Source organism: Haliotis cracherodii, unplaced genomic scaffold (genome assembly GCF_022045235.1).
Source record: "Haliotis cracherodii isolate W230 unplaced genomic scaffold, xgHalCrac1.p SCAF_9, whole genome shotgun sequence".
NCBI classification, from domain to species: Eukaryota; Metazoa; Mollusca; class Gastropoda; order Lepetellida; family Haliotidae; genus Haliotis; species Haliotis cracherodii.
The window spans coordinates 55,438,012-55,575,461 of record NW_027266343.1 but is presented as its reverse complement, the minus strand read 5'-3'; the positions used below and the strand labels follow the sequence as shown (position 1 = coordinate 55,575,461).

Here is a 137,450-nt window from a genome sequence, read left to right as displayed (position 1 = left end):
TCCCCTACAAACTTCGTTCCCAATGCCTGTGTACCTGTGGGGATTCCCGGACAAACTAGGTTCCCTGTGTACCTATGGGGATTCCCCGACAAACTAGGTTCCCAGTACCATGTTTGTGTACGCATGGGGATGTTCCAAGTACCCTGTGCTTAAATTCGTTCATGACAGTAAAAGTCCCTTGTTTGTCTTCCCATTGGGATTCTGAGGCAGAATAGGTTCCAGGTCTGTCAACCTATATGCAAGAAATGTGACTAAACGGGTTGGTCTGGTGCCTTGGTGCGATAGTGTGTTATTGTACCAGGACAGGGTGGATCCATTGCCTAGACACAATCATTTTCAGGCCAGTGTCATATGGCTGGAATGTTGATGAGTGCAGCTTAAACAACAAACAAACAGACAAACAAAACAATGCTTTTCTTCTTGTGTGGATTCTAGGGAGGAGTTTGTTCCAATGATTTTCCTGTTGTGATTCCCTAGGCTATATAGATTCCCTGTACCCCATGCTTGTCTTCCCGTTGGGATTCTGGGACAGACGAGGTCCCCAGTACCCCATGCTTGTCTCCCATTGGGGATTCTGGGTCAGACGAGGTCCCCAGTACCCCATGCTTGTCTCCCTTTGGAGATTCTGTGACAGACGAGGTCCCCAGTACCCCATGCTTGTCTCCCATTGGGGATTCTGGGACAGACGAGGTCCCCAGTACCCCATGCTTGTCTCCCTTTGGGGATTCTGTGACAGACGAGGTCCCAAGTATCCCATGCTTGTCTTCCTGTTAGGATTCTGTGACAGACGAGGTCCCAAGTACCCCATGCTTGTCTCCCTTTTGGTATTCTGGGACAGACGAGGTCCCAAGTACCCCATGCCTGTCTCCCTTTGGGGATTCTGGGACAGACGAGGTTCCCTGTACTCAATGCGTGTCTTCCCGTTGGGATTCTGGGACAGACGAGGTCCCAAGTACCCCATGCTTGTCTCCCTTTGGGGATTCCGGGACAGATTAGGTTCCCAGTACCCCATGCTTGTCTTCCTGTGGTGATTCTGGGACAGATTATGCCCCCAGTACCCCATGCTTGTCTCCCAGTGAGAATTTCCGGGACAGAATAGGTTCCCAGTGCCCCTGCAAGCGTAGTGTAGAGAATGTTCAGTGCAAAGATAACGGAATTGTCCACCTTGGGTCACCCAATCTCTAAAAGAGTAAGCTTGCTGAATGAGAAGACCCTTTGGGGCTGTCCCGTTTGTCCAGCATATCATGGACTAGCAGGAGTTTTATCATCTTCCCGAGGCAAGGGAGTTAACTGTGGAAACTTGACTTTATGGTTAGTTATCTCCCTTACCTCGGGAAGATGTAGTTTTATCAAAACCAAACCATTTTTTAAATCACAAAAACGAATACCACCAGCGGGCAATGATAAACAATCGAATACGAACATACTCGTCTTGTATTGATTCTGGTTCTAGTTGATAAAAGGGCCATGGATGTCCCAGTCGGATAAGGCGCCGCTATGCAGAGTTGCTACCTTTTGGCTTTTTGGTAAAATTATTATGCGTTCGAGTCCCATATTTGCTCTGATTATGTTTCTAGGTTTGTCTGCACCATCCCCCTACTCGTGGTTTCACCAAAGTTGTAAATGTCCGAAACCTGCATCACTTACAACTTTCCTTCCGCATGAAGTTGTCAAGCCGTGATATTTAACTCAATAACCTTTCAAAGGGACGTTAAACTCAACTAACTCACTCACTCCAAATATGCAAGTGGACATTTTTATTCTTTACGAAGCCTCATGGGGAGGAGTGAATTCGATCTGGAGGCTTGTTTATGATTTTATGACGTAAATAAACAGGGCTGTATAAGAGTTAAGCACCCATAAACTGCACTAGTCTGATCAGTAATGGTACAAAGTCGGTCACACACGGCGTACTCATATGCCTTGAGCCATAATAAGGCAATTTCAGATTTATTCACCCCCCTCTCGAGGAGATACACCTTCACATTGTGGCGGTTGTGTGCGATACGAACAGTTATGGTTTAGGGCAAATAACACTTCTACTGAGCATGTCAATAAATGCCAGACGATGGAATGTTGATGTTATCATTACAGATTCAATAAATCGTTAACCTGTCGCTTGGAAGAGGTCGACCTTTGTACGTCAAACTTGTAAAGACTTGTACAGAAGTGTACATTCTTGAAAGCCTGGTTGTGAGCTCATTTAAATTTGTAGGTTTTGTTTATTCCAGCTATATCACGACCTGTATGTAAAATATGTGCCAGGCAAAACAGTGGTTGATATAATGAACAAAGCCCCGCCGGCGGGGTACGATGACATGATATCAACTGAGATGCAAAGCCTCGCCAAACATCCAGAGAATGCCGTCACACATTCCCCTGAACATTCTGTTTTTATACCCCTGGCATGTCCGCCCGTCCCTATTTCGTTCCGGAGCATAACTTAAAAACCGTGAAAGATGTTTCATCCAAACTTGGTATATGTATTAGCCAGAGGCTTAAATGGTGCCTTTTACTATTTAGGAATATTACAAATTATTTTTTCTTGTTTTCATGGCAAGTTTGACTTTTACTCTGTTGATATAAACGTGTGTTTGTCCGGCCCATATCTCTAAAAATAATAGGTATTCTTTCTTAAAACTGTACACACCAGGTTGTCAACAGGTACCTTTCGCTATTTCCGGATGTTTAAAGTTTATATTTTTCCGTTTCCATGCTGGCGACAAGTTTTGCTTTGACTCTGTCCATGGTATTGTTTTGATAGCTCAATATTTACTGCCGTATACCGACAGACAGATAGACAGAAATTCTCTCATCAAGTTGGGCTTAAAGTAACAGTCAGATGATTTGTTCTTTCAAATTTGTTGGGGGAGGGGGAGGAGGGTAGGCTCATCTTCTGAGGAGTCTTGTTGTAATGAAGTCCCAGTGTAATAAAAAGAAACCATGAAATAGTCAAGTAGAAAGAAAAACAGTGACTCTGTTGAGAATAATTATTGGTCTTAAGAAGACTAAAGCGCGACACGGGTGGCCGAGTCGTCTCAATGCCAAATTTGCTATGCAGAGTTGTGTCCCTTGGACACACCAGAAACCTGTGATCGTGCGCTCGAATCCCGGTCCGCACCGATTATGTTTGTCGGTTTGTCAGCACCATTTTGTGCTCGTGGGATTCACATAAGCGGTAACGTCTAATACCTGCATCATGTCGGGCTTTCCTCCCACATTAAGCTGACACGCCGTGATATAACTGGAATACTGTTCAAAGCGGCGTTAAGCCAACCCCACACGTTGTTTTAGTGTTTCCAGACAACTCGCGTCAAGTACAACTCGTACACTGAAACACGTAAACCCATTACACAATAGCGACTTCACACTCATCACAAGCTATCCACACTCTTTGGTTGCGCGCCATCAGAACATGAGCCAGCATTCGACGTTGCAACAATTCTCACAATTAGCGGAACAGAGGCACACAGGACAGGGTAATCCCCCTACATACAGTCACGGCAGGTTTTCATTCATGCAGGTTTCATAGAAAACATGCAGTACGATCTGTTACTGGTATTGGGCGTTAAAGCCAAGGGCGGATCCAGCATTTTTAAATAGGAGGGGTCTCAGTCCGGACTTCCTGCAACCCTTGCAACTTGCAAACAGCCGGCTTCATGAGTCAAGCAGTATCGGAGGAGAAGCAATGACTGTTTTGGTTTGATCAGGAAAGTCAAAGTCAAGTTTCTTTAACATGACAACTATATGCGTAAACCTACCTTTTACCATTGATATAGTTTCCATTGCTCCAGAATGTATGCAGGGCCCCGTTCGCCAAAGCGATCTTAGCGCTACGATGATTGTAAACCTATGTTAAAGTATGGGACTTACGATCATCTTAGTGCTCAGGTCGCTTTGTGTAACGGGGCCCAGATACTTATATAAAACATGGTGGCAGGCTAGTTGGTTTTGGTTTGTTGTTTAACGCCGCACTCAGCAATATTCCAGCTATATGACGTCGGTCTGTAAATAATCGAGTCTTGACCAGACAATCCAGTGATCAATATCGTGAGCATCGATCCACGCAATTGGGATCGATGACATGCATCAACCAAGTCGGGGAGACTGACCACTCCATCCCGTTAGTCGCCTCTTACGACAAGCATGAGGTGCTGAAGACCTATTCTACCCCGGATCTTCACGGGTGGGCAGGCCAGCAAGCGGTGGGGCTAAGAAGCTTTTTCACCCCAATTTTGCACCTAATTTGATATTTATGTAATCTTAATGACAGCTTTTCACTTTGGTGACATCAACTATATATGCTGTAAAGTTTTGGTCACATGTTGGAACAAACATGTTAGGCCAAACTTCCATGTGCACCTCTGCCAAATTTCAATACATTTTGATTAATAGCCAATCTCATTAAAATCAGATCTTACTTTTCGCTACCGCTAAACAAGTTTAGCATAGCGAGAACTTAGATCTGATTTTAATGAGATTGATTAATAGCCATTTGCGGATTTCTAAATATGGCCGCCGCGGATAGAAATTCTGTGCGCAAGTATATAGACACCATAGCTGGGATCAGGCTCACAAAGTTTCAGATCTATAGGTTCTGTAGTTTAAGAGGAGATGTCCCATATATAACATGCAACGACATGCAACTTTCGAAATTTTGTGAGGTGAGGTGAGGTGAAATGGGGTTTAACGTCGCGTTCAAGATTATTGCACTTATATAGCGACGTGCATGCACGTGTTCGGAATTTTGTGAATACGGACGCAATATTGCTTCATTTCTGAAACTTATATAAATAACCATGAATGTGAGCATTGAGTTTGTGTTGATTTTGTTATGTACAGTGCAAAAATGGCCTAGATTGCTCTGGAGTATAAGTCGCCTCTTACGATAAGCGTAGTCGCCTCTTACGACAAGCATAGGTTCACGGGTTCTATTTTGTTATGAATCAGCCTAATGGATATCGTTCATCATGTCGGCCGGCGACAATGTCAGTGTGACTACAGAGTTTCTTATACTGGGTATTGACCGTGGCTTTAGAGTAGAGACATCCCTTCTATGTATATCGCCATTTATTATGTTGCTAAATGGCAGAAGGGCTAAGGGCAGTTTATCATGACAAGGGCGAGTGGTGTACACACCACGTGATCTGTGTGTGTGTGTGTGTGTGTGTGTGTGTGTGTGTGTGTGTGTGAGAGAGAGAGAGAGAGAGATAGAGAGATCGTTTTGTGTTGAGTGTATGGTGATTTGTGTGTGCATGTACGTGCGTGCGTGTTAGTTCGTTATAACCGTAGTTCGTAATAAACATTTATATCGTACATGGACGGGTCCAAAAAACAGTTCGTAATATCCACCAGTTCGTTTTAACCGTATTTTACTATATATATAGTATATATACACGAGTGTGTGATTGAGTGAGTGTGTGTGATTGAGTGGGTGTGTGTGATTGACATGGACGGGTCCAAAAAACAGTTCGTAATATCCACCAGTTCGTTTTAACCGTATTTTACTATATATATATAGTATATATACACGAGTGTGTGATTGAGTGTGTGGGTGTGTGATTGAGTGAGTGTGTGGGTGTGTGTGATTGAGTGGGTGTGTGTGTGATTGAGTGAGTGTGTGTGTGGGTGATTGAGTGTGTGTGTGTGTGTGAGTGAGTGTGTGAGTGAGTGGGTGAGTGAGAGAGAGAGAGAGTGTGTGTGTGTGTGTGTGTGTGTGTGTGTGCATGCATGTGAGTCCACCCTGCTAATGTGTGCCACCCGTCTGCGAGCTGTTGCATGTGTAGCCCCAGGTTTAACTGGGTCAGTTGGTCAGATAGATACTGACTCAGATAATCATGGCGCGATACACCACGTGGCCCACTAACTGACTTGTCTTGAACTGTCTTTATTTGTGAATGATGACGGGATTCTGTGGTGATGACTGCGAGGATACTACTAGCAGAGTCTGCTTCAATATAACCAAGGCTGCGTGTGTCTCTATATAGGTATCTACCAACTTGGACCAATGCCTTTGCAGGTGGAATCACGAGGATAAGCACTACCTGTAACCAGTTATACTATAACACTATTTACAACACGGTCCTGACTGCCTTGTGCCGGAAATAGAACACTTCCTGATAGTGACAAGAAGTGAAGCTGTGTCGTTTTTCGCGGATGTTATTACATAGAACTGTGTTCGCTGGGACACCAACTGCAGAGTTATGTCACTGACCTAATATGTGAATTTCAACAGTTCACTAGTGATAGAGAAGATGCAGGACCTCTCACTTCCACGTAGCCGGGGCAGTGGGGTAGCCTCGTGGTTAAAGCGTTCGCTCGTCACGCCGAATGCCGGGTTCGATTCCCCACATGGGTACAATATGTAAAGCCACTTGTGTGCCCCGCCGTGATATTGCTGGAATATTGCTAAAAGCGGCGTAATACCCTACTCACTCCACGTGGCGGAAAACGCGTGACACGGCGCACTGGGTGTGTCACGGCGATGTTCTCGCGTGCCGTTGAGGAGGGTTATATCTGAGGACGTGACGCTCCATGCAGGGTACTGTGTCATAACGCCACCACCTCAGCGCGATACCAATCAGTGAATATTCATAACAACACCCAAACAATAGCGCCTAATTCATCCCCCCGTCAGCAACTCACGCTGTTATCATCCGTGTTTACTCGAGTCCACACAAACCTTTCATTAAATCGTGTAGAAATAATCCTGTTTGGTCCGGGATTTTGAAAAGGAAACATTAACTATTCGTCGGTTAAGTCCCATGACGCGGACATTAATAGGAAAATAATCCCGAATTCCATTTGATGAACGCTAATACCCTCAAAGTAAACAAAGAGTAATAATAGAACAAACACATTCTATTTCATTGTTTAATGCATTGACATATCAACAAGTAAAGGCATTTATACGAAAACATTTCTCCGCATTCCACAGACAGATCTTAGTGTTACTGTAACACCCTTGCTTGAGCCTTGACTTATAACAGGCTTAGCACTAAGATCGCTTTGTGGAACCGGCCTTGGTATATTTTGCGTGTGATCGTTGATCATGTTAACAGCGATAAACGTGTATACACAATATTGCGATGTAAGAATGGTAGACAAGGGACTTCGATTGTATTGAATGTATTTTTGTCTCGAACCAATCATATGTCGACATTACAGTCTCGAATTACCCCCATCTAGGATATAACCAATTGCAGAACATAATCATTGTACATATTCCTTATTAAATATCAAACAAATCGACGTCCTCAGGTCCGTGGTCCATATACACGTTTGTTTAACGTCTACATACTTCGAAATTTACTTCAGTACCACATGAATGGACACAGCCGGAGTTCATTTTCAGGTCCATTTGACATTGGGTTAATAACTTTGATATGATAACGTTACAAAAATGAACGAAATAGATAAACGCGAATCACAGTCAGTGTAGGTCCACAATGACCTATGAGTGGAGATGTGTAAATGTTAGGTTGTTCATGAGAATAACGAACTTCTTCTGATATACCGAACTGATCAGATGATCCCCATGAGCTCGCTATAACCGAAGTTGGCCGAGCAGCCCACGATTACAAACAGGTTCATGGTTTAACAACAAACGCTTACAATATTCCAAGTGAGTGAGCGACTGAGTATGGTTTTACGCCGTTTTTAGCAATATTCCAGCAATATCACGGCGGGGGACACCAGAAATGGGTTTCACACATTGTACCCATGTCGGGAATCGAACCCGGGTCTTCGGCGTGACGAGAGAATGCTTTAACCACTAGGCTACCCGACCGCCCCTAAAATATTCCAAGAAGCAATTTCGTGAAGCACTTGCATTTTTCATTTCGTGAAGTTCAATGCGTAGAATCTGTCAGAAGACGCTCTCACCGGCTGACCATTTTAAAAAATTTCTCGAGAAATACAGCTAGGTATGAAAGAACGTCACAATCAGCTGAAACTGTGCACACTCATAAGTAACGCCATCTGCTGACACTGAAAGCAGACGACACTGACTGAACAGATGTTATTATCTAACAGTACTCTCGTCTGACATAACTGTACTAAATTACACCGTCATTGTGCTGGACACGTTGTCCTTGCGAAACCCTTAAAGTAAAGGCTGTATAATAAAGTGCTTTGTATCTTAAATCGATGTGTGAGGTACAAAACCGTACTAATGAACAATTGTGATATAAAGGTACCGCTAAAACCCGACATGCTTAGTAGATGGTGTCTACACCACAGTCAGACATATCACGGTGCGTCTGTTATCAGGTCTGTGTCAGACAAACTGAAGCTTGAAAGCCCGACACGGGTACACTTTCTTTTGTTTGTTTGTTGTTTAACGCCGCACTCAGCAATATTCCAGCTATATGACGGCGGTCTGTAAATAATCTAATCTGGACCAGACAACCTCGGATTAACATCATGAGCATGAATTCACGCTATTGGGATACGCTGACATGCACCAACCAAGTCAGCGAGACTGACCACCCGATGCCGTTTGTCGCCTCTTGCGACAAGCGTAGTCGCCTTTTACGGCAAGCATGAGTTGCTGAAGACCTGTTCTACCACGAATCTTCACGTGTGGCTCATTCTAGTCGTGTCTGGTGACAAACAAAGTTGGACTTCCCGTGCGGGATGGGTTTCATGATATATTGCAGATCACATGACCATGCTTAAGTATTGTATGAGTATAACATGAGAACAACATGCAAATGTGAAACACGAGGATATGCATGACCAATAATTCGTTGCAGGAACCGTGCAGAAGTAAAAAAGATGAATAATGGCGACATGCACTGCCGGGCAAAAGATACACACTTTAAAATTGAATTCGACCAATATATAACAAACGTAATAAAACCTTACTAGGCTGAAGAGAGTCGCTGAAACACTGCAAACTTAAGGTCCATTCACACCTGTGATGCTTGTGTGAAATACATTATAATCGAATAACAATTTGTTTGTTTCATTTACAGCCACCATCAAACAAGGGTGTATACGATTTTTTGCCTGGCAGTTAATTGCACCGAAAGACACGTGGAGCAGATAGTCGCCAATGATAACTGAATATCACAATGATTGCTGTTGATGGCCGTCAATGTCATCTCGATATATACACGACAGCTGGTCCATTCGCCACACCCCCCGCGGTCATCATACCGTTATAGTGAAAAGGCACAATACCCCACAGTCCATCGTAAACGTCTCTAACGTTGGCGCCTTTTTCACAGGCAGAGAAAAACACCAGACTTTGTTAGATGCACTGACAATTCTCACATAGACTAACGTGTACTTTTCACATTGCACATCGTCTCTATACAATGAACAGTCTTCAAGAACAAGTATAGCAACTAAACAGTTTTAAAAGTACGTCTTGAGAACCAATTGACCATTTAAGGTCTTCAGGAATGATTATCCCAAAGAACAGTTTTCGACATCAGCTGGTGATTAATAACATCTTTAAGACGAATATCACAATGGGATGGCTTAAGAAGTTCAAATGTCCAACATCTTGTGAACATCAACTCACCAGCGCCTCTTTGAACTTCTTGAGTCCAGGGCGAATGTATCGACACTCTTGGAGATCCTCCCATTCTTCGTCAGTGATGGGCCCTCGGGTTGAAGGGGTGGAGAAGAAATACCTCGGCTGAAGCGGGGTGGGTTTGACCGTGTACAGAGGGGGGAGGATAATAGGGGGTAGCCGAAGGGGTCGCGGCTTCTTATAGGTCACTCTGTCACCATCGAATCCAAACTCAGACACATGTTCAAACTGTCTGGAACCGTCGCTGATGGAGGGAAAGCCATCCTGTCGTCTGCTGATGTGAACATCGGGCATATCGCTCCGAGCCTCTCGCCACATTCGGTCGTCTGGGTCGTATTTGGGTAGTTCCGACAGGTTAAGACTGTGGGCGAGGTAGCGGGGGTACCTCCCCACAACGCTCACCTTTCTAGCGCGATCCCTCCTCCCTCTGTTAGCCATGTCGGTGTCTGGGATTGTGAGAATCCGTTGCAGCAGGTTCATGTCTATGTTGGCGAGGTTTGGGTCGTTGTCTTTGAGTCCCAACGATTGGATGAGATCTTGCGTGACAGAAGGCATCCCCAATTCCCCGCCACGCTTGCCGTAGACGCCCTGACGGTCAGAAAAGTGTGTGGTTTCAAACCGCAGCTCCCTCAGGTAATTAAACCTCACACCGATCTTGCGTGTGTCCAGTATCGCACAAAATGATTGAAGATGTTCAATCGAACTCGTCCGAAATTCATTAACCTGGCACGTTTTGTCGTCAATCAAACTACCGACGCCTAATTTGTTCCTTCACAGAATGTTCATGCGCTATTAGCTCTGTAGATGAATAAACCACAACCTTTTCGCTTTTCGTCAATGAATCGATGAGTTCCCCAAGGGCGGATCGTGGGTCCACGGCACTCGCCACTAACTCTATATGTGAGTTGACATTGACGGACTGGACTATTTATCAGCGAGCGGAAACCCCCAACGACGCATTGCCTCGGTATAACGCCCGCCACCTCGATATACCCCGCGTGTTGACGTACAGGTACAAGTTACGGGGTAGACTGACCCCCCGGGACGTCCTCTCCAGGAAATGGATTATATGGTCGAGGCGGATCAGATCCGGGTATATTTGTAATATATGGAAAATATAATGTTGATTTGGGTTTTAGGACAAAGTTTCACCAAGCTTACTCTGGAAAGTAAATGTTGGTATAGGATTATGGTGTTTATTCTAACTGCGTGTTATGGCTGAGTGTATACGTATAGGGATCACTTAATTAGGAAAAACTGGTACCATGACAAATATTATGGCTTATGTGATATTTATCTCATATTGCTTATGACATGTGATAAGTGATATAGTTCTACGTTTGTGTAAAGTATTAGGTACCGCTACACCAACACGCACGTTTCGACATTCCCCCCCCCCCCCCCCCCCAACTGGCCATTCAACCCAAGCGCGACCCCACATCCTGCACACTCCTCGCTCCCCACCCTTCACGCCTGTAACTCCCCACCCCACTATCCAGACCTCACCCTCTCTGCCTCCTTCATGACATGACCCCGCCCATCCGATCCCGTGCCATTGAACACCCGTTCACATCACTTATTAATTCGGGTAATTCGTTTTCAGGCTGTGAACTATTGGGACTTATTTCCGAAAACAGGTATGCCGGACATATACATAAACCTGTTTTCTTGGTCACGTGGGTCGCGTACATCTAGTACCTCTCCCCGACTTCCTTCAACAGCTTGTTTATTTGTTTGTTTATTGTTTGACGCCGCACTCAGCAATATTCCAGCTCTATGACCGCGGTTTGAAAATAATCGAGTCTGGATCAGACAATCCACTGATTGACATCATGAGCAACGATCTACGCAATTGTGATACGATGCCATGCATCAACCAAGTCAGCGAGCCTGACTACCCGATCCCGTTAGTCGCCTCTTACGACAAGACACTTGCGACCAATCATCACGGGACCCCTTCAAGAGTAATTATTCAGAGTATTATATCACCATTTTTTACAAATACCTTGGTTCCATTCGATGACAGAGAGCCGTTGTACCAATCAACCCCAGTGCTTGGTGACCTTAACTCCCATTCCTTAACATATATTTAAGACGGTCTTAGCGCTAAGGCTATTTTGTACAACGTCTCCGCGCATAGCTCCATTTTTTGAGTCATCTGAAATCAGCTGAAAATCATCTTGAGCAAGGGAGTTAACTGACTATAAAATACCAGTTACCACCCTTGCCGAATCAGGGTGGAATTATGGAGTTATGATTTAGCTGGATTAATGAGTCTATGCATGGTCCAATCAAAATCGCTTACGAAAGCGACATCCGGTTCGTAAACTGCCGTGTAGATTTCGGTCGATTGCAGGATTTGCAAAGCATGTGTACCGCCAACTCGGCGTCAACAGATATTTTCCAGATGTTTTCATGTATTTATCAAGGCGCTCACGCGATTTGATCCATTTGGTCCATAGGGGGGACATAACTGGTAATAGCCACTGGTGGCGCCACGATCGAGCCTAGAAATTCCAGCCCAGGTCGGCAAGGGTGGAAACTGGACGTATATAGCCTATTAACTACCTTACATGGGGAAATTGCTGGAAATAGCCAATCAATGATATTCATTTCATGTGCGAGAGACATTCTGTGACCATGGCGTAAAAGCTACAGTAGCGAACGCACGATATTTATCATAATACAATTGAGATGTAATACACTAGACAATCGATGATGATGGTTGCCAGAATGAAAGGTTTGTTTCAGGAAGGGTGTCTTCAGTCTGTTTTGATACGAAACCTGTACATTCTCCCGACAGCCCGTCACGATGTACGTAAACTCAGCTTACGATTACGTTATCGCCAGTCAAGGAGACGGTGTGTGACATATCATGTCTTCTCCCCTACATCGAGGTGCTCAGATCTCCAGCATCAAGACAATGGCAAACATGCTTGGAGAAATACGAGAACACCTTTTATGACCCTTGTCCCCGGAACACCACTGCGCATGTTTGTATGATACACATAAATACAAGGGCATTTCACAGTGATAGGAATATACTACCCAAAAGAAGTTAAAGCTCACTTGATTATTTCATATCATAATATACTGAACAACAAAAGTTCCTGTGACATTGCATAAGGTTAAATGCAAAGTTATGTTTTTTTACCAAATCTGAAATAATTTCGGTTTGCAACAGAAAAAAGTCTCCTGGAAAGTGTTCAAATGGTTTAATTTTCCATACTGATTTCAGAAAATGCGTGATTTCATAAAAAAACCATGAACATGCCAAAATGGCAATGTGCAAATCAATAGCGTGTGTGTCCACCTCTGGTTGCGATGCAAGCAACACATCTTCGTCTCATGGAATGGGCCAGGCGTCGCACAAAGTCCTGTGTGATATCTGTCCATATCTGCTGGAGCATGTTTCGAAGTTCCTGGAGTGTCTGTGGAAGACGTGGTTGACGTCGAAGGTGTCGATCCATCTCATCCCACATGTGCTCGATTGGTGAGAGATCAGGGAAGCCAGCTGGCCAGGGGATAACATTCACGTTGTTTTATTGAAGAGAATCCTGAACAAGTCGACCAATATGAGGCCGGGCGTTGTCATGTTGAAAGGTAATGCCTGGGCCATGACGACGCACAAAATCGGTAGAACAACAGGGCCGATGATCACGTCGCGGTAGCGCTGTCTATTGAGATTTCCCTCTACCACTATCAAACGGGTTCTCTGTCTTGCTGTAATCCCACCCCATACCATAACGCTGCCGCCCCCGAACCGATCTTCTTCCATGACATAATGATTGACGTAACGTTCACCTCGACTTCGGTACACTCGAATCCGTCCATCGCTGTGACTGAGGTGAAAACGAGACTCGTCAGTGAATAGAACTTGCCCCCACTGCTTGGCCGTCCAGCGTAGACGCTGTCTGCACCACTGAAGACGTGCTTGACGGTGGTTTCCTGTCAAAATAGGACGTCTAGCGGATCTTCTGGCGACAGTCCCTGCACATCTGAGGCGACGACGTACGGTTTGTGAAGATATTCGTCGAAGGCCAGGGATGCTTCTTGCAGTCACTGTTGCTGGCTGAAATCGATTTCGTAGGTGTGTTGTTCGAATCCAGTTGTCTAGCCGATTATTGGTTACGCGTGGCATTCGTCGATGCCAACGTTGCCATAAACACCAAATGGTGTTTCTGTGGACGCTAAATTGTCTTGCAACATCACGTTGACTCGATCCTGCCTCCTGCATACCAATGGCTCGCAAACGCTCATTTTCGGACAGGCGTGGCATTTCGTAATGTTGAATAATTGCGTAAGTTTGTTGTTTATCTGAGTAGTAGTTGTCAGCACGATGCTAAACAATGCATATGGAATCCCGTTAACGCACATGTTTTTATTCCCTTCTTGGGTAGTGAACTGCATGGGGTTTGCATAAAGTCAACTTTTACATGGAATGCATGCTTTTCTGTAGCAGTTGCGATTTTGGGACTTGATTCGATACCTGTACTACAATATTGAAAACCAAACTTTACTTGTTTGAAAAGTACACTAAAATATTGGTGTCACAGGAACTTTTGTTGTTGAGTATAGTTAGTCATGCCATGACAGATTATCTACAGTAATATGAAAGAATTGAATGTTCTTTTTAGAAGTATATAACATGTGGTTTGTTTTCCACTGACGTCCTTCATGTTTTGGTGAGTTGGAAATGCCCGACGGAGCAACTGACCATTTGATACATTATATATTGTGATACTTCATTCTGGGGCATAGGACAGGTGACAACTAGCAACCAGCAATGTAGAGATTAAAGTAGATATGACATTGGCGAAGTGCGATAACGGAGGACAGATGGGGCATGATGACGGCAGACAGATGGGGCATGATGACGGCAGACAGATGGGGTACGATGACGGTGGACAGATGGGGTATGATGACGGCAGACAGATGGGGCATGATGACGGCAGACAGATGAGGCACGATGACGGTGGACAGATGGGGTATGATGACGGCAGACAGATGGGGTATGATGACGGCAGACAGATGGGGCATGATGACCGCAGTCAGATGGGGCATGATGACGGCAGACAGATGAGGCACGATGACGGTGGACAGATGGGGTATGATGACGGCAGACAGATGGGGTACGATGACGGTGGACAGATGGGGCATGATGACGGCAGACAGATGGGGTATGATGACGGTGGACAGATGGGGTATGATGACGGCAGACAGATGGGGCATGATGACGGCAGACAGATGAGGCACGATGACGGTGGACAGATGGGGTATGATGACGGCAGACAGATGGGGTATGATGTCGGCAGACAGAATGGGTATGATGACGGTGGACAGATGAGGCATGATGACGGCAGACAGATGGGGCATGATGACGGTGGACAGATGGGGCATGATGACGGCAGGCAGATGGGGCATGATGACGGCAGACAGATGGGGCATGATGACGGTGGACAGATGGGGCATGATGACGGCAGACAGATGGGGTATGATGACGGCAGACAGATGGGGTATGATGACGGCAGACAGATGGGGTATGATGACGGCAGACAGATGGGGCATGATGACGGTGGACAGATGGGGCATGATGACGGCAGACAGATGGGGTATGATGACGGCAGACAGATGGGGTATGATGACGGTGGACAGATGGGGTATGATGACGGTGGACAGATGAGGCATGATGACGGCAGACAGATGGGGCATGATGACGGTGAACAGATGGGGCATGATGACGGCAGACAGATGGGGTATGATGACGGTGGACAGATGGGGTATGATGACGGTGGACAGATAGGGCATGATGACGGTGGACAGATGGGGCATGATGACGGTGGACAGATAGGGTATGATGACGGTGGACAGATAGGGTATGATGACGGTGGACAGATAGGGCATGATGACGGTGGACAGATGGGGTATGATGACGGTGGACAGATGGGGTATGATGACGGTGGACAGATGGGGCATGATGACGGTGGACAGATAGGGTATGATGACGGTGGACAGATAGGGTATGATGACGGTGGACAGATAGGGTATGATGACGGTGGACAGATAGGGCATGATGACGGTGGACAGATGGGGTATGATGACGGTGGACAGATAGGGTATGATGACGGCGGACAGATAGGGTATGATGACGGTGGACAGATAGGGTATGATGACGGTGGACAGATAGGGTATGATGACGGTGGACAGATGGGGTATGATGACGGTGGACAGATAGGGTATGATGACGGCGGACAGATAGGGTATGATGACGGCGGACAGATAGGGTATGATGACGGTGGACAGATAGGGTATGATGACGGTGGACAGATAGTGCATGATGACGGCAGGCAGATGGGGCATGATGACGGCAGACAGATGGGGTATGATGACGGTGGACAGATAGGGTATGATGACGGTGGACAGATAGTGCATGATGACGGCAGGCAGATGGGGCATGATGACGGTGGACAGATGGGGTATGATGACGGTGGACAGATGGGGTATGATGACGGTGGACAGATGGGGCATGATGACGGTGGACAGATGGGGCATGATGACGGTGGACAGGTAGGGCATGATGACGGTGGACAGATGGGGTATGATGACGGCAGACAGATGGGGCATGATGACGGCAGGCAGATGGGGCATGATGACGGTGGACAGATGGGGTATGATGACGGTGGACAGATGGGGTATGATGACGGCAGACAGATGGGGCATGATGGCGACAGACAGATGGGGCATGATGACGGTGGACAGATGGGGCATGATGACGGCAGACAGATGGGGCATGATGACGGCAGACAGATGGGGTATGATGACGGTGGACAGATGGGGTATGATGACGGTGGACAGATGGGGCATGATGACGGTGGACAGATGGGGCATGATGACGGTGGACAGATGGGGCATGATGACGGCAGGCAGATGGGGCATGATGACGGCAGACAGATGGGGCATGATGACGGCAGACAGATGGGGCATGATGACGGCAGACAGATAGGTCATGATGATGGCAGACAGATGGGGTATGATGACGGAGGACAGATGGGGTATGATGACGGCGCTGGTATACTGATGGCAGATAGATGGGGTATGATGACGGCAGTCAGAGTGGTTATGATGACGGCAGTCAGAGTGGTTATGATGACGGCAGTCAGAGTGGGTATGATGACGGCAGTCAGAGTGGTTATGATGACGGCAGATAGATTGGGTATGATGACGGCAGTCAGTGTGGGTATGATGACGGCAGTCAGAGTGGGTATGATGACGTCAGTCAGAGTGGTTATGATGACGGCAGATAGATTGGGTATGATGACGGCAGTCAGAGTGGGTATGATGACGGCAGTCAGAGTGGGTATGATGACGGCAGATAGATTGGGTATGATGACGGCAGTCAGTGTGGGTATGATGACGGCAGTCAGAGTGGTTATGATGACGGCAGTCAGAGTGGGTATGATGACGGCAGTCAGTGTGGGTATGATGACGGCAGTCAGTGTGGGTATGATGACGGCAGTCAGAGTGGGTATGATGACGGCAGTCAGTGTGGGTATGATGACGTCAGTCAGTGTGGGTATGATGACGGCAGTCAGTGTGGTTATGATGACGGCAGTCAGTGTGGGTATGATGACGGCAGTCAGTGTGGGTATGATGACGGCAGTCAGAGTGGGTATGATGACGGCAGTCAGAGTGGGTATGATGACGGCAGTCAGTGTGGTTATGATGACGGCAGTCAGAGTGGGTATGATGACGGCAGTCAGAGTGGTTATGATGACGGCAGATAGATTGGGTATGATGACGGCAGTCAGAGTGGGTATGATGACGGCAGTCAGAGTGGGTATGATGACGGCAGTCAGAGTGGGTATGATGACGGCAGTCAGTGTGGTTATGATGACGGCAGTCAGAGTGGGTATGATGACGGCAGTCAGAGTGGGTATGATGACGGCAGTCAGTGTGGTTATGATGACGGCAGTCAGAGTGGGTATGATGACGGCAGTCAGTGTGGTTATGATGACGGCAGTCAGTGTGGTTATGATGACGGCAGTCAGTGTGGTTATGATGACGGCAGTCAGTGTGGTTATGATGACGGCAGTCAGTGTGGGTATGATGACGGCAGTCAGTGTGGGTATGATGACGGCAGTCAGAGTGGTTATGATGACGGCAGTCAGAGTGGTTATGATGACGGCAGTCAGTGTGGGTATGATGACGGCAGTCAGAGTGGGTATGATGACGGCAGTCAGAGTGGTTATGATGACGTCAGTCAGAGTGGGTATGATGACGGCAGTCAGAGTGGGTATGATGACGGCAGTCAGAGTGGGTATGATGACCGCAGTCAGAGTGGGTATGATGACGGCAGTCAGTGTGGGTATGATGACGGCAGTCAGAGTGGGTATGATGACGGCGCAGGGTATGAAGACGGCAGTCAGTGTGGGTATGATGACGGCAGTCAGTGTGGTTATGATGACGGCAGTCAGAGTGGGTATGATGACGGCGCAGGGTATGATGACGGCAGTCAGAGTGGGTATGATGACGGCAGTCAGAGTGGGTATGATGACGGCAGTCAGAGTGGGTATGATGACGGCAGTCAGAGTGGGTATGATGACGGCGCAGGGTATGAAGACGGCAGTCAGTGTGGGTATGATGACGGCAGTCAGTGTGGTTATGATGACGGCAGTCAGAGTGGGTATGATGACGGCGCAGGGTATGATGACGGCAGTCAGAGTGGGTATGATGACCGCAGTCAGAGTGGGTATGATGACGGCAGTCAGAGTGGGTATGATGACGGCAGTCAGAGTGGGTATGATGACGGCGCAGGGTATGATGACCGCAGTCAGAGTGGGTATGATGACCGCAGTCAGAGTGGGTATGATGACGGCAGTCAGAGTGGGTATGATGACGGCAGTCAGAGTGGGTATGATGACGGCAGTCAGTGTGGTTATGATGACGGCAGTCAGAGTGGGTATGATGACGGCGCAGGGTATGATGACGGCAGTCAGAGTGGGTATGATGACGGCAGTCAGAGTGGGTATGATGACGGCAGTCAGAGTGGGTATGATGACGGCAGTCAGAGTGGGTATGATGACCGCAGTCAGATGGGGTATGATGACGGCAGTCAGTGTGGGTATGATGACGGCAGTCAGAGTGGGTATGATGACGGCGCAGGGTATGAAGACGGCGGGCTAAACGAATGAAAGCTCACATTTTCTTCAAGATGAATTAAAACTAAACTTTGTTATCGTAGTACATCACAGAATTACAAAACGAGACGGAAACTGACACAGACAAAGCAAAAAACTGGTCAGAGAAGATTGAACTCAATAACACTGCAAACCGTGACGCAAGGGATGCGAGTGCCATCCTACCTCATAAAAGTCCCCATAGCAACGACAACGGACCGCGGTCGACTCTTAGTCGTGTTCATGAACATACGACAAATAGAAATAAATCTACTTCACTAGTTAATTAGTTTCCATTAGTTAAAACTTCCCATCTACAAACAGTCAGAAAAGCACCTTACACAGTCAGAAATCAATACGCTACCGTGTAGAGAGCAGAGCGTTCTCCACAACCTTGTCAAGTCTGTAATGGTCATGTTCAGGACCCGTGACCAACTTGGTCATTTCGGCCTGGGTGTAGCGACTGTTGGTTGCATCAGGAGGTGAGGTGAAATGGGGTTTAACGTCGCGTCCTACATTATTGCACTTATATAGCGACGTGCATGCACGTGTATGTGTGTGTGTGTGGCTGCTTGTACTAGTCCGGACTGATGCCGATTTATAGTGCTAGCTCACTGAGATACCATGCAACAGTTTAACTTGAATACCCCACTCAGACACGGTATACTGACTCCGAGCCGACCAGTCCTTGTTTTAGCCCCTTCATGCCGAGCGCAAGACAGGGTAACAACAAGTACCATCTTTTTACGTCTTTTGGTATAACGCGGCTGGGGTTCGAACCCCAGACCTTCCGCTCTCCGGGCGAACGCTCTACCACTAGACCACGGAGGCGGTCGGTTGCATCAAGAAACCGCATGATGGCAACATGAATGACATGAGGGTTACACCTACAGGTGCTTCCAACGTTCTGTTACTAGAGGTCTGTCGTAGTAAAAATAATAATAATGCAATGAATTTAATGAGAGTGTCCAACACATCGTCAGTGGATACCCAGCTTTGCCACGGAAGCAGTATCTTAAGCGACATGATGGAGTGGCTCGATCCTTTTATTACCGTCTTCGCAATGCTTGTGGTTTTGACACAGAGGTCCATCCATGGTACGGACCGGAATATGTAGAGGGCGTCATGGAAAATGATAAATACATTTTTTTTAATAGGCCCGTTTACAGCATCAGACGTATCCAGGCCAACAAACCTGATCTTGTCCTTTTTGATAAATCCAATGAAATTATTTATATCATTGAATTTTCTGTCCCTTTTGACACAAATGTGATTGACAAGATTCAGGAAGAACATGGCAAATATGCGGACCTCGCTTTCGAAATATCAGGCTTGCATCCCATGTACCAAGTTGTCCGACTCCCCATTGTTCTCGGTGCCCTAGGTTGGATACCTCCCAATCTGCTGACTGACATTGGGAGAGTACCCGGGTTTGCTACAGCCCTTCTGACAATCTGGGTAATGCAGAAGGCTGCAGTGTTGGGGAGTCTTCACATTCTCTGAAAAGTTCTGGGTGGGTTCGACTTCCTAGGAGGAGTCCCATTCACTGTCTGGGATGCGTGTAGAGGGGGCAAGGGCCCTGAGCTGATGATGCAAGCATACCCAAACCCGCTTCATTGTTTTATTTAAATCTGTTCATAATAATAATATCGTTTACTAATATTGCGCTAGACTCCATACACAAGGCACATGCTGAAAGCGTTAACATTACCACACCGGTCAAAGGATCAGTGTGCACTCGATTATCATTCTCAGCTCCATGGGGAGTATACAACCCAAGCGATAAGGTTAACAGCCACATTACCATATCACCCTTAAGGGTACGGTACAACGTCATGGGAGACTATGGTCTCGCGACTATTAGCAGTCCTGAATTTGATTGAAGTCCCTCACAAACATTTGCGTGGTTCAAAACACAAATTTTATTATTTATATCAATCAATCGGCTTCATATAACCCTAATTACACTCTGTCACATTCTCTAACTACAACGCCTCGGCCTTCGGGCAATCCTACAAATTCATGTAGATGTATTCCGTGAGCGTGGGACTAGCAGTTCCGGTTCGTACCGGAAATGGTGATTGGGAAATAATAGCTGTTATCAACCACACAACTCTCTTATCACCTTCGCATTTCCATGTGCCGACTTAAAAGGTTTTTCTTCAATCGATATCATGACGGCTTTCATTCATAAATAACTTCGTGTCGATAGGGAATACTCATTAAAGTTTTAGGAGCGGCTGGTTGATCGGCCGGCCTTCCACGGCTAACGTGAGAAAATACTATTCGATGTGTTATTGTTTACTCCGGAACCATAAAAACAGTGGAATGGGTGTAGATAGTTGAGAGATATGCCCCCAAGTTCAACTGAGGTCACAGTATACGTGTTAATGTTTTATATCACACGAAATATAAATTTGAAATGTTTGTGTAAGTTTGCTACACAATATATTTGAATACAAATATTTATTTGTTAAGTATGTTGTTTCACTGAATAGGACCTAACGCCTGTAGTTTGAAGGTTGATAAGTAAATTGTAAGTGTGGGAGTTACAACTCAGTACAAATCTCACTGAAACATTTACAAAATAAAATGTATTATGTAAGGACAGATCCTTTGCAGAAAAATAAAAACCGGGGTCTCCATTCTCGTTTGAGAATATAAATATGTTGAGAATTGTTAAGAACTTAATGTGTTAATCTAAACGCATTACAATAACCAACCATTTTTTTTACCAAAATAACCTTTAAATCGTTAGATCATTTTTAAAGTAGAGAACAACTGGTGTTTGATTTAAATTTTAATTTGATTTTAAGATAATTTAGAAAAACAATAAATAAGACTTTTTTTTAATCATTCATAACATTTTACAATTGTAAAATTGTAAAATGTAGAGGTCACCTGTCAAAAAAGTCGTTTGTGGGGGTCACCGGTCAAAAAAGTCATCTTGACATGTGGCCTCTCACCCCAATTTAGAACAAATCAATTTCAACAAGTTCTTCTCAAATTGAGGGGATGGCAAAGGAGAAAGTTGTCTGTGTGTTCACGTTGATTAACCGGTGGGTGATTACGGACACGCGTAAGATTGGTCGAACCAACTCCACATAGTTGAATATTGTATTGAAAGATTTGTTTGTTTGTTGTTTAATGACTCTCAGCAATAGTCCGGCGAAATGACGGCGATCTGTAAATAATCAAGTCTCGATCAGACATTCAAGTAATTGACATCATGAGTATCGATCCGCTCAATTGCGATCGATGACATGCATCAACCAAGTCAGCGAGCCTGACCACCCGATCCCGTTAGTCGCCTCTTACGATTAGCATAGTCGCCTTTTACAGAAAACATATGTTGCTGAAGACCTATTCTACCCCAGATCGTCATGGGTCTGTATTGAGTGTAATCGGTGTCCGTCATTAACGTGGTATTTATCTGGTATTTCATCCCCACGACGCCTACGGGTGGTCACGAGGTGTATATAGTTATTTTCGCTTCAGCTATAAAAGTTGAGTGAAGAAAAATGTTGCCAGTGTTTGTGTGTGCGTGCGCGTGCGTGTGCGTGCTCGTGTTCAGTGCGAACCATGGACAGCGACTTCCTGAGCGACTTCCTGGTCCTATAGGTGTAACGTTCAGGTAAACGCCGTACATATACCAACTTGAGGTGAAAAGTAAAATGTTACTTCCGACATATTGGATTTGTAGTTACCCCTAGCTGATATATACTCATTTTACTGGGTGTCGGGTCCTAAACATAATAATATACACTAGATTCTCATCAAGAGTTTGTTTCAGAAAGGTTATCCACCCGCGCAGACAACGGATCATAATATGATGTATATATTCACATGGTAACAAACCTACTTTAAAGCACGGCGGACGCAGTTCCGACAGGGATTCTTCTGGCACCAATAAGTAAGGCATTGTCGGCAAAATGGAGCAGATTGATTTAGGACGTATGGCTACTGCTAAGTGTATTTGGTCTAAAGAATGTAATGTTTTACATGAACAAGCAAGTACATCTGTGTTTTCTATAAGGTCACTTTGAAAGAAATACAACATTTCAATGAAAGTTGCTTCTGATATATACTGAAGGGGAAAAGAAAGTTATTAATTTTCAAAGATAAGATATCTAAGAGGCCCATCAGCAGTTGTGTGTTATGCGATTTTGTTTCAATTTGTAAAAGTTTTAAATGAAATCATATTTCAAAACATAAAACCAGGTAGAAGTAATCTTTGAGTGCTAAGCGCCAGTACCGTTCATTTTTTGGATATAATATCGCTAACTTTCAATTAAAATTCAAACAGGTGATAAAATCAACTGAGAGGTACAATTTCTGTTGTCCTTCAGTTTATTTGATAGAAAGAATGTACCCATGTCCACATAAGGGAGTGAAATATAGGGTTTTCAAAGACGTAGACATGGTAGAATGTTTGCATTGAAAGTTTTGGAAATATGGATTATACAGGTGCATGCTGGGAAATGGGAAGACATCCTGTATAAAATACTAGTTGCGTACAACTTATTACCTCAAACAGGAAACCCTGTTCAGTTTTAATTAATGTCAAAACAAACTATTCAGATAAGGCATTCCAACTAGCGTCTTGGTGTCAAGAACTTACGTTTCTGTTAGAACCTACACCGAAACGTCGCTCTAAATTGTAATAAAGAAGTTGTTCATCCATAAATTCTTATCCTTACTTAGTTTCTGATATGGACATCGCATGGTACGGATTTTGACAGAATAGAAAGAAGAGGAATAGAGAAACGTATCTACATAACATTACTCACTCAGACTTTTTTGTTTTCTTTATTTTTGTGTACATTCCTAAAAACGTTTTCGTTCGCATGATCAGGTAAAGCTGCTTTGACAACTAGCATCAGTGAGTGAGTGAGTGAGTTGGGTTTAACGCCGCTTTTAACAGTATTACAGTTATATCGCGGCGTGTCAGCTTCATGTGGGAGGCAAGCCTGAAGGGATGCAGGTCTCAGACGTTTACCACCTCGGTGAAACCAACGAGCACGGGTATGGTGCTGACAAACCTAGAAACATAATCGGGGCGAACCGGGATTCGAACCCACAATCATAGGTTTCTGGCGTGCCCAAGGGACGAAACTCTGCTCAGCGAATCGCATCTTTCCGAGGCAAGTGAGTTAACTGACTATAAACGTGGAAACTGGACTTTTAAGTCAGTTAACTCTCTTGTCTCGGGAAGATGAGCGAATGGCGGCGCCTTAGACAACTGGGCCACCCGTGCCCCCGCCAACTAGCATCAAGTCAATATTGATATCACAACTATCTTTCACAATTAATAACAGCGAGTGCATCAATTCGTTTCTAGCTTATTTAAAAAAACGGTCATTCATCGAAAAAATATTATGAATTTTCAAATTGGCTGCCAGATCGGCATTTGGGATCCTCGTTTAAACCTTTTCTGAATATAGAAGTTGATGATCATAATGTTTTTGTAAATGTATTGAAATAAAGAGTCAGAGATTGTTCATCATATGGCCGGCACACATCTGTAACAAACAAAACTGTCCTTCAATTCTAAGCTTAAATTAGGTCCTATTTTATACAAGACAATGTTCCCTTGCCCAACAAAGACGTCCTTATATTTCTTAGCGGGTATGATTCATTTGGAATACAAAATGTTCGTGGAGGTTTGTGCATGTCAAGGTCAAAGAGATTTATTGCATGTAAGGCCTCCGGCCCATATACAAAGGAGTTACTTATAACTAGTTTCACATATTCGGATATATACTAATATTTAACAATTCGTTTCTAAGAGAAATCATATTGCATTTATAGCCAGTTTTAATATGACAGCATCGTCTTTTAAAGAGAAGAGACATAAAAGCAGGTACAGGATAAGTCTTGTTTCTGGTATAAACTTGTTCCTTAGATCACAATAGTAAGGACCTAAAAAAAGTAAAAGTAAATTAATTTTCTATTGCTGAATGACATAATTGGCATAACCTCTTCGATTTTTCAGTGGACATTTTTCTTCCTTCATTACTTCATTAATCACGAGATCTAACAATCCAGCCTAAATTGACCATTTCTTGTTCGTTTCTCATTTTCAGCCCCCATCAAACATGGTCATCAATTGTGTTTGTTCCAGCCTAGAAGTGACCGGTGCCCTCTCACATGCTGGTTTTATTGTGATCATTTGTAATATGGGTCGTAAGTCCTTGAATATAATAAACATCTTGAATCTTGAAATTGATGTCGAGGGAATTGGGCTTTATCTGAAATGAACAAAAGATAGATTTTTTATCCTAAATCAGCCCATATATGGATATCCGAGTTGATCGGTGCACCACGAAGCACTAAATAATTGCAGGTATAACGGTACTTGTTAGACTAACATATAGTCTCTGAAATGAACATATCGTACAGAAAAAAACAGTTGTTCAGTTATTTTAATAAAAATATAATAAAAAGGGAGCCCAGTGATTCTCTTCATTTTCAGATACTGATACTGCAGTAATCTAGACTTGCCAAACATTATAGACTTGCATGGGCTGTATTTGATATATTTGTATCAGGGTCTGAAAGACATACTACGGTACTTGTGTGCAGGAGACAATGCATGACGTCGACAGCCGCTGACACTTGACAGTTTAGTATCATCGAGAACTAGATGTATGTATATATCACCTGAGATGTTCTTGGTGTAGCGTTCGTGATAAACAATAGGTTTCTTATTCTTAAACTCTTAAACAATTGAGACTAGGCATAAAACATTCCAGATCAAGTTGAAACGTGTAGTCCAACTTCACTTTTCAAATGCCCCTTGAACAAGAACGCCCGTAGTCTACCCGTGCTAATTACAAAAGATAGTTGATCTCCTATTTTCAACAAAAACAACATTTTATATTTTTAATGAAACATAATGGTATTTTTTATGAAACTAACTGTTTTCTGCCTTGAAGATAACCACGAGGCAATGACGGCCGATATATAATAAATGTGTGGGTGAGGTGAAAGTGTTTAACGTGGCATTTGAAATTATTTTGTTAAGATTATTGTACATATATATGTGTGTGCGTGTGTGTGCTTGTACGTATGTGTGCGTGTGCAGCTGCTTGTATTAGTCTAATTTTTAATTTACTGCGACCTAATTAGCTTTGTTTGTTGTTTAAAAATATATCATATATATTTAGCAATATATCAGCTGTATGAAAAATAATCGAATTGGACCAGACAACCCAATGATTGACATCATGAGCATCGATCCACACAGTTGGGATACGATGACATGCATCAACCAAGTCAGCAAGCCTGACCACCCGCTCCCGTTAGTGGCCTTTACAGCAAACATGGGTTGCTGAAGACCTATCCTAACCGGGATCTTCAGGGGTCCCAAATTAGGTAAGTGGGTTAGACCTATATATGGCTGTCACGGCCAAAGCAGTCTAATTTGTAATATATACTACGGTGATGACCCAAGTTTTGTGTGAGTGAGGTGGTTTTACGCCGCTTTAAACGTTACTCAGTGTCAGCTTATTATGGGAAGAGTGAGTGAGTGAGTGAGTGAGTTTGGTTTTACGCCGCTTTTAGCAATATTCCTGCAATAACACGGCGGGAGACACCAGAAATGGGCTTCACACATTGTACCCATGTCGGGATTCGAACCCGGGTCTTCGGCGTGACGAGCGAACGCTTTAACCACCAGGCTACCCGACTGCCACTATTATGGGAAGAAGGCCCAGGGTCACGCAGAACTTACACATTTACCAGACAGATGAATTCCACGACCAAATGTATAGTGCTGACAAACCAAGGATTTCTCACCAGGTCTACAGGCGACACCCATGCCACCAGTTAAAAGTTTACCACCATTTCTCCACACCATTAGAATATAGGCACACTAAGGATTTACGACCTCTGTGTTTTTTCAAGAGTGAATAAGTGAGTATGGTTTCATGCGGCTTTTAGCAATATTCCAGCAATACTACGGCGGGGGATACAGAAATGGGCTTCACACATTGTACCCATGTGGGGTTTTCGACGTGACGAGCGAACGCTTTAACCACTAGGCTAACCCACCACCCTGTTTCACAAGAGAATCTACTCGCGTTAAACCCTCCACGTGGCGGGCTCGGGGAACAAGTGCGCGTCTGATCTCCCCCTACCTGACTCTCCAAACAGGTAATAATCAAAAGTGTCTTTGTTGATAAGACACGCGTTCACACCAGCATTTGTCTTTTTGCGTTACACATCTTCACTGATGATAATTTATAAGGTGATTTACACGGCATTGACACGGAGACCGTGCACAGTGAAATGTTCATAAGCTGTATAAGTGTTTTACGTGTCTTTTCATTGAGAGGGCCTAACAAACACAAATATTATTGGTTTCCGTTTGGTCACAAATGCGAATTATATTGATCTATCAAATTTATTCTATTGGTTTTTTGTCAAGGTTGTGAATGAGAGAGAGAGAGAGAGTGAGTGAGTGAATGAGTGAGATGGGTTCAACTCTTCTTTAAACTATTTTAGCTTGATGTGAGAGGAACCCCAAGCTGCGCATGTCGTAGTCCTCGATCACTCGTGTGACCACCACGAGCACGAATATGGTGCAGAGAATCCATTTATCAGAAAAAACAACAACAAATGCATGTTGTAGGCAGTAAAATTATCTGAGAGAGGATTGTGCTGTCTTGGACCCCTCCCTTTTAAAAATGCTGGATCTGCCTTGCAGTGAAACCTCGTTAACTTTAGTGATCCGCCGACAGACCAATGGTCATGAAACAAATCGAACTACTCTGATGTTCAAACCCGCTCTCATCGGATCCTGACACACCTTCCCGAGGCAAGGGAGTTAATTGACTATGAATGTCCACGAACATAAAAGATTTGGAAATATAGACAGTTTACGAACCGGATGTCGATTTCGTTACGCATGATGATTGGTCTGTGTATAGACTCGTTAGTCAAGCCAAAATATAACTCCGAAAGTCCAACCTAGTTCGGCAAGGGTGGAAACCAGGCTTTTAGTCAGTCAACTCGCTTGCCTCGTGAATATGATCCTGACACAGCTCTAAGGGGCGCAATTTTACACAGAGAATTATCTCCTTATATATATAAACCCCTATCAAAAATATGCAAAATCGGGTTTTTTTCCCGCAAATGTGAGTGAGTGAATGTTGTAAAAGGCCGCAGTCTCTAATATTCCTGCCACACCACGACGTCTTAAAATTAGGCATGCCGGTCCACACCACAGGGTCACGCCGACAATCAACCAGTCCAGCCTGCCCGTCGGAGGTTATGCATTTTTTAAAGATACCGTGAAGTGAAAGGGGTTCACTGTGGGAGCACTTTGCTCATTCTGAGAAATACTTGACACAGTTTTTATTCGTGTATATATTAACTTTAAAATATTACTAATTTATTTATGAACATGTGCCAGTGCATTCACCTCCCAATGAGGTCGTGTCCCGTGTTGACTTACATGTTGACCATAGGCCGTGCTGACTTGTTGACCACGCTCCGTGTTAAAAGTTCACCTGTCATTAGCCCCAAGGCCACGAGATCTGGTGGGTAGAGTCCACCTCATGTCCGGTCCATGTCCGGTCCAGGGAATCTATTTACACTGTAATTATACCTCGAAGCTCTTATACCCCCGAATGTAAATGTTTTTGGCTATAGGATTTAAAGGTAAACAAAGAACGAGGTATGATAAGCACCCTTTGCGACCACATAATCTGCAGAATGGCACAAATTAGCAATAATGTATGGACGTATTTCGTTTTTAAACAGAATTAGGTAAACACTTGAATGTTATGGACTTTTCTAACGCTCAGGGGGCACGGGTGGCCCAGTCGTCTTAGGCGCCGCGTTTCGCTGTACGGAGTTGCGTCCCTTGGGCACGGGTGGCCCAGTCGTTTGAGGCGCCGTGATTCGCTGTGCGGAGTTGCGTCCCTTGGGCACACCAGAAACCTATGATTGTGGGTTTGAATCCAGGTTTGCCCCGATTATGTTTCTAGGTTTGTCAGCAACATACCCGTGCTCGTGGGTTTCACCGAAGTGGTAAACGTCTGAGACCTGCATCACTTCGGGCTTTCCTCCCACTTTAAGCTGACACGCCGCAATAAAACTGTAATACTGTTAAAAGCGGCGTAAAACCCAACTCACTCACTCACTAACGCAGAGGTACCCCGATACGCCGTACTCTCTCTCTGTTCACTTATCTTTCATTCTGTTCCGTTCATGTTTAGTATAAGCTGTAAATCAACTGCGTGAATAAAATATGTTTAAATCAATATCAAATCATACGCCGTGATTATGTTTTGGGGATTGCCAGCACCATACCATGCTCGTGGGTTTCACCAAAGTGGTAAAAGCTGAGACCCGCATCACTTTGGGATCTCCCCCCCCCACCCAATTAAGCTGACACGCCGTGATGTCGTTGGAATATTGTTCAGAGCGGCGTTAAACCCAAACCAATCTTTGAGCGCCAGATGAGTGTTTGTCTCTTGTGGTTGTCCAAGGCTGAATTTGAACTGAGCTACCTTGATCTTCCCTGTGACGGAACGCATTTCACTGTGCAGCGTTACACCATAAGATGTGCTGGTTTGAGCTGATTGTGGGTTCGAACCAAGATTCGCCACAATTCTGATCCTCGGTTTGCTAACCATATTTGCCACATGATAAACAACTAACATGCATCAGCTTGAGCTTCCTTGCCACACGTAACCCAGTAACACAAGCGTTCGCCCGTCCCGCTAAAGCCATAGGTTCGATTCTCTACGTTGGTTAAATATGTGAAAGCCATTTCCGGTGTCCCGCAGTGTTTTTGCTGAATACTGCTCAAATCTGGGTAAAATATTCCTCTCTGAAAGTCACGGGGACACTTGCTTTCAAGGTTTATTTGTGGGCAGTGTATTTAGTATATAGATATAGAGGTTCTCACGCGAGTGTGTTTGGGGATGGTAAATATCCTGCATTAGGAATAAACATTGTATTTAGCGAGCCTTGACATCACGGCCAGTGATTGTTCACAGTCGGCCTGTTCTGTCATAACGTTAAGAAGTGTAGTCAGATGTATACACAGCGCCAAAACGAAACAAGGTAACAATTCATACATATTTCGCCTAAACCCAACTATTTTTATTTGTGGAAAAGGTTTCAAGCCGCAGAGGTCTACAAGCACAGATATGGCTTCTGATCCCGCTTGGCTAGGCCTAGTGCCCTCGCAAAATTGTTTCGAAATTTATATCTCCAAAGTTGCCCAAACTTATAAAATGCCTTAGTTACGTCGCAGTTCGACACTGACTTTCAGTATATAAGACTGTTTTTTTTAAAAAAATTGTAGCAATTATCCCTGTAGTTTATCCAGATTCACGATGGTTAATTCTGACTCGATCGCCGAATGACAAGTGCGATGCCATATTTGTTTATAAACACTGAAAGTAGTCCCTACTTGACCTTTGATATTTGCATCTCTATCCGCATATGACCCCAACGGATATCGTTTTTATCCGTTGGCTTTATCCTGCCGAGAAACCTACCCATTATATGATAAAAAATGTTATCCATACAATTCACTGAACTATGTACATCACTTAGTATGAACAAGCGTGAAATGCCCCGTCAATAAGACATGTCCGGTTGTGCGCAAGGCAAGACATATTGTACGGTTTTCAAGATCTGCTCCGGAAACGAGCACTACTGCCATTTTCAGTCTAAGTCAAAGTCGTTGCTACGGAAACTCGAAAATATTTTTTTTCAAAACTCAAAATCTACCAAAAGGCACAAGTTCACCTATCAGACCTATCTATGTGCCAAGTTTGGTTAAACTATCTCTCATGTTTTTTGAGAAAACGAAACGAAACGTGACGAACGGACAGTACCCATTCTATACTTCGTGGCGGGGGGTAATAAATATATGCAAATTTGGCAATTACAATGGAAGTCCTATTCTTGGTTCCCCCCTCCGCGATGCTGCTGAATGTTGATAAAAGCGGCGTAAAACCTTCAGTGTTAAACTATTGCCAAGCATGGGAAGGTTCCGGTCCAGATGTAAAGCCATAGACGGGTCTAGTATCATTGTTCATTGTAAATCTGCGTGAAACAGTCACTTGACACGGAAATATTCCTTTCTCTGTCGGCATTTTAAAACTACCCGTGGAGTAGGATTAAACCCATACTGAACTAAATGCCCCCGTCAACAGGCTTACTTGACGGTACATAAGACCCGCTGAGGATCTGTCCAACATTCGCGGACACCTGCTTATTTTCTATACAGGAGTAGAATTATTTGTCGCATTTATCATAAATATTTACGTGTATTGAATAGGTATATATTTATCAAAGAGACTCGAAGCACTCTGTTCCCAGTGAGCTACGCCCTTGAGCAGAATATTTAATCGCCAGAACAATGCCGTTCTTTATAAAGTTCCGTGATAGGCCTGTAGAGCAACTACACTCGTGATAGTTTCGATATAGGTAAACCTAGCTCTTGGAATGTTATCATGGAGACTTTACGATTATCACGACACATAAACACGTACATTAGTAAACCCGGAGGGGGAGATTAACACACTCACCTGATAGACACGGAATGGAAATTAACGAACCAAAATCTACATTTATCAAATATCAAATATAGATAATAAATTTCCCTGACATACGAGCATTTGCATGTTTTTTAATGCTGCAGCGCTTTATGACAGCGGCCTGTAAATATTCAAATCTGGACCAGGGGGCCGGGGTACTATGTGTACAATGTGTGAAACCCATTTCTGGTGTCCCCCGCCGTGATATTTCTGGAACATTGCTAAAAGCGGCGTAAAATCCAACTCACTCACTCCCTGGGGTGCACACATATTGTTCGTGCACGTGTGCGTCAGGCGTGAGTCGGTGAAAGGACAGAAGGGTCCTGTTAAAGTGAGTTATGATTAAAAGTCACATCGGCAGAATTTCAGCCATAACGAAACTGGAATATTTTTTACCTAATAAACCGACCATTTTATTTTTTTATTTTATTTGTATTTAATTTTATAAATTTTATTTTTTTATTGGTGGGGAGGGGAGGAAGAGGATATGGGCCTGGGTATGGGGACTAGATATTTTTGCAGCTGTAGATGCAAAAACAGATATTTCTTTAATTAATGGAATGTACTCTCTCCTGAGAAGTGCCCACTGAACTAGCAAATGACGCGGTCATTGCTGGTCTGTCATCACAATGTGGTGGGATCTGGGGATCATTTCTGGTGCTGCTGACGTCACAGGCCTTCCAGGACGGGGTCGTCTTCAAGCCTCCCTCCGCCACCCATAAACGTTGCTTCTCACCTCTGTACGGTGGTATAGGAAGGGACATCCTTACATGCTGATGTACTATCTTCATGGATGGCTTTTCGCGAACACCTGGTGTCATCACTGATTTTCAGTGGTGGATTCGTGTGGTTTTCACACCTATTTTGACCTTTACGCTAAACGGAATCTGCTACGGCGGATAATCTTGACTGGTTTTTCTCTTGCATTGACAATTGATATTTGGTGATAAGAACATGATCACTAAACGTTCTCACAGACAACAGCTATTGTTACTGACTTGTCACAGCGAAACAACATGCTCAGTTGACTCAAGTTTTGTGGATATACCTCTATGACATCATGTAATGTCCATAAGAAACTATCTCACAGTTAGTAATTCCTTTTGTGGGAAGCTCAGAACTTATCAGTGAGTGAGTTGGGTTTAACTCCGCTTATAACAGTATTCCAGTTATATCACGGCGTATCAGCTTAATGTGGGAGGAAAGCTCGAAGTGTTGCACGTCTAAAACGTTTACAACTTCGGTGAAACCCACGAGCACGGGTAATGGAGCTGACAAACCTAGAAACATAATCGGACCAGGACCTCAGAACCTATCAATCAACCCTCGTAAGATCCGACTTCTAGTAGGGGCACGGGTGGCCCAGTCGTCTAAGGCGACACGATTCGCTGTGCAGAGTCGCGTCCCTTGGCCACGCCAGAAACCTATGATTGTGGGTTCGAATCCCGGTTCGCCCCGATTATGTTACTAGGTTTGTCAGCACCATACCCGTGCTCGTGGGTTTCACCGAAGTGGTAAACGTCTGAGATCTGCATCACTTCGGGCTTTCCTCCAACATTAAGCTGACAAGCCGCGATATAACTGGAATAGTGTTAAAAGCGGCGTTAAACCCAACTCACTCACTCACTCCGACTTTATTTGAAACTGGTATGAAAGCATCAATTTCAGAGTGGCTATAAATACTTTTAATTATCTGGTCACACATACTTACTTAGGAGGTCGGTTATTATTACGCTACTTCAACCCCCTTTTTGGGGATACAGCCATTAATAATCCCACCTACCGACCGACTACAAGTTGACTTTATACGGTGGCCAAGCAGGGACCTGGAGCCATTTTCAACATGTTAAGAGTTTTTCTCGTATCGCACGTTTTCATTCCAACTATTGCACATCTTTCAGCAAAGGAAACTGGAATAAGCAGGGAAATATCTGAAAACAAATATGAAACCCAGAAAAGCGGACATTTGAAACACCGGAAAACAAATGGTAATCACCAAAATAAAATGAAAATGATAATCACTGTATGGGATAAGAAGTGGTGTCACAGATTTGTTGAGAGCTGCCTTTGCCGAGCTTCACCCAGTGTGTTAACAATGGGCATTGTTTGTGATAAAGAAGAAACAGTCTTTGTATTCATGAATCTGATCTAAACTGATTGGGACATTGTTCCAGGTGCGTTTCTCGCGGGGTGGGGGCGAATCATACATCCGTTGCTCCTACGGGCCTTTGTTGGGGAATTTGATATTGTCATTGTATGGATAAGCATGTGTAAATCATTTATCAAAGTTCTTGACTTTTTCATATACACAAAGAAAAATGTTAAGGACCCCTGTATATTTTACAATGTTTGGTCGTAGGAGCGTTGGCAATGAAACCCTAATAACATAACCTCAGAAAAACGAATGGGGTTTGCATTAAGACACCCCTGACAATAAGAAAACACAAAAAGTTGATCCTGTTTTAAGATTTTAAGCATGATTCTAACAAAAGGTCAGAGGCACTGTATTTGTTCAAAAACACAATGTACCATAAGTATGGAGGTTCAGAGTCAGGAACACAAATTCCACAACATGATTGATGATGAAAAATGTAATTTTCTGTCCAAAGATGACATTCATGACAAAATCATCAATATCGGGTAAACCCGCCACGTGCCCGGATGGCAGCCTCCAGCCTTCGTCTCATCCTTCAGTATGTCGTCTGATCTGCTGAATGGGCAACTGCTGCTATTCCCGATGAGGAGCTGCCTCCAATAGGGCCAGAGTTTGTAACATGGGTCCAGTGCCTGTGCTCGACGCCCCAATGTGTCCCAAACACGCTCCTGTGGGTTCAGGTCAGGAGTCATGGCAGGCCACCTCAGCTCATTCTGCAGAAAGGCTGTTACTGCTCGGGAACGATGGGAACACAGGTCGGGTGGCAAGTGAGCAGTTGTCGAAATGCTGCACAACAACTGGTTGCAGGAAGTTTACCGATCAGGATTGAGGTTCCTTGGATGGTGACAAGACCCAGCATACAATCTTGTTAACGAACAACCATTACCGATTCTCCGCCATACGGGGTCGTATGTCTTATGTTCCTGGGTGTGTAGGCCATATTTGTTATGCCTCCAAACCCTCAATCGGCCATCCGTGACATGGAGCAGGAACCTGACGAATGAACTCAAGGTCTCAGATTCCATGCTCTCCGGGCCAAGCACCACGCTAAACGGATTTTCCGATGAAGATCGGCAAGGTGGTGGGTTGGGGGGGATGCTTGATTACCCTTCTGGACTTCATTCCCACCGATTTCAGTCGATTCCTCGCTGTTCTGGTTGACATCCGTCTATTGGGTAAACACTGGCGCTTCAGAACAGATGTTGCAAATGGTTAACGACGTACAAGCTGAAGCAGGGCCATGTCCTCACACCTTGACGTCACGTGAGGTCTTCCTGATCCTGAACAGCATTGGTTTGCCCGTGTTTTCGTACCAGTCTGCTGATACCCCAGTTGACGTCCTCGGCTTTTGTAGGCCATGCCTGTCGAATGCATACCAATGATACACCATCCTTACACCTCTGATGACCTTCTTCGTGTCATGTTCACAGATGCTGTAAGACATTACGTTAAATACCCACAATAGCGGTAAACAATTACATTTTGAAAAATGCATGGGTGGCATTCTGTATGTGAACAGAATTTGTATCTATACTATTGGCCTCATGGCCAGACCATACGAAATAAATTTTGTTCTGTTCATTCTGTATGTGCATGTCCTGCTGCGCTGTGGCGTCACAGTTGCCATTGTACAGTCCTATCATTTCGATGGAACTTCTTGACTTACTCATCACGAAATTTGCAGTTGATTCGAATGGAGATAGTTCAGTATTAATTATTTCTTTGTGTATAGATGCAACTCACAGATAATGTGTCCAATGAGGTGACTTTTTCACGAAGTTCGTCAAGCGATTGTTCTGATCGGGTTCAAACTGGCTGAAGTAAACTTCTTGGTACCATTGGTGCATTGTCCACTGGGCCGCACAGGATCAATACATGAACACTCATTTTGAAGACGATTCTTTTATGCAATCGGCTTCTGAACCGTTTGTTTTGCTTGTTTAGGGTTGCACTCACCAATATTCCAGCTATATGACTGCAGCCTCTAAATAATAGTCCGGACCCGACAATACACTGATCTATATTGTGAGCATCGATCCCGATCCTCTAACGAATGAGTGAGTAAGTATGGATTTACCCCGCTTTTAGCAATATCATGGCGGTGGACACCAGAAATGGACTTTACACATTGTACCTGTGACGAGCGAACGCTTTAACTACTAGGCTACCCGACTGCCCCCCTCTTACGACCCATATTGGTGGCTTGGTCATTCTGGACTGGCAATTCTAGGAAAGGAATCTTAGACTTGGATAAAGTGGAATCTATACTGAATACAAATTAGGGTTAAGGCTCTGGATCACACTACTGGAATTTACAAAGTGAATCAGTTGAATTACAGGTTTGGAAAATGTTTCACCAGCAAAACCTCAACAACATATCACAAAATACTCAATTATTGATAAGGATATTCCTATTATTGCAGGACACATCGAACTGTTTACTGACTAATCTTTAAATCTTATTTCTGCCACTGGTATACCAGTTGTCTCCCCTTTGAATCAGTCAAGCATTATTCATAGCCAATAAACATCTTGTCTGGGTCTCACCATGTCTCTGAAAAGAGTGAGTGAGTCTGGTTTAACACCGCTTTTAGCAATATTCCAGCAACATCACAGGGGTGGGGTGGGGAAACACCAGAAATGGGCTTCACACATTGTACCCATGTCGGAACCAAACCCAGGTCTTTGGCGTGACTAGCGAACGTTTTAACCAGTAGGCTGACCGACCACCCCGTCTCTGGAAAGGAAGTTCACATCTTTAATATCTAATAGGGGAAAATGTTTGTTCTTTGATCAACATAATTTCTTTTGGCGTATTCCAAGCATGATGGAAACTAGATCCCATTTGGTGTACACTCTAGATGACATGGCCGTCCAGGAATAACTCCCTGACCCAAACAAACCACAGACAAAGCATCCATCATATATACACAGTTTATTTTATCATGATTAGTACGAGTATGAAAACATGAAATGAATAGACGTAGGAAGGATGAGGCAATCACGATACATGTATCTCAAAGATGACCTGATGGTTGATGATGCATCTGCCAGAGCACACAGCTTCCCTACCCAAATCTGTCTCTGTAGCACTAGCCTCCGGAATATGTCCCACAGACTCTGACGATGAAGGTAGAAACATGGTGGACAGGGTGACTGGAGGTAGTATGCCCTTGTGTCTTGTGTCAGTCTTACATGGGTTTCTTTGTGTTATGATACGGATGTACAATTTCTTGTGTGTAGAATGGTCATGACATGGTTGCAGCTATCTACAAACTACTGAACATGTTAGGGCTCGGATTTCCATAAGGCTCCAGGCATTCACTGATGTTTGATAGTTGATTTCCCAGCAGTATGAAAACAGCCTGTTAGAAATCGAGTCTGGACCAGACAATCCAGTGGTTGATGTTATGAGGAGCGATCCACACCGTCTGGACATGCAATCCACCAAAACACTGAATCTGACCTCCCCCTTTTATGACTAGCATAGGTTGTTAGGAACCTCCCATGAAAAACCAAACGACTTCCATTTCTAAGCCGAGGTCTCCTGACCCCACACTTCAAATAGCCCATCCTTTTCACAGGTACCGTATCATTAAAATACCACTGTGAAGCTGATGAAGTGTATCGGATGACATTAACTATGTAACGTTAGTATCAGACATTGTGTAAAGACCAATACGTGTTCTGATTCCTGGGTACTTGAAGACTTGACCATATTAAGGCTAAAAAAATAATAGTCTTGGTTATCAGGCTCTGCCCGCATCATCATGAAGTTTGCTGCACATTTTATTTTCAAAAACACACAAACCCCAAATCCTTAAATATTCCAAGTCCACTGGTAGTCAAATACTGTATTTTAGTATTTTACTCATCAAGGAATACATCAATGTAGGGAGGCCCTTTCCCAGGTTGATTGTACACAACTGTTTATTTGGTTACAAGCTAGTTTGAAACACCCCCACACACACACTGACCGCCCACCCACACTATATTTTCACAAGCAATTGCCTGAGAACCAATTCTTTTACTTTTATAAACATTGAGGACCTCCTGATATTTAAACGATACAACACAGCCTTCTCCAACATACTTTCATCATGTGTCCTGTGACAGTCACTGTTCTTGTGTCCAGGCAGGACAGATCCAACATAAAGCACAACTGTCCACTATACTGGTGCTTACATTCACCACTCTCATACACAGAGCACATGTCTGATGCAGCTCTCACACGTGTCCCATCTACACAGGCTGTTGTTTCCTGTGTAGGGGGAGTGATCTCCCCTACACCAGCTGGTAGCCGAGGGGATCCTTGTTCTGGTCCAGGAGAGCCAGTGACGAGTCACGTATATGTCGCAGGAGTCGTTGAAGGTCATCCTTGTTGAATTCCTGCAACACAACATCAGTCATCAGTCCACAGTGAAGACCTTCAGCATTAAGGCCACACATTTTTTTGTAACTTTTTTTACTAGCCAAATAAAATGTTAACACACATGTTGCTATCAATATAAATAAATTATTATACATACCAATATTAAAACCTGTTGAAAATGTATCTTGCAAACTTCAGAACATAATGAATTTTGTAGAATTTTCCTATTCGGAATATTCTATAAGTAATACGTTACCACTGTTATACCGAGGCTGTTGTCTCCCACAACTGCTGCTATAGCGAAATCTACCACAGAGATCTCAATTACCTCATGCAGCCAGTGCGTAGCCACCTAGCTGCCATGTGACACCCTTCACTCTTGTCTCTTGCGAGAGCAAGTGCTCGGGGGACGGACGGGCGGGCAGCAGCCCAGTGGTAACGTATTACTTATAGAATATTCCGAATAGGAAAATTCTACAAATTACATTAAGTAATACGTTACCACTGTTATACCGAGGCTGACTACCACAGTAGGCGGTGGGGAGCACCTACAACCCGAATCCTGACTGCTATCGTTCCTTCCGACCAGCGGAAGTAAACACCAAGGCGGAAGCACTCGATGAGCATGCACCTAGCTAGGCGTTACCCTATAGGAATACCAAAGCACTGTCAAGCGCATACCGTAAGGCTCAATCGTCATTGCCAAAACGATTGGTGACTCCAAACGGCCCCACTGGATAGGTATTTCATCGCCGCAGCGGATGAGAACACTGTATCCGCGTGAGCTTAATCTTAGATCAGGTTAAACAGTCGAAAAGAGGGAAATTAATTTCATTCAGACCGTATATCCCAGAGCAAGCCTACTTAAAGTATGCATTAGGCGCGTGACCTAATTCCAGTATTTGTAAGCATGCATCACAAGGTTGGGATACACGACAGACAATTAAATACATAATTGTCAAAATACAAATAAGGACAAAGCACACAAAAAGCCGCCCTCACCTGTGGTGTGAGTGCGCTGGTTTGCGGGACCTCAACTCCTGTACCCACGGCAGTGGGAACATTGGAGACGACCCAGATTGACCACCGTGCAAGGTCTGACGCCTGAGGAGTTCGGAATTGCGCTGGGCACACCCCTTAGGTGCCCGCTTGCGCCGCGATCCGCGGGCCAAGATGGTGCACACTCTCCACGACGGCATCAGCGACCTGTTTGAGGTAATGATTGGCAAAAACCGAGTCAGAACGCCAGTAACAACCTCATAATATTCTGCGAACAGAGATATTCGAGTGTAGGGCAAATGTTGCCGCTAGCGCCCTGATCTCGTGCGGGTTTGACCCCGCTACCGGTAACCCCCGAGACCGGTACGCCAGATTGATGACAGAACGAAGCCACAACGCAATCGAGTTGCGAGTTATGTCAACCGTGCGATTAGGGTTACACGATATGAACAGACAGTCACGCCCTTGTCTACGTTCATTCGAAGCCTTAAGATAATACTTAAGGGCCCTAACCAGAAACAGCGCTCTGTCCTCAGTATCAGCAGGATGTAAGATTTCTTTGAGTGATCTTACAGTGAATTCTCTCTCCGTTTGCCCGATTCTCGGCGACGAAGCCCATGAGCAGGCCCAGGCGGACCGCTCCTTCGTCACCCCTATCAAATCGTACCTTAGCGACATCGAGTGCATGAATTTCGGATACACGTGCCGCCGTGGCAAAGGAGAGGAGAAATGCTGTTTTCCAAGTCACATGCCGGAACGAAGCACTATGCAAGGGTTCATACGGAGCTTCCGTAAGTGATTGCAACACTAGGGAAAGATCCCAGGCCGGTGCCCGAAGGCGGCCCTTCTTAAGATCGTGCTGTTTGAAACCCTTGATAATACCCCGTATCACCGGCTCTTTGGAGAGACTGGTACCCATAGCAACGTCCCGTACCGTAGCAACGGACGAGACATAGTTGGCAATGGAACCCCCGGAGAGTTTCCGGGTCTCTCGCAAGTGAGACATGAAACGAGCAATATCCTGCACAGATACCTTATCTGGCGAATGAATGTGATGTTTACAACACCACTTCGTGAAAATAACCCAACGTGCATTATACACCTTCTGGGTAGAATCACGATGCATACTAACGTATGCCCGAGACGCCCGGCGAGAAAAACCTTTACTCCTCAGACGCTCGGTGACAACATCCACGCGTGCAGATTGAACTGCCCTGCATTTGGATGAAGCTGACGGGTGTGAGGGTGGATCAAGAGATCCGGTCTCACAGGCAGTGGAAGTGGCGACTGCGTGACCTGGGTCAGCAAGTCGGGGTACCACGATCTGTTCAGCCACATGGGCGCGATCAGTAACATTCGACAGCGAACTCCTCGGAGCCGGCTTAGAATGTGTGGTATCAACGCTGTCGGCGGATAAGCATAAGCGTCCAAGCCCGTCCAGTCTAACGCGAGAGCATCGTGATCGATGGCCCTCGGGTCCGGGACTGGTGATACAAACAACGGGAGTTGATTGTTGAACCGCGTTGCGAACAGGTCGACCATCGGACGACCCAAACGTTCGCACAGCCACTGAAACACTACTGGGTTCAGCATCCACTCTGTGGGGCTTGGATCCTGAGGCCTCGATAGAGCGTCGGCCAGTACGTTCCGCACACCTGGGATGTGACGGGCGCGTATCTGGCACGGGACACTGTCCACCAGAGCGTAAAACTCGAACGTGAGAACGAGTAGCGAGTGACTGTGGGTTCCCCCCAGTTTGTTCACATAGGACACTACTGTCGTGTTGTCTGTCGCCAGCATGAGCCGGGCGTCGACGAGACGATGCTTCCAGTGATTGACTGCGTTGATCACTGCCTTGAACTCGAGACAATGGATGTGAAGACCTAGTTCGTCTACGCACCACAGCCCCGAGCTCACCTCCCCCTCTAGATGGGCGCCCCAGCCCACTAGAGAGGCGTCTGTATACAGGTTCAACGTGGCCCGGTAGGGCCGCATAGAGACTCCTGATAAGACATTGTAAGGGACCGTCCACCATTCCAGATGCGGTCGGAGCCGATCCGGGAGGGCGACGGTCGCACTGTTCACCTCCGTAGCTAACAACTGGATTAAAAACCGTTGCAGCGGGCGGAGTTGGAGCCGACCCCGTTCGGTGCAGGCCTGGGCTGATACAAGTAGCCCTAACAGCTGTTCCCAAAAGTGAACAGTCTGTTGCACCGCTAAGACTTTGGCAATCATCGCCTGAATTTTGTGCCACCGGTCTGGGGGGACAAAGAGGCGATGGGACACCCGTGTTGAACCGACCTCCGATGAACTGCAAGTTCTGAGAAGGGGTTAACTCGCTCTTGGGGAGATTGACAATCCACCCCAATTGCTCCAAGAGCCGACGTGCGAAAACGAGATGGCGTGACAGGGTGTCCGTCATTCGATTTGCTACTAGCGAGTCGTCCAGGTACGCGAAGTACCGGACACCCCTCCGGTGGAGGAACCCCACTATGGGGGTGGTTAACCGGGTGAACAGCCACGGAGCGGATGAAAGACCGAATGGGAGTACAACCCATTCGTAGTGCCTGCCTTGAAAGACAAACCTGAGATACTTGTGATGATCCGGGTGAATCGGAACATGCAGATAAGCATCCTTCAGGTCGATCGAAGCGAGCCAGTCGGCCGGCATGATCAGTGCTTTCAGGTCCGCCAAGCTCAACATTCTGAACTTGGGCGGCTTGCGCAGGTAGAACTCGTTGAACGATTTCAAGTTGTGAATCATTCTGAGTTCGGCACTGTCCTTCTTGGGAACTAGAAATATCCTGGAGTAAAACCCCGGTGTTATTTCTGGCAGAGCTAACTCCCGAACTGCCCTCTTCTCCACCAACCTGCCGATGGCATCGGCGAGGAAGGGAAGATCGGTTTCCGAATAGAAACCTGCCGACGGGGCAACTGTGAGCGGTGGATTTGCTTTGAGATTGAGCCGATAGCCGTACCGAATCGTGTTGACCACCCACCGGTCGTCGCACACTTGTTCCCAATTCTCCCAGTAAGTTTGGAGTCTGGCTCCCACTGGGGAAGGAAAGGGGGGCCTGACAGGCTGCGGCAGGCGCAACTGTCCAGGGCCAAGTGACTCGGGTTCGCCTTTGGGCCAACCGAAGTTGGCGCTGTCGGCATACGAACCCCTCCAATGAGAGTCACCTGGAGGGGCCCTTGCCGTCCTTAGACGACTTGGGCTTCCCCCAGTTCCCCGTCTTTCCGCGAAAGGGCAGCTGATTGCCCATACCGGAGCCCTCAGGGCGGGGCTACTTCCCAGAGGAAGAAGAACCCGACCCCTTAGACCTAACGGCCCCAGCAGCCTGGGGCGCGCTCCGGTTAGGAGCGGCACCCAGGCGCCTATGCAGGGACCCAACAAGAGCAAGTGTGTGCCGAGAGTTCTCGGCAACGTACACCAGGGAAGCATTTAAACTGAGCAGGCAGTTGTAAATGCGCTGGTCACGGTCCGTGGGAGAACCTTCGATCAGACTGGCCGCTGCAGCCAAGTAAGTGTCTCCGTGAGACATGTAGTGCCGAGCGAGGGCGTCCAGCTGGTGCAAGGTAGCTTGCGTTACCGTAGCAGCCGGTGGGGCACGGACACCCAACCGCTCAACATGGGCCTCCGCGGTAGGACCAGCCTCGGGAAAGGCAAGGTCATGTACCGGGAATAAACCCTTTCTCCACGACGTCGGAGGCAACGGGAGACACCGACCGGAGGCCGCCGCGAAGGCGTTCTCCAAGGAAGGCTTGATACCGCGCAGCAAGGTTGATGCGGGGAAAGCCATGTCGGAAGACTCATCGTATACCTCGGAGGAACCCACAGTCGTGGATTCCCCGCGGTACCGGCCGGGGCATGTCCTCAAAGAGGTCATAAACCATGGCCACGCGGTCCTTAACCGATAGCGGGAGCAACGGTTCGGGGGAAGGACCGGTGACCACGGGAGCCGCCGCCGTACCGGTGGACCCCGCCGCCGACCCCGTGGCCACCAAAGTGGCCGGGGACGGAACAGCCAGCGGCCTATCCTGAGATAAGGCCGCCAGCTTGGAGTCCACAAGTTATGCAAGTAATGCAGCGACGGAATCCCCGGACAGCCCACGGGCCGCCAAGGGATCCGCCGCAGCCGTGGTGGTGGTACCCGCAAGGGGACCCCGACCGGATGAGCCGGCCACCACAGGGGTGGAAACGGACTGCACATACAGCCGGTAGCGCTCGCTTGCGGCACACCCCGCAGCTCCTGGTTGCGGGGGTAGAGGGGTGGAGGACGGCGAAACATCCATGTCTGACATTTTGTTTGTACTATGAACAAACAGCAAAACATGGTTACAACACACGCACCACAAATAGTCACAAACGAGTATTTTCACAAGAAAATAAACGAGCAATGGGAATATAGAACATACACATATAACATATAGAGGAATAAGTGATGTAAAAAACCCAAGATATACTAGAACAGGGGAACGTAAGACGCAACGTGCATACGAGACACCCCGCAAGTATATAGAAAAAAAGGGCGGGAAAAATATTTCCTTTTGGCGGGAAAAATATTTCCAAGCGTAGTTACAGCAAACGCCCCGTAAAAGCACAGTTTATTAGAGAGAATAAACAGTAATAAATATCACCGAATGGTCGGAGAAACAGGAACGCTTGAGCAGTTTATTGTACGTCTTGCTAGAGCAAGCGAAGAGACAAGAGTGAAGGGTGTCACATGGCAGCTAGGTGGCTACGCACGTGCTGCATGAGGTAATTGAGATCTCTGTGGTAGATTTCGCTATAGCAGCAGTTGTGGGAGACAACAGCCTCGGTATAACAGTGGTAACGTATTACTTAATGTAATATGACAAACATTTTGAGGAATTCCCCAAAAGATATTTGCAATTGGAATATTTGTACTGACCGGAATGTTTGGGTACAAAAAAAAAAGAAGAAAAAAAAGAAGAAGTCTGGCCTAACATGAAAAACACAAACACAAGCATGGTCCAACATCAATTGATCATCAAATCCTGGCACAGGAAAGGGAGGAAACTCCATGTTTGTTTACAAGCTGAATTTGTTTCTAGGTTTGTCAGCACAATACCCGTGTTCGTGAGTGTCACCCAAGTGGAAACGTATAAGACCTGAATCACTTTAGACTTTCCTCCCACATGACGCAGACACCCGTTATCTAACTGGAATACTGTTCAAAGCAGCATTGAACCCAACTCATTCACTCATGCTGCACTCAGCAATAGTCCAGCTATATGATGAAGCCTGTAAATAATCAAGTCTGGACCGGATGCAACTCTGTAAGTTAATTGTTGCTCCTTGGATGAGCAAACATAGATGCATATATGGACCAGGAAGACATCTAGTTTTATCAGCTACTGATCATCTCCTAAACCTACTACCAGTATACAAGGCTACATGTAGGACACACTTTGACTGCATTGGTAGGACAGGAAGGTATCATGGTCCTGCAGTCTTGATTCAGGGGATGAGTCATTACAAACATATTCATAAACAATCCCAAAATGAAAAGGTCAAAAATTAGACGAATCATTCTCTCCTACCTTGTATAGCTGATACCGTTCGGCGGAGACATAGTCAGCCAGTTGGAGGCATTCTGCGAACAGTTCGCTGGTGTGTAGTACATAATGCAGGTTAAGGCACAACGCTGGTAGATGGAGCTGTCTCAACAACGCCATCTGGTGGTGGCGGGACTCATCAACATTCTTCTCCTGCGTACAGAAGATGACATATGAAGTGTCGCTGTGTCATCACAATGCAGTGTGAGTGAACTTTCTAGCCGTATCCATCTACCCGAGGCGAGTGAGTTATCTGACTATAAAAGTGATTACGGGCTATGTCCCTTCTCTGTCCCTCCTATTATCCAATCAGATTCCACCTCTCAGATCACTTGCATTTGATTCAAACAAAATGGCGGCGCCCAGTCAAGACAATCTGATCGATAAGTAAGATTTTTTGTAATAAACATTTAAAACACTAAAAGAATCTGCACATCAGTCGCCATGTTGTTAATGAACCGAACGTCAATTTAATTCTGTTATTTGGATTGGACTATGTATAAGACTTGTTTTCCAGCCAAAATATAACTCGATAATTTCAGACTAGTTTGTCAAGGATGGCAACGGGACTGTAAAAAGTCAGTTAACTCCCTTGCCTCATGAAGATGAGCTGCATCCTGTTGGAAAGCATACGAGGGCTTACTTCAAGTAGATTGAAGGTTGTTTTATGCTACTCTTATCCCAGCTACATCAAAGTGGTGCAATCTGGGTCAGGCAAACCAGAGGTCAACAGCATGAGCAATGATCAACAGAGCTGGGGCACAATGACCCAAGATCTACTTTGGTCACCTTCATTAGTGTGACAATGGTGCTGGGGACATATACCTCAGAATCAACACGGAGATCTAACACAGGAAGTTGGTGAGTTCATGGGGAGACTCATCAGGGCTTCATCTGCGGGATGTGACAGGTGAGTGAAGGGGAGATAACTGTGTCAACATACCTCCCTCTGATCCACCATCCAGCCTCCATCAGTAAACAGCAGCACATTGTATATACGGTCCTTAGTTGTCTGAAAACAGCAGCACATTGTATATACGGTCCTTAGTTGTCTGAAAACAGCAGCACATTGTATATACGGTCCTTAGTTGTCTGAAAACAGCAGCACATTGTATATACGGTCCTTAGTTATTTGAAACATGAAACACATGTCTGTGCCATCCAGAGCAGCAAGAGTTGTGTCCCTTAGTTATCCCACAACAAGGAACAAAGCCATCAGATATCATCCATAAATATGGACACAATGAAAGAGACATATTACACAACAAAACAAACCAAAGTGTTAATTAAGATATGATAGAATTTTGTGCATGATTATTTTCACACTGAATACATGAAAACTTTATCAGAAAAAGTGTCTATCAGAGTTTAGCACTTCACAAATTAAATCGATGACGTGGCATCCTTATATATACTTGTACTGTTTTGTATAGATACATGACCTATCGATATTCTTGTATTGTGTCACAGAGTACAGTTATGACCGTTTATTGATTTGGTTCACATGTTATTGCAAATATTTGTGGCTACTGGTAATTATAAGATGGCGGGCCACCTTTGTCTGCATAAGCAGCGTGTGCTTCCATCTGTCCACCTCCAACTGGTACTGCTTCATGCGATGTTCGTACGCCACACGGTCTGTGAAGCTGGCGCCGACTGTCAGATCGGGTTTGGCTGGCTTGCCGTGATGACAGAGGGAGAACCAGTCGTTGAAGCTCTCAATGGCATCCTGAAACACGTATATAATGGTGGTCAAAGTTTACCGCCAGAACCCGTCTGTTGTCAACTGTATGACTAAAGAATCAACTGGAGAAATTATGAAGAATATCACATTCCCAGGGGTGAATGAACAGATCTTGATCTGAACCATGAACAGGTAGAACCATCCATCCAAACATAAAGAAAAAACATAAAATGCATTTCACTTTTCAAATTAAGATTGTATCGACAAGCACAAACATCCAACATAGTGAGTGAGTATGGTTTTACGCCGCTTTTAGCAATATTCCAGCAATATCACGGCAGGGGACACGAGAAATGGGTTACACATTGTACCCATGTTGGGAATCAAACCCGGGTCTTCAGCATGACGAGCGGACGCTTTAACCACTAGGCTACCAAACCGCCCACATCGAACATAGACTTAACTTAAGAGATAATCTTCAGGAAATCTTTCAGTTCAAGGACATAGCAATGCTTCTGAAGCAAAGATTTCAGGACCTTGTTAAGTAAATTCACAAAGAAAAGTGGGAAGTAGGTATTATCTGTTACTCTCATCCTATAAAACAAAATGCAACCACGACACTACATGCTGGGTAAATCCTACCACTAGCAGGAGCAATGCATGACACTCACCAGGTAGGCCTTGATACACATGTACTCCCGGATAGCGTTCTCTTCCGACGACAGCAGGGATGTTGACCCAGTCTGCAGAAACCAGAATACACATGTATAAACTAAAGATCATAGTGAAAGAGGTTTGTTTGTTGTTTAACGCCACACTCAGCAAAATTCCAGCTACATGTATATGACAGCAGTCTGTAAATAATCGAGTCTGGATCAGACAATCCAGTGATTGACATCATAAGTATCGATCAACGCAATTGGGATACGATGACATGTATCAACCATGTCAGCGAGCCTGACCACCCAACCCGTTAGTCACCTCTTACAACAAGCATAGTGGCTTTTTACAGCAAGCATGGGCAGCTGAAGACCTGTTCTACCCTGGATCTTCCCGGGTCTAATGAAAGAGGTGGATCGAAATGTTTGACAAGAAGCGATATACTGCTGATGTCAGAGAACTTTACCTACAGACTCGTATGACTATTCCCACACAACAATTTGATCATCTTGACTTCATTACAGTTGATTGTCCTCATTGTTTTCACAAGAAAAACAAACCAACTGATTAACTGACTCTGGTGGGGAGAGAGCAGCGGTTTGATGTCACAACTTGTCTTCAAGCCAGAACAAAATGCCCATCATGGACAGTGTCAAAGACTCATGAACATCTGCTCCTGATAGTACCCCGAGGTTCTGGGTTACCTTTGAGAGCCAGATTCTGTAGATGACGTCCACCGAGTCGGCCGGCAGCTTGTCGAACACCTCTCTTGCAGCTACATGCTTCTTTACAGCTGCAAAATATACAAGTTTCATTTGAAAGATTCCATGTTTGTTTGTTTGTTGTTTAGTGCCGCACACAGCAATATTCCAACTATATGATGGTGGTATGCACATAATTGATTCTGGACCAGACTATCGCTTGACTGACATCATGAGCATCGATCTACGAAACTGGGATACGATGACATGAATCAACCAAGTCAGCGAGCCTGACCACCCGAACCCGTTAGTCGCCTCTTACAACAAGAATAGTCACATGTTACATGAGACATATGGATCTGTACCAGTAATAGTCCCACAAGCGCAAGCAACTAGGATATACATAGTCCAACATCAGACAACCGTATAAATTTATCTAATCTCTTGGTACAGATGTAATGGGATTATAACTCATTATTGAGGCACTTATTTCATTGCTTAAATATTAGTAAAATCTAAATATTTTTTACATTTGTATACTTATCCTGCATTACTCCGTATTGCATTTACTGCTGTCTTTGACAGAGTGACGAACTGTGTGAGATCCAGCTGCTGAAGAAAGTTGTCCCAACCAGCTCAGGAGGCAGCGCCCTCTCACAGTCGGCACGTGACCCGGAAGTCATGACGTCACACAAAAACACATAACTGCTTTAAACATAACATCTGAAACTTCGTGGGGAGGTAGCGTAGCGAAAGGGAGGGCACTTAGACTTCGTAATGCAGGATAAGTATACAAATGTAAAAAATATTTAGATTTTACTAAATTTTTTAACTTATCCTGCATTACTCCGTATTGCATCTTTATCAGACGGCATGGCCGGTGGGCATACCTGCAGATGTGAACCATATTAAACCCTCGTCAAGGTCCGATGAATCCGCACCGCATACAAGTGATGACCGGAACATCTACGACCATTCCTGTCTTCAGGAAACAAGAGTCGATGCAAAAACGAAACGCCCGAATAGGTAACCGAAATACAATGAGGCGTGTTGCCAAAATATATAACTTACCGAAGAGCGAAAGCGAAACGCAGTAGAGCCCTCTAATCTGAGGCGATAAACACCAGAGAGTTCGACGGGCCCCGCTCGGGGAATCGAAGAATCAGCGGCGTCGGCGGCAAAATCTACGACCAATCCCAAGAGCGAATGCGAAACGCAGGATAGCCCTCTAGGCTGGAGGCAAGGAACACCGGTGAGGTCGACGGGCACCGCTCAGGTATCAGAGAAGCAGCGGCGTTGGCGTCGGCGCCGGTGTCCACATCTACTACCATTCCTGTCGTCAGGAAACGAGAGTTGATGCAAAAAGTAAAACCCGGATAGGTGACAGCAATAGAATGAGTCGGGTAACCCAAAACTAAAACTGACCTAAGAGCGAATGCGGAACGCAAGAGATCCGTCTCGTCTGGGGTGATAAACACCAGAGAGGTCGACGGGCCCCGCTCAGGGTATCGGAGAATCAGTGGCGTCGGAGATAGATGACCTGTTGGGCTACAACCAGGGACCAAAACTGTGAACGCCGGCGACAACTTTCAAGGCTACATCACGGAAGTAGTGGTTGGTGAAGGCGGTGTCCGATCGCCACGAACAGGCTTCCCTGAACGACTGGATGGAACAGTATACCGTGAAGAACCAGTGTAAATACGATCGCCCTGATCTCATTTTATTTCAGGTGATAGCCTTTGGGGGGAGGGTCCAATCCGGCGGCTCATAAGCTTTAAGGATGACCGTCCGGAGCCACAGGGAAAAGTATTCCGGCTGACCAACGACTGCGACGAAGGGGAGACCGGCAGAAAAAGGTGTTTCCTAGACTTGCGGCAGTCTTTAGATCGTAGAATAACCTTCAGTGCCCTTACTGGGCATAATGACGCTCATCCTCATCCTCGGCACCCACACTGGACGAGGGGGGAGGGGACAAAGAATGATCTATCAGGCTGTCCTGGGAGTTGAGTCTTTACGCTGACGTCCCAGTACGGTCCATGATGAACGGCGCCCTGGGTACCGTATTCGAACCGGGCACGGGAGACGTCGAGGGCGTGCTGTACATGGACTCGAGCGGCAGTAGTCAAAACCAGTAGAAACACCCGTCTTCTACTTAAGGTCGTAGAAGGAAGACGAGGGGAGTGGTTCGAAGGGCGTTGAAGACCACATTCAGATCCAACGCAGGCGGTCCGAACTTGGCCTTCAGGTCTTCAAGACTGAACGAGCGCAGCCAGGCCCGTAGGTTGGGAATTTTCGTCTTTCTCCGATCGTCCGGGATGGCCAGAACGGAGTAGATGGCGACCAGGTGTGTGGGGGTGGTAAGCCCTTCAACCGACGGGTGCTACGCAAGTACAGAAGGAACTGATCCAGGATCTGCGGTGACGCTGTCATCGGATCCTGGTGTTTGTCAGAACAAAATGCCTGGAACAAGCATCATTTATCAGCATACAGTCCCCCTGTAGATGGACGGTGGGCTGAAGCAAGAGCCTTGGTCGCTCTAGCCGAATAGCCCTTGGCTTTCTGCAGGTGTGTCAGGCGTGCAGACGATAACATGCGGGTATGAGGGTGTGGCAACAGACCGTGTGGATGGAGCAGAAGGTTGGACCACACCGGAAGTTCCAGGGGTTGTCTCTGGGTATGTTTCGGAGGTCGATAACCCAACTTCTGGCTGACCAATAAGGCGAGACCCAAGTCAATGGCAGGGGTCGAGTGGCCTGGATCTCTGAAGAACCATGGGAGGGAGAACCGGAGTCGGAAAAGCGTACACGCGTTATCCTTCTCAGGAACGATGGAAGGCTTCGACTGCCACAGCGGTCGTATCCGGCACAGGTGGAATGGAAGACGACAGCTGGCCACATTCAGATATGAGGCAAACAGATCTAGGGTTGGGGTGTCGACCGTTTGACATATTCTGGCCCGAGGCGCCGGAGAGCGTGAGGCGTCGGAGAGCTTGAGGCGCCTGGAACGCCGAAGATGGTGATTCTCGGGGGCGCCGGTCGAGTTTGTAGCGCCGGGAGAGGGGCGAGTACTCTGGGTCCGCAAACACCACACTACGGTGACGTCGTCAGTGGACACGATCAACAGGGCGTGACCGAGAAAGCACTGTCAGCAAGCGACGTCCTGGATAAGCCTTTATCTCGAGGCTGTTGCTGTGCCAATGGTGTTGATCTCTGGATCACAGGTGGTCACAATGTGGGCTGGTGTGGGCCACTAGCCACTGACAAGGTGGCAAGGGAGGTAGTCAGCAACAGGGGTCTGCGATTGCGTACCGTCGGTACGATTCCGAAAAAGGTGTGATCGCCTGCGAGCCAACCTCATGTAGACGAAGTAAACCAGCTTCACAATCGACCGCCGGGGCATCGACGTAACCGGGTAGTAGGAAGTCGAGGCAATATGGCCATTGCACGAAGTAATTAGATCGTTTTCATCCCTGAAGCGGCGTATAAGTACTCCTGTTCTTATATCGAGGTGACGATGGAGGACGACAACACGATACGAGGCAGGTATACAACAGGGGTCAGTGGGACGGCCGAGGGACTTTAAGTATCAAATCGACACTGTGTCCGGTAGTCAAGGCGGAAGATAGGAAGGTGTCGTAGTCGAAAAGATCAAACCGGACGAAGGAAGGCGATCTTTTCCATCCCTTGAACGCCTATAGGCGCTATCGTTCTTACAGCGAAGGGTTGATGAAACAAGGTTCCTCGTGACAGCCGTGTTGGTAGAGGAGGCCTATTGTTTCCAACATCCGTGCATGGATGGACTGCGACAGGCGCCTGGTTGAGTGGTAGCACCAAGCGTACAGGTAGACATGGAAACCAATCTGTAGAAATACATGGCACCCCTTGCCATGGTAAGTTGACCTAATTCCGGTCGGAGTTGTTGACAGTCCGAGTACTTGACACGTGACATGTAAATCACACTGCGCAGTAGCCGAGAAAACCGCCTTGGAGTCGGAACTGAGGTGCAAACTCCACACACAGACAATCCTCAATGAACTGCGTGAGAGACGATCAAGTGGTGTACCCGAGTTTTGCGATAAAACACGGAACCCCATGGGCGTCGTGGAAAACCCGGTGAGCGCCGAGGAAGAGTCTCTTTCAGGAACGCTGGCGCTAGGGTAGGGTAGAACAGCGTTGGTGTCGGCGATGTCGACGAAGTAAACTCTTTGTAAGTGGATGTCGTCGTCGAATCTGATACAGACGCTGTTCACATGACGCTCTGTTTCGATGGAAACCCGCAGGTCATCTCTCCGGAATCATAGCGCTTTAAACGACGGGATTATGGATAACGTCTCAGTGGGCAAGTTGAATCAGACCAACTGTCTATTGGTTGAAAAGATTCCACCCAGGAACGAAGTAGAACGATAGTCACGATCCCGAAGACCGACGGGAGAGTAGCGACAGGAGCGGCGACAGTTGTTTCACCATGCTTCTCCGTGTGACGAGTTATGAGACGGCAGCAAGAGAAGAGGGCAGTGGCGCCGGGGAGGCGATTGCCGATGGTGCCCCTTAAGCCGCAGTAGAAGATCGGATAGTCGGCTCGTTGATCTGAGCTTGATAAAGCTTGTTGATCTGGGCGCCGGAGGTCATCTTAGGCGCCGGATATATCATAGGCGCTTCTTCCGTAACTCTTGAGGCGCCGGAGTAGTCAGAGGCGCCAGAGACATTAGAGGCGTCGAAGATCATGAGATCAAAGACCTTAGAGGCGCCGGGAGCGCCGAAGACATCAGAGGATGCGGAGGCGCCGGAGCGCGGAGACATCAGAGGCGCCGGAGGCGCCGGGACATCAGAGGCGCCGGAGGCGCCGAGACATCGGAGGCGCCGGGAGCGCCGAGACATCAGAGGCGCCGGAGGCGCCGGGAGCGCACGAGGCGCCGAGACATCAGAGGCGCCGGAGGCGCCGAGACATCAAAGGCGCCGGAGGCGCCGGGAGCGCACGAGGCGCCGGGAGCGCACGAGGCGCCGAAACATCAGAGGCGCCGGAGGCGCCGGGAGCGCCGAGACATCGGAGGCGCCGGGAGCGCACGAGGCGCCGAGACATCAGAGGCGCTGGGAGCGCACGAGGCGCCGAGACATCAGAGGCGCCGGAGGCGCCGGGAACGCACGAGGCGCCGAGACATCGGAGGCGCCGGGAGCGCCGGGAGCGCACGAGGCGCCGAGACATCAGAGGCGCCGGGAGCGCCGGGAGCGCCGGGACATCGGAGGCGCCGGGACATCGGAGGCGCCGGGAGCGCCGGGAGCGCCGGGAGCGCCGGGAGCGCCGGGACATCGGAGGCGCCGGGAGCGCCGGGACATCAGAGGCGCCGGGAGCGCCGGGACATCAGAGGCGCCGGAGGCGCCGGGGGCGCCGGAGACATCAGCGTTGATGTGGTGGTGTTGGAGACCGTGAACGGTCGTATGTCGTGCCAGGGGAGGCAGACTCTACGTTGGGAGCGCTGGAGCCGCCGGTGGAGTAGGAGACCGAGAACGGTCGTATGTCGTGCCATGGGAGGCAGACTCTACGTTGGGAGCCGCCGTTGGTGCTGGGAGCACTGCGAAGCTCCGCTGAGCGCTGCTGCCGTCAACGTAGGTGGGGGTCGACGAGCACGTTGAGCGAGGTGTGTCCTGGATACTCGCATGAGCTGAAGGATCACAGCGACGAATGACTGCAACATCGGCACTGCCTTGTGAAAGTACAGGGCGTCGTACAATCACGACAGAAAGGGGCGGCCCCGACCAGATTTGTTCCCGCGGCAACAAGTGCAGCGAGGCAGAAAATCTGGAATTTAAGCAAAACATAACTATGTGGCAAAGCCACTAAGTGCGGGAAGCATAATGTGATTCAGAAACTTTGTATTTCAATGAAGTTTATGAGATCAAACAATGACGCTAAAAGGTAGCGAAAAAGCATAGCTTTAAGCAAACACATAACCATGTGGCCAATCACAAAGTATGGGAAGCATAATGTGATTCAGAAACTTTGTATTTCAATGAAGTTTATGAGATCAAACAATGACGCTAAAAGGTAGCGAAAAAGCATAGCTTTAAGCAAACACATAACCATGTGCAAACACGTAACCATGTGGCAAAACCACAGAGTACGGGAGACATAATGTAACTCAAAAACTTCGTATTATATTGAAGTTTATGAGAAGAAACAATTACGCTGAGAGGTAGCGAAAAGGCAAGGCTTTAAGCACACCAAAACAACATACATAAATGTAATGTATTACCCAAGCCAAAGAGAGAATTCAAAACGCAGAACACGACATTACGTGGCCACGTGGTGAATGGCCAAAATGGCGGGAAAGAAAACAAAATGGCGGGAACAACATTGCGCCCGTAAATTACTGTGACGTGAGCCACAGACGAGCGATAAACGTTACAATTTACGAATGGGAAGACCCTAAGGTCACGGCCCATAACAGGTAACAATGTAGCAGCATATAATGAATGTAGAAACACGCAAAATATAAAAAACAAATAATAAGCTTTAATTTCCACAAGGGATACACAGTACGTCCGTCCGTGGAGGTGACAAAGCAGTTATGTGTTTTTGTGTGACGTCATGACTTCCGGGTCACGTGCCGACTGTGAGAGGGCGCTGCCTCCTGAGCTGGTTGGGACAACTTTCTTCAGCAGCTGGATCTCACACAGTTCGTCACTCTGTCAAAGACAGCAGTAAATGCAATACGGAGTAATGCAGGATAAGTTAAAAAATTTAAACTGATCTTTTTCTCTCATTTGACAAAACTGAAGATATTTTAATACACAAGCAACACTTTATATGTTTCATTTTTATTTTAATTGTCAAAATAATAAAAAATCAAAATACTTGAAAGAAAATGTGATCCAATATAGCACACAATTACCTCCCTTTACATGCGCACTGGTTTACTGCGCTTATCGTGTTATGGTCATGGTGACAATAGGAGTTTATATGCTTGTTTATGTAGGCCCTTTCACAGGTTGATGGTACACAACTGTTTATTTGGTTACACATGAGTTTGAACAAGCAAAAAAAAACCAACAAAAAAACACACCGCCTATCCGCAATATATTTTCAAAAGTCAGCAAATCTTTTCTTCTTTTTTTTCAGCCTAACATGCATAACTAGACTTTGTTATGACTGGTCTGTGTGCAGTTGTGTGACGTAATTATGAACATTTTTTGTTTTGTATTGTTATAAACTTAAAGGAAAATGCCAATTGTTAAAAAGTAAAATAAAAAAATCTCTCAAAAGCAGTCCCATGGATGGACAAAAAGCCTTGTTGATCACTCTTACTCCGCTCTGAATCGACTGTGGGCGTAAAGAGGGAGGAGGTCATCCACAAGGATGAAGCATACAGGCATCTCACTCAAGGGTATCAGAAGTAGCAATGAGAACAGATATCTCACCGATGAACGACCTCATGACAGCGTTGGCCTGTTTCACAGCCTCCGACCGCTGCGACTGGTCAAACACCAGCCAGTCTATTGCCTCGATCTTCTTACGATCCTCCTGAAAAGAGAGAAAGCTCAATATAAGTTTCAACATGATCTACCTCCAAGTTAAGGAAGAGAATTTATTGATGTCATCTTCTTTACTATGAGGAACACAACGTTCAGGAGTATATACTTACTCCTTCATCAGGTGAATGACTGCTATGAGGCAGAGAGCATATAATTGTAGATGTAAGAACAACAGAAGTAATTAGATAACAAAAGGTGGAAACTTAACAAGAGAAGCCAACAGATAATTGGTGCTGATAGATGAATAGCAATAGACAATCTAAATGCCTTTCAAAGACTTACTTACCTCAAACTTGTACAATATATCTCGGGATATATCTCGAATTATAAACTAAGTACCCTTTGCAGAGATTTTCTTCAAAATTCTTATTATCTGAAACTAAACCTAAAACCTCTCCAATCGTCCAAGCTGCAGACACAAGACTCTTCTTCCAAGCGATAACAATACTGGAATAACACAAACTGGGAGGTTTTACTGACATTGTCTGCAGGCTTGGGGTTGAATATCGGCCTCTGAATATGTCTAGATAACTCCCTGTAGAGTGTGGTCCCACAATGGGACGATACACCAAGAATGTGTTTCATAGAGGAATGGGGAATTAGTTGACTGAATGTTGTGTAATGCCAAGTCAGCAATACTTCAGCCTGCAAATCATCAGACTTGACCTGACAGGCACAGATTACAATCAATTACAGACATTACAGAAAACATGTGACAGACTGGTGACAAGCTCGGCATCTGCACAGGGAGTGTTGTACGGGAGATGTGCATGTTTTGCTTGTATAGGAGTGAGTGAGTGAGTGAGTTGGGTTTAACGCCGCTTTTAACTGTATTCCAGCGATATCACGGCGTGTCAGCTTAATGTGGGAGGAAAGCCCGAAGTGATGCAGATCTGACATTTACCACTTCGGTGAAACCCACGAGCACGGGTATGGTGCTGACAAACCTAGTAACATAATTGGGGCGAACCAGGATTCGAACCCACAATCGTAGGTTTCTGGCGTGCCCAAGGCGCCTTAGACGACTGGGCCACCCGTGCCCCCTGCTTGTGTAGGACATGATCCCGGAGTGCCTGTGCCAACACCTAGTCTTGAGTGGATTTTGTGCCACTTTCAGCATTATCCTACAGTATCCTGCAGTGGACACTAACGACATGCTTCACACATTGCATGAAATTGGGAATCAAACCTGGGTCTTAGATGAAAGGACTGGTCCGAATTCAAAGGGAAGGGCAAATTCTTTCTTCAACCTACTTTAACTACACAGATCACGTGCAGACATTGCACAAAGCAATCTTAGTGCTACGATGATCTTTAGCCGATGCTAAAGTAAGAGTGTTATGATCACGTTAGCACTAAGATCCTTTGTGGAACGGGCCCCTGTACTCTTTCTTAAGCTGCTATCCCCATTTCACCAGCTACTGACCTCTGACACTGCGGTCTCGACAGGCATGTCTGCTTTGACCTTGACATCTGAGTCCCGATGGCGGATGTTCTCAACAACGGTCTTGGTGATGAGGGGGATGTTGAGCCCCTCCTCCTCTGCGAGCTGGAGACAATGCTGCCTCTCCTCCTTGTTGTCAATACCTGTACATTGTAACATTGTCAATACCTGTATATTGTAACATCAACACCTGTATATTGTAACATCAACACCTGTATATTGTAACATCAACACCTGTATATTGTAACATTTTCAATACCTGTACATGTAACATTGTCAATACCTGTATATTGTAACATCAACACCTGTATATTGTAACATCAACACCTGTATATTGTAACATTGTCAACACCCGTATACTGTAACATCATCAATACCTGCACATGTAACATTATCAATACCTGTACACTGTAAGAGAACATTGCCAATTACTGCACATTGTTCAAGGTATCAGTGATAATGATCTTTAATCAGGTGGAAGATGGGATTCAAACCCACTACCCGAGGATCCTGGCCCAGCTATGCCTTATACTACTTGGCCGTCAAATCACATTAGGTTCCGAAATTGAGACAAAGATGTTACTTTAGGTCGGTACATTTTCCTTTGTTCTAACCTTTCAGACTGAATGGTAATACACCACCAACAACTGGGCCACCTCTACCCCTGGAACATCTTGTGAAAAGCCATGCATGACTGCTAGCCTGAGGTGTCACAGGATTGCTCTTACCTTCGAGAAACTTGGCGTACCAGATGACCTGGGACTCCTTTGGGAGAGTAGCGACGTAGTGCGCCACCTGGTGCTTGTGTTTGTTGTTGATGAGGTCCTCCACGTATGTTTCCAGGATGGTGGTGCACAGCTCCTCCTGACACACACAGAGAGGTATCATCTACGTGTCACAGATGCAACTGAAGGGGGTGGTCTACTGACACTTGCCAGAATGTGATTTGGTTGGTTGGTTTGTGGTTTAATGCTGCACTCAGCAAAATTCCAGCTATATGATCGCGGTCTGTAAATAATCGAGTCTGGACCAGACAATCCAGTGATTGATATCATGAGCATCGATCCACGCAATTGGGATCGATGACCGCGCATCAACCAAGACAGCGAGTCTGACCACCCGATCCCATTAGTCGCCTTTTACGACAACCATAGTCGCCTTTTGCGGCAAGCATGGGTTGCTGAAGACCTATTCTACCCCGGAGCTTCACGGGTCTGCCAGAATGTGAACATGAATGGCACTACTACAGTGAGTGAATGTTTTGTTTTGTTTGTTGTTTAACGCCGCACTGAACAATATTCCACTTATATGACTGCGGTCTGTAAATAATCAAGTCTGGACCAGATAATCCAGTGATTGACATCATGAGCACTGATCTATGCAACTGGGATATGATGACATGCAACAAACCAAGTCAGCCAGCCTGACCACCCGATCCCGTTAGTCGCCTCTTACGACAAGCATTGGTTACTGAAAACCTATTCTACCCCGAGATCTTCTTGGGATAGTGAGTGGATGACTGAGGCTCTGCTCTGTACAGTAGTATCAGTCATAGCATGGTGTAGCAGTTTACTTTGGGAAGAAAGCCCAAGGTGATGCAGGTCACAGATAGTTATCTCTTTGGTCCATCCAACAAGCAACAGGTATGGTGCAGACCTCATGAGCAACAATCAATGTTTTGGGGTAGGGTGACACTCTATCAACCGAGTCGTCTAGTCTGACCCCCAGATCCATTTGGTCGCTTCTCATGACTAGTAAAAGTTACTGGGCACCTCAGTGGGGAGCTTGAATGTGAACACAGTGTGCCCCAGTATTGTGACTGAACATTTTCTATTTTGTCAAATTGCTTCAGAACAAAGAAAATCCCAGAAAATGTTTTCTCAAACTCAAAATATATTATGCTACCATGGATATATTTAATCAATGCTACTTTCATTCTAACATTCAATATATTGATTGCAGTGATGTGGTGTGACCACTGACCTTTGTGCTGTGTCCAATGGCTCGCAGGAACAGCACCAGGTGGGCCATGAACCTGACTAGATGCGGCGGCAGTTTCTGGCGGTCTCGCCTCACCCAGTTGTACATGACCTCTATCAGGGCTGACAACACATCAACATGAACACATCAATAACACTGGCAGCCATCTTATTTTCCGATATGTTTGTTTGTTTGTTTGTTTGTTTCTTGTCTAACAACACACTCAGCCATATTCCAGCTATATGACGACGGTCTGTAAATAAATGAGTCTAGACTAGACACTCCAGTGATTGACATCATAAGCTTTGATCCATGCAATTGTGACCACAAGTCCACCCGATCCCATTAGTCGCCTCTTACGACAAGCATAGTCAGTCGCCTTTTACGGCAAGCATGGGTTGCTGAAGACATATTCCAACCCGGATCTTCACAGGTTACTTACAGGTAGCATTTCATTTAAAAAGCATGATTTTCTTGACTGTTGTTTATGCCACACTCAGTATTCTACCTATATGACAGTGGCCTGTATATAAATGATTGTGGACCAGACAGACCAGTGACTGACATTATGAGCAATGTCCCTTGCAGTTGGCGAATGATAATAAACAATCAGGTAAGCCACTGTGCCTGACCAACAAATCCATTTGTCCACCTCTAACCACATATGGGTTGACCTATACTAAGCTGGAATCCCAACATACGCTTTACTCTGACAAGCTGTTCCAAGAGCTAATCATATATGCAAGTTAGCCATCCCAGTTGACAACTGCACATGCAAGTATGCAGGGATGATAGCGACGTGTGTGTGCTTACATTATGTTTACATTTTTATATAGATTACTATTCTGGCCTAATGCAAAACTTTATAGTGCTAGATCACCGAGATACCATGCCACAGGTTAACATGAATACTCCACTCAGACACAGTATGCTGACTCCGAGCCGACCAGTCCTTAATGCCGAGCACCAGACATGTTAACAAGTACCATCTTTTAACATCTTTTGGTAAGACTTGGCCAGGGATCAAACCTGTACTTTCCGCTCTGCCACTAGACCACGGAGGCGGTCGTAAATGCAGGGATTCTAAGTGACTGGTGATGAATTATTGACGCTCTGTCACTAGACCACAGAGGTGGTCGTAAATGCAGGGATTCTAAGTGAGTGGTGACAAGGTATTGATGCTCTACGACTAGACCATGAAGGCTGTCGTAAATGCAGGGTTTCTAAGTGACTGATGACGAGGTATTGAGGCTCTACCACTAGACCACGGAGGTGGTCGTAAATGCAGGGATTCTAAGTGAGTGGTGACGAGGTAGTGATGCTCTACCACTAGACCACGGAGACGGTCGTAAATGCAGGGATTCTAAGTGACTGGTGATGAATTATTGACACTCTGTCACTAGACCAAAGAGGTGGTTGTAAATGCAGGGATTCTAAGTGAGTGGTGACAAGGTATTGATGCTCTACGACTAGACCATGAAGGCTGTCGTAAATGCAGGGTTTCTAAGTGACTGATGACGAGGTATTGAGGCTCTACCACTAGACCACTGAGGTGGTCGTAAATGCAGGGATTCTAAGTGAGTGGTGACGAGGTAGTGATGCTCTACCACTAGACCACGGAGACAGTCGTAAATGCAGGGATTCTAAGTGACTGGTGACGAGGTATTGAGGCCCTACCACTAGACCACGGTGGCGGTCGTAAATGCAGGGATTCTCAGTGACTGGTGATGAGGTATTGACACTCTACCACTAGACCACGGAGACGGTCGTAAATGCAGGGATTCTAAGTGACTGGTGACAGGGGAAATGATGCTCTACCACTAGACCACGGAGACGGTCGTAAATGCAGGGATTCTAAGTGACTGGTGACGAGGTAATGATGCTCTACCACTAGACCACAGAGACGGTCGTAAATGCAGGGATTCTAAGTGACTAGTGACGAGGTAATGATGCTCTACCACTAGACCACGGAGACGGTCGTAAATGCAGGGTTTCTAAGTGACTGGTGACGAGGTAATGATGCTCTACCACTAGACCACGGAGACGGTCGTAAATGCAGGGATTCTAAGTGACTGGTGACGAGGTAATGATGCTCTACCACTAGACCACGGAGGCGGTCGTAAATGGAGGGATTCTAAGTGACTGGTGATGAGGTAATGATGCTCTACCACTAGACCACGGAGGCGGTCGTAAATGCAGGGTTTCTAAGTGACTGGTGACGAGGTATTCATCCTCTACCACTAGACCACGGAGACGGTCGTAAATGCAGGGATTCTAAGAGACTGGTGACAATGTATTCATCCTCTACCACTAGACCACGGAGACGGTCGTAAATGCAGGGATTCTAAGTGACTGGTGATGAGGTATTGATGGAGTGTCAACTCACCATCCACATCTCCTAGGATGATGTATTTCTGTATGACATGGAACCACTTCTGGGACTCTGACCTCACCAACTGGCAGAAGCAGACAATATAGCATGGCATCAAAATAGGGTAACACATATCTAGAGATTTATTAGGGGGCATGGTTCTTACAAAATGATGTAATTCTTCATTATAAACGATTTCAGAAATCTGATCGAAGTGGGTTTCAGAAGTTGTTAAATTAAAATATGGACACTTTTGCCGTTGTTTACCACATATGACTGAAAACTGATCAGCTTATGAAACATCTAGCATCAATAAAGGTGTAAATTGCCGTAGCACAATTAAGTACATTACAACTATTACCTTATCAAAACTTGCTTCAATATCTTGAAACACTTGACTGGGTTCTATGCTATAACAAAGAAAGGAAGGTTTAGTGAGTGAGTGAGTGAGTGAGTGTGGGTGGGTGGCTAGAGTGAGTGAGTGAGTGAGTGAGTGAGTGAGTGAGTGTGGGTGGGTGGCTAGAGTGAGTGAGTGAGTGAGTATGCTTTTACGCTGCTTTTAGCAATATTCCAGCAATATCATGACAGGAAACACCAGAAATGGGCATCACACATTATAGCCATGTAGGGAATCGAACCCTGGTCATTGGCATGACAAGCAAACTACTAGGTTACACAACCACCCCTGGTTCATTGCACAAATGTCAAGCACAAAGGCTGCATAACACTTCAAAGTTGTCTTGTCAACTTGAACTTATTGTCAGGGACCCGACATATTCCTTATCAGCACTATGGTACATACTGGCACACCACTTGCCACACACTATGTTTGTTTGTTTCTCAACACCTCACTCAGCAGTATTCCAGCTGTATGATGTGGTTTGTCAATAATCAAAGCTGGACCAGACAATCCAGGGAATGATACTGTGAGCAATGATCCATGTCGCTAGGCTATGATGACACATCATCAACAAAGTCACCGAGCCTGACCACTATTACGACCAGCATAGGTTGCTGGGGACCAATTCTACCCCGGAATCCCCAAGGGGCACTAAAACTAGGATTAACTTATTGATGGTCCTAGGACTTGAAGTAATGCGACTTCATTGCAGCCGACTCAAGTACAGTCAACTATTCCTCCTTCACACCATATTACACAGCTCTTACAATAAGATATGTCGGCATGTAAGATGAGTCAAAAACACATTCTCTTAAAAAATCAAACAATAAAAATAGATCAAGTGAAGATAGTTTATCTTTGTAAATGGGCTGGCAAACATACCTAAAGGAATGACACAAGAACTTTGAAATCGGACGGTCCGAATGTATGCAGTATTTGAGATTCAAAGTTCATTAATAAGTGTACAATTAATTTTAAAAAACGAACAAACGACACACAAGATTCCAAATCTCCCAATCGATCATGATACAGTTTTGGAGAAGAAAAAAAATAGTTTCAAAACAAACAATCCTTTTCTTTCATCCTATCTTGTGCTAACCAGGACTATTGGGACTATTTTTCACTATGTCTGACAATGTCAAAGACATTTTCTCCCTGTTGCTAACAAAACCAAAGAGAAGTAACTCCCTGAAGTCATCACAATCCTTGCTAACCAACACACAGACAGGTTGAAATTCACATAAAATATGTATTATCAATAAAACAACTAATTGTAACTGTTGAAACTATCGATTGTCATGCATACTGTTGATGACACTATGGACATTTAAATATTCCTATTGATATAGCACTATCGTAAGACAAACAATTGCAATAGTTCAAGATATCGTTACACTCCTTGTGCTCACAGTTTCTCCCAGTACTCGTTGGGCATGTCCTCCTGCAGGCGGTCGGCCATGCTGTTGAGACGCAGCTCCTGTTCCACCTTCACATCCACCATCACCTTGTAGTACGCCCACAGATAGTCGTACCACGTGCGGCACACGGGCAGCACGGCCTTCAGGTTCCCGCTCAACACGGCGTAGATGGCCTTCTCGTACAGGTTGAACTTGGACTGCGGAAACAATCAGTATGTCATGGTAATACCAATAACAGGGCTTCATCTCCAATCACCAGCAGTTGATTATTCGCAGCGGTATATTTTTATTCGCGCATTGATCAACGAATTGAGAGTGGAGAGCTGTGTCCTCGCATTTTGATTGGCTGGCTAAAATAATTTTCGGATCGAGGATTCAAGTTCGTCTGTGACGGGTTCTTAAGTTCCTAATAACAAGTTGGGTATAGAAGACACAAGCATTTGAGGAAGGGAGATAACTCTAAATGAAACGTGGGGACAAAGACAGATAACTCGTTAGCAGTACATGTGGCTGCAGTAGGCCGAACAAATGGAAGGGATATGTTCCAGAGTGGTACTCTCGCTTTGACCTTGATAGGTCTAAAAGAAACAAAATGGCGTTCATGGGGAATACTGCTTAGTTACTCAGGAACTTCAACCAACACAATACATAAACATCATGTTGACTTTTTGTTGTTTTTCTGGGTTTTATTTTTCACATTTCAACATAGTGATATAAAAGGTGGTAGCTCCATTTCAGTTTGAACAAAACCTGAATTATACGCATTTGTAGAATTTGTGTCATAATTTTAATTTAAAATTAATTACCGGTACCTACAACTTAGGTAAACCAATACATGCCTTTTGTCACACACAGTATGTCCATTGTTTTATACTGACATTGGGTAGGAGTTGCCCATCCTCTATATCTCCAAGGCTTGCATTTTGGTAAACCTACACACACCCCAGGGTCCATTCCCGTGGCAATCTCCAATTACCTGCACTTGACTTTCATTCACATTTTGCTGACCAATCAAACAGCGAGAAAAGGAGAATGGAAATGGGTAAGGGAGGTAACTTGTATTGCCTAGAAACCAAACCACCACCATTTTTAATAGACGAAGACATCCTTTCCTTTAAAAAGTCTTAGGAGGGCTTTCTTATGCATGTCAGTCAGTTTTTCAATGTTGAATTCCTGGCAAACCCCACGGTAATCAATGGGACCGGCAACCCAACTTTGAGGCTGGTTTGTAACTTAACTTCTGATTGGTCAGTTGTTCTTAGCAAATCTAACTGGCTAATAAAAATCAAGGCAGGTGATCTGAGATCTTGAAAACTATGGGAATGGATCCAGGCGTAGTGTAGGAATACAGACAGATGTACACAGATATACAGAATGGTTGGTTGGTTGGTTGGTTGGTTTGTTGTTCTACGCCGCACTCAGCAATATTCCAGCTATATGATGGCGGTCTGTAAATAATCGAGTCTGGACCAGACAATCCAGTGATTAATATCATGAGCATCGATCCACGCAATTGGGTACGGTGACATGCATCAACCAAGTCAGCGAGCCTGACCACCCGATCCCGTTAGTCGCCTTATACGACAAGCATGGGTTGCTGACGACTTATTCTAGATAACTTGTATCTATAGAGAAAGTATGACAGGCTGAACCTACCTCCTGCGCCATGTTCCAGCACACCAACTTCCACACATCGCGGTAGGAGTTGCCCTGCACAGAGCCGATCTGACCGTCGTGACCCAGGCTCTCATAGTTGGGGTCATGAAACAAGCGCCAGCCCTCTAGTGTCGCTGCTCGCCATGACTGACCACACGTCTGACACACTTCCTGTGCCTGCCACACACGAAACATGATCAAACAATACATCAAAGACTAGAAACACCAAACATTGAATATGATTTAGAGTTACTATACACAAGAAACTATCAAAGACCAAAAATGTTTGTCATCTGAACATGGTGCCATCGTGGCCATCTGTGCAGTGTTAGTATAGTTTCAAGTCTTCGAAAGGCATTTAGAAGTGATACACACGAGGAAGACTTTATGGATGTTAACTTTATTCCGAGGAACAAAATGTTTCGGAGTATATACTTACTTCTTAATCCTTCATCAGGTGACATGATGAAGGAGTGCGTATATACTCCGAAATGTTATGTTCCTTATAATAAAGAAGTCGACATCCATAGATTCTCTTCCTCTTTATTTAGTTTGTTTCGTCATTAAACCTTTTGTACCCTATTGCTTGCAGCTTAACCTACTGTATACATAGTTTGCATTTGGCAGAAATAATAAATGGTGCTTCGCAGCTTACTGGTGACCAACATGACCAGAATAAGACATAGGGAGGCAGTTGGCTACCTTGTCGAGCTGCCCGGCCCGGATACAGGCAAACAGATGCTGTAGGAGTCGGGTTTCGTCCTCCTTGTCCAGGTCGTCCAGGATCTTACTCTGACGGATCGGGGCATCCGGGTCCTGAAGTTGAACATGGAGAAACTCGGGTCACAGACAGCACATTGGACAAGGTATACTCTTTCAGTGAATGTCCTGGGTGCTGTTGTACAAAGTAACCCTAGCCTTACGACTGTCGCAAGTCTATGTTAAGGCATGGGAGTTATGATCACGTTAGCGCTAAGATCGCTATGTACAACGGCACCCTGGTTATTTTCTTGAGCTGAACTGATCATCTGCTGGGGGTTCGGTCAGTGTGAACGATGCTGAACGTGGTCAGGTTACTCAAAGGCAGCATACTGGTGTAATGTTCACTCCTTCAAAAAACACAGTGGCAGATTCTAGAGCTGAACCAGTGTCAACCTTTCACATCTTCTATGTATCTAACCATTAATATCAGCTAGTGGCAGATTCTAGAGCTGAACCAGTGTCAACCTTTCACATCTTCTATGTATCTAACCATTAATATCAGCTAGTGGCAGATTCTAGAGCTGAACCAGTGTCAACCTTTCACATCTTCTATGTATCTAACCATTAATATAAGCTAGTGGCAGATTCTAGAGCTGAACCAGTGTCAACCTTTCACATCTTCTATGTATCTAACCATTAATATCAGCTGCTTTCCATCTTTGCAGGGGCAAATTTGGACATTTCACACAAAAAAACACTTGTGTTTCGAATGTTGTACTGTTATGAAAGAGAATGTATTCAAGCAGCGAGCAAGGGAGTCAAGTTTTATAGCAACATTCAAGCAATATCCATGGGGTCACAAAAAATGGGCTTCACACATTTTACCCATCAGGGCAATCAGAGCAGGGCAATCAGAGCAGGGCTTTAACACGCAGGTCATAAATCAGGTGAATTTAAGCAACGTTGGTCGTGAAGAGTCTTTGGATGGGTGACCACGTTTTGGCAGGTTGACTCCGGAGAGTTTCTAGGGCTTTGGTCCTGCCCCACACTGAAGCCCATGTAACACATGTGGTGTCTCCTTGGGCAAGTGACTTTTTTTTAAATGAGCCTCTGTTTATCTGGCAGTGAATAGGTACCCAGTAGGATGAGATGGCAATGTGGTTGCTAACCTTCTAGCGCGTAACAGGTAGCTTGGGTTGTATACTCCCCAGGGAGCTGAGAAAGATTGTTGTCCGCACACTGATCCAGTGACTGGTGTAATGATTATAGAATAACCCACGAGGTACGAGTGATTACGGAAAATATGTCATGAGTGAAATTAATGTTTTAAGTTCCGAGCTTTAGCGAGGAACTTAAAACATTAATTTCACGAGTGACATATTTTCCGTAATCACTCGTACCGAGTGGGTTATTCTATTTATTACCCATATTCCTATTAAAGACATGTTTCAAGAAAAAAACAATCAATTGTCGCCGATCAAGAATCAGCTGTTTTGAATCAATCCGCGTGTGAAAAAACACTGTCCACTCATTCCAACCGCATTACTCAATTAACGTGTTGTTACGTGTGAAAAATATAGTTCTGTTAAAAAAATGTAAAGATCACATTATTGCAGTTATATTTCTGTCCGATTTACACACCGTACACTATTTAGCATTGATAAAGAAGACAGGTTTCCAAAAAGGTTCATCAGGTTTTTAAATCAAAGCTTGTTTTGACAAGATCTCGTCACTGACAGACAGCCCCCGTCGTGCATCGGCAGATACATGCATTTCACATTGAGAAGAGGAAACATGGAAAACCTGTCAATTTTTTTATATGTCATTTGACAAAAATGCCAAAACCAATAACAACAACATAGACGGAATGTACAGAAGTCTTGTTTGTTAGAGAAAAGTTACGAAAAGAAGGTAAACTTTGAAAAGTACGATTGCTGTCACAGTGTCGGAATGAATGACCCGACTTGACCCAGATATGAGACAGCCGAAACCAGGAATGACAAGAGAACCGGCGTTACAGTTTAATCCGGACAACACGTTTAATGAACATCGTGTGTGATTTGAGACAAGTGTCACTGATTGGAAACATGTGCATGTGGGATTTCAGGAGGATTTGTCAAACGCGGAGTGGACACAGTCAGATGACGGGAGTTTGTTGATATTTTGATGTGATTCATAATGGTCGAATACCTGTTGATAGACAAACACGGTATCTGGAGACTTGGTGCTAAACTGTCCGCATTCACGGAGTTCATTTAGTTCAGTGTCGGACACAAGATCAGCTCGCTGGGGTAAGTTTTCTTTTCCTTGTATTTTTTATAATTATTTTTGTTTTGATTTCAAAACCTCTCCGAATTAAGCAAAGTGCATCGATTTCGCAACCAGATGCTGGTAATCATGTCGCTAAGGTAACTCTCTATGCTACCCTTGATCTGAATTCTGAACTGTCTGATGTGCATGCCGAAATGAAACATTTGCAAATGATGCAAATAATAATGTTTAGTTGCACCTTTCCTGTGTCATTAACCTCATAGTCATATTGTCCCCGGACGTCAGTCAGCCTGCATACCGCTCAGCGCCGTACTTTGCAGACGTCGCGGTTACGAAAAACGTATACATTGTATAAAAAAGTGTCACGTTCTTATTTCTTCACACAACGTTACAAAATTGTACGAAATAGTGTATCTTTATGATGTCTTTCGGAAAGTCTAAATGTTGTTGCAAAATGAATTTGTTTTTATTCTCATGCCATCGTTGAAAGTGTTAGTAGTCATATTTTTCGTGTTTTTCATTTGTGAACTAAGTTCATGTCAACTTCACAAGTTTGGTCTTTTTCATTGTGTTTTCATTTTCATTGGCAGTTATCGATGTCATCATCGTTCACAAAGGCAAACCTGTCTATACAAAGTCCGATTTTTGGATTCGGGGTGTCGAAAAATTCATCGAACAGCAAGCCCTCTAACACAGACGCAAACCAGGACTTGGTGGTGATGATCTTGGCGACCTAGAGACAGTTTCTGGCAACATCACAATCTGAATCTTGGAACTTCAATCTGGCCATATGCAGTTTTGACAACAAAGACATTAAATGTGTTCAGAGGTTGAATTATACGAATAACTTTTTATGTCAGTCAGATCTCCGAGGTAATTTACTTTGACAGGTCTCAAATGGCCAGCCATATGTTTGTTTACAAACGGGGACGTAGTTTTGGTTTTTACTGTAAAATGAAAATCATGTGAAATAAATGAAAAAAATGATAATGTGAAATCATGTTGTGAATATGAAACTATGTGTCTTGTCTTAAAAATCTCGAATCAGTGAGATTGTAGCACGTAAAACATCTGAAGGGAAAGGCGTGGATTTGGGAATGAATGGGATGATGGCCAGCCATATGTTTGTTTACAAACGGGGACGTAGTTTTGGTTTTTACTGTAAAATGAAAATCATGTGAAATAAATGAAAAAAATGATAATGTGAAATCATGTTGTGAATATGAAACTATGTGTCTTGTCTTAAAAATCTCGAATCAGTGAGATTGTAGCACGTAAAACATCTGAAGGGAAAGGCGTGGATTTGGGAATGAATGGGATGAGAAAAAAATAGTTCCGTTGTCCAATGAAAATTGATCTTTGTTCCACTGACCAATCTGCTTCGAGAATCACTAATTGCACACTGTGCAAATATCAAAAAGTTATTACACTGCATATTTGAGCCCATATGGGTAATAATAGCACTTTGAGCATGCCCCTGTGTGGTGTAGACTGCCTTCGTGGTTTAGTGGTAGAGCGTAAGGTCCGGGGTTTGATCACCGGACGCTTCATACCAAAAGACGTTAAAAGATGGTACTTGTTGTTACCCTGTCTGGCACTCTGCATTAAGGGGCTAAAACAAGGACTGGTCGGCTCCGAATCAGTATACTGTGTCTGTGTGGGGTATTCATGTTAAACTGCGGCATGGTATCTCAGTGAGCTAGCACTATAAATCGGCATCAGTCCCGACTAGTACAAGCAGCCACACACACACACACATGTGCATGCACGTCGCTATATAAGTGAAATAATCTTGGACACGACGCTAAACCCCATTTCACCTCACCTCACCTCACCCTGTTTGGTGTGGAGATATGAGCAACATAAACAGCCTATTATTATTATTATTATCATTATAACCACTAGGCTACCTCACCAACACGTACACCAGCAGTATCATTCACGTACCAGTTGGTCTACAAGGTCTCTGTCACTAGTAGTAGGGACTCCACGGGCCTTGTTCTGAAGCTGGTGAAGGGTGTTCTCCCTACAATATGGATGACATGACATACTAAGACTTATAACACAACAGTGAGACTTGGTCAGCGGGAGAAAAGGTATTTAATACAACTGTCACCAAACCTCTTTGGAGGTGAAAAAGGGTAAAAGTAAAATAAATAACTCAAATTCACTGCTTACTAAATTATGGTCACTATTGGTATGCAATTATTAACTCGTATTTGTCGTGTACGTAAGGTAATGTCAGTCAAACTGTGAGGTTTTCTATTAAATAGGTAATGCAGAGCAAATGTCAGAATGACATAAAATATGTTGCATTATGGGATGACCTAGGAGTCGAGAAAACAGACGTTTCCTCAGGACACGAGTCAAAGATAGACTGTCTCATGTTAAAGTACCATGCTAACTACTGGCATTTTTTCACACCTATACTGTTTTCTAAAATGATAAATCAAACGTTAGACTATTCAGGCTAGTCAACTTCTAAAACCTTTGCTTAGTGTCTGAAGTTGCAAACACAACCATGTCATGTACACACCAGGCAACGGCCTGATCCGAGAAGAACTTGACGTTGTCAGCCAACATGGACAGGCTATCTTCAGCACAGTTCTCCAACCAGTCCACAACCAGCTGGGGAAGGCAAAACACAAATCTTGGAATATATATAGACATAACCCTTACAAGGGTTCACATGGTTTTCAAACAACACAATTCCCCCACCCACTGATTCTACATTTGTATATGGCTGACCTACCTGACGCTGCCTTACTGTGTGGTCCTTCTCAAACAACGTCCACACAATTCTCCCACCCACTGATTCTACATTTGTATATGGCTGACCTACCTGACTCTGCCTGACAGTGCTATCCTTCTCAAACAACGTCCACACAATTCCCCCACCCACCAATTCTACATTTGTATATGGCTGACCTACCTGACGCTGCCTGACAGTGCTATCCTTCTCAAACAACGTCCACACAATTCCCCCACCCACCGATTCTACATTTGTATATGGTTGACCTACCTGACTCTGCCTGACAGTGCTGTCTTTCTCAAACAACGTCCACACAATTCCCCCACCCACCGATTCTACATTTGTATATGGCTGACCTACCTGACTCTGCCTGACAGTGCTATCCTTCTCAAACAACGTCTTCATGATGTTCTGCTCACTTGGACTCGACACCTGATATAAAAGAATCAATAGGTGAGCAAGGTGAGTGTTTGTACGCACAATATTCCAGCTATATGACGGCAGCCTGTAAATCAGTAAAATCTAAATATTTTTTACATTTGTATACTTATTCTGCATTACTCCTTACAACTGCAATGTTCCATGCAAAAAGCAGGAGTTGAAAAAGAAAACATCTTTTTTTCACCCAAGACCATCATTGAGCGCTGTCTTTTGTTGTCGTAAGATAAGCATTGAATTCATTTAAGGAATTATGCAGGTTAAGTAAAAAATTCACTCAGCTGATTATGAACGGTCCACACCGATGCTGCGCGATGACACACAGTCAACCAAGTCACTGAGACTGACCACACAATTTATTTGGTCGCCTCTTACGACCAGCACAGGTTGCTGGGGACCAATTCTAAACCATAATCCCCAGCGTGAATGAGTGAGTGAGTGAGTGAGTATGGTTTTACGCCGCTTTTAGCAATATTCAAGCAATATCATGGCGGGAAACACCAGAAATAGGCTTCACACATTGTACCCATGTCGGGAATCGAACCGGGTCTTCGGCGTGACGAGCGAACGCTTTAACCACTAGGCTACCCGACTGCCCCCCAGCGTGAATGAATGAATGAATGAATGAATGAATGAATGAATGAATGTTTACAAAGCAGTCAGCATTTTTCCAGAAGTATCACTGTAGCCTCTTAAACCAGTGGTTGATAGTATGACCTACTTCAATGCTTGGTTAAGATTCTCGCTATCGTTACATTGTTCCAACTTAATTTTGTTCCAACTCACAGGGGGTGGTTTGTCCACCATCATGTCCTCCTCGTCCTCGGACCCAGTCACGCCCCAGTCCAGGCGGTCACGGTACAGCGACCGCACCAGCTGCCATGTCATCTTCTCCTTGTCCAACAACTCAAACGTGTCGAATGTACGCTGGAATCTACACACAGACATTCATTCATCAGTAACTGATCACAAACACAGATCTCATTACAGACGAGCAGATTTCAAAATTATCACCAAGGCCATAATATTTTTAATTAGAGTTCTTATTCCAGCCATCCTCACATCATACATTGTCTGGAGAGGAAGAATCTGGCTGCATGTCAAAGACATCATATAGGTCGACCTGCCAAACATTCATGATTCACATGAATCACATCAGTATGGTTGACAAATAAGTTTGGAGTGTAGTATTCAAGATATGATATTCACAAATCGTAATGATAAACAAAACAGCCCCCCACACAATTTTTAATAATCCTAACTTGACAAACCTGTCTTGCTGCTTGGTCGCCCTGATTGCAAGTTTTCTTAGAATGATGACTTGGTCGGAGCAAACATTCTCATAGTCTAGCAGAAGGTCAAGGACACTGTTCTGACCGGAGTTATGTTTCATGCACTGCTCGAAGTCCCGATAGAGTCCCGCAGAGGCTGCAACGACAACATGGATCTGTGAGTGAGTGAGTGAGTGAGTGAGTGAGTTGGGTTTAATGCTGCTTTGAACACTATTCCAGTTATATCACGGCATGTCAACTTAATGTGGGAGGAAAGCCTTAAGTAATGCAGATCTCAGACGTTTACCACTTTGGTAAAACCCACGAGCATGGGTATGGTGCTGAGAAACGTAGAAACCCCAATCATAGGTTTCTGGCATGCCCAAGGGACACAACTCTGCAAAGCAAATTGTGGCATTTTAGACGAAAGGGCCACCTGTGCCCCTTCCCCTAGGTGAGCTTGCTATAGAATGTCTATTAAGACCAATCATTCTCTGACATAGAAAAAGTAACAGAATGTCTATTAAGACCAATCATTCTCTGACATAGAAAAAGTAACAGAATGTCTATTAAGACCAATCATTCTCTGACATAGAAAAAGTAACAGAATGTCTATTAAGACCAATCATTCTCTGACATAGAAAAAGTAACAGAATGTCTATTAAGACCAATCATTCTCTGACATAGAAAAAGTAATAATCTTGTGGCAATTCCAGGCAGACTGAGTGAGTTTGGTTTGACATTGCTCTTAGCCAGCTGTATCAAGCTAGACAGTGTACCTGAGTGGGGAAATGAGTTTGGGCATATGGCGTGACAAGACAGTGCTTTAATTACTGAGCTACCTCTCTATAACCTAGAACAATTGTTAATTACATGACGTGACTGAAATTGGATCAGTGTCGGGTCCCACAAAGCGATCCTACACAGTAACTGTCCATGTCAAAGAGTGGGAGTTGTGATCATCTCAATGCTAAGATGGCTTTGTGCAAGAAGCCAAGGTGACATGAGTCTACCTGCACGCCACCATACTTGTATAAGATGGTAAAGGGCAGTAATCGCCTACCTGCATGCCATCATACTTGTATAAGATGGTAAAGGGCAGTAATCGCCTACCTGCATGCCATCATACTTGTATAAGATGGTAAAGGGCAGTAATCGCCTACCTGCCATGCCATCCTACTTGTATAAGATGGTAAAGGGCAGTAATCGCCTACCTGCCATGCCATCCTACTTGTATAAGATGGTAAAGGGCAGTAACCGCCTACCTGCCATGCCATCATACTTGTATAAGATGGTAAAGGGCAGTAATCGCCTACCTGCATGCCATCCTACTTGTATAAGATGGTAAAGGGCAGTAATCGCCTACCTGCCATGCCATCCTACTTGTATAAGATGGTAAAGGGCAGTAATCGCCTACCTGCCATGCCATCCTACTTGTATAAGATGGTAAAGGGCAGTAATCGCCTACCTGCCATGCCATCCTACTTGTATAAGATGGTAAAGGGCAGTAATCGCCTACCTGCCATGCCATCCTACTTGTATAAGATGGTAAAGGGCAGTAACCGCCTACCAGCCATGCCATCATACTTGTATAAGATGGTAAAGGGCAGTAATCGCCTACCTGCATGCCATCCTACTTGTATAAGATGGTAAAGGGCAGTAATCGCCTACCTGCCATGCCATCCTACTTGTATAAGATGGTAAAGGGCAGTAATCGCCTACCTGCATGCCATCATACTTGTAAAAGATAGTAAAGGGCAGTTACCGCCTACCTGCATGCCATCCTACTTGTATAAGATGGTAAAGGGCAGTAATCGCCTACCTGAATGCCATCATACTTGTATCAGATGGTAAAGGGCAGTAATCGCCTACCTGCATGCCATCATACTTGTATAAGATAGTAGAGGGCAGTAATCGCCTATTTGCATGCCATCATACTTGTATAAGATGGTAAAGGGCAGTTACCGCCTTCCCGCATGCCATCCTACTTGTATAAGATGGTAAAGGGCAGTAATCGCCTACCTGCATGCCATCATACTTGTATAAGATGGTAAAGGGCAGTAATCACCTACCTGCCATGCCATCATACTTGTATATTATGGTAAAGGGCAGTAATCGCCTACCTGCATGCCATCATACTTGTATAAGATGGTAAAGGGCAGTAATCGCCTACCTGCATGCCATCATACTTGTATAAGATGGTAAAGGGCAGTAATCGCCTACCTGCATGCCATCATACTTGTATAAGATGGTAAAGGGCAGTAATCGCCTACCTGCATGCCATCCTACTTGTATAAGATGGTAAAGGGCAGTAATCGCCTACCTGCCATGCCATCATGCTTGTATAAGATGGTAAAGGGCAGTAATCGCCTACCTGCATGCCATCCTACTTGTATAAGATGGTAAAGGGCAGTAATCGCCTACCTGCATGCCATCATACTTGTATAAGATAGTAAAGGGCAGTTACCGCCTACCTGCATGCCATCCTACTTGTATAAGATGGTAAAGGGCAGTTACCGCCTACCTGCATGCCATCATACTTGTATAAGATGGTAAAGGGCAGTTACTGCCTACCTGCATGCCATCATACTTGTATAAGATGGTAAAGGGCAGTTACTGCCTACTTGCCATGCCATCATACTTGTATAAGATGGTAAAGGGCAGTTACTGCCTACCTGCATGCCATCATACTTGTATAAGATGGTAAAGGGCAGTTACCGCCTACCTGCCATGCCATCATACTTGTATAAGATGGTAAAGGGCAGTAATCGCCTACCTGAATGCCATCATACTTGTATAAGATGGTAAAGGGCAGTAATCGCCTACCTGCATGCCATCCTACTTGTATAAGATAGTAGAGGGCAGTAATCGCCTACCTGCATGCCATCATACTTGTATAAGATGGTAAAGGGCAGTTACCGCCTTCCCGCATGCCATCCTACTTGTATAAGATGGTAAAGGGCAGTAATCACCTACCTGCCATGCCATCCTACTTGTATAAGATGGTAAAGGGCAGTAATCACCTACCTGCCATGCCATCATACTTGTATATTATGGTAAAGGGCAGAAATCGCCTACCTGCATGCCATCATACTTGTATAAGATGGTAAAGGGCAGTTACCGCCTACCTGCCATGCCATCATACTTGTATAAGATGGTAAAGGGCAGTTACTGCCTACCTGCATGCCATCATACTTGTATAAGATGGTAAAGGGCAGTTACCGCCTACCTGCCATGCCATCATACTTGTATAAGATGGTAAAGGGCAGTTACTGCCTACCTGCATGCCATCATACTTGTATAAGATGGTAAAGGGCAGTTACCGCCTACCTGCATGCCATCATACTTGTATAAGATGGTAAAGGGCAGTTACTGCCTACCTGCATGCCATCATACTTGTATAAGATGGTAAAGGGCAGTTACCGCCTACCTGCCATGCCATCATACTTGTATAAGATGGTAAAGGGCAGTTACTGCCTACCTGCATGCCATCATACTTGTATAAGATGGTAAAGGGCAGTTACCGCCTACCTGCATGCCATCATACTTGTATAAGATGGTAAAGGGCAGTTACTGCCTACCTGCATGCCATCATACTTGTATAAGATGGTAAAGGGCAGTTACCGCCTACCTGCCATGCCATCATACTTGTATAAGATGGTAAAGGGCAGTTACTGCCTACCTGCATGCCATCATACTTGTATAAGATGGTAAAGGGCAGTTACCGCCTACCTGCATGCCATCATACTTGTATAAGATGGTAAAGGGTAGTAATCGCCTACCTGAATGCCATCATACTTGGCCTACCTGCATGCCATCATACTTGGCCTACCTGCATGCCATCATACTTGTATCAGATGGTAAAGGGCAGTAATCGCCTACCTGAATGCCATCATACTTGTATAAGATGGTAAAGGGCAGTAATCGCCTACCTGCATGCCATCATACTTGGCCTACCTGCATGCCATCATACTTGTGTAAGATGGTAAAGGGCAGTAATCGCCTACCTGAATGCCATCATACTTGTATAAGATGGTAAAGGGCAGTAATCGCCTACCTGCATGCCATCATACTTGGCCTACCTGCATGCCATCATACTTGTATAAGATGGTAAAGGGCAGTTATCGCCTACCTGCATGCCATCATACTTGTATAAGATGGTAAAGGGCAGTTATTGCCTACCTGCATGCCATCATACTTGTATAAGATGGTAAAGGGCAGTTACCGCCTACCTGCATGCCATCATACCTGTATAAGATGGTAAAGGGCAGTTACCGCCTACCTGCATGCCATCATACTTGGCCTACCTGCATGCCATCCTACTTGTATTAGATGGTAAAGGGCAGTTACCGCCTCCCTGCATGCCATCATACTTGTATAAGATGGTAAAGGGCAGTAATCGCCTACCTGCCATGCCCGGGTCGTCCTCCAACAGCAGCGCTACATTGGTGCTGGTCACCTCCTCTGTCAAGTCAAACTGGAGAACAAGGAACATTAGTTAGGTTGAGTTGAGTTGGAGTGGGGCTTAATTTGTTTGTTTGTTGTTTATGCCGCACTCAGCAATATTCCAGCTATATGACGGGGTCTGTAAATATTTAATAATCAAGTCTGGACCAGACAATCCAGGCCAGAATCAATTCCAGACCTTTCACTCTCTGGGCAGACAATCTTTCCACTAGACCATGGAGGCGGTCACAAGGAATACAAGCAAAATACCAACACTATTATGACAAATGTTCTAAAAGAAAACTACCGTATTATCTTGAGTATAGTGCGCACCCATGTATAATGCGCAACCCCCTCTAGCGGGTTCAATATTTTGGAAAAAAAGAAATTTGAATATTATGCGCAGAAAATTTTAAAACCGTACCCTTTCAGCGAAGTCCGGCAAATGAATGGGTGCTGAGAAACTATGTCAGTACAAATTCGAAATTTGAGATAAAAAAAATCACCAGACATGTTTATTTACCGTTTAAATAGTATTTATTGTTCTGCTAGGCATTGTTTTATATCTAGGGATTAAGATTACCTTGTGTATTTTCTCGTAAACTAAGCCGGAAACAGTAATCAGCTGTACACATGTTTTCTTGGAATCAACCGGTGATTCGGTCAAGACACACCCAATGATATAACTTTATAGGATTTTTAATGCAAGGATCGGCAACAATTGTATCTGAAACTATTTTTTTTATCAGGAATAATTTATTCCATTATTTTCTTAATTATATGCAGCCTTTACTAAACATATTTAAAATAATAATAACTCTAAGCGAAGCAGCTGATCGCTATAGCCGGGTATTATTTTTTACATGGACCCAGTCTGTCCAGTCACCGTCAAGGCTCACGCGCACGTGATCGCGAGAATTTCATGTTGACATAGAATCGTCAAACAAAAACAAATATGACTTTTAACGAGTCAAAATATGTCATTTATGATATATGTATCCATTCTCTGTCAACTAAAGTTCGTTTCAAGGCGTCAATAGCGGTATGCTGACCGTGGTTGCTTTTAACGATGAGTTGTGCGATCTTCCGATCGCTTCACACACGATTTCGCCGAAATTAATAAAAACAATATTATAAGGAATTTTGAATAAAATTAATGAAATAAGTTACAAACATAAGTCCAGCTATACAAAGAACACTTTTTATAGCCAGACAGTGTAATTACATGATTATTTCGGGTACTTCAGTATGGATTTGTTGACATGGTATTTCCGGTGTTTCGTGCTCACGGTAACGTCTTTCCATGGGGGGAAAACACATCCAAACTCATAATTCGTGTATAATGCGCACAGCTGTGTTTTTTCGTAAAAAAGTGTGCATTATACTCAAGAAAATACGGTACATATTTTTGAATTTTCCACCACAGAAATCTTCAATCAACACTACATCATTTTGTAACAAGAATAAATAATTCTTTTCATTATTTACACTTGAACAGCATAAACATGTTGAAGAAGGAACATAGAAAATGAACTCACCATATCTGTGCCCATTTTCGACTGTGCTGGTCGAATCATTGACAGTGATGAATTAAAGAAGTCGTGGCCCATCTGTCAACAAATGTTTACATCATCACCATGGTGATATTCCAACCAATCATTAACAGTCAATTTCTGTTTTCTCAATGCATACACAATCCCAAGCTCCTTCTCAGCGTGTGACACCTTAGTTACACTCTCGGTAACCACACTGCCACCAGTGTGGGCGCGGCCATTACAAGAATCTTGAAATTTGCCCTCTAAACCCAAATGTAGTCACATTTATACTTTTGTTTATGTCCTTGGAAATGCAAATACACTTATTTTTTAAAAGGTTTACGACTGACAATATTTCCCAAATGAACTGTTTGTTTGTTTCATCAGATTGGTTCGAGATTGCAGACGAATGGAAAATCACCTTAATTCCCCCTCACATTCTTACTATACCAATTACATGATAGCTGAAATGAAACAGAAATTCAAATTAACAAACAAAGAAAATAATTTTGTTAAGGTAAGAGAATTCGGCATCACTGCAGTCATCGCTTGTTTGTGAGCATACTGGTCCGTCGGTTGCGAGTTCAACTCCAAGTATGGCTGTGACCACCTATGACTGTGGGGAGCTTTGACAGGTGGCTGCGATAGTTTAGAGAGCTCCGCAAACGGGCAATCGCTGAGAGGAGCTTGACACAATCCAAACAGAAAAGGCACTATGGTCTGACTTGTGTAAATCAACAAAATGCAGATAACCATGACACACCCACATATATTCCTTAGTCCTTAAAAAATCAAGTCAGTTCTTAATAAGGAAGCTCAGTTCAAATTCACTGATACTTGTGAACTATGTCTTACAGAAGCACTCACCTGACCTCCTTTCCTGGGTGTTGGTGTGAACACGTGTGACACATCATACTTCTCTGTGGTGGACACATGTGTCGGGGTGTCTACAACAGCAATAGTCAGTTAGGTTTAACACTGCCTTAAACAGTATTCATATACTGTAAATATTGATATTAATGTGTCTCCAAATCAACACCCCTGACCAAAGATGAGGATAAGCAGAGCTCCAGATTTGCTTTTGGTGTTGTGGGTATTTTACCCATGCATTTTAAAACCATTGGGTATCAGTAATTCTATCTGGGTATTCAAATTTCTGTTACCCACTAGTTTTTACACATGTGGGTATTTAAGTTAAATCTAGTCCCTGCAAACTGGTGTCGTGTGGGTTCGAGAGCTTTATAGGACTCAAAAATACGATACTTCCACAAGAAAGTGTGATGGCAAATGATCATGATGTAACTGTCATCGTGGAGTTTGGCAAGGTTGACGGAATGCCCGTTTATAATTTCAAAATAAATTGCTGATTTGCTAATCGAATACGCAGGGTTATTTCACAATATTTTGATGATATGCACAAGTTTTATTTTTGTAGCGTATCAGTAATGTTCGTTGCGTATTTGATACGCTTGGATTTTATTTTACTGCGTATTTCTGCATTTCTTTCACGCAGATACGCAGCTTATCTGGAGCTCTTGGATAAGTGTATGAAGCCTATCAGTGCGTGTTGGGTCGTGTCAACCTTTGTCGCAGTTGTTATTGATGGTTGTTTTAGAAACATAAAAGCAATGCGAAGTTTAGTTAATGTGAGCAAAGACCACTCGCGTTTTTTGCACTTAACTCACGGTTGGGTTAATTTTAAAATTTACAGTAATTCATATCTGTTATCCCTCGGCATGGCAGCTAGATGTGGGAGGACAGTAATGAAGGTCTTAGGCTATGAAACCTGAGAACCATAAGCATCATAATCAGGACAAATTCAAAATGACTATTGTGTTTCTAGCATGGCTAAGGGACAACTAGGGACAGCAAATTGCAGCACCCGCAGGGACTAGGACATAATGTGCCCCCACAAACACAAAACAAACATACAACCAACTCACACAGACTACAAAATACACTCTGTGTGAAACATAATAATGTATAACTGATTAAACACCTATTTCTTGTAACCGGCAACCACGACTACAACTTTCCTATTTCTAAGTAACAGGGTTGCCAAATGTCAGGAAACGAAAATCAAACATCTGCAGACGATGAAACATTAAAGTGCTAAAAGTACAAGCTTAATTGAAATTTGTAGTTTGATCTTTGTAAGATGCAAAATCATTACTTTTGCAAGAATCTAGTTTGACCATATTCAAAAGCTTGGACAATTCACCTGTTTCCTGCATTTTTGTGAATTGATTTTGAGCATCAAAATGAATAATACTCAAAACAAGTTAAGGTCAACTTGTTTATTTCATGTATAGTTAATCTGTCAAGACATGGCACATTACCTATAGTAATATGAAAGAATCATGTGATCCTCCACTTGTTTTGAGTAGTATACATTGACACATCTTCCTGAGGCAAGAGAGATAACTGACTTGCCAACTAGACTGCAATTACTGGACTCGATTGCAGCGACACCAGTGGCTATTACCAGTTATGTCCCTTCTAAGCCTCTCCTATAGACCAATCAGATTCTATTTCTCATAACACTTACATTTGCTTCAGACAAAATGGCGGCACCCAGTCAGAACGATCTGATCGATAATCAAGATCTATATTGTGATAAAACGGGTTTTACATCTCAAAATGCATCAAAACACATGAGCACCTTGATTAAAAACAAGAAAAATTTGGAAAATATCTATCGACAACGAGTTGGCGGTGCACATACTTTGTAAATCCTGCAATCAACCAAAATCTGCACGACACTTTACGAACCGGATTTCGATTTCGTTGCTAGATTTTGATTGGACGATGAACAGACTCGTTAGTCCAGCCAAAACTCCACAATTCCAGCGTAGTTACGCAAGGGTGGAAACTGGACTTTTATAGTCAGTTAACTCTCTTGCCTTGGGAAGATGATATTGACACAATTAATAGACTTAGATAGGATGTTGTTCTGCTCCTGTCATTCTCAGTTGGGACTACACAAAATAATTTACGACATATAGATATATACAAAAACTAATCAACACCAAATCTACATTATTATTTAGTGCTCATAAAATCTTAGCCTACCTTCTTTCACTATTGTCAAATACTTGTTTAATCATGTTAATTAGATACTCTAAGCATTAGCAAAACTTTGATGGCAAACAGGCTTGTGCTCATTCTCTGGTGAATAATGATGGCCAAAATAAACTGGTAAATCTGGAATTTGAACCAGTGAGCAGTGGAATCTGGCAGTCGGGTGAATAGTTGCACCTTACACCTCTAGGCTACCCATTCCACTTCAAAGTCAAACTTACATGTGCTGTACTTGAGAAGTGTGTTGCGAGGGGTGCGTGGTCCGCGTGCTGTACTTGATGTTGCTCCCACTGCCTCATCTAGCATGTGTATAGCTGGAGGAAACTAAGGAAAACTTGTCAGTTTGTCTTATAATAAACGAAATAGTTATACAAGGAATTATGTCCATGTTTATCATGTTTATATACATTTCCCACAAGAAGATAAAAAATATAAAATACTTACAGTAGAACACGGACATAACGAACACGGATATAGCGAACAAACGGATACAACGAACTGTTAAAAAATCCCTGATTTATCTCCTATATAATATCATATAAAATTTACGTATATAGCGAACTCTCTATAGCGAACTAAAGGATACAGCGAACTGATACCTCAGTGTCAAGTGTCACTGACAAATGGCTGTATGCAATCAGCGGCGAATCAAGACAATGGCGGCGAATCAATACAATCAGTGGTGACGGATCAACCTTGTTAAATTTGCATTGTGTTAATCTTACCTGTACATGTAATCTTGTCTGTAAAACAAACAGTTTTTGACAGTTTGGCGGATCTGAACGATGCCGTTTCAAGAATGCAGTCAGCGAAACGAGGCCAAAGTAAAATCACAGACTACACATCTCGTATGTAAATCGAAAAATGATAAATATGTTTAAATTTTGTACATGTATTTGATAACAATCTTCAGAAAATGTTATGAATTTAATGTTATTAAATGAATGTTGTAAATTGATATCAATTGAATGATCACTGCTCATACAAATCAATGCTGCAGTTACGTGTGTATTGTGTTTTGTCTTATCCAAGATGGCGGACGTTTCCGAGCGAAAACGTGTATAACGAACAACGGATATAACGAACTGATTTCTCTAGTCCCTAGTAGTTCGTTATATCCGTGTTCTACTGTATATAATATTATCTGTTTGTTATTCTGTTTAAAAGTTAAAGCTGCAAATATTTCAGCTATATGACCATGATGACAGTGGCCGGTAAATCGATTCTGGACCAGACAGTCGAGTCACTATTATTCTGAACAATGATCCACACCACAGGGTAAGGATGACTGACAATCGGTCAAGTCACCAAGCCTGACCACCTGATCCCATAAACCACCATTTACAACAATTATTAAGTAAACACAACATTTGTGATACTTACTTCATCTTTTGACATTCAGGAAGCATCTCTATGTATGACTCAATGTGCATGGTTTAATTATCAACATGCTGTCAAAAGTATTAACCTCAATCATATCCATGTATATCTTTACGTACTGGGTCACTTTTTAAAATGGAAAATTAAATAATTATGTATGAAAATATCATGATAGGTATACATGCAAATGTGAGAATTCAGACCGATGGTGGAAAAAAGCAAATGACTTCTGTTAGAAATGTATGTGATAGCAGCATCAAGGGTGTCTTGATTAGGCCACATAATATATTATCCTCCATGATCACGTGATGATGGATTGTTTTCGCTTGATAAATATGTGTCAGTTTTGGCCCGATCCCCTGGTGTATCACCCTGTATATCTAGAAGTGATAGAAGGATACACTTTTGTAGGTTGATCCCAGCACTGCGTCGACGGAACATCTGACTTCTTTCATCTGGCCTGGCTTCAGGCAGGTCAGAATCCAACATTGCCTCAAATGAGGCTTCACCCTATAAATTTAATTTAAGTTTAATCTTCACAAAAGTAAATTAACCTGAGAAGATTGGTTCATAGCTCTGAAACAATGCACACTTTTATTTTATCATCATTATAAATCATCATATTCATTCACTATATCCAGACGTACCCTATTTTCAAACAGTTAAGATGACATTGCTGATATTTTGAGGGATGAGTGAATCAAAACTCAAATTCTGCTTCAGACCAGTAGGTGATGTCTTCAACAATAGAATTCAGCTCCAATAACAATCCTTGATAAAAGGCGTGAAATCCATTGCCTCATCTGTAAACTTATGCTGCACTCGAGGGATGTCACCTATTTTCGAACACCAGATTGGTTTGCTACTTTAGTGGGGTTTCCATGAATGAACAGACCTGTTTTGGCGTAGAGTTCTCAACATATTTCTAGCAGGTTGGCATTAAAACTCAAACCGTAACTGAAAGTTTGAAACCTAGTCACAAAATATGAATATTTGTCAAATCATAATTTTCACTCTCCCTTTTCATCATGGCACGGGCACAAATTCTGAAAGACGATCGACTGTTCTGACAGTACTTCACATGAGCCTAATGTTGACAGGTAGAATGTGTGCACTCTCAAGGCGTCAGCCTTGTTGACACCCAACCTCTCGTTATAATGTAACAAAATCACTTTCAATGACTGTTCGAAAATAGGGTACTCGGCGATATAAAGAGTGGTAACATCAATTAATTAACAGTTCATTACTTCTTGATTGGTTGCAGTTAGCATTACTTTCATGAATTCATCTTTGACGGGTATAAGAGGACGCTTAAGAGACACATTTTCACAAAATCTACAGATGTTGTGGGTCAATGAAGTTTCAGGTGTGTTCCACTTATGACAAAAACTAAAACCTATAATTTAAATGTATCACAACATAATGAGAAATACGGTAAACTTGATGGAAATGTTACCCTATTGTACGTATGGGGGTCCATCCTTTCCACCACGGGCGGATATGAGGATAAACTCGAAGATATCTGTTTTTCAAGTTGTCAGATTCGCGCTTTTCATTTCATGCCGTCCACTTTAAAGAACTTCCGGTAAGCTGCTTATAAAAGACGAATCGGTATCAATCGGATGATTAATATTTAAATGTACTCACATCCAACATGATTGACATTAATGTCTGCGAAAATATATTTCGAAATTATTTATCAATTCATTAAGATGTATTATTCTCAAAATACGGGCTGTCTCCTGAACGCATTTTAGTATCTCAGAGCTTCATTTCTACTTTTCAGATTGATCGTAAATTCAAGATGGCATCCTCCAAGAAGAAACGTGTTAATGAGAGTCTGGCAAGTCGCGATGAAGATGTCGAGGCTGGAGAAGATGAACTAGACGATGACGACCTAGAATCTGATGATGAAGATGACGATGATGAATTTATAGATCAAGTACATATGTTAATTTCAACCGAATTAACGATAATGTCATTGCATAATTAGGCAATATTTTCATGCAATATTTCTTTCTTTTTTTTATGTGCAATCATTGTAAATTTAAATTAGGTGTGCAATCACAACCACTTTTTGAGAGCATTAAGATCTGAGTTTCTGACAATACAGTAAGTTGAATCAATTTGTCTGCTCAAAACGGACCACACTTGGCCAAAACAGCCCAGTGTCATTCAAGTATAACTATTGTCGTCGATATTACAATGAAAAAAACCCACCGCAGAAGTATGTTCATTATCCTAATTTACGTAAGTCATATATATTAACACATACTTAAACATATTGATATTTGGATACAGTCGTGAATGTACATTCAAGACACTTATACATTCACACACATACACATTTTTTGCAATTATACTTGTTATTTTACGCTCAAAATTGATTATGTTTTGTGTATGACACACACAATCAATTCAAGTATGTTACCATGGTCCTTCAGTATGTACTCGATTATATCTCTGCTTCCTGGGGAGTATTCAACCCAAGCTGCCTGTGAGGCTCTAAAAGGTTAACAGTCAAATTACCAGTTCATCCTAGCAATTACCCATTCACCAATTTTCTGAAAAAGAATCTGTAAATTGTCTTACACACAAGAAAATACTGACTGTCATGAAGATTTTTTACCTTCGCTCGGGGAAAAGAAAACTTTGGATTATGAATATCCTTGCTTTGATAAGCATGATAACTACAAAATCATATGCTTGTTAGTCCTGAAACTCTAGTTCTTGTATTACTAAGTGATGAAGTGGCGCTGGATCTCAAAAATCAATATTCAGTTTCTATCCTATAAAATGGATGTTTCTTTTTAATCTTTCAGGAGGTTCAAGTGGAGTTTGAGGCTCGGATGCCAATTGATTCAGATTTTCATGGTATAAAGACTCTACTTCAACAGGTATGTCAATTGTCAACATGGTAAAGTTACTGATTGAAATAACTGTGGTCAAGCAAAAGTGTGATTATTATTTGAGCTGTTGTTGGGTAGTTGCTGATTATGTGATCGTATTGTTCATTCAACACCTGTAATATGATAAATAACTGTTTTTTAAATATGATACAACTTACAGATGTTACAGTATAAATCACTTTAATATATTTCTTATATGTCATGATATATTGTGTCTAGCATGTTTATTTATATTTTTATTTCAACAGTATTGTCTTCAAAGCATACTGAATGAACCATAATTTTCCAAGTGGTAAGTTAATATGTTCATCAATATATCTGTTTATTTTCAGTTGTTCCTGAAAGCCAACATCAACCTCTCTGAGTTGACAGACACAATCATCGCCCAGAACTACGTAGGCAGTGTCATCAAGGTGATGTACAGTGGTGTTTTCACATTTAAAATATGGGGTGATCGGGTAGCCTAGTGGTTAAAGCGTTCGCTCGCAACGCCGAAGACCCGGGTTCAGTTCCCGACATGGGTACAATGTGTGAAGCCCATTTCTGGTGTCCCCCACCGTGATATTGCTGGAATATTGCTAAAAGCGGCGTAAAACCATACTCACTCACTCACTCATTTAAAATATTATCACTGATTATGATCATTGTTCAGACTATTAATTCAGAACTTTCAAATTCGTCATAAAGAACACCAAGAAACCAATGTTTGTAACCATGGTAACAGTGAATTTGAAAGTGTTCAAAGAGAAGCAATTTCCAACATATGATTATGATGCACACACTCTGGATCCATATGCCACCAAAGCTTCCTTGCGGACACAATCTCCATTTCCTGTATTGCTAACCTGGCACAGAATATCTGTCACTGATGAGCTTAAACTCAACAACTAATCAAAACGACTTGTCTTAAATGTAGATGTTCATGAATACAGCAGCTTTGGTTGAGGAAGACCTTGATATGTTTAAATAAAGGATTTTATGACAAATCAAACTGAAATTGTAGCGAGAAAAGATGTTGGGGCTGTAGGGGTTAAGTCCTTAATATCCTCCATGAAAACTCAAGTCAAGTACTTTTGATATTGTTACTTCCCTATACAGAGTTCCTGTAACTATTATAGTGTCATTTTATTGGACAGCTATTTTTAGTGTCTTGTTCTTTAAGGGGCATTCACACGGTACAACTAGTTGTATACAATTTGTTGCATGCAACAAACTGCATCGTGTGAACAAGCAAGTCTACAACTAGTTGTACCATGTGAATGCCCCTTTAAACTGAACCAAAACAAATGTGTCCTTGTTTTTATCATAATGGAATGGAGATGTGATGCGCTGTGGATGTTGGATAACGTGGTTTGAATGTTCCGATGCAATTCCCCATCTCAAGTAAATTACCTAAAACAGAATGTATAATGTGTGAAAAACCCTGCAGAAATCTGTTAAAAAATTTTGAGAAAATGATTTGTATGTGATCTGTTCAGTCAGTAACCCCAGAGTTACCTCCCTTTCAATGATTGACTGCTTTCCATTAAGCTTGAATGAAACAAAAATGTTCATTACCATCAAGCTTATTCAGTTTCCTTTCGTAGCAAAATTGAAGCCTCGAGAACTGGTTCAAATTTATTGTGTGAATTTTGAAGGCTGAATTACATCTGGCTGATTCTAGATATAGACTAGCTGTATCTCACCTATGGCTTGTCTATATGTTCATCTGGCTGATTCTAGATATAGACTAGCTGTCACCTATGTCTTGTCTATATGTTCATATGGCTGCTGGGGCGGTCGGGTAGCCTAGTGGTTAAAGCGTTCGCTCGTCATGCTGAAGACCCGGGTTCGATTCCCGACATGGGTACAATGTGTGAAGCCCATTTGTGGTGTCCCCCGCCGTGATATTGCTGGAATTTTGCTAAAAGCGGCGTAAAGCCATACTCACTCACTCACTCACTCATATGGCTGCTGTAAACTTCAAGGCTGATATATAGATAGTGTAGGTACCAACAGTTGTTTTGTAACCCTGTCAAGCATGTGTAGCAGTGACAGTGGATGGTGTGCATGTTGTTGACGGAGTCCCCGTTTGCTTCCGCAGTGTGACTCTCCGGAGGAGGAGGATGAAGAGGAGGATGACGATGACCCTGTGTTCGGTATCTTCACTGTCATCAACCTCACAGACAAGAAGGTCAGACTTGGCAAATTACACAGTCTTTTTCTCACCTTACATAAAAGTACTAATTTATGATTGGTTAAGGAGCTGGCAATTATTTTCCATGTAGCCTCCCAATGTAACCTGCTGAAAAATAGTCGGAACACATCTTAGGTAACTTGCATATCCCGAATAAGTATCGACTAATGAACCAATGTTTATCCTAATGCATTGGCTAAAGGGAAGTAACTCGGTTCATTTGCATTGTCAGCTACTAGGTTTGAAACTGTGGACATATTCCGGATCTGTACGAATGAATATTGGTAAGAAAAATTTGTTATCAACTGTTCCTACACGGCATCTAGTGTGATGTACCCTGTGTGTGAACCTGTGTACCCTTCGCCCGACAGCTCCAGATCGGTTCACAACTTCTAATGCCAAATCCTTTGAGTCTACTGACCTGAACATGGCTCTTAGAATCGTTTTTAGTAGATTTTAGTGTTATGATGTGGACTGTTATTAGTTGATCATAGCAGATCGAACAGAATTTTACTGGACTCAGACTTTGGACTCAATATTGAAGTGGGTAGATAACACAATGTCACAAGAGACCAAAGACTTTGTAACCTCTGTAACATTGGTCTTATCGAAAACGAATACCATTTTCTGTTAATTTGTAAAACATATAATAATCTTAGAAACAAATATATTCCAGGAAAATATCATGTCTTATCTACATTACATAAGTTTAACCTATTGTTATCATCATGTCATGCTGAAACCATGAAAAACCTTTCACTATATACATGTATATTCCATGCCATGAATATTAGAAGCTCGTTAATGTCCATTGTGGATCTGACTATCTAAATGTACAATGGGTCGATGGCCTACAGTGCGAAATGAAATAAAGAAATACAACGACTTGGGCTGAAGGAACAGTCAGTGCCAACAAGAAAAACTGATTATTTGTTCCATGCAAAGAATGCAGTTCTCATGACCTTGGCAAGGGACAGTACTTGTCACAAGGACCATTATTTGTAATTCCTGTTTTAAATTAAGTAAATGCCTATTGTCGTCTGAAGAAAGAAAATTCATAATGTATGTAATTTTGTCGTGAAAAGATATTTTATAGACCCTCAGTTGCACTGAAGGGGTCGTTGTCGGCACAGGTACAACAGAAATGTACCGTAGCCCAAATCAAAATACAGAAAAGTATCAGGTGCCCTAAACGGCAGATGAGTCCATATTCCACAACCTGAAACCGGTTCATGTTGTAGTTCTGGTTAGCCTGATTACGAGTGCATGCGTGCACCGCGGAATATTAGATTAATGTGCATACGTCACTGTGTATGATCGTTTCCTATATGATACGCTGGAATGCAGCTTCAGAAGATAATCTTAATGGACTCATCCTAGGGTACGTTTCTGTTTTTTGATTTTGGCTAGGGTACATTTCAAAATACAGAAACGTACCTGGGATACATGTCTGTAGTACCTGTGCCGACAACCCTTCATTTACTTAATATATACACTTCTGTTATTTTCCCACAGGGTCTTGTAATGTTTTCGAACCCTCAGAGCTGTATCCAGAATGTATGTGACTCCATCTGCATTATGGATAGGTTTGTTAGAAACCCTCTGAACTGTTAGTCGATATGCAAAACTATTTTTGATTACCTGTAGATAGATGGCTCTGTTCATGTGGTTGTGACATCAGGTGGTGTGTTGCCAAGTTGAGAATTAAGTATGTATTTGTGTCTCCAGGACAGGGAGAGTGTTCAGCAGATCACAGGCATGTTGTCAGAGAAATGTCAGACAGCAGGTCAGGTGGACATGTCAAAGTTCTCTCTCCTGCTAAACGATCCAGACAGCCATCTTGGATTGCTCGTAAGTGAGCGCTTCATCAACATACCACCACAGATTGCTGTGCCATCATTTGAGTCACTCAAGTAAGTTGGTTGGTTGGTTGGTTGGTTAGTTGTTTTACGCCGCACACAGCAATATTCCAGCTATATGACGGCGGTCTGTAAATAATCGAGTCTGGACCAGACAATCCAGTGATTGACGTCATGCGCATCGAACCACACAATTGGGATACGATGACATGCATCAACCATGTCAGCGAGCCTGACCACCCGATCCCGTTAGTCGCCTTTTACAACGAGCAAAGTCGCCTTTTACGGCAAGCATGGGTTGCTGAAGACCTATTCTACCACGAATCTTTATGGGTACACTCAAGTAAGTAAGATCATTGCTCATGACGAAATTATTTTCACTTTTTGTGATAATTACATGAAAAATCATGTTAATTAATATATCAAAAGCAGGGGTGGTTCTGTCGTCTAAGGACCTGTGAAGACCTGGGCTAGAGTAGGTCTTCAGTAACTCATGCTTATCGTAAGAGGCGACTACGGGATCGGGTGGTCAGGCTCGCTGACTTGGTTGATCCATGTCATGGTATCCAAATTGCGTAGATCTATGCAACAAACAAATAGTTGTCTGAGGTGTCTCAATTCGCTGTTCAGAGTTGCATACCTTGGAGACGCCAGAAACCTGTTATTGTGGATATGACACACTATGATATAACTGGAATACTGTTCAAAGTGGCGTTAAAACCCAACCCAACTATTGGCTGATTTTGCCACATGATACCACACAATTATGGCTTTTCCAGGAAAGCAGAAATCAGGCACTTTTGGTTTTCTGTTCAGAGCTAAATGTTTATTGGCTGTGATATAGCTGGAATATTGCCAACTGTGGGATTCAGTCATGACACCTATATACTAACACCTGAGAAATTGCAACTACTTGGGAAAGGAATCCAGAAACCATCTCTAATTTTTTTTATCACAACTCGATGTGATAGTTTCTTTTGAAAAAGGGGCGGTTGGGTGGCCTAGTGGTTAAGGTGTTTGCTCATCACGCCCAAGACCTGGGTTCGAGTCCCGACATGGGTACAATGTGTGAAGCCCATTTCTCATGTCCCCAGCTGTAATATTGCTGGAATATTGCTAAAAGCAGTGTTAAACCTCACTCACTCTTTTGAAAAACATCAGAGGTTTTAAACCTTTAGAAATTCTTGACATATCAGTCTATATTGTCATTCTTCAATCACCTGATTGATAACTGATTTCATAATAATTTCAGAGTACCATGAAATTAACACATTTTCATAATTTTTTGTTGAGATGTTACCCACAATGCATTACAGGAAGGACCTTCAGAAAGCCGTCAACAAGAAGATGAACTTCAAATTCGCCAACTTCCTTATGATCAGCAAGACATATCGGATGAAAGTTCCGGGGGAGAAATCTGGTGCCAAGGATGACCTGCTCTTCAGCAACTCGGAGGAGGAACTTATATATGAGGTACTTTTGGTGCAAAAATGTTGTCAAAATTCAAAGAATTTACCATCGGGTCAGGTGGAGAGTTTGCAAGTGCTTTTATGGCAGAAACTATTTTGCGCTTGAGAAGACGGTGTCTCTTGGCATCATATCATTGCTTGTTTGTTTAAGCAAAGTGGTTGGGGCATGGGTTGTCTGTAATCTAAGATTGTCTGTGATCTAAGGTTGTCTGTGATCCAAGGTGGTCTGTGATCTAAGGTGGTCTGTGATCAAAGGTGGTCTTTGATCTAAGGTTGTCTGTGATCTAAGGTTGTCTGTGATCTAAGGTGGTCTGTGATCAAAGGTTGTCTGTGATCTAAGGTTGTCTGTGATCTAAGGTTGTCTGGGATCAAAGGTGGTCTGTGATCCATGATGGTCTGTGATCCAAGGTGGTCTGTGATCCAAGGTGTTCTGTGATCCAAGGTGGTCTGTGACCTAAGGTTGTCTGTGATCTAAGGTGAACTTTGGTCTAAGTTGGACTGTGATCTAAGTTGGACTGTGATCCATGATGGTCTGTGATCAAAGGTGGTCTGTGATCAATGGTGGTCTGTGATCCATGATGGTCTGTGATCTAAGGTGGTCTGTGATCCAAGGTGGCCTGTGATCCAAGGTGGTCTGTGACCTAAGGTGGTCTGTGACCTAAGGTTGTCTGTGATCTAAGGTGAACTTTGATCTAAGTTGGACTGTGATCTAAGTTGGACTGTGATCCATGGTGGTCTGTGATCCATGATGGTCTGTGATCAAAGGTGGTCTGTGATCCTTGATGGTCTGTGATCTAAGGTGGTCTGTGATCCAAGGTGGTCTGTGACCTAAGGTTGTCTGTGATTCTAAGGTGAACTTTGATCTAAGTTGGACTGTGATCTAAGGTGGACTGTGATCGAAGTTGGACTGTGATCTAAGGTGGTCTGTGATCTTAGGTGAACTGTGATCTGAGAGGTCTGTGATCTTAGGTGGTCTGTGATCTAAGGTGTGCTATAAAGTGGTCTGTGATCTAAGGTGGTCTGTGATCTAAGGTGTGGTCTAAGTTGGTCTGTGATCTAAGGTGATCTGTGATCTAAGGTGGTCTGTGATCTAAGGTGGTCTGTGAGGTGAGGTGAGATGAAATTGCAATGCAATGACATAACTTTAATACCAATCAATGTGGCCATGAATGAATTCTCTTAAACAGTAAAATTATAGCTTATTATCTGGACAGAGCTCCAGATAACTTTTTGAGCAACTGAGTGTTAACTCTAGGGTTTCTATTTTAATTGGGTTATTACATTTTTCATTGGGTAGCCAATATTCTTTCACTCATCTATTTTCCCCAAAAAGAGTGAACATTTTAAGATTTAAAAAAAATAAAATAATGTTTTAGATGTGTACAACCATGATAACTGTTCTAAATATATAGGCATGACTCCGAAAGTAAATTAGCTCGTAATTGTGTTTCGGATTTGGAAATTAGCTTGTTTGTATGCATGCTGAAAAATCTTCATTTGGTATTTACAAGTGTTGTTTTTATACATTTGAGTTTTTCATTTAATGCATTCGTTTCTGTATACAAGTTAATTGAAACTAATTGGATTTTGAATACATTTGGGGGGTATTTTAAGCAAATACGATGCTTATCTGTAGCTCTGTCTAGAGATGTCAACATGTCAACTGATGTCCTTCAGGTCTGTGACTCGCACTTCACCTACTCCGTGGCCAGTGAGCGGGACTCCGTGGTCACCGGACACTGGGACGACCAGGACGATATGGAGGCTCTACGTACAGTCATGACTTTCTCAGCAGATAAACTCGACCTGATAATCGACAGACTTAAGACAGAGCTGTCAAACACTTGAATAAACTGTTGAAACCTGATGAATGTTGTGATTGTGTCACTTGTTGGTTGAAAGTCTTAAGAAACGTCCGTGTCTTCAATAAACCAGGGCCCCATGTCACAGAGCAATTGTAGCGCTACGACTGTTGTAAGTAAATCTGTGTTAAAGTATGGGACTTAAAATAGTCGCAGCACTATGATAGTTCTTGAAATAGGACCCTGGTCCCTGTTCCACAAAGCGATCTTAGCGCTAAGACTGCCGTAGGTGTTAAAGTATGGGAGTTACGATCGTCTCAGCGCTACGAGCGCTTTGTGGAACGGGGCCCTGACGTGTTGATCACATCTTTAGTTTCCTTAGTGTGGCTCAGCAACTTATGTTTGGTGCCAAATTATCAGCATTGTCCAGTTCAATGTTATAATCAGTGGTTTAGATATGAGATACTAAGATAAGTTAAGGAATGTCCAATTCATTCATATTACTATAGTTGATGTGTTATTGCATAACAGATTATCTATAGTAATATGAAAAAATCAGGTGTTCTTAATTTCTTTTGAGTAGTATATATATATACTCACCGCCTAAAGAAACGCGAACCATAGAAACATATAGAGAAGTATGCACGCTAAAGAAAGGATGTTTCCAATGTGTACCAATTAATGACAAAACTAACAAACTGTCAAGTGTTACCAGAGTGACTTTATTCCTATCACGATATGCTGCATGTGATTTCCCAACTTTACACACTAATCCCGCACGAGACAAATGGTGCATCTCATGTCATGGATCTATGATGTCACATGCGATGTGTTCATGTGCATCATTTCACACAACATACCAGTATTTTCCTTCATCAAACCAATCTTATCGCTCTTCATATATTAACCAAGATGTATGGTTTTTGCGTTTCTTTTTGTGGTGAGTATATGTCCTACATGGAATGATGTTTCTGTGTTGCAATTAATCACATTTATTTCAAAGAAACCTTCTAATTCCAAGAGGGTCGGTCAGGTAGCCTAGTGGTTAAAGCGTTCTTTCGTCACGCCGGGTTCGATTCCCTACATGGGCACAATGTGTGAAGCCCATTAGAACTCAAGATAACTTGCATGTGAAACACAAAAATGAGTGGACATCTGACTATAACTCTGGCTGCATGTTAAAAATAGAAATTCTGATATTATTGAATCTGTGTGCTTCCATGCCATCCCTCGATGTTGTGTACTTACTGTACAGTGACTTAAGATAAACAAAGGGGCGGTCTGGTAGCCTGGTGGTTAAAGCGTTCGTTTTTCATGCCGAAAAACTGGGTTTGATTCCCGATGTAGGTACAATGTGTGAAGCCAGGTTCTGATGTTCCCTGCCGTGATATTGCTGGAATATTGCTAAAAGCGGCGTAAAAACCATACTCACTCATTCTCAGCTGTCATATGTCTGTATAAAAACATCAGTCATGAATATATGTCCCTGGGTATATGTAGACCCAAAGAGGGGTGTAGAGGCATGCCACACCCACCACACCCCTGAAGTAGACAAACCTTAATGACATACACAAAATCACGTTACTAAATTATTTGGTGACATGTTTTAAATAAAATAAATTTTAAAATGTTAATTGAAATTTTCCTCAGGATTTATTTCCATGTACTTGTCTCCCTGTTTTCTATGAAGATTTTGTGTGAAGCTGATTTCAGCAATTTTCAACAATTTTCAGCTTGCCATTGCCTTTATCCAAATTCTTTGAAAGAAGAATCTACCACAACACACATTGTAATTGTGATGGTAACTGATTCACATTACAATGCACAGTAGTTACTATGAAGTGTGATGTGCAAAATATAATACTCAACTTTTGATAGGGATATTCAGTTTTGTCATGTTTAAGTATACACTTGACAAATGAGAATAAGTTTTGTGTATCAAGGAAAGATAAAAATATTCCTATCAAAAGTAGAGTAATATATTACAAAATTATTCAGCAGTTGACATTTTCCCCAAAATCTGCAGATTGTTTGTTTCCTAGGAGTTATTATTAAACTGTGCTTGATAAAAGAATTGGTTCTCAGGCAATGGTTTTTGAAAATATAGTGCTGGTGGGCGGTGTCTTTTTTTGGGGGGGGTGGGGGTGTGTGTGTGAGAGGGGGTGTTCAAACTAGTATGTAACCAAATAAACAGTTGTGAACAATCAACCTGGGAAAGGGCCTCCCTACATAAATGTATTCCTTAATGACTAAAATACTAGAATACAGTATTTGACTACCGTTGGACTTGGACAATTTAAGGATTTTTTATTTTTTTAAATAAAAACGAAACATGCGGCAAACTTTTATGATGATGCGGGCGGTGCCTGAGAACCAAGACAATTATTTATTTTAGCCCTGAAGGCCATGTTGTGCATGTCCATTCTACTTGATGTAACCTGCAATTTGATTGGTCCATTCAAAATGTGTTTATTCATGTTATGATGGTGCATATTCAGATATAGTGTACATGTTGTACTGTTCCATTGTGTGCAGTTCTACTGTTACTATGTGTTCTGTGACTGTACAGTTCTGGTGACTGATGTTCGATGGCATGTTGTACTGTGAATCAAGTGGCGGGCTGAAGATTCCAATGTGCCAAACACTGCTATTGTCACTCACTCTCACACACACCAGTCCTTTTGACTAAGAACCTTTTAACAACACTTTGAAAAAGAGAAAATATATTTTGTACCTAGAAATGCTATCCAACTGTAGCAGGGGGTGGAGTCATTTCATAGATGACATCTCACCTCGTCAATTACCGATGGGGGGAAACCTATGTGGTCATGTGGGCAAGGTGCTCGACCTTGGATCAGAAGGTCCGTGGTTCGTGTCCAATCACGGACTCAGAAATGTTATGGTCACAACGTTGGTGCACAATATGGGACGGTGCATGTTAATATCAAATGTGCAAAGGGAAGTCTCATTGCCCTCTATGCGGCCCAGGACGTGCCTTCTGTTGACGAGGGAGTAGGAGTAGCTGTAGTAGGATGACATGCTTACCTTCACAAATACATGTATATGTATATGCTGTAACAAGGTCTCACCACTTGATTCTTAAAATAAAAAAAACAAGAAGTCTTGGTAAGTCTCGTCTCTATCACCTCCCGTTTTAAAAGAATGTAAGTTTTGAGAGGGATAAAATGTACAAAGTGTCCATTTGTATTATTTGGGGTTTTCCATCAATAATCCTCAGAAGAGGGATTCTGAACGAATATCCCTAATTTTTTGTGTGTAATATATATATTTCCTTTTAGTTCTACAAGGTCTACTGAAAGGGTTTCCACAGCTCATCCCTATCAAAAGTTGAGCAGTATTAATGTTCCTATGGGGACAAATTGATAAGGCTTCCACACCTCATCTCTTTCATATGTTGAGTAGAATGCATATAACTATTATTCCAAAAGTTCAACTGAAAGGCTTCCATATCTCTACCCCTATCAAAAGGTGAGTAGTATATACAGGTTCCTATTCCTTGAGGTGCCAACTCATAAGGCTTCCACATCTCATTATCCCAATCAAAAGTTGAGTAGAATACAAGTTGACAGAGCTAGACTTACAAAATCCTCCTGTTATATATTTGTAACTCTAGTACTGAGAGCCTGTAATAATATTGAACATGTTTTGCTATTGTTGTCAAGTATGGTTTGTAGAGAAACACTGAATAAATCTTGGAAATAAGTTAAGGTGTTATCTCATGTTTCCAGAATTGTGTAGGGGGCGCTGCTGGTCCAGTCATCAAGGTCGCAGCAATTCTCTGTGCAGAGTTACATCCCCTGATCATGCCAGAAACCTGTTTGTGGGTTCTAATCGTGGTTTGCCCCGAGGTTTGTCAGCATCATATCCATGCTTGTGAGTTACCAAAGTGATAGACGTCTGAGCCCTGAATCACCTCACGCTTTCCTCCCACATCAACAGTGTTCCCGTTTACCGGTAATTACCAGTTTTTTACAGGTAAAATTAGTCTTGGACTGGTAATTCATGAGACTGCCAGTCCCTGTGGACCGGCAAATAGAGGACCTTATAAATCTGTGATATTCATATTGGTATATTTTTGGAACAAATCAGCTTGTCTGTTACCGTCAGGGTTTCCACTTGCTGATTTTTAGAACAAGGAAATGACATTTTGCTTTGCTTCGAGGTTAAAAGTATACTTGCAGTGACTTCGTCTTGAAATTGAAACAAAACGAGAAAATTGTGACTGAACTTTGAGTGAATGATGTGCAGATGTAACTAAGTCACTTCAGCATGTTCCGAGATGAAATGAACGTGATGTTGAAAGAATTAAAAGCAGGTAATTTTCATATGTTTAAAGTTGGGACTGAGAAAAATTAGGGGGGAATGGTAATTTTTAGACTTACCAGTCCACGTAGGACTGGCAGTTCCAAAAGCCAGCGGGATCACTGATCAAGCTGACATATGCTGTGATATAACTGGAATACTTCCAGTTAAACCCAACTCACTTACTCAGAATTTTGTGTTCTTACATTCTATGGGACAATGGTGATTTCATAAACAAATCAAAACAAAACAGTCTGTTGGGTTTTGATCAACATTTAATATTTTGGGGTTATTTACAGATTTTACAAATGAAATCATCTTCTGTTCATTTCTTCTTCTTCTTCTTACTACTGAGGCCAGTGAACTCAAAACTTTTCAAGGGATCAGCTTGTCTTTTCTGAAAACAATCAAATGTAGAATTATTTTGAGAATTAGATGAACATAATAATGTGTTGGTAGCACGGTAGGTTATATGGCTGAAAAAGTAAAAATCATCTTGGGTGAAATTGGGTTTAACGTCGCGTTCAAGATTATTGCACTTGTATAGCGGCGCCATGTGTGGGGCTGTTTGTACTAGTCCGGACTGATGCCAAGTTATATTGCAAGCCCACTGAGATACCATGCCGCAGTTTAACATGAATACTCTCCACTCAGACACCAGTCCTTGGCTTATCCCCTTAATCCTGAGTGCCAGAGAGGGTTACAAAAAGTACCATCTTTTAACGTCATTTGGTATGATGCAGCCGGGGATCAAACCCCGGACCTTCCGCTCTCTGGGAGGACGCTCTACCACCAGACCACGGAGGTGGTCTGAAATCATCCTCTTAAACAACTTGTCACATTAATGCACCATGTTCACAATACACCACATGAAAACATACACATCATTAATCTTCCAGAAGACGGGACTTTCGGCTAAACAGGGTCCAGACTAACAAGGGTTCACTGTTTGTGGCAAGAATTCCTGACTGACCTTGAACTTCAACTGCCCCCTAGATGGGCCGGGTTTGTTACTTTTCTTGGTTTTGTCAGTCTTTTCCTCCTGCTTTAGATTCTTCAGTGTCTTCGGAACTGAAACGATACCACAATGAAATGTTTGACCTTGAAGAAATTGTGGCTGTTAAAGTAGGTGTAATGCTGCAATCGGTTATTCTTCATGCAGATTGAAGTTAGTTTGTTCCTGTTTATGATATGTCTCAGGATTGGTGAGTTGTAGGATTTGTTTGTTTGTTGTTTAACACTGCACTCAGCAATATTCCAGCTGTATGATGGCGGTGTGTAAATAATCAAGTATGGACCAGACAATCCAGTGATTCACATAATGAGAATCGATTTTAGCAATTGGGATACGATGACGTGCATCAACCAAGTCAGCGAACCTGACCACCCGGTCACGGTAGTCGCCTCCTATGACGGGCAGGGTCACCTTTCATGGCAAGCATGGGTTAATGGGGTTAATCTTCATGGGTCCAAGATATAGGAGGACAGAACACCAGATCTTTAGTTTAGTTGGATTCTACTACCGGTACTGGTAGGTTTTTAACAAAAAATCCAATTATATCATGGCAGGAGGAAATCAGATGCAGGTCACAGACTTTCACCATGAGCACGGGTATGGCGCCGACATATAGTCTGGAAGGTAATTTAAGGTACCAACGTTTACTACAATATCTGAAAAACTATCGGACCTACTCCAGTCAAAGTTGGTATGAGATTATTAAACAGTCATACATAACTGGATATTATATTTAAAGACAATCAGTGCATGAATAAAAATTCTGTCTATTTAGCTATCACTATATTTTATCAACAACCAGACTTGTTCGTCATGGGTGGAACGAGCATTCATTGAAACAGACATCTGCATAATGCTACCCCTGCGTCACAGGGCCATATGACACAGTTGAACCTATCAACTCAACCTGAAAGGGTGCACGGGAATCAAGCACGCATGAATACGGCATTAGCGTTGGGCATCTAAACGTGCCTGATTCCCGTGCTCAGACTATAACTAGAAACATAAACTGGGAGGACCAGGATTCGAACTTCAATCATAGGTTTCTGGTGTGCCAAGGGATACAACTCCGCACAGTGAATTGCAGTGCCTTAGACAACTGGGCCACTCATGCCAATATGTATCTATTGTCCAATGGCCCTCAACTGTCATTTAGGGCGGTGGGGTAGCCTAGTGGTTAAAGTGTTGGCTCGTCATGCCGAAGACCCGGGTTTGATTCCCCACATGGGTACAATGTGTGAAGCCCATTTTGGGTGTCCCCCATCAGCATATTGCTGGAATATTGCTAAAAGCGGCGTAAAACCATACCCACTTACTGTCATATGTATGTAAGCATCCATCAGTGACTTACCGAGGTAGTCCGGGACGTGTTTGAGAACGACCTGTTTCTTGACGGTGTGGAGAGCCTTGTCGTGACGCAACACTTGAAGGTCCTGGGGGTTGTCCTCGAAGTGAGACTAAAACAGACATCAGACATGATAAAAATATTTGACACCACAGGAAGTCTCAGTATTACATGTGTACAATTGCTTTTAAATGTGTATGGGACAGTGTGGGCGTCTTTTAACGCCGCACTCAGCAATATTCCAGCCACATGATGGGGGCCTGTGAATATTGGAGACTGGACCAGACAATCCAGTGATTGATATAGTGAGCAAATATACATGCAGTTGTGATACGTTGACATCAAGTCTGACCATCCGATCCATTTAGTCACTTCTTACGACCAGCATAGGTTACTAGTAGAATTGTAATGATATGACCGGGTTGCGATACGATACGTATCCAGATACTGTGGGTGCAATACAATTCTTATCCCAATACAGTACTTCCACAAGTTGACATTCTTTCTTTTTGCAGATGAATCACAACCCTGAATTATTTGTTATCAAATTTTAGAGATCAAAGATGGGATAATGTAGGGCAGAAACCTATTGGTAGAGGGCGCTGTGAATGTCATGCTATTTATGTCCAACATGAAATACTAGAGAATCTCCGAAAGTTTCTGTCTTTATTCACGTGTTTATAAACCAATAAAACTTGAAATGTATCGTATGTATCGTGATACAAGGGTTGTAAATTAATGTATTGTATCCTTGGCCATTGTATCGCGGTATCTAACACCACTAGTTGCAAGGGACCAATTCTTACCTGGATTCTCCACAGGTTCCCAAATTAGTTGGCCCTTGCGACTAGCAATGGGGTGCTGGGGACATATTCTACCTAGGTCCGCATTGGGGAAAGTGTAAATAAAGGGATTTATATATTAGTTTATCTGCAACCTGCGGCCTACCTTCAGTTTCTCTGTTGTGAGCAGCTCCTGTCGAATCTCCTTCATCCGGGCATCTCGGATTGCCAGCCTCGTCACCGCCCGCATTGCATCCTGGAGTGAGTGAGTGAATCGTGTTTGATGTTGTTGTTGTTCGTTATGGTGTATCTTCCTCACAGCGACATTAATGAATACTTTGAGTGCTTGAGTGGGTGAGTGAATGAGTGAGTGAGTGAGTGAGTGAGTGAGTGAGTGAGTGTTGTTTGATGTTGTTCGTTATGGTATATCTTCCTCATAGCGGCATTAATGAATACTGTGAGTGAGTGAGTGAGTGAGTGGGTGATTGGGTGAGTGAGTGAGTGAGTGTCCATAGTACAGTAAAATCCCCAAACCCAGGGGTCATAAAAGAACACTACTTCTACCACATGTTTGGTGCTAAAATGTCAAGCATGATAAAAGGTCCTCAATTCAAACAGCTTTTCTGGACTAAATCCATTAAAGACCCATCCATGACATCAAATACTTTAAATGCAACTAATTCACACTGACAATTTTCTGTAAAAGTTTATTTTGTAACTTACCCTAGATCGGTATCTGAAGCCTTCAATTTCCTCCATCTTGAAGTTGTAAGGTTTAAAGAGATTTTCGCCTTCAGCTGAAAAACAGAATGGTATTCATGACATGTAAGCTATGTTAGGGAGGGATGGGGAGGGATGGGGCTGTCAGCAAAAACTTGGCAGGATCAGCGAGGGGTCAACTTTTTCTTCAGCTGGACCTCACACAGCTTCCTATAAGTATGCAGTAAATGGCTTAAGGAGTAATGCAGGATAAGTAAAACATTTATGTAATTGTGAGGGTCATGGAAATATGAACCCAAACAAATGAACGTCAGTGTGTAAAGATGTAGCGGTCTACCCACGTGCATGATCAGCTAGGTCATCCTCCACCTCCTGCAACATCGCCATCTCCTTGATGTTGACGAAGGACAGCGCTGTGCCGTGGTTGTTGCCTCGTGCTGTCCTGTAGTCAACAACACATCGTCATGTGGTCAGTCAACAACACATCATCATGTGGTCAGTCGACAACGTTACATTGAAATATGGATGCATGCTTCCTGTACAAAAAGTTCACACCAAGGGCCCTGTTCCACAAAGCGATCTCAGCACTAAGGCGATGGTAACTCCCATACGTTAACACGAACTTATAAAAATTATAGTGCTAAGATTGTTTGTTTGTTGTTTAGCGCTGCACTCAGCAATATTCCAGCTATATGACTGCGGTCTGTAAATAATCGATTCTGGACCAGACAATCCAGTGACTGACATCATGAGGATTGATTTATGCAATTGGGATATGATGACATGCATCAACCAAGTCAGCGAGCCTGACCACATCATCCCCCAAGTCGCCTCTTACAACAAGCATAGTTGTCTTTTACAGCAAGCATGGGTTGATGAAGACCTATTCTACCCCGTATCTTCACCGGTGACACACATTATTACCATGTAGGGATTCAAACCCGGGTCTTTGACATGAAAGTCAATGCTTTAACCACCAGGCTACCTATTCACACTTTGGAAAAGAGTGATCAGTGACTACAACTGTCAAAAACCAACCTTCCTACTCTGTGTATATAGGAATCTACATTCCTGGGGAAGTCAAAGTTGATGACGTTTGAAACATTCTGGAAGTCAATTCCTCGGGACACTCCGTACTCATGGATCTTCTTCTTGTGTCTGAAACATTCCCCAAACTCACTCATGCAAAGTCGTCTTAATCTACCTGAAACATTTCCCAAACTCACTGATGCAAAGTCGTCTTAGTCTACCTGAAACATTCCCCAAACTCACTGATGCAAAGTTGTCTTAGTCTACCTGAAATATTCCCCAAACTCACTGATGCAAAGTCGTCTTAGTCTACCTGAAACATTCCCCAAACTCACTGATGCAAAGTCGTCTTAGTCTACCTGAAACAATATCTCAGCAATATCACTGCAGCTGTACATAATCATGACAAGACCTCTCACCTCTGTGCTACACAGCAATGGCAAATGTTTGTGGTTTCGCATAAACCACACATGACTGACACCATTAATTCAAAAGGCATCATAAATCTGACTTACTTCTTCTTGTCTTGTGGCTTCTGTTTAGGATCGGCCAGAAGTGTTTCATCAGATGCAATGATGTAGCTGTATACATCCTCATTGAACTGGGTCACAATGTGACACCTGAAACACAAAGGATGAGCTGACAGTAATCACATGTAACCATGGCAACTTCAACCTTCAGCAACAGAGGTTTTTATCGTCTATTTCAGAGAAAATGAAGCATGCACCACCTATCTGATGCATGTTGTGTTTTTTAAAGTTTACTCATGTTATCATGATTTGGGCAAGAGCTTCTTCTTAGAATTCTATCTGCGTTTTACATACTGGAAATCTGGAATGTTTTATGAGCAGGAAAGTACTGTAAAAACTGCAAGTCACACACACTTGCAATAGTTTCATGACGGTTATTTTTTTCTGACCAACAACAAACATAAGATGTTAGGACTTAGGAGACATAATTCTTTTGGATACTTGCACACATTGTCAAACCAGCTGGGATATCTTTAAGACATTTACCCTCACATCCTGTTTCCTTAATTTCATATTGTCACACAGTGTCAACAGTGTAATCAGGAAATATTTACCTGTCACATCTTGTCAAGTTGCACCGAATAGATCAGAAATACGCCACCCATGAGTGTTGTTCCATAAAGCACACACCCATGCTGTTTATGAAATGGCCTCTCCATATACTTTTTACAAAAGTTAAAGTAAAGGAAACAATAGACAGAGATTTGACCCTCTATGGTAAAGGAAAACAATTCTTCTGTCTACCATTACGAACCTGGAGTTGACTGGGAGTTCTGAGTTGAGGACACAGGCGTTGACACCAAACTGTTCCAGGAACAACTTCAACCTACAAGCACAAACAGCCACTAGGTTTACAGTATACGTCAAATCAACACCAATATTCTTTTGCCATTAAATACAACTGGTTCTGAGGAAGATACTTTGCCAACAACCTGCAGATGGGTGCCCATTGTCTATTACCCATCTGTGTACCTCTTTCTGACCAATCAGATTCCACCTTCCATATCACATGCATTTGTTTCAAACAAAATGGCGGGGCTCAGTCAAGATGATCTGATTGATAATCAAGATCTATACTGTAACATAACAGTTCCTCCTTGAGAGTTTCATATACATTTGGTGGTGATAATGTTCTTTCAGTTCATTCAGAAATCTGTTTATTGCATCTCTCCTCAACTTTGAGAGTCAAACAAGATGGTAACCAGAGAACACCTTATACCAGTCACATCTTGATCCCAGCCTCACAGTGGACCATGAGTTTCCTGTAGTGTATGTCTGTACCCCTGTATGTATCGAGTGATGTCTTCACTTACTTGTAGCAGCGGTCTACCGAGTTGACAAACAGGATGGACTTCCCTCTGATTAGCCCCAGCTTGAACAGAGCGCACATCAACGTGAACTTGTCCTCGTCTTCACACCTGCAATATGAGTGAGTGAGTGAGTGAGTGAGTGAGTTGGTGAGTGAGTGAGTGGATGAGTGGATGAGTGAGTGAGTGAGTGAGTGAGTGAGTGAGTGAGTGAGTGAGTGAGTGAGTGAGTCTCACACTGCTTTGAATACAGGGAGGAAACCCAAAGGTATGGTCTCACACGTTTACCACTAGTGAACCCATGTGATGACCATAGATATTAACCAGGGTGAATTCATCTTCCCGAGGCAAGGAGTTAACTGACTTTGAAAGTCCAGTTTCCACTCTTACTGAACTAGGCTTGAATTCCTGGGCTTGATCGTAGCTCCACCAATGGTTATTACGAGTTATGTACCTTTTAAGCCTCTCCTGTAGACCAATCAGATTCCATTTCTCGTATCATTTGCATTTGTTTCAAACAAAACGACGGCGCCCAGTCAAGACGATCTGATCGATAATAAAGATCTATATTGTTAAAAATCGGGTCTTACATCATGAAGTGCATCAAATCAAGTGAGCACCTTGATTAAAAACATGAAAAGACTTGGAAATTATCTGTTGACAACAAGTTGGCGGTGCACATTTTTTCGCAAATCCTGCAACCGACCGAAATCTGCACAACAGTTTACTAACTGGATTTCGATTTTGGTGCGCGATTTTGATTGGACAATGCATAGACTCGTTAGTCCAGCTAAAATGTAACTCCATAATTCCTGCCTAGTTCGGCAAGGGTGGAAACTCGACTTTTATAGTCAGTTAACTCCCTTGCCTCGGGAAAATCGGGTGAATTTTGGCTCTGATCCCATCATCAGTGTATCCTGCTACCTAAAGGTATGCAACTCTCACAGCCAATTGTTAACTTGTGACACTTTCAACCACTGGGCCACCCCTTCCCCCTTGTGTAACTTTATGACATGAACAATACTTCAATTCATAAGATCAGATGACAAATCCAATCCACTCGAGATCTTGAATTCAATGTGACGTGAACACATGTTGTGATACAGACGTGTAGTGCTTGTTGCCATGACAACATGGACCTACTTGATGTGGTACTGTGCAAGCTGCCATGTCTCTGGAAGTCGACTTTCCTCAAGTTTCAAAATCACCTGTTCAATAAATAGTTTGATAAAATAAGTATCTGAGCACAAAAGTTCAAATAAGCCAGACCGAATTAGTTTCATTTGCTACATATGAGTCTGCCTCAATTTGCAACAACAAACACAAAAATGAACACGGGAAAACATGCTTCTTTTGACTCAAAGAATAAACCTCCCAGCCTTATATGTAACATACTTTTCCTAAATTAAAAAAAAATTCAAGTATCCCTGATAATATTACTATAATTTCATGTTTTCTTGCATCTTGGGTAAATAAATATGTAAACCAAGAGACCGAATTGGCCTTGTGTTATGAATGATAATATTGTTAAGAGTGAGTTGAACAGTATTTCAGTTATATCACTGCGTTTTAGCTTGATTTGAACCCATGAGAATGGGTATGGTACTGACAAAACAAGAGCCAATCAGGAACAACTTGAGATTTGAACCCATGATTGTAAGTTTCTGCCACAGTAAGTTGCAGCACTCTCAACAGCTGTTCCCCCCATGGCACCAATGGGGTTAAGACGAATGGGTGAGTGTGGTAGGCAGGACAAGTCTTGTCAGTCTTCTATCTGTGACACCGGTGATACCGTTTCTCCCTCCAGAAATGTTGGTGTTGGACCACCCATCAAGCACCACATAAGCTGCATTCAAATACCTATCTCTACATCCCAAACTTATTAAAACAGCAAAATCACAAACCCTCAGTTCTGCATCCCATGAATAAAACACATGATCAAGTAAAACTTTCTACATCACTAAAGACAAATTCGGAGTACTAACAGCGTTGTGGAGAACCATCTTCTTGAGAGCCTTCACGTCTTCTGTCAGGGTGGCAGACATCAGAAATGCTTGGTAGATCTTGGGCAGGTGTCTGCAGGTACACAATAATTAGTTTCTTTAAAATAATGTTAATTTGTTTTAATCAAAACCAACTTAGATTACCTACAGCTTCAGCAGGTAACAAACACAGATGATCCATCTCCACATAATAGCACCACGTCTTTCACTCTGATACCTCACTCAGTGAAGATCCGAAGACACCTTCAAGAAGGTTTCATCAGGTGAACCTTTGGTGAAGTTTGACCGTCCAATCAAAATAAAGAGTGGCTGGGTTCTTGAGCCAATCACATCTTGGCTTTCTAAAATGATTTGGCTTTGTTCATTTCCCACCTGTGTTATGAAATTTTCGATTATAACGAAATAAAGCCCGCACAGAACACAAACATTCCTACCATTACTCATGTGTGGCTCAGAGACGACTGATGTCTAAAATATCCACAACAATATGATGCACTGCCTATATCATTTACAGTCGGAACAGACCGTAGAACTTTGTTTTTGGGACACAGGAATCAGATATGCAGGTCCGCCTGATTCGCTCATACGGCCCAGTATCAAGAGGCCCTGCCACTGATTGGCCAAAGTGAAAGCTCTCCTGGCATGACCTCTCACGGAGGTGTCTTCAGATCTTCACGCAGAGAGATATCGTATCAGATTAAAAGATCTGATCTTAATGACATTGCTTTATTGTTAAGTCATTCTAGAACCAGATATGTTATATAAAGCAATCCGAGCAACTGCCATCAGACTTTTTGTGACTCTCTTAGGTTTCAGAGTAACGACAACCAAGAAGCAGAGATATGAGAATGAAACTGTGAAATAACTTCATATTTTGAAAGAAAAGTATAAAAAAGAAAAGAGAAATGATTGTGTTATGTTAAATAAATGTTTTCACAGAATCTTATATCTTTAATTCAAACCTGAATTGTTTTTGGAAAATCTTACTTTTGAAACAGTGCGCAAGTCATGCCAATATACAATGACCAATATACAATTCCAACAATGTGAGGATGAAGTCTTACTCCAAGAGTCTTTTGATGTCAAGTTCATATCCAAATGAAAACACCAGGTCTGCCTCGTCTATGATGACCATCTCGAGTGAGTCGCGCAGACACAGGTTGCCTGCTTCTATGTGCGCCAGCACCCGACTAGGTGTTCCCACGACGATGTCCGGCTTCTCCATCAACATCGGCCTACAACAAACATTCTCCATCAACACTTAACCAACAAACATCTGATCTTGATGCAGACATACTGGGATTATCATTACTGCTACAATATGATGAGACACATAACTTATCTCGTGATAGACGTTACTTGATGACTTGACACTTGTCATGCTAAGGAGCCTTATCCCATTATAAAAGAGTCTGGAGTCCGGAGACCTAACAAAACATTGGTCTTCAGCAAGCCTGCTTGTTGTAAGAGGCAACTAATGGGAACGTGTGGTCAGGCTTGCTGACTTAGTTAATGCATGTCATTTATTACGTAGATCGATGCTCATGATGTCAATCACTGGGTTGTCTGGTCCAGACTTGAATATTTACAGACCACCATCGAGATGGAATATTGCTGAGTGCGACATTTAACAACAAACAAAACAAAGACATCATATATCTATATCTATATCTATATCTATATATATGAAGATCTCACCTTTGCGAGGGCAGCGGGTTTGGTTGCGAGATGTCGACACATCTCACCTCCCGAGAGCAACTGCTCGTCAAGTCCTAGCGCCACAAATAGATAAACAATAAACATTGGGCATTTAGGATATTTTATTTTACATTTAAAGTTTTAAAACTGTATTCGACGTAATAAGCGCCCACGGCGATATTTGCTAATATACTGGCTCGTGAACAATTCCAATTAGCACCCCTTCTGATTGATAAATGTACACAAGGCTAATTATTCGTGCATAATACGTTTGTTATATGCACCCTTAATCATGGGCAATTAAATTCTGGAAAAATATATCAGTCGTTTATAAACATTTCAGCATAAACCACGAAATTTACACTCGTTGAACTCTGTTGTTTTTCACCAAAATAATATTCTAATAAGAGCCCCCTATTTCTAATTTTGAGAGCGCCCTGGGTGCTTATTATGTCGAATACGGTAGTTTGTAATTGATGTACGAAAGGCTTATTATCCAAACATTTGAATTGCTCCATTACTTGTTCCAGTGTCAGTTAACTAAAAAATCTAGGCTCTGAAAATCAACAACACTTGTGTCACTAACCTGGAATAGTACATAATTTACCAATTCTGTGTGTACTTATAAGACAAAGGTCACTTTGGTCTTTCGGTCACAAGAAATTCCAAATGTTCTTCATGTATTTATTTGATGAAATTCTTCAAAGATTCACTAAGACGTACATTTGTGAGTGGTTGAGTGAGTGAGTGAGTGACACTGCTTTTAGCAATATTCCAGCAATATCACGGCAGGGGACACCAGAAATGGGCTTCACACATTGTACCCATGTGGGAAATCGAACCCTGAGTGAGTGAGTGAGTGAGTGAGTGAGTGAGGTTTATGCCCTTTTAGCAGTATTTCAGCCATAACATAGTGTAGTGGACACCAAAACTTGGCTTTGCACATTGTAACAATACTAGGGTTGAACAGGGTTCCCCCAAGACTCCAATATCTGAGAGTCACCTTGACTCAGCCTATGAAATTTTTGGAGTCAAAAATATTTTTTTGAGAGTCAAATGTTTTATTGTATGATTAATGAAATTTAAAGTGTTCACTGTTTATGTTACACTTAAAGTTAAGTATCTTTTAAATATTATATGTCTTTAGTTTAAGTTAACTAGTGTTAATTAATGTTCTCAGCTGATTGTACTGCAGAAAAATAAAGGATTTATGAATGAAAAACAAAGTTTGTTGGTTTTATTTTTTCAAAATCTTTAATTACTTCACAGCTCATGAAACAATTTACAGTGACACTAATACAGGATGAATAAATAACATCAGTCTCAACTGTGAGACACAACTTTTAATCATGGATGGATATTAAAATACATTTCATGTGAGATTATAATTTAATACCACTAACTCATTTACATCTTTTATCTAGTTATCTTGTATTATCTATCAACAGTGAAGTTGAACTGGAGAACTGTGAACACTCGTAATATTTTCTGGTTGAATACAGTTTATTAGCAACAACAAAGACGCCCAAAGCTTTACATTTCGTATATACCATATTTATTCGTGTATAATACACACTCGTGTTTAATATGCACACCTAATTATGGGCAATTAAATCCTGAAAAAAATATCTCTTGTGTATAATACGCACAGACTTTTCTTCAGTCTCATTTAAGGCTGTCATGATCCGTCATCGGAAATAGCATAACAAATCCGAATTGAATTACGCAAGTTAATCCTGTTGTTACACTATCTGGTAATAAAAATGTGTTCTCTGTATATCTGACTTTATGTTTGTCAGCTATTTTATTAATTTTATCTAAAATTTCATTCAATAATGTTTACCCAAATTTCGGCAAAAACATGTGTCCCTTCGATACTTACAACTTTCGTTTACCCCGTTCAGCAGGATTCACCACAACAATGATAATATTTTCTTCTGTTTCATTTTTAACGAGTCTACACATCTAGATAAACATATGTCATGGTTAACTTTTAGTGAGAAAATATGCAGAAACGTGAAAAACTTTGTCCATTTGCGGAGTTTTCCTTTGTTTACATCACATGCTGTCATCGAAGCCACACAGAGTGTGATAGTTACGTTCACTTTGATGAATAATCAGCTTTGTGCGAATATCTATATAATTATGCAAAGCAATATGTAAAGCCCCCGGCTGTTCTGATTTTAGCTTTTGTTTTAAAACAAGAGAAAAGTCTGGTCATGTGACAGGCTATGCAAATTAGCCCGTGGCAGTGGTGTTATTCGAAGTTATGTTACTTCTAAAAACGACGATTAATTAAAAACTAGATGTAAATTTTAAGATGTCTGCACATATTGTCTTAAGAAAATGTTTACAAATTAAGTTCAGGTGGGTAGTTGTAATATTTTCATTCCAAAGTTGGTAAACAACAACATAGATATTTTGAAATTGCGTCAGTCATGACGCAGTCATTTATTTCTGTACATATTTTTCTGTAATTGTGAGTCATATACACAAGAATTCTGCGTCAGGGGAAACCCTGGGTTGAAACATCCACGTGACCCACTAGACGACCTATGACACTTACCTTGATGTTTCTGAATGCTTGATTACATAGCTCCTTCGATGGAGTCAGCACTACAGCCCGGACACACTGCTCCGTGGCCGACTGCAGGAAAAGCACATCACTAATGAGGATTACACTCGAACAGTTGCAACTATACAGACTGTAGGGGAACTTAGATGAGCTTTAAACATTGGAGTGAGTGTGAGCGAGTTTGATTTTACGCCGCTTTTAGAAATATTCCAGCAATATCATGGCGGGGGACACCAGAAATGGGCCTCACACATTGTACCCATGTCGGGAATCGAACCCGGGTCTTCAGTGTGACGAGCGAACGCTTTAACCACTAGGCTACCCAACCGCCCCGTTTAAACATTGGAATGATGAGGCTTGGAAATCAACCAAAATATGTTCATAACAGAAAGGATGACATTCCAGGTTACAGCCGATGCAGTGGACATACAAGCATAGTGAGCTCATTGATAAGTATAACTCAGAGATTTAAAATAAAATAAGCCAATGGGACCGTGTTGGTCATGATGACACTTTTCCCTCGAAAGGGCAAGGAAAGTGAAATAAATTATTTCGATTTTGTTGTGTTTATCAATTGTCCTAGGTGTATTAAGTCAATTTCCCGGAGAAGAAATATCATGGAAAGTATTCAGATGGCCTAGTGAAAGTTGTGAAATCACACGGTCTGTAATCGGATTCCAAACCAAAATTATTTGGGGGTGTGGCCTAAAGCTACAGTGCAGTGATGCGTGACAAATGTTTTCATTGGCTGATATGTTGGCTGACTTGTGATGCTTGGCAGCCTTGCGTTCAATAGACGTTTTCTAGCCTAAAGATCTCTTAATGAATGTCTTGTTTTGCCATAACACTCTTGGAAAAAAATTTGTCTTAATAAATGCCTTATTTTACACAAATGTATCACAAAATGGAAGATATTGTTAAGTCAATTCTCTTAGGTGAATTAACCAAGGCATTTGAACAAAACTGGGCAGAATATCATGTAACAATAACTTCTGCATTTGTGAACATGGTGTACAGATATATCCTTATTTCATACCTGTCATCACAATAATACATGAGTAATAAATACTGGAGCATAAAAAAGTAAACCATGAAAGTTTCCATTCTGATTGTTTTGTTTTTAGTGTTTTTTAACATGTTTAACTATCCTTGTTCTGTTTGCAAAAAACACCATATGAAAATATGTAGACAACCATAAGTAATAATTTCTCTCACCTGCTTTGCTGCCAGTATTTTTTGTATGACAGGAATACAGAATGCGGCAGTCTTGCCTGAGCCTGTGCGAGCACGAGCAAGTACATCCTTGCCCTCCAATGCCAGTGGAATGGCTTTCTCTTGAATTGGGGTTGGTTTTCTCCAGCCTGACTTAGAGATTGCCTGAAATAACAAAGTTACGTCAAACATCTTGAAATGACAGTTTCAACGTCACTAAAGACTAGTAATAAGTTGTATGGGCTGGTAGTTAAACATTGTTAAATAAACTAATCATTAAAATAACGAAAAAGTGTGAAACTTTGCAGCAATAAAGATATTTCATAAACACTTAATATGTGCGTAATCAGTAATTCTGTTTCATTGAAAATGGGTAAAAGTTCTGCAAGTAACCCCTTCCTTGAAATGAATAATAAGAATACAAAATCCTTGTCTAGAATTTTTAATTAAAATATCATTTATAGTTACGTTGCCCTAACCCAGGCAGAATGTTAAGGAGTTATGGGTTGAAATATTTCCCAATTATATTGATACTATAGTGTTTGAGAAACAAGTGTTCAATTAACAACTGATCAATTAAAAATTATGTGTTTCCATCTTCATAATGTTTCATGTTCCTGAACAGGTTAGAGTTCCCATAGCATAGAGCATCACATTTGGGTGGAACGTTGTGATGTGATGTTTGTTGCAAAATAAAGATTGATGACTGTATCCTTGAAATGAATCCTTATATGTGACTGTCCAGATAAAATACAGAAGCAGAAGAATTCTGGATGGGAGTAAATGGGAGAATATAAAGCAGCCTGCAAACCAGCCTGGTACCTAACACCCTATTACCTGACCCTACCCTACCCAGGTACCCACTGTATATCTCAAGCGTTAGGAACAAAATGTCTGATTGGGAATTGTTTTACCGCAGCCCTGCCCAAAACTATTTAGATAAACATGTATCAAATGATCAGATCATGCATACACTGAAGTTTTATTTTTAAACATATATACTCGGACCCCGTGGTACCGCGGCATTCATCGTATCGCGGCATTTGTGATTTCCGATAGTTCACGCGGGACACGCCTCTTAGCAGCTGTCTATTAATGCAAATCAGTGCCCAGGAAGTGCTTACTTCGTAAACAATTTCAATTTCCTCGGAATGTTCCGTCTGCTGTAAGTAAGGAGTTATTAATGCATTGATACTTACTTGTGGCATCATTTTTAATATTGCCTTACCCCAATCTATCAATGGCCAACGATATAACCCACAGTTCCCCAAGTATACTTTCTCTATCGACCTGAACCAGATCATCTGAATATTCATGGCGACTAATAAGGTAACGGAAGTTACGTAGTCTGCACATTTCCCCGCTCTGTGCCCAGAATCTATTGGGAGATCATAAGGGCCATAATGCCAAACGTAGAAATACTTTCTTCACTAGTAGCCAAAAGATTAATACATACTTTGGGCATACTAGGAGTGCTTATTATATATTTATTGTTGACTTTTAACATTTTTCCATTTTGTGACAAATTATTGTCATCCAATTTTTTTTATAAACAATCTTAGAATATCATTTCTGATATTTTGTAGTTGACTTATATAACCATTTGTCTCTTACTTTTCGGTCAATATGCATCGAATACCTATTACTGATAACACATTTAGAATTTTACTTGTGCTGTCTTTGCACTTGTCTGGACAAATCACAGATGTCTGGCATGATCATACCAAGTGGTTGGTAGAATTATGTGCTCTTTTTGTCCAATTCGGACCTTCATACACCTAATTTCTCTGTACCGCGATACGATGGAGTTCTCTCCCTTGTCAAACAGAGCGCGAGGCCCGGCTTTTACTGGGAGCTACCGACGTAAATAATGAACTTTTATCAGTAAAATATGCATTGTTTGATCAAATTAATGATATCTGATATAGAGAGCACGAATAATCAAAAAGGTGAGTGAGTTCATTTTGTTTCCGTTTAGCGTACATGACAAGTACCGCGATACCCCGAGGTTGCAGGCTACAAGTCAAAAGGAATGTGTGTATCATCAGAAAGAAATGCGAATATTAACGAGTTGTAGTGTAACCACTGTGCTATTGTAAGTTTTTGTAATTAAACAATATATCATGTGACTATAATGACGGGTCCGGGTAGTCCTGTGGGTACCCGGGTCGTACTCAGGTCCCACCCGACCTGAGTTACCCGTCCAAGCCCTACTGCATGGTAACCAAGCCATGACAAGACAAACCAGTGGTTGATGGTGTGAGCAACGATCCACAACATCTGGATGAATTGACACACATCCGTTTAGCCAGGTCAGAAATCAGAAGATGGTCACATGGACATTACTACTATTTACAGACGTCTTTATTAAAGGTGTAGAATAAAGATATAATATTATCAGCTCCTCCTTCCATGCCAGTCTTTAACAGTGTTCAGTGTATTTAGCTATGTATTCACTTCAATTTCCTTACTTTCAAAAGGCGATCATCAAGTCCCATTTCGTGAAAGCCAAGAAATTCCGAATCAACATCGTCGTCTGACATAATTGTAAATGATTGTACACACCACCATGTGTTTGCACCAACTCGTTTACCTCGCGACAAACTAATAGAAGTATCTGTGGGTAAGAACTTATTGATTAAGACAGTTGTACTTTTCTCCGCCAATATTTAAGTAATACATTTTCTTAATTATGAATTAATTTCTTTGAAACCTGTGTGTTTCTACCAAAATGTCAGGTATTAATTATACAACACTTTTTTTCAAAACGTATTTAGTTGTTTTGAAAATACAACTTCGGAAAGGCACATTGTAACTCTAGTACAGCGCATGCAGTATTTCTTCTTCTTTCAGCTCACTGCATTAAGGATGCCGATATCGCTGTTTGGAGCTATATGTCCGCCATGTGTTCATACGGGCACCTGTCCTTACCCGAGTCTGAAATAACTGGAGCGGCTTCCATAGTATTCTATTGAACGTCGTGTTAACGTTGTTATCGTATATCATAAACTGTGGTGAACCCTGGCTTACGCCATTTTGAGACTTTCAACATGTCGAAGAGGCATCGTATTGATGTGGGCGATTCTCACGGCAAAAGGAACAGGTTATTATATATTTCCAAATAGTTGCAACGATGTCGTTGTCATTTTGATGTGTGAGACGAAGTCGGTATTTCAAATTATGCAAATGGATCAACATGCGTGATCAGACGATTCAGAATCGCATACATGTGATCTTACCTTTGTAGCCGGCATAGCCATAGATTTATGCCATTATGTTTCAAAATGCGTTTTGTAGTTATGGCCTTGTCATACATTAATCAGGTTTTAGATCTCTATAAACAGCATACCTAGATCTAGATCTTCTTGATATTTAATCACATGAAGTGCCACTACACTTTCGGGTGAGGTTTAAAAAAATAGTCCAAGAATCTTCGTCGCTTTGGTAGTCTGTCTACTACGTTTCACATGGGCATGTTTTTTTTTAATAGTGAAGTAGTGGACAATATTAAACATGTTAAAGAAAAGGCATATTATTATTATTATTACACTTTCCCTCATTATCTGGAATTCTAGATTTTAGGAGAATTCTAGGCCTTCAAGTTCAGCGTTTGTGTTGAAAACTTTGGAGTCTACTACTAGTCTGAACTTGGCTCTTGGTATCACTTTCAGTAGATTTTATGTTATTATGTGGACTATTATTAGTTGACGGGAGTAGTGCACTGTACCGGGCGCACTTTTTCAAATCCAATTAGCACTGTGGGGGCTCGAACATGCTTCACCATCTCTGCTAATTAATGCGTTTATTAGCCGACACTCTACCACTGGACCACAGGCGCTATCACATGTAATAAGGGCTTGTTTTACAGGTCATTAGAATCCCCATTAACATGCATGCGTAATTCAGTAAACAATGAATTGTGCATGCGTGTGACGTCACGGTCCGCTCTCCCATTCATCTTTTCTTGAAACCACACCCGCCATTGTTTATGTCAACATGACAGACCAATGGGATTAACTGGATTAACGCTTGAATAGGTAAGAATTTATGGCTAACCCTTGCCCAAAGCACGCTAACCCTAAGGACCAAAAAGGGGTGTTTGATCGCAAAGGCGTGTAAGTTTCCCTAAGACCGAAAACGGGTGTTTGATCTTAAAGATGTGTAAGTTTCCCTAAGAATTGGATCATAAAGATGTGTAAGTTTCCCTAAGACCGAGAACGTGAAGCAAGAGTCACCAGAGCGTGAGGGACGGTAACGGTATAACGAGACAGCGGTGGCACTATAGAGCGGTAATTGAGCGGATGGTAGAGCTCGGTGCGCCAGGTAAACTGCATTGTTGCCTAGTTGACTGAACAGGATTTTACTAGACTTGGATTAAGTTGGAATAGTCACAGACGGGCTTAGTCGTGTTTTGTTTTAGTAATCGTAGCTAATAACTCCAAGAACTATTGTAAGGGATGATATGGTAGATAGCAGAAACGGTTATAACTTCTTACGGCACAGTTTTAATCATGGCTAAAGTAAGTTGTTTTGTCCCTACGGGGCAAACTGTTTAAATCAGATTTATTTAATACCTTTTGACAATGTTTATTAAAAACCGTCGCTGAATTTGTTCTTTTGTTGTTTAACGCTGCACTCAGCAATATTCAGGCTATATGACGACGGTCTGTAAATAATCGAGTCTGGACCAGACAATCCAGTGATTGACATTATGAGCATCGATCCACGCAATTGGGATACAATGCCATTTATCAACCAAGTCAGCGAGCGTTACCACCCAATCCTGTTAGTGCCTCTTACGGCAAACATAGTCGCCTTTTACAGCAAGCATGTGTTGCTGAAGACCTGTTCTACCACAGATCTTCATTTATGTGGGACAAACAAATGAAAATTAATCATTTTTATGAACACTCTAACTCTTTGTGTACAGAATAATTCACCAAAGAAACTTGTGATTGTTATCAATCTGAATGAGTGAGTGAGTGAGTTTAGTTTAACGTCGCTTTTAACAGTATTCCAGTCATATCGCGGCGTGTCAGCTTAATGTGGGAGGAAACCCTGAAGCGATGCAGGTCTAAGACGTTTACCACTTCGGTGAAACCCACAAGCATGGGTATGGTGCTGACAAACCTAGAAACATAATCGGGGCGAACCGGGATTCGAAACCATAATCATAGGTTTCTGGCGCGACCAAGGGATGCAACTCTGCACAGCGAATCGCGGCGCCTTAGACGACTGGGCCACCCGTGCCCCCGAATCTCAGTGACATTGAAGGAGACAGACTTTCTAAAGTATTACTACTTCTTGACAAAGTCTGGTTCACAACCAGCAATTTCATAATAGCTGTTAACATGGTTAATGGGAACTGCTATGGTTGATTTACATGTTATTCCATGTTAACTATACCATGTATACAGTGAGTAACATTATTGATTGGAAGGACAATCTTTCAAATAACTTATTTTATTATTCCTTGCATTATACTGACAATGGCATGGTTAAACTATGTTCCCAGTGCCTGAAGGGCCCACTTAAAATTATGTTTTTTAAACTTCAGTACCTTGTGACAACATGGACAATGAACATGATGAATGTGAAATGAAGCCAGTGATAAGTGTACTTTTGAACATGTAAACATGACAAACACTTTGAAAACTACAAACATGCACAGTATAATGCACAAATTAACATTGTGTATTATGAATCGCAATGAAGAGAAAGGGAGCAGCGTTTCTGAAATATGACTTATTATCTAGCCTTACTTAAATGGACATTCACAAAGTTAGCAGATGGATCAAAACTTTTTCTATTTGGCACATTTACATTCCAAAAGGCATTCCAGCATCACCATTGTTGACACCAAATTAAATGGGTCACACACAATAATCTAGTGCATAGCGACCTACACGATGTGATCACATGATTGCTTCTGCCTCATCATTCTCTGTCTCTTCGCCTCATAATGGAGCCTTGAGATTTAAGAGAATCTAGTTGTTTTTTGTGTGGAGATTCCCTTCAACATCATCTAAATGACGTACATAATCTGAGGGATACTGGACATGGACAGTCCTGTTCGCCAAGGCTGTCGGAAATGTTGCCTTAATTTTTCCACCTCTGATCTCACAAACTTTGTTGTGATTGCCGTGGCCGATGTAGTTTGGACAAATGCTGCTCAGAATGCGAACACCTCACGGAAGAGGTCTTTAATGTAAATCTCCATTATTTACGATTTAAAAGTAGATCTAGGGTCTACTTTAGCTACTGATCTTGCTGCGATCAACTCAGTCATTGCTACTACACCTGGATCAAAGATATCTACAGTTGCTGAGCTTCAGGCCTCATTTGGTCCTACGAGTTGGGGGTCGGTCGGGTAGCCTAGTGGTTAAAGCGTTTGCTCGTCATGCCGAAGACCCGGGTTCGATTCCCGACATGGGTACAATGTGTGAAGCCCATTTCTGGTGTCCTGTGATATTGCTGGAATATTGCTAAAAGCGGCTTAAAGCCATACTCACTCACTCACCAGTCATCTCGTCATCCTTCACCATTGACTTCAGCAGAATATGAACCGCTTGCTTACAAGCCTTTTCAGTTGATCACCTTCAAGACCATTTTCCTTCTGGCCCGTGTGACTTCTGCACAAGTTAGCAAAATCCATACTATGGATGTTATCAGGGTCCAGAATAGGAAGGTTTTTCTGGGACTGATGGGATTTATCACAAAAATCAGCTTCCGGGCCAACCAGATGATTTGTTTACCGTCCCATCGCTGGCATCTATCCTGAGCCCTTCTGACCATGAGGACATCTCCTTTTGTCTGATTCGAGCGCTTTGGGTCTACCTTGAGGCTGTGCGACAACTTTGTCGTTTCCGAAAGAGACTCTTCATTCTACAGCGACCACAACAGAAGTTTCCCTTGCTTACATTTTGGCTTAGCACGACCATTCTACGGGCCTAAATTCTTCAAGGATTGTTTCAGCCTGTCACATGCAATCCTCTCGAGACCCTAGCAGTCACTTCTACCATGGGCCTGCATGGCAACTGCTGTCTCTCCGCCATTATGGAAGGCTGCTTCTGGAAGTCTGATGCGGTATTTGCTTCCCACTACCTCCATGATATGACGTCAAGAGTCTTCACCAATTCGGCCCCTTGGTCCTGGCACTTCAGTTGACGACTACACAGCGAATATAGTAGATGCGTGTACCTGCTCCATATATGTACTGAATAAATCCTGGAACTTAAGCGTATATTATTGTTTTCATTTGTTTGGGTCGTAACCATGGTCATGCTGGGATGTGTTTGGGTAGATTGTTTATAAGAACCTGGAAACATTGTTCAAGCATGTTTCCACATAGGATCAAAAGAAGAAAGAAGAAATGCATAGTGTGAGATAGGACGAGTATTGTAATATTAATATACAATTTATTGTAATATTTACAGTTTCTATCTCCAATTGATCTTGGCAGTCCTGATTTTTTTATCTAGAACCATGTCTTGGCTGTCCAGGCTGGTGAAAAAGAAATAATTAGACATGTGTCAACTATATAATTAATGTGCTTTGTTATTATGTTGAAATTGGTTTTGATTCCTTTTGCAGAGATGACGACCGAGACAAAGACCGGGACCGGGATCGGGATCGGGACAGAGATAAGGACAAGGACAAGCCCAAGTCCATATTTGAGCAGTTCAACATCCCGAGACCCACGCTGCAGATGAATCCCTTCACAGGTAATCAAGGCTTGTGGAGCCCAGCGTCAGCCATTCTCCATTACAAGACTAGGGGTTGCCTAGTGGTTAAGCATTCACTCATGCCGAAGGACTGGGTTCAATTTCCCACATGGTTACAATGTGTGAAGCCTATTTCTGGTGTCCCCAAGCATGATATTGCTGGAATATTACTAAAAGCGGTGTAAATCTCTCTCTCTTCTCCCACCTTTCCAACATACAAGTCATACAAATGAATCACTCACTGATGTGTCTGGTTACAGGGATGCCCTACTCCCCCCGCTACTACCAGCTGCTCAACAAGCGGATGACGCTGCCAGTCTGGGAGTACAAGGAAAAATTCATGGAGATGATGACCAAATACCAGACCATTGTCCTGGTGGGAGAAACTGGCTCTGGCAAGACCACACAGGTACTGTAGACCTACTCATCGGTAACTCAGCACTGTTTTACACAGGTAGTGTAGCCTTACTCATCGGTAACTCAGCATTGTATTACACAGGTAGTGTAGCCTTACTCATCTGTATCTCAGCATTGTATTACACAGGTAGTGTAGCCTTACTCATCGGTATCTCAGCATTGTATTACACCGGTAGTGTAGCCTTACTCATTGGTATCTCAGCACTGTTTTACACGGGTAGTGTAGCCTTACTCATCAGTAACTCAGCACTGTTTTACACCGGTAGTGTAGCCTTACTCATCCGTATCTCAGCATTGTATTACACAGGTAGTGTAGCCTTACTCATTGGTATCTCAGCATTGTATTACACTGGTAGTGTAGCCTTACTCATTGGTATCTCAGCATTGTATTACACTGGTAGTGTAGCCTTACTCATTGGTATCTCAGCATTGTATTACACAGGTAGTGTAGCCTTACTCATTGGTATCTCAGCACTGTTTTACACAGGTAGTGTAGCCTTACTCATCGGTATCTCAGCATTGTATTACACAGGTAGTGTAGCCTTACTCATCCGTATCTCAGCATTGTATTACACGGGTAGTGTAGCCTTACTCATCCGTATCTCAGCATTGTATTACACAGGTAGTGTAGCCTTACTCATTGGTATCTCAGCACTGTTTTACACGGGTAGTGTAGCCTTACTCATCGGTATCTCAGCATTGTATTACACAGGTAGTGTAGCCTTACTCATCGGTAACTCAGCACTGTATTACACAGGTAGTGTAGCCTTACTCATCGGTAACTCAGCATTGTATTACACAGGTAGTGTAGCCTTACTCATTGGTATCTCAGCATTGTATTACACAGGTAGTGTAGCCTTACTCATTGGTATCTCAGCATTGTATTACACAGGTAATGTAGCCTTACTCATCGGTATCTCAGCACTGTTTTACACGGGTAGTGTAGCCTTATTCATCGGTAACTCAGCACTGTTTTACACCGGTAGTGTAGCCTTACATGGGGCACTTGTGGCCGAAGGTGCCATAACTCCATCTTGGGATTTGCTAATTGTTGGTTTGAATTCCTGATTCTCACGTATTTTGATGCTTAGTATGCCTTACACAAGATTTTAGGTTTGACCAAAGTGGTAAATGCAGGTAATTTCTTAGATCTGCTCAGGGTCTGATATTTGGCCCTAAGTCTGCAGCAAATAACAGTAAAATTCACAAATTGAAATTAATCCTTTCCCAAGTCATGGGGTTATGGTTGTTCATAATGTTGTTGCTTTTGTAGAAGTAAGTTGTATTTTACTAACACTGTATAGATGAAGAGGGTATAATGCTTAGTTTAAATTTTTTGCATTGAATGCAATAATAAAATTCAAGGTTATGATACTTCTGAATTTAGGTATATAGGAACTCCCTGATTTTACCCCGTTTTCCTGTCAAGGGCATTTAGTTTGGAATACTAGATAAGTCCCTGAAATGTCTACCGGTACCACATTTATCACTGCGGGCTTTCCTTGAACGTTCAGCTGACATAACACAACTGATGTTAATGACATAATGTTGAAAGGTGTACCCAGCTCATAACTGTGACCTTACTATACAGGCATTAAGCTTGAAATGTAAGGGAGTTAGTATTACCGGTATATCGGTAAATTGAGGTTCACATCCCATGATTCGTATCCAGTATCATTTTTAATGCTTGGTATAGCAGGTGTTTTCATATAGCGATTTATATCGTGTGTTTAATGTTCAACACTTGTCAAATACCCGGAGTGTGCATCCTTGCCTATTTATTGAATGTGTAAACATGTTGTACCAGCATCTTGTTTTGTTCTGTTTATGAACTTCAATTCGTACACCGGTGTTTCAAATTGCTTCTGAATTCAAAATTTAGAATTATGCAATATGTTGTGAAATGTATTGCTATACGCCCTTGTGTATCGTAAAATATTGTGATACACTTTAAACCTCCAATATCCAACCCTATTGAATAGTAGCTCTAAAGATGATGTACATGAGTTTGATAAGTGCCATGAGTGTTAGAACTGAAGTGTTACATCAACATGGAAGATGCATGCCCTCAGGTTGATATAATTCTTATTCAAACCCCAGGTGAATGTAATTCTGATTTATTTACTTCCTGTTTGTGTAGATCCCCCAATGGTGCCTTGAGTGGGTGCGAGCTCGGTTTGCCAAGAAGGCGGTTGCGTGTACACAGCCTAGAAGGGTGGCGGCCATGTCGGTGGCTCAGCGTGTGTCGGAGGAGATGGATGTCGGCCTGGGGCAGGAAGTGGGATACAACATCCGTTTTGAGGATTGCACCTCATCTAAAACAGTCATGAAGTAAGTACTGTTTTACCAAAATATTTTATGAGCTATGTTTAGTATTTAGGGCTTCATTTCAATCTTATCCGAAATATAAATTCATCTCTTTTGAAGTGTCTGCATTTCCTGTTTGGGTTCTCAGATAATTGTACACTCATTTTCCTAACAAAATCTTTGCTAGTCATTAGTTAGACTCATAGTTTCAACCTTGTGAGATACCGAGCAGGCTTGGTGCCAATCAACCCTGGTTGTGAGAGCAGCTAATAAGAGGATTGAGAACACAAGGTATTAAAGTGGGACACTTTTTGGCGGATGTTCACCCAACTCTGTTTCAAATCAGTACAGATCCAGATATGGTTGTGGCTATAGTACTTAATACTTATGTTGGCCACAACAGTATGTGAAGTCTTCATTGTGTGTTCGATAAATCTGGCGAAAAATGGCATAAAACCACCCATTCCCTCTTGTTGCTTGCACTGAACTCAACTTATTTATTTTTGTCAATGATACTAAAAAGATATTTGAAGTTATATCATATATCTTGTCAAGTGATCTAGTCATCTGTGTGTTAGTGATGAAGTGCAATGGTTTGTGGTAGATTTAAAAACAAATTAGTATGTAGCCATCGGGGCTTGTTCCCTTTAGGAGTTACTGGCCCTTCTCCAACTAAATGGCCTACAACTAAATGGCGGAGGTCACAAAGTGGCCGAATCTGATGTCACGTAGCCAACCAGCTGGGCTCTGAAAGTTTTAGAACTCCTCACCTGTAAAACGTTTTTTCCTGCCTGAGAGATTAAATCTTGGCTTCCATTTGCCTCATTTCATGGTTGATTTATTAGGAAATAAAGAAGTTGTTGTACACAACATTACAAAATGGCGGTCAGTTGTCATTCTACCGAGATGATCCAATTAAAACCAAACACAGAGAAGAGGTGAAATTTTGACTAGTCAGACAGGCCATCTACTTTGTTTCAGCAAGCCCTTTGTAAAATCGACCTCTGAGAAGTTGGTGTATGTGTAGTAGCTGTCCCTGTCCCTGTCTCTGTGTCTATGTTTGCCGTTGCTGTGTCTAGGTACATGACGGACGGTATGTTGCTGAGAGAGGCCATGTCGGACCCCCTACTGGAAGCCTATGGAGTAATCATGTTGGATGAAGCTCACGAGCGTACCCTTGCGACTGACATCCTCATGGGCCTGTTAAAGGAGGTGGCCAAACAGCGATCGGATCTCAAGATTGTTGTCATGAGCGCTACCCTCGATGCTGGCAAATTCCAGGTACATCTCATGTCATGTTGATAATATGTTTGACCCGTGAAGATCCAGGGTAGAATAGGTCTTCAGCAACCCATGCTTGCCGTAAAAGGCGACTATGCTTGTCGTAAAAGGCGACTAAAGGGATCAGGTGGTCAGGCTTGCTGACTTGGTTGATGCATGTCATCTATCTCAATTGCGTGGATTGATGCTCATGATATCAATCACTGGATTGTCTGGTCCAGACTCGATTATTTACAGACTGCCGTCATATAGCTGGAATATTGCTGTGGCGTTAAATAACAAACCAACCAACCAACCAACCAATGATGATAATATGTTTAGTAATGGATTGTATGTGAGATACTTTAATGATACTGTAATACCACCTCTGTGGCCCAGTGGATAGAGCGTCTCCCCGGAGAGAGGAAGGTCGGTGGTTTCGATCCCCTGACGGTATTATGCCAAAAGATGTTAAAAGTTACTACTTGTATGAATGGATGGATGGATGGATGGATGGATGAATGGATGGATCCTGGTCCGCCCAGATGATTTTTCTAGGTTTGTCAGCGCCATACCTGTGCTCGTGGGTTTCACCAAACTCACTCGCTCACTAATTGAGCACTATACTCGACTCAACCTCTCACATGTGTGTTCCAGCACTATTTTGACAAGGCCCCACTGATGAGTGTCCCTGGTCGTACACATCCTGTGGAGATCTTCTACACACCAGAGCCAGAGCGTGACTACCTGGAGGCTGCCATCAGGACTGTTGTACAGATCCACATGTGTGAGGAGGGAGACGGAGACATTCTTCTCTTCTTGACAGGACAGGAGGTAATGATAGTGGTAGTAGTTGTAGTTGTTGTAGTTGTTGTAGTAGTTGTAGTAGTTGTAGTAGTTGTAGTAGTTGTACTTATACTAGTGGTTATAGTAGTGGTTATAGTAGTTGTAGTTGGAGAAGGATACCTGTGTAGATCCAGGTTAGAATAGAGCTTCAGTAACCTATGCTTAAAGTAAAAGGCGACTATGCTTGTTGTAAATGGTGACTAACAGGATCGAGTGGTCAGGCTCGCTGACTTGATTGATGCATGTCATCGTATACCAATTGTGTGGAACGATACTCGTTAAAAGATGGTAGTTGTTGTTACCCTGTCTGGGTATTAAGGGGCTAAAACAAGGACTGGTCGGCTCGGAGTCAGTATACTATGTCTGAGTGGGGTATTCATGTTAAACTGTGGCATGGTATCTCCGTGAGCTAGCACTGTAAATCGGCATCAGTCCGGACTAGTACAAGCAGCCACACACACACATGTGCATGCAAGTCGCTGTTTAAGTGCAATAATCTTGGACACGATGTTAAACCCCATATCACCTCACCTCACCTCACCTCTACTAATTTCAGAAGAAACTGAATGATAGCTACACCAAAAGTTTCAGACTTTGGTACCCCATCCTACACATCAGTATTGATTCTCAAAATGCATTCTTAGCTGCCTGGGGAGTGAGAATACAACCCAATCTGCCAAGTATTTCTATGAACCTTCACGAAGTAAATGAATGATAGTCCATAGCCACAGTTTTCTGACTTTAAGGAAATGAAACATGCACATCTTTGTTCCTGTATAGGAGATTGACGAGGCGTGCAAGAGACTGTCCCGGGAGGTGGACAACCTGGGTCCTGACGTGGGCAACTTGAAGTGTATCCCCTTGTACTCAACCCTCCCCCCAGCCCAGCAACAGCGCATCTTCGAGCCTGCCCCTGCCAAGAAGCCCAACGGAGCCATCGGGAGGAAGGTGGTGGTCTCCACCAACATTGCTGAAACATCCCTGACAATTGATGGTGTTGTGTTTGTGATAGACCCTGGCTTTGCCAAACAGAAGGTAGGGCTTCTGAAGGAATTTCAAGTGTCTTTAACCTTCTGATGTAGTGATTAAGCTTGTTTGCTCATGTTCAGGCTCCGCTGCTTCTGTTGGTTTCTCTTATTGAGTTTTGTTAACTGAACCTGGAACTGTTAGCAGTAAATTGCTGATGTATAATCTATTATAAGCTGGTAACCGATTGACCTTGTAACCGTGGTAACCGATTGACCTTATAACCATGGTAACCGATTGACCTGGTAACCATGGTAACTGATGGACCTTGTAACCATGGTAACCGGTTGATTCCAGGTGTACAACCCCCGTATCCGAGTGGAGTCTCTCCTGGTGACTGCCATCAGTAAAGCCAGCGCCCAGCAGCGAGCAGGTCGAGCTGGCAGGACTCAGCCGGGGAAGTGTTTCCGTCTGTACACGGAGAAGGCGTACAAGCAGGAGATGCAGGACAACACGTACCCTGAGATCCTCCGGTCCAACCTCGGCTCTGTAGTGCTGCAACTCAAGAAGCTTGGTATCGATGATCTCGTGCACTTCGACTTCATGGATCCACCTGGTAGGTGTCAGGAAGGATTAATGTGTTAAGTTAATTCAGTCAGAAAATAGAAATCATATCAATGTCGTTTCTTTGGGAATTTAGTGTATGGTTATTTTCCCAGATGTAATTTCATTATCCTTGACAGAGATAGACACCATTGGTCTGCAGCACACTTCGATCTACCTCTTTCATTAGACCCGTGAAGATCCATACACCCATAGTTGCTGTAAAAGGGAACTCTGCTTGTCATAAGGAGCAACTCACAGGATCCGGTAGTCATGCTCGCTGACTTGGTTGATGCATATCATTGTATCCCAATTGCATGGATTGATGCTCATGATCTCATATAGCTGATGATTCGTGGGTAGAATAGGTCTTCAGCAACCCATGCTTGCCGTAAAAGGTGACTGTGCTTGTCATAAAAGACGACTAAAGGGATCGGGTGGTCAGCCTTGCTGACTTGATTGATGCATGTCATCGATCCCTATTGCATGGATCAATGCTCATGATATTAATCACTGGATTGTCTGGTCTAGACTCGATTATTTACAGACCGTTAAACAACAAACCAACCAACCAATCATATAGCTGACCGCTGTCATATAGCTGGAATATTGCTGAGTGCAGCTTTAAAGAACAATCAAATCAAAATCATAAAACTAATGAGGATAAGGTTGTTAAGATGGTGTAGCATTTATTGCTTTGAATTTCTCCAGCTCCTGAGACGTTGATGAGGGCACTGGAGTTGTTGAACTACCTGGCAGCCCTTGATGACGACGGAGAGATCACAGAACTCGGCTCCATGATGGCCGAGTTTCCACTGGATCCACAGCTCGCTAAAATGGTTATTGCCAGCTGTGATTTCAGCTGTTCCAACGAGATTCTGTCGATAACGGCCATGTTGTCAGGTAATGGGACTCAGGTAGTAGATGGTCAGATTGAGGCAAGTAGAGGAAGGGGGTAGTGAAAACATTGATTCCTTCAAATAACAAGCATTCCTTTATCCTGTGGTCCTCTTTCTGTTCCAGAGGTATGGAATGTTATGCTCCTGGGGCTTGTTCCACAAACTTTAACATAGGCTGACGATCATTGTACTGCTAAGAGCACTCCATGGAACGGGCGGGACGGTCAGGTAGCCTAGTGGTTTAAGCGCTCGCTCGTCACGCCAAAGACCCAGGTTCGATTACCGACATGGGTACAATGTGTGAAGCCAATTTCTGGTGTCCCAAGCCGTGATATTGCTGGAATATTGCTAAAAGCGGCATAAAACCATACTCACTCACTCACTCATGGAACGGGCCCTGCTCTTCTTTATGATCGATAAAAATTGTGGTTGTGATGTGTATCTAGATATTGTGGTCCAGATATGATATATGGAAATTTGATACTTGCCATGTTCCATGATTCAAGATGCAGCAAAAAGATATTTGGTAAAACTGTTTCAATGTAACAATAGCTTGTTCATTCAATAAGGAAATATCATTTTCACATGTATTTTCCGTGTGTACTCGTCTCATTTTGTATGGAGGGGAGACCTCAAGATGATCTTCAGAATTCGTTTTCACTGATATATCATGCAAATGTCAGGCCAGTTGTGTCCCTTAGTTAGGCCAGGATCCTGTGATCAGGGGTTTGAATGCCAATGTTGTCCATTCCCTACTGATTCCCTACAACCCTAGTGGCTGAGTATTCGCATGTGGGTCAAGAACAGCGGATATCATTTTTAATCGAGGTCCAACATTGTTCAACAGTCTCAAACACTACACTGCTTGTAAATATTTGAAGAACATGCAATATATTTATGACGAAATTTGTGCGGTTGATTCCATGTTGTATTCCGCATCTGTATGTTTCTGCCCAAACAGTGCACACTGCCACAGTTGGATTGTTACAATGTGTTAAATGCAGTATATGTCTGCTTGAAAACATTTGCAATGTCAGTATTTGTCTCAGTTGCAGTTTAAGCTCTCCTGAATTAGAAGTGGCAGGTGCACTGTCTAACATACTGGCTTCCTTTTAGTCATGATGCTGTTTGACCTATGAGAACTAATGGCGCTGGGGCCGGGCCGTCATGGCCCCCACCCACCCCTGTTTAGTCCCGCAGTGCTTCGTTCGACCGGCTGAGGCCAAGAAACCTGCAGACGAGGCTAAGATGAGGTTCGCCCACATCGATGGTGATCACCTCACTCTGCTCAACGTATACCATGCTTTCAAGCAAAGTGAGTACATTGTAACACAGTCATTTAGCAATATTCCACCTAGTCTGTAAATAGGCAAGTCTGGACCATACAATCCAGGAATCATGAGCATCGATCTACACAATAGGGATACGATGACATGCTTCAACCAATTCAGCGAGTCTGACCACCCGATCCCGTTAGTTGCCTCTTGACAAGGATAGTTGCCTCTTATGGCAAGCATGGGTTGCTGAAGACGATTCTAACACCTTTCTTGATGGGAAGGACTGTTAATGATGAATAGATGAATAATGAACAAAATATGGATAAGTATATTTGGACGACGTATTTGTATAAAGATATTATGGATGACTATGAATGATGGATGAGTTGTTCATGGATTGGATGATAATGAACCATGGATGGGTGAGTATTAGGATGAATTTAGGGGTGAGAATGATAATGTATGAACGGTTAATGGATGGGTTATGTTTGACTCACCAGTGGGGATCCGATTTAGAATAGTTCTTGCTACCGCTATCAAAGATCTCAGGAAATCCCATTACAGGTCACTTCAAGACAACTGATTCGCGAATTTGACCGACCACAGAAACGAATAACAAGAATTTCCATTCCTGACTAAAATGTGAAAATCATGTTGACAAAGTTATTGATTCAAAATTTTAAAACTGAACAAAAGAACATTCTGGAATGTTGAATAGATGACCCAGATTGTACAGCAGTACGTCCCATGGGCTATGCCAAGTTTTTCCCGTTCGAATGTTTATCCCATTGAAGTGAGAAATAGAAAATGATTTTCACGGAATTGGCCGTTACTGTTCGAGGTAGAATGATAAGAAAACCCATTCCAAGTGTCACTTTCCTGATTTGGTAAGGGTCGCTCTGATTGGTCAGATGAAAGGTTGTTCTCACATGACCCGTAATGGGATGTCCTTAGATGTTTAACTGTAGCGAGAACTAAGATCTGATGTAAATGAGATTGAGACTACTTTTGGATCGGGTGGTTTTGTTGGTTGATGGAGGGGATTGTACCCCGATGACCTTGATCTTTGCTCATATCAATCACTGGATTGTCTAATCGGGACTTAATTATCTACAGGCAGCCATGGTAATATTGCTAATATTGCTGAGTGTGGCATTCAACAAGAAAAACACACAAATGATTGATTTGTACCCACAATGATTTTGGATTGGTGATTTAGATGAACGTGAATGATTTGCAGATAATATTATGATGACAATCATACTGATGATAATGACCATTCCAGAGTATAATAAGGTGAATGATTGACATAATATTATGACAAAGATAATGATACTGACGATAATGACCATTCCAGAATATTATAAGGTGAATGATTGACAGATAATATTATAATGTCAATGATACTGACAATAATGACAATAATGACCATTCCAGAGTATAATACGGTGAATGATTGCCATAATATTATGACAATGATAATGATACTGACGATAATGACCATTCCAGAATATAATGAGGTGAATGATTGACAGATAATATTATGACAATGATAATGATACTGATGATAATGAACATTCCAGAATATTATAAGGTGAATGATTGACAGATAATATTACGACAAAGATAATGATACTGACGATAATGACCGTTCCAGAATATTATAAGGTGAATGATTGACAGATAATATTATGGCAAAGATAATGATACTGACGATAATGACCATTCCAGAATATAATACGGTGAATGATTGACAGATAATATTATAATGTCAATGATACTGACAATAATGACCATTCCAGAGTATAATACGGTGAATGATTGACAGATAATATTATGACAATGATAATGATACTGACGATAATGACCATTCCAGAGTATAATGAGGTGAATGATTGACAGATAATATTATGGCAAAGATAATGATACTGACGATAATGACCATTCCAGAATATAATACGGTGAATGATTGACAGATAATGTTATGTCAAAGATAATGATACTGACGATAATGACCATTCCAGAGTATAATAAGGTGAATGATTGACAGATAATATTATGACAAGGATAATGATACTGACGATAATGACCATTCCAGAGTATAATGAGGTGAATGATTGACAGATAATATTCCGACGAAGATAATGATACTGACGATAATGACCATTCCAGAGTATAATAAGGTGAATGATTGACAGATAATATTACGACAAAGATAATCATACTGACAATTCCAGAGTATAATGAGGTGAATGATTGACAGATAATATTACGACAAAGATAATGATACTGACGATAATGACCATTCCAGAATATTATAAGGTGAATGATTGACAGATAATATTACGACAAAGATAATGTTACTGACGATAATGACCATTCCAGTATATAATGAGGTGAATGATTGACAGATAATATTACGACAAAGATAATGATACTGACGATAATGACCATTCCAGAATATAATGAGGTGAATGATTGACAGTTAATATTACGACAAAGATAATGATACTGATGATAATGACCGTTCCAGAATATAATGAGGTGAATGATTGACAGATAATATTACGACGAAGATAATGATACTGACGATAATGACTATTCCAGAATATTATACGGTGAATGATTGACAGATAATATTACGACGAAGATAATGATACTGACGATAATGACCATTCCAGAGTATAATAAGGTGAATGATTGACAGATAATATCATAATGACAATGATAATGACTTAAATGCCCATTCTAGAGTATTTCAAGAAGGATACCTTGTTAACCTGTGTTATCTTCCGTTACCAGACCAGGAGGACCAGCAATGGTGTTATGACAACTTCATCAACTTCCGGTCACTGAAGAGTGCAGACAATGTGCGGCAGCAGCTTGCTCGCATCATGGATCGCTTCAACCTGAGGCGGTCCAGCACTGACTTCACCAGCCGCGACTACTACATCAACATCAGGAAGGCGTTAGTCTCCGGCTACTTCATGCAGGTACGGCATTCAGGAGCAGGAGGGGAGTTATCATCCACCATGCCAAACATTTGACATGAGTCAGGAATAGGATCTCTATATACTGATGGAAATAAGTAAGGAAACACATTGCTGTGTAGAAAAGGAAAGTCAAGTTTTGCAATGCAAATTGTTCCTATGAAGCGCACAGTGAAATGTCACTTTAATTTCATCTTGAAGTACAGACATACTATTGCTGCCCTTCTTATCTGTTCATTATTTGTCTCCCTCCGTATGTATACTGATGGAAATGAATAAGCGAACACTTAGTTTTAGACCCAGTTAGATGATCTGCTATCATGGGTTCCCAGCCTTGTCCACCAAATACACGTTGGAAACAATGCAAACTCATCTCAACATTTGATTCTGACATGTTGAATTTGTATGGTGCGATTTAAAATGTACTGACGATAAAGCTGTTTTCCCTATATTTTTCATTGTTCCTTTTTTCGTTTCCATCAGTATATTTTTGGAACTTTGGGGATTGGCTTTAGTTTTCATACCTACTCAATATCCATTGAATAAGATGTAACGTAACTAATGTGTTGATGTGGAAAATCTTGTTTAGAGTTCTCTCCCTTGGTTATATGTACAGTCGCATGAAGTTGGAAAGTCTCTATCAGTCAGGATTGTTGTATCAAATACAATTGCAGTTGTGTCAAGCATTTTATTTTGACTGAAGAATAATACTTGTAATTGTCAGGGATTGATTTAGCTGTATCAAACTTGCACCAGTGCACCCTATTATTGATAACGCCAACCTATTATTTATGTTGACATGCACAATTGCACAAGTGCATGTAAAACAAATTCAAATTTGTGTCTGTTTTACACTGACCTTTCATCCCAACACTGAAGTCACTCAATACCTGAAGTTTTATGTACCATACTTGTCCTGCTTTCTTGGGCTTGTCACCAAACTGTGGATACTTTTACATTTGACAGGTATACATCATTAATTTATGTAAAATCTTGATAGTCATCACAGATCTGAGATTTTATTTATTTACGCCAGCTTATGCATCAATATTTCGGCTTCAATAAATTTATGGGACCAGGGTGCAGTCTGGTTTTGTCCGGTGCAACTAGCTTTTCTTGTCAACATGCACCTGGTGCAGGTTAATCAAGTTAAATTGAGCCCTGATTGTGTATGTGTATCATGTTTATTTTCGCACCATGTCAAATTAGATCTGATTTAACCCTTGAGAGAATGAGTTTCTTTCAGCATGCATGTCCCCCCTTGGCCGTGGGGAACAGTCATGGTCGGTCAAGAGTGTTGGGGTGGCATCATTTGTGTGATGATGTGTTATGAAATTGGCAACCTATGTTATCCCCTTTGTAAATGTTTCGTAGAAAATAGTTCAATATCCTCATTCATGTAATTTTTTCCATGTTTTATTTGATATACTGCATGTTTTCTAATTGTAAATTGAACTGATGACATATTTAACATCAGATTATGTACATTTAATGAAAGATTTTAATTTTCAGAATTAGCATTTCAAAGTTGAAAGTATTTCTTTGTCAGCTAGAGATTTAAGATAAACAGATCACGACAATTTTTTGTTTTGAAGAGGCATTAATTATGTATGAGTTAGTTTAGGAAATGGAACCATTCTGTTTTTAGTTATGAGGAGACATTTTTTTGGTTCGGGTGATTCTGTATGTAGCTGGGTGTGTGCTAACCTTTACGGCTGTGCTGCAGATCGCTCACCTGGAGCGGACGGGTCACTACTTGACTGTGAAGGACAACCAGGTAGTACAGCTTCACCCGTCCACCGTCCTCGACCACAAGCCGGAGTGGGTGCTCTACAATGAGTTCGTGCTCACCACCAAGAACTACATCAGGACTGTCACGGATATCAAGCCAGAGTGGTGTGTACTGGTTCTATTTATTTTATTTGAACATATTTTATTGTCCAAGTGCACCACATATTGCCGTCTTCTCCCTTGTAGAACTGGTTCTGTAGTATTCAAAAGAAGTTAAGGACCATGACAGATTTACGATGGTAATATACTAAACAAAAACAAGTTAGGGACGATGAATATTTGGGAATATTTGTTTTTTAGTGAAGACTGAGCACGCAATTTCATAAAAATATTCCCAAATATATTTTTTATCCCTAACTTTTATTGTATATTATATATTGAAGAATTTGAAGGTCCTTGACTTCTTTTGAGCGTTGTAGATTGCCTTCGGGCTTGTACCAGATTACTTCGTATGTGAAAGAGATGGACTAGTTGTCAGGAAAGAAGCAGCCCTTGTTAGAATAAGTTCCCAGGAGCCTATGCTGGTCGGAAGAGACAACTTCATGTATTCATGGTCAGGCTCTCAGATGCCAGTGGTGTCACTACTTTCTCATATCAATCACAGGATTGACTGGTCCCATCTTCCTAAGGCAAGGGAGTTAACTGACTTTAAAAGTCCACTTTCCACCCTTGCCGAACTAAGCTGAAATTTCTGGCCTCGATCGTAGCACCACTGGTGACTATTATGACCTCTCCTATTGACCCGTCAGATTCCACCTCTCATATCACTTGCACTTGCCTCAAACGAAATAGCGTCGCCCAGTCAAGATGATCTGATAGATGATCAAGATCTATATTGTAATAAAAAAGGGTCTTACCTTGTGAAGTGCATCAAGTCATGAGAGCACCTTGATTTTAAACATGAAAAGATTTGGAAAATGTCTGTCGACGACCAGTTCACAATACACATCCTTTGCAAATCCTGCAGTCAACCAAAATCTGCACGTTGAAATCGTTGTTTACGAACCGGATGTCGATTTCAATACGAGATTTTGATTGGACTGGGCATAGACTCGTTCGTCCAGACAAAATATGACTCCATAATTCTAGCCTAGTCTTTGCCTTGGGAGATGGACTGGTCCAGACTTGATTATTTACAGGCCGCTGTGAAATAGCTAAAATATTACTGATTAGAAGGATGGCAGCATTTGCTTTTTTTGTTCGTAGCCATTTACCTTCCTGGCCATCTGAGATACTGTAGGACAGATTAGGTCCATGTATGGCGTGTGGTATGGGGTGAACAGAGATGCAGGGGGGGTGAGATTGTGACTCACCTTTGCCCCCTTCTATTATTGACCCTCATGAAATGAAAAAAAACTGTTTTTTGGATCTCAGATTTTAAATAAATGCAGCTAATATACAAAATATATAAATACTCACGGAAATGAAAAAAACCTGTTTTTTCGATCTCAGATTTTAAATAAATGCAGTTAATATACAAAATATATAAATATTCAAACATCTCAATTAGTACTAATTGGGCCTTGGCACAAATACAGCGTAAAAGTGTGTAAAAATATGAACAAAACAGACTATTGTGAAACTGAGCATAACCAGGTGTTAGTAGATCAAGGTGGATGTCCATGACCTATGACACCTTGATGACAGGTGAAAACAGGTGCTTGAAACCCATGTGCATGTGATTTGTCAGTGGTTAGTGATTTGTGGGTGGTGTTGTGGGATAGTGAATCATTGTCAAAATATCAGAACGTAAAAGTAACATATTCCCTTCAACAACTTACATGTCATTATTATTATGTACATAAACATAGCTGTTATTTTTATTGTTGTTTTGATAACTTTTTTCCAGGCTAATTTGCATAATGCCAATAGCCTGTTTCTGCCATGTCAATTTGGACTTAGTTTTATTTTTGAATGTTGAAAGTGCCTACAAATTACCTCCTGTAAAGTACATTTTGTATTGAGCACTGAGATAAAACTAGCAAATCCAGACTAATACTTTTCCAGTTGTTTTGTTATTTCGTATTTTTATCTACGTAATGCTTTGTGTCGATTACTAAATCCAGCAAAACAGTGTTTTTTCATTTCCATGAGTACTTTAGTTAAGCTGTTCATGTGAAACTCCAGACTACCGCCCCACTACCATTTCAACAGAGCTGATTCAGTGGTAAAAGAGGTGGCCCAGTGTGAGGCAGATCACTGTCATGGTTCTCCTAGATCTGGGTTTGATTCCAAGATTTACTGTTATGATCTGATCGTTTGTCTGTCAGCACCATTCCCATGCTTGCAGGTTCAAGTTTTATGGTGCTGCATCACTCACTCACTCACTCACTCACTCACTCACTCACTCACGGTAAACATCTTTGGCCCACCCACATATGACAGCTACATTTATGACACGAAATGTAGCTGCATGTTGCTTGTGTCCGCAGGTTGATCAAGATCGCGCCCCAGTACTACGACATGTCCAACTTCCCCAACTGCGAGGCCCGGCGGATGCTGGAGAGGATCATTGCCAAGCTGGAGAGCAAGCAGTACCAAGAAGGCTTTTGATCAGCCTTGCCTATAGGAAATGTCAGCTACTGTTACTATATTGTGCAAGATCTGGGACCAATATCTCCAAGGTTGTCCCTCGTACATGTGGGCGGAGGTTGCACCTGTCTGTATCTGAAGTTGCCCAGTGATCCAACTGGGACCGATATCTTAAGGCCCTTATTGATGTAGACTTTGGTGCTCCTGTACGAGATGTGTGCTCTGTGTTCAGCTGTGATTCTATGGACCCAGGATACAAGGTTAAAATTGAAGCGTTAATTGCCCAGTGCTAAGCTGGGGCCAATATTTAAGTCCTGTAATGCTGCCAAGGATGCAAGGTTATGGCAATCTGTATCCAAGACATTACGTTCCCACCGTTCAAAACCAACAAACCTGTCTTCTATTTGAGACGCTGCCATGTCTACTAGTCAGCTTACCAAAGTTTGATCTATAGCAGTCTATCAATGACAGGTTACCCTCACAAAAAATGGACGATTTAAAGTTATTATGAAGCAGTGAATACACATGGGCATCACACCTCAGCGAAGGACAGGGACATGGAACATGTAGGACACAAGATACAGATTTGTATCTGCATTACTACATATACTGCTTCAAGCATCAATGGCTGAAAGCTGTGTACCGCATTGGACAGTTGAGTTTCCTTTAAGGGACTGGATATACAGACATGGTCAACACTTGGAGGACAAGTGGGCAATTAATGTCATGTTGCAGCACTTGAAGCACAAGTGCCATTTTTATATAAATATGCACTTAATGTTTGCTAGCATTGTGTGTACAGGGCAGATCTAAGTGGTGCCAAGAGTCTGGGTTTGAACCCAGGCAGGAAGTGCTAACGTGTGATAGATCGTGGACATAAGTATTACATGTTGTTGAACATCATCTCATGAAACTGTTTCCGTTTCCCAAATCATTGCCACCGTTTTGTTTCATTTTTAAGGTAGAAGTGAACAGAGAAAGAATTATTTCAAATTGTTCTGTTTTGTGACTATGGTTACTGGACTGTAGATCATTCGATACCAGACTGGAAGTTTTCAGCTTCTGTTTCATTGGTGTAATATTAGAGAATCAAAGTTATTCATCACATTTATTTTGAATGAAAGGATTATGAATGAGAAAATGTCGACTCCCACGACCACATGGTGGATTGTGCTTTTTGGACTGTTGAGTGAATTTGTTGTGGTTGCAAATAACAAAGATGTTTTTCCATACTGTTTATCATACTCCATAGAAGTCGTGGCAGCAATGCCTTGTCACTAATCCTCCCACTGGCTGTAAACTTGCTGATGTAGCATGACGTGTATACTCTGTCTCTCAAATATCTACTCACACCCTGGGGAACGACTACCAGTTCCGCCTCCATCATCCAAGAAGATGACATCGCCCCTTTCACATCGTAACAAGTAGTTGTGGTCGTTTCCGTGTTTCTGTGCAACACTCACCTGTGATACCAGTTTTATCTTGGTATGGCTTTCTGGAGATTGATGAAATATGTGTGCAAGTACACATAAACATCACAGTACAAGATCTCTTCACTGTTGCCTGTCAAGGCCTCCATGGAGGGTGGACATGAATATCTTGTGAATGTGCGAACATGAGCATGTGTGAAACAAAGTCTGTTGTATGCCGTGTGTTGACCCGTGTCGTAAGAGATGCCATGGTATAGAAGGTAGAGGAAGTAAGAGCTGTCCAAGACAGTGATTAAAGGTGGTCCCTTCTGCTAGCCCGATCCTTGTGGGCCAGACTAGTAAACATACCATCCTCGATAGACAAGTTCTTTCAGTACTTCACAGTACCTCTACAGAATTTCAGGTAATATTTTTATAAAGTTTAAACAAGCTGTGTTAGGTTTGTAATTGGATTACACTTTTGTAAGAAATATTCTCAAACCTATTATTTTTTCTTAATTTCATATCGAAACTTGATCAATTTATTGTGCCTTTCTGTTTATCAACTAATTTTGCCATTATCATTAAGAGATATTTTGAAATACAAACAGTCTTTGATAGAACAGCATTCTAAAAATTCTGACAGTCAATGTGTAAGAATGTTCCTCAAAGAAATTCCTGAATTTGAAGGTTTGTGTTGTCAACATTTAAACATTTGCATTAAATCAGATTGAATTGAAACAATGGTACTTTGTTTGTGCAGCAAGCACCTGCTACATCTATGTACAGGTGTAGGTTACTTGATGCCTTTTGCTGTCAATGGCATTCTTCTGTCTGGATTTTTGAATTGGTTAGTTCAAGTATATTTCAGATCACCTGATTCTTTGTTAAACTTCAGTAACCGAAGTAATTGTGTATTTGTCGATGTGTTCTTATGAATGTTACCTCAATTTTATCATCTGATTCATTTTGCACATGAGAGGAAATAAAATGTAAATAAAGTTTTTGGATTTGTAATATGTTTGCAACCTTTCATCTCGAGGATGAATGAATTTTAAGCAGAATCTGGCAACCTTGTCTTGTTTCCGATTCAGGGTTTATGCAGCATTTGAGAGATGTTAGTTTGTTGTACAAGACCTGTTCACATTATCCAATACAAGGTTCACATGCAAAGACATATTCCAGACTACAGTTTGTGGCCAACCAGATCTGGGACCCATGTCTGTGCTGTGTAGAATTGATCTTCAGCAACCCATTCATGCCATAAAAGGTGACTATGCTTGTTGTAAGAGGCAGCTAACGGGATTGGGTGATCAGGCTAGCTGACTTGGTTGATGCTTGTCATCGTATCCCAATTATGTGGATTGATGCTCATGATGTCAATCACTGGTTTGTCTGGTCCAGACTCATTAACAGATCACTGTCACATAGCTGGAATATTGCTGAGTGGGACGTTAAACAACAAAGAAACAAATATATCATCCATATACACGGTTTCTTTCGCTCAAAATATCTGGGAATGAAATGTACAAGACCTGCGTGAATGCTCGATGCGCACTGA

The 137,450-nt window shown here is 42.7% G+C and overlaps 5 protein-coding genes across 5 annotated transcripts; 3 read left to right on the top strand and 2 right to left on the bottom strand.

Annotated features, from left to right (window-relative positions):
- The first annotated feature begins 14,350 nt into the window (after nt 1-14,350).
- LOC139451997 (uncharacterized transmembrane protein DDB_G0289901-like) lies at nt 14,351-18,735 on the top strand. The gene is made up of 3 exons (XM_071233277.1): nt 14,351-16,596; nt 16,941-17,285; nt 17,373-18,735. Exons 1-3 carry the CDS (start codon nt 14,351-14,353, stop codon nt 18,733-18,735), a joined length of 3,954 nt encoding a protein of 1,317 aa, XP_071089378.1.
- Nucleotides 18,736-36,376: 17,641 nt separating this feature from the next.
- On the bottom strand, nt 36,377-83,685 carry LOC139452268 (nuclear pore complex protein Nup107-like). The gene is made up of 26 exons (XM_071233670.1): nt 83,571-83,685; nt 82,516-82,624; nt 80,956-81,048; nt 78,521-78,600; nt 77,657-77,728; nt 76,080-76,149; nt 71,673-71,829; nt 71,188-71,335; nt 70,324-70,395; nt 69,748-69,839; nt 69,159-69,237; nt 64,941-65,054; nt 64,239-64,415; nt 62,574-62,779; nt 61,126-61,174; nt 60,780-60,849; nt 58,397-58,515; nt 57,142-57,277; nt 56,396-56,556; nt 54,856-54,958; nt 47,444-47,532; nt 46,751-46,822; nt 45,951-46,124; nt 45,339-45,407; nt 44,381-44,548; nt 36,377-37,830 (listed from the first exon to the last, which is right to left on the bottom strand). The coding sequence occupies exons 1-26, from the start codon at nt 83,592-83,594 to the stop codon at nt 37,726-37,728; spliced, it is 2,808 nt and encodes a 935-aa protein (XP_071089771.1). The 5' UTR covers nt 83,595-83,685; the 3' UTR covers nt 36,377-37,725.
- Nucleotides 83,686-83,900: 215 nt separating this feature from the next.
- Nucleotides 83,901-93,939, top strand: LOC139452710 (BRCA2 and CDKN1A-interacting protein-like). The gene is made up of 7 exons (XM_071234278.1): nt 83,901-84,056; nt 84,937-85,011; nt 85,356-85,436; nt 87,107-87,196; nt 88,928-89,112; nt 90,375-90,531; nt 92,205-93,939. Exons 1-7 carry the CDS (start codon nt 83,919-83,921, stop codon nt 92,373-92,375), a joined length of 897 nt encoding a protein of 298 aa, XP_071090379.1. The 5' UTR covers nt 83,901-83,918; the 3' UTR covers nt 92,376-93,939.
- A 2,980-nt stretch (nt 93,940-96,919) lies between these two features.
- Nucleotides 96,920-113,443, bottom strand: LOC139452332 (probable ATP-dependent RNA helicase DDX56). The gene is made up of 17 exons (XM_071233769.1): nt 113,340-113,443; nt 110,872-111,033; nt 109,648-109,728; nt 107,082-107,155; nt 106,448-106,618; nt 105,366-105,456; nt 104,524-104,588; nt 103,387-103,491; nt 102,828-102,899; nt 102,059-102,163; nt 101,553-101,672; nt 100,856-100,956; nt 100,518-100,591; nt 99,961-100,050; nt 99,019-99,124; nt 97,626-97,723; nt 96,920-97,049 (listed from the first exon to the last, which is right to left on the bottom strand). Exons 1-17 carry the CDS (start codon nt 113,409-113,411, stop codon nt 96,978-96,980), a joined length of 1,659 nt encoding a protein of 552 aa, XP_071089870.1. The 5' UTR covers nt 113,412-113,443; the 3' UTR covers nt 96,920-96,977.
- Nucleotides 113,444-113,773: 330 nt separating this feature from the next.
- LOC139453428 (putative pre-mRNA-splicing factor ATP-dependent RNA helicase PRP1) lies at nt 113,774-136,869 on the top strand. The gene is made up of 13 exons (XM_071235121.1): nt 113,774-113,971; nt 118,462-118,592; nt 118,853-119,001; nt 121,150-121,340; nt 122,396-122,597; nt 123,234-123,410; nt 124,203-124,457; nt 124,746-125,004; nt 125,703-125,894; nt 127,083-127,205; nt 129,970-130,160; nt 131,884-132,053; nt 134,381-136,869. Exons 1-13 carry the CDS (start codon nt 113,919-113,921, stop codon nt 134,499-134,501), a joined length of 2,214 nt encoding a protein of 737 aa, XP_071091222.1. The 5' UTR covers nt 113,774-113,918; the 3' UTR covers nt 134,502-136,869.
- Nucleotides 136,870-137,450: the final 581 nt, after the last annotated feature.

Bases quoted from the DNA above. Each gene is read 5' to 3' on its own strand.
- LOC139451997 (XM_071233277.1), top strand. From the start codon at position 14,351: ATGACATTGGCGAAGTGCGATAACGGAGGACAGATGGGGCATGATGAC. The intron at 16,597-16,940 runs GTATGATGACGG...TGATGACGGCAG, and splicing joins GATGACGGAGGACAGATGGG to TCAGTGTGGGTATGATGACG. The intron at 17,286-17,372 runs GTATGATGACGG...TGATGACGGCAG, and splicing joins GATGACGGCAGTCAGAGTGG to TCAGAGTGGGTATGATGACG.
- LOC139452268 (XM_071233670.1), bottom strand. From the start codon at position 83,594: ATGGACCCCCATACGTACAATAGG. The intron at 61,175-62,573 runs GTGAGCACAAGG...TCTTTGTTATAG, and splicing joins AACGAGTACTGGGAGAAACT to CATAGAACCCAGTCAAGTGT. The intron at 58,516-60,779 runs GTGAGTTGACAC...ATGTGTTGTCAG, and splicing joins CATCCTAGGAGATGTGGATG to CCCTGATAGAGGTCATGTAC.
- LOC139452710 (XM_071234278.1), top strand. From the start codon at position 83,919: ATGGCATCCTCCAAGAAGAAACGTGTTAATGAGAGTCTGGCAAGTCGC. The intron at 84,057-84,936 runs GTACATATGTTA...TTAATCTTTCAG, and splicing joins ATGATGAATTTATAGATCAA to GAGGTTCAAGTGGAGTTTGA. The intron at 85,437-87,106 runs GTGATGTACAGT...TTGCTTCCGCAG, and splicing joins ACGTAGGCAGTGTCATCAAG to TGTGACTCTCCGGAGGAGGA.
- LOC139452332 (XM_071233769.1), bottom strand. From the start codon at position 113,411: ATGTCAGACGACGATGTTGATTCGGAATTTCTTGGCTTTCACGAAATG. The intron at 104,589-105,365 runs GTTAGTACTCCG...TTTATTGAACAG, and splicing joins AGATGGTTCTCCACAACGCT to GTGATTTTGAAACTTGAGGA. The intron at 100,957-101,552 runs GTTGGTTTTTGA...TGTTGACTACAG, and splicing joins TATATACACAGAGTAGGAAG to GACAGCACGAGGCAACAACC.
- LOC139453428 (XM_071235121.1), top strand. From the start codon at position 113,919: ATGTCGAAGAGGCATCGTATTGATGTGGGCGATTCTCACGGCAAAAGG. The intron at 124,458-124,745 runs GTAGGGCTTCTG...GGTTGATTCCAG, and splicing joins CTGGCTTTGCCAAACAGAAG to GTGTACAACCCCCGTATCCG. The intron at 127,206-129,969 runs GTGAGTACATTG...TTCCGTTACCAG, and splicing joins ATACCATGCTTTCAAGCAAA to ACCAGGAGGACCAGCAATGG.